At 42.9% G+C, this 120,592-nt stretch overlaps 1 protein-coding gene and 1 long non-coding RNA gene across 3 annotated transcripts; one reads left to right on the top strand and one right to left on the bottom strand.

Moving 5' to 3' along the window:
* Nucleotides 1-6,261: 6,261 nt before the first annotated feature.
* On the bottom strand, nucleotides 6,262-72,450 carry LOC135175654 (uncharacterized). Of its 2 annotated transcripts, none has more exons than XR_010302423.1 (3): nucleotides 72,235-72,450; nucleotides 70,057-70,125; nucleotides 6,262-6,314 (listed from the first exon to the last, which is right to left on the bottom strand). It is a non-coding gene; the product is annotated as an uncharacterized LOC135175654 (long non-coding RNA). The 2 variants fall into 2 exon arrangements; XR_010302422.1 differs by lacking the exon at nucleotides 6,262-6,314 and adding an exon at nucleotides 28,854-29,518.
* A 24,117-nt stretch (nucleotides 72,451-96,567) lies between these two features.
* On the top strand, nucleotides 96,568-119,797 carry CCDC80 (coiled-coil domain containing 80). Its single transcript, XM_064143242.1, has 8 exons — nucleotides 96,568-97,181; nucleotides 97,552-99,455; nucleotides 104,561-104,717; nucleotides 108,579-108,715; nucleotides 109,618-109,766; nucleotides 113,714-113,817; nucleotides 116,162-116,242; nucleotides 118,741-119,797. The coding sequence occupies exons 2-8, from the start codon at nucleotides 97,560-97,562 to the stop codon at nucleotides 119,085-119,087; spliced, it is 2,871 nt and encodes a 956-aa protein (XP_063999312.1). The 5' UTR covers nucleotides 96,568-97,181; nucleotides 97,552-97,559; the 3' UTR covers nucleotides 119,088-119,797.
* Nucleotides 119,798-120,592: the final 795 nt, after the last annotated feature.

Raw genomic sequence — 120,592 nt, 5'->3', positions numbered from 1 at the left:
AAAGGGAGTTTATAACCCTGCCGCACAAAGTTGTAAATGTTTGTTCTTTATCAAAGCCTCTAGGGTTTTCCCTTGCACCTCAAAGCCTCTCAGAGACAAATTTTTATGTACATGAGCTTAGTGTTTTCTACTGATACATTCTAGGAATAACAAACATTCCAGCTATACCCAATTGAAAATGCTAACTGAGGAACACCTATTATGACCACTAGATGACAGTTTCACCTCACCCTATGAAAAACAGTGCCATAGGAGAAGCATTCCTTCACATACTCTCTCATTAGATTTGGGATTCTAGTAATTAATTTTCTTACATGAGAAGCTTAATTTATGACAGGATGTTCTCATAAATAAAAGCATTTCCCTATGCAGAGTACCACTGAGCACTAAAGCAACTCTGAAGAAAACCAACAACAAAAATGAGAACATACTATGCACCAAGAAGCTCACTCAGAAATCCTGGATACATCTCCATGGTATGTGCAATACTCCAGTGTACAAGAGCAAGTACTTTCTAAGGGTGTGGAGAAAAGAATAGGGAAAAGCCAGTGGGATATTTATGGCTGAGGTAGTAAAAGGCAAAATGGGAGGCAGATGAGGGAGTGATTAATGAGAATTTAAAGGACCACAGTTAGAGACAGAAGTTCCTGACCTTTTCTCAGCAATTCCTTTTATCAGTGGGAAGGCTCATTCTTCTCTTTGTTGTAGGAATCAAAATGGGCTCCACAGAATAGCTAATTCCCTCCTTGTTGGCGTATAACTGGTGGAGCACCTGGGTAAAATAACTCTTTGTTCACCAATATGGTTAGATGGTCATAATCCAGTTTATTTCCGTGATACAGTGACTTATATGCATTCTAGCAAGAGGCATGCTCCACCAAGATTGGTTACAATCAGAGGGTACAGGGTTACTTGTAAGGCATGGATAGGTCAGTATACCATAACAATCTGAGGGTCAGCCTCTGGGGCTGGCTAAACTCTGCCCACCTGCAGCTGCACTCCACTCCCTGCAGCTGCATGTGGGGGGAAGCCACCCTGTGCCTGCTATCTAACTCCCAAGATGGACTCGAGGTCGCTCCCAGCACAGGTTGCTCATGTTTATGATTTCTGTGTCCTCAGCTAGCAAGAATTTCTCCAACACCTCCTGGAACCTCCACTGTTCCTAAACCTCCTGGGCTGCTCTTTCAAGATGGTGAGTAGGTGTGTGTATGAGGTGCCAGCAGAGAATCAGTAAAGGACAGGCATGTCTGGGCTAGTGTGGCCGTTGGTAGGATCCAAACCATAGATCTGCAATAGAAACTCTAGGAGAGGTCGCATGGCCTCAGTAAAAGCCATGCCCTCACTTCTACAGATCTCTGTCCTCAGTACAGGTAATAGCAGAGTAGAGTAGCATCTGATCCAGTGGATGGTCTCTTCAGAAAACTGGTCCTTACATTCTGGACAGATTAAACACCTGAAGTCAGCTCTGTTCAAATTTTCTACTCTTACCCCTTGTATGACACTCACCTGAAATCCAGAAAATGAAACAACTTTTGATCTTTTTCTGGGATCTATTGTCATCCCATGAGAGTAAATATTAAGCTTAATCTCCATCTTTCAGTTTTAGAAGAGGAGCAGGAAACAAAGAAGGGATCCGTGTGTACCAGTGGCTAAGTGGTCAAATCCTAATGGAAAATGTAATGGAGAAAGCATGCAATGGCCACACTTTCTGCATTTATGGAGGGCTAAGCTGAGATGTAGCTTGTAGATTAAGCTGATGCTAACCCTATCTTTTAAATCTAAGATGTATGTGATACTACCCTGCTAGGCAAGGCCTTTCTTTCTTAAGAGGCACTATGAACTATGGCCAGGAATTTCTGGTCACAGGGAAACATAGACACACACTTGTCAGGAACATTTATTCCACCAATGCTTTGCCCCTTCTCCTGTACCTTTATCATACAATCTTAGAATTGTTTTGGTTGGAAAAGATCTCTAAAATCATCGAATCCAACCATCAACCTAAGACCACCATGGTCATAAAACCATGCCCCGAAGTGCCACGTCCACATGTTTCTTGAACAGATCTGGGGTCAGCTTTCTCACAGTGGGAACCAGGCAGCAAATGCTTTTTAAAGGTTTGCATCCCATCCAAATCACACTCCTTAATCCCCTTCACATTTCATAGAATTAGCCAGGTTCGAAGAGACCTCCAAGATCATCCAGTCTGATCTATCATCCATCCCAATCTATCACCCAGCCCTATCCAATCAACTAGACTATATCACTAAGTGCCTCATCCGGGCTTTCTTTTAGGTCCATCATCTTTCTGGGCAGCCCATTCCAATGCCAATCACTCTCTCTGGGAAGAACTTCCGCCTAACATCCAGCCTATACCTCCCCTGGCACAACTTGAGACTGTGTCCCCTTGTTCTGTTGCTGATTGCCTGGGAGAAGAGCCCAACCCCACCTGGCTACAGGTAGTTGTAGACAGCAATGAGGTCACCCCTGAGCCTCCTCTTCTCCAGACTAAACAACCCCAGGTCCTTCAGCCTCTCCTCATAGGGCTGTGTTCCAGGCCCCTCACCAGCTTCATCACCCTTCTCTGGATACACTCCAGTATCTCAACATCTTTCTTGAATTGAAAAGCCTAGAGCTAGGCACAGTACTCAAGGTGAGGTCTGACCAGTGTTGAGTCGTGAGTAACCATTTCTCATCCTCAGTTCAACTCATCCATTTCTGCTTCTTGTATCCCTCTCCTCTTCTCTGCAAGAACTCAAACCTCTCAATACTGAAATTCTGATAAAAGTGATGAACAGTGCTAAAATAAGGCTCCTGTATCAAGTCCTGTTACTGACATATTGCAAGGGTCTGAAGATACATGCACTAGACTGCATGATGGGAAAAGCTCTTTGTCCCCACACAAAAGAGATGCCTGCTCGTGGGCATAACAATACTTTAATAAACATAGATTTTCTTTACCTCTAGGAGCATCATTTTCCCCTTAGGTTAAAAAAAAGGTAAAGATGCTGACCTACTCTGTGAAGTGTGTGGGGTTTTACTTATGATAGATATTTTATAAAAAGTATTATTTTATCATTTAAATGCTGCCACATCTGAGCCTGAGGACAGACAGCTGTGAAAACTTTGAATTTAAGTGTTACACTAGTCACAACTGACAGGACAAGAGGAAATGGCATCAATGTACACCAGGGGAGGTTTAGGTTAGATGTTAGGAAATACTTGTATACCAAAAGCATTATCAAAGACTGGAACAGGCTGTCCAGGGAAGTTGTAGATCATCATCTCTGGACGTATGTAAAAGCTGTTTAGATGTGGTGCTGAGGGATATGATGTAGTAGTGGCCCTAGCAGAGTTAGATAATGGTTAGACTTGATCTTCCCAACCACAGTGATTCTGTGATTACAGAATAGGAAGTGAAACTTGTGAGATCAAACTGAGACTGCCAAATTGAGTTTAGATGGGCAACCTGTGCTTCACCTCTCCATCTTTGCACCATGTCAACAAAAGTATGTATTCTTACAGAGAACAATACTGAGTTTCTAATGCCATTTGGTATTGGAGACAAAATTTAGGGTATAGCAACAAAACCAGTCGCTCTCTTTTGTCTGTTTGTTAGGTAATGCTTTCCACGGGACACTGGGGTTTGTTTATTTGTTTGTTTTCTCGTGGTCTCCTCACTTCACACTGACCAGTGCCCAGCTGTGATTTAACTACACAAGCTGATGGGCTAATGCCCTCAAGTGGAAAGGTTGCACAAGACTCAGCTGTTAACACTCCTAAGGATGAAAATCTACAAACACTGCCATGTATATGAGGGGGTGGGAGCGTGGACTTAAAAAAAATAGTAGGACAAAACCTGCAAAACTAATGCATAGTATTGAGACTTCACTTGTCCAGTTTTTGCTTTCATTTACCATTCCAAACTCTTACATCAGCTGAAAGTAAACTTTTTTTCCCCCTTTTTTTATAATTCATATTTATAAGCACACAACAGGACACACAAAATCACTTAGATAATCACATAACGGAAAGGGGGCTCTAAGAAACTAAAATACAGTAGAATAACTTAGATTTCATAGCTATTATTCTAGCCAGATATAGGCCCTCTCTGCTTTACTCCTCACATATCTCTAAAAGAAAAAAGTTATGTTTGGGTGATAAAGAGGAGAGAGTTTGTATCACAGTATCACAGTATCACAGTATCATCAGGGTTGGAAGAGACCTCACAGATCATCAAGTCCAACCCTTTACCACAGAGCTCAAGGCTAGACCACGGCACCAAGTGCCACGTCCAATCCTGCCTTGAACAGCTCCAGGGATGGCAACTCCACCACCTCCCCGGGCAGCCCATTCCAGTGCCCAATGACTCTCTCAGTGAAGAACTTTCTCCTCACCTCGAGCCTAAATTTCCCCTGGCGCAGCCTGAGGCTGTGTCCTCTTGTTCTGGTGCTGGCCACCTAGAGAAGAGAGCAACCTCCTCCTGGCCACAACCACCCCTCAGGTAGTTGTAGACAGCAATGAGGTCACCCCTGAGCCTCCTCTTCTCCAGGCTAAACAATCCCAGCTCCCTCAGCCTCTCCTCGTAGGGCTGTGCTCGAGGCCTCTCACCAGTCTCGTCGCCCTTCTCTGGACACGCTCAAGCATCTCAATGTCCCTCCTAAACTGGGGGGCCCAGAACTGAACACAGCACTCAAGGTGTGGTCTAAACAGTGCAGAGTACAGGGGCAGAATGACCTCCCTGCTCCTGCTGACCACACCATTCCTGATGCGGGCCAGGATGCCACTGGCTCTCCTGGCTACCTGGGCACACTGCTGACTCATGTTCAGGCGGGTATCAATCAGTACCCCCAGATCCCTTTCTGTCTGGCTGCTCTTCGATAAAGGGGACAAATCTCAAGCCATAGGCAGTCCAACATATGATCACTTGGCTGCTTTTAATGCAGGAGGATTGTATTTCCTATCCCCTGGCTAAATATGAAAAGAAAAACTTTCAAGGCTGGAGGTGGACGCTGAAACTATTTTTGATGCCAAATCTCTTTTTTTCCCCTCTCTTTGGCAGCCTACACAGAGGGCTGTGAAATCATAAATACCCACTGTCCAATTCTTACCTCTGAAAGACAGTAGACCAAATCTAATCCTCCCAAATTGCAGATATTTTGATCAAAACTCTTTTGCCGGACTAGAAACATTTTTCCTTTTTTTTTTAATTTTTTGGGTTTTGTATTATTGTCAGGACGCAGGGGGACTCAGAAGAGCTCTTGAGATTGTTCTTTTACCTCCTGAAGAAAAAGGAAAGGGGTGGGGGGAATATTGCTGGAAGGGTAGAGGAGGGAAATGACTTGTGCTGTTCAAGAACTTGCACTCAAAAGACTGAATGAATGGCACAAAAGATAATGAGGCCTTGCCTTCATGTTGCTGGCTCAGATCTGAGGTGACTGAAGATTTCTAACTGCTTTGTTATTACCCTTGTTTATTATTGTAATGTCTAGGGACTAATGAAGTGGACAAAGATTCAGTAATTACTATACAAACAGGGAGTTGTAAACAGTCCTTGACCTACAGAACTTACGATTTAAACAGACACCAAACATGATGGAACGAGAAGTTATCAGTGGCAATGGAAAGCATGAGCAATTGTGGCAGCGTGTTCAGTGCTTCAATGCCCACTTACACCCTTCTGGATTGAAGTTAAGATTCAAAAAAACAGGTGTGAGATACATGAATGCATTGAGTGCTGTGTTCAGTTCTGGGCCCCCCAGTTTAGGAAGGACATTGAGATGCTTGAGTGTGTCCAGAGAAGGGCGATGAGACTGGTGAGAGGCCTCGAGCACAGCCCTACGAGGAGAGGCTGAGGGAGCTGGGATTGTTTAGCCTGGAGAAGAGGAGGCTCAGGGGTGACCTTATTGCTGTCCACAACTACCTGAGGGGTGGTTGTGGCCAGGAGGAGGTTGCTCTCTTCTCTAGGTGGCCAGCACCAGAACAAGAGGACACAGCCTCAGGCTGCGCCAGGGGAAATTTAGGCTCGAGGTGAGGAGAAAGTTCTTCCCTGAGAGAGTCACTGGACACTGGAATGGGCTGCCCGGGGAGGTGGTGGAGTCGCCGTCCCTGGAGCTGTTCAAGGCAGGATTGGACGTGGCACTTGGTGCCATGGTCTAGCCTTGAGCTCTGTGGTAAAGGGTTGGACTTGATGATCTGTGAGGTCTCTTCCAACCTTGGTGATACTGTGATACTGTGAAATAGCTCACCTTAAGTTGCATGCTCTGCTAGCTGGCACACTCTTCACTGGAAGTTTCCATCTCCGTTGCAGCATCCTGTAGAAACAAATGTTAAATCTTATGCTATTGAAGAGAGCATTTTCCATTTAAAAGCTCAAAGCAAAAGTACCAAACTAAGTGGTTATGAAGATTTTTCTGTGAGTTAACTCAAAGGTATGCAAATTGCATTTCTACTGTGGAATGGGAAGAGAAGGTAGTAGGTGGAATTTAAGGCATGAAAGATGGGGCAGGAATTAACTACAGATATGCAACAATTCAGTGTTAGACTAATAGGACAGATTTCAGGGTCTGTAGCATCACAGAATCATCGTGTGTTAGGGGTTGGTAGGGACCTTTAGAGATCTTTGAGTCCAACTCTTCTGCTAAAGAAGGATCACCTAAGGCAGGCCACACAGGAATTTATCCAGATGGGCTATGAAAGTCACCATAGGAAACTACATGACCTCTCTGGGCAGCCTGCTCCAGAGCTCTGTTGACCTCACGGTAAAGTAATTTCTCCTCATGTTCAGGTGGAACTTCCTGTGTATTCCTGTGTTATCAGCTTAAGCAAGACAGATCAATAGACTGCATATGGAACTTCCTATGTATTCCTGTGTTATCAGCTTCAGCAAGACGGATCAATAGACTGCCTATGGAACTTCCTATGTATTCCTGTGTTATCAGCTTCAGCAAGACAGATCGATAGACTGCATATGGAACTTCCTATGTATTGCTGTGTTATCAGCTTCAGCAAGACAGATCGATAGACTGCATATGGAACTTCCTATGTATTCCTGTGTTATCAGCTTCAGCAAGACAGATCGATAGACTGCATATGGAACTTCCTATGTATTCCTGTGTTATCAGCTTCAGCAAGACAGATCGATAGACTGCCTATGGAACTTCCTATGTATTCCTGTGTTATCAGCTTCAGCAAGACAGATCGATAGACTGCATATGGAACTTCCTATGTATTGCTGTGTTATCAGCTTCAGCAAGACAGATCAGTAGACTGCATATGGAACTTCCTATGTATTCCTGTGTTATCAGCTTCAGCAAGACAGATCGATAGACTGCATATGGAACTTCCTATGTATTGCTGTGTTATCAGCTTCAGCAAGACAGATCAGTAGACTGCATATGGAACTTCCTATGTATTCCTGTGTTATCAGCTTAAGCAAGACAGATCGATAGACTGCATATGGAACTTCCTATGTATTCCTGTGTTATCAGCTTAAGCAAGACAGATCGATAGACTGCATATGGAACTTCCTATGTATTGCTGTGTTATCAGCTTCAGCAAGACAGATCGATAGACTGCATATGGAACTTCCTATGTATTCCTGTGTTATCAGCTTCAGCAAGACAGATCAGTAGACTGCATATGGAACTTCCTATGTATTCCTGTGTTATCAGCTTCAGCAAGACAGATCGATAGACTGCATATGGAACTTCCTATGTATTGCTGTGTTATCAGCTTCAGCAAGACAGATCGATAGACTGCATATGGAACTTCCTATGTATTCCTGTGTTATCAGCTTCAGCAAGACAGATCGATAGACTGCATATGGAACTTCCTATGTATTGCTGTGTTATCAGCTTCAGCAAGACAGATCAGTAGACTGCATATGGAACTTCCTATGTATTCCTGTGTTATCAGCTTAAGCAAGACAGATCGATAGACTGCATATCTTGGTGGGATGAATCCTATGCCTGGAGTGTGGCTATCGGTGGCTGCAAGCTGTTCAGAAGAGATAGGAGAGGCAGAAGGGATGGAAGTGTTGCCCCTATGTAAAGAAACAGCTAGAATGTGAAGAGTTGTCGCTAAAGAATAGCCACAAGTAAGTTGAAAGCATATGGATAGGAATTAGGGATGGGGACAACAAAAGGATCCTTATGGTAGGAGTGCACTACAGGCCACCCAATCAGGTGGGTCGTATTGATGAATCCTTCTTAGTGCAGTTCAAGGAGATGATGTGATCACAGGCTCTCATCCTCCAGGGGACTTCAACCGCTCCAACATCTGTTGGAAAAGCAGCATGGCTGGCTGTAGGCAATCCAAGAGGCTCCTGGAATGCTTAGATAACAACTTCTTAGACAAGAAATTAACATCTCTGCATGAGCAGATGCATTATCTGACCTGTTGGTCACAAATGTAAGTGAAGTCATCAGGCATGTCAAAGTCAAAGGCAGCCTGGACTGCAGTGATCATGTGTTAGTGCAGTTCACTGTCCTAAGGGATATGAAGAGCATAAGAAGCATAGTTAGGAAAGCAAAATTCCAGCTCTTCAAGAAATTAGTAAATAGGATCCCTTGAGAAATGGCCCTCAGAGGCAAAATAGCTGAACAGACCTGGCATATCTTTAAGGATGCTTTCTATAGAGCACAAAATAACTCAATCTCCACATGTAAGAAATTGGGCAGGGAAGGCAAGAGACCACCATGGCTGAGCCATGACCTGCTGGTCAAACTAAAGGGCAAGCTGGGGCTACACAGGAAATGGAAGAAGACACAGGCATCTTGGGAAGAGTACAGGGATGTTACCCAGTTGTGTAGGGGCTGAGGTCAGAAAGGCCAAGGTGCAGCTGGAACTGAACTTGTCAAGAGACGTATAGAAAACAAGAAAGGCTTCTACAGGTACATTAACCAGAAAAGGAAGGTTCAAGAGATCAAAACCCCCCAACGAGCAACAGCATGGAACTACTATCAATGGACAAGGAGAAGGCTGAGATTCTCAACAACTTTTTTGTCTTGGTCTTCACTGACAACTCCTCTCCCACAGGATGGAAACCAGGGAGACAAAGTCTCTGCCACTGTACGTGAAGACAAGATGTGTAATCACCTGAGGAACCCAAAGATGTACAAGTCCATGGGACCTGACAAAATGCATTCCAGAGTCCTGAGGGAATTAGCTGATGCAGTTGCCAAGCTACTCTCCATGATATCTGAAAAGTCCTGGCAGTTAGGTGAAGTCCCTGGGGACTGGAAGAAAGGGAACATTACATCCATTTTTAAAAAGGGTAAAAAGGAAGACCCTGGGAACTACTGACCTGTCAGCCTTCCCTCTGTGTCTGGAAAGATCATGGAGCAGATCCTCTTAGATGATGTGGAGGACAGGGACATGACTCAAGACAGCCAGCATGGCTTTACTAGGGGCAAATCCTGCCTGAGTAACCTAGTGGCTTTCTATGATGAAGTGACTATAAAGTCACTTTCTATGATGAAGTGACTATAAAGTAAAATTTTAGTTACTGTAGTTTGCTAGGCATTAGCAGATGACAGTGTACTGCATGTGTGGATTGTATTCTCCCTTGATCTGCAATGCTAAACCTCCTATACTCAGCAATGTGAGAATGTGATCTCACAGGGCAATCAGAGGGCAGATTGGCTAAAACCTAAAACAAGTAAATAACATCCTCTAGGGAATCATATCTGGCAGTTTACTAAGGGAATTCAAAAGTATAAATATTTACAATAGGAGGTACACAGATTTCTCACAATATCATAGCTGATTCTGATTTGGAATACATGCTGGTTTGCTTAAGTTTATTCCATTTTGCTTTTGAAATCTGACCCATACTCCACATAAACTTCATTATTTGTTCATCTTTTCTGGGCCTACTCCTGCTCTGCTATTTTTTTTAAGAGTTTGTTTGAAATTTGGAAATTTCATGTGCTTTTACATTTTACCAAAGTATTGCCTTGATAAAAAACTCTTGAAACAATAATAAAAAAGCCAGCAGAGTTCTAAGCAGATATTTACAAGAGAGATCTGTGCTGTATCTGTACTGTAGGTATTTATAAGTGTACCTATGTAACATTACTATTATTTAATTGCATTACTGGGAAATGTAGAGATCATAGTGCAAACAAGGGATAAAAGCCTCTCCCTTGTTTACAATCTCAATAGTTAAAATAGGCAGTGTAGAAGAAAAAGATAACTTCAAGTCTTCATGACACATGCATACTTTCAATCCTTTTTGCCTCGTTCCTTTCAGGCATCTCAAAAGGAACTGGCAAATTAAATAACACAGCGAGTTTTATACCTCAACAGTGGAAAAAAAACCCACACCAAAAAACCAAACAAGAAAACCCCCAAACCACGTTATAATAAGCAGGGCCTAAAGAATGAAGCCATTGTCAGCACAGCATGACACATCTGCTTTAGGAGCTTGCAATAGCATTAGTGCATGAGGGCCCCTACACCCATGCAAGGAAGATCATAATTAAAACAAACTGTAAAGCCTTAACTAGGGCTGGGCAGACCTTAGATTATGCATAGACTCTCAACAGCTTCTAAGTGTGCAGATGCCATCTGGGCCTTCTCTGAATAAACCTCATTCAGAAGCATCTACTCAATGTCTTGAGCTCTCAGTCAGGCTGCCATCACAGTTTACTGCTTGCCATTTCCAGAGCAGAAATAGGCTTTAAATAAATTCTTTTAGACATATTTCTATCAGCTCAAAGTTTCAGAGTATTCCAAATTCCTTTCTTCTCTTCCTCCCCAACCCCCCCACCCAACCCGCCCCAGCTGTGTGGGTTTGAATGGGGAGAAGGAGGCACAAAAACTCCTTTCCTCCCCCTGCCCTGCAGGCTTGAAGAGGAAACAGCAAAAGGTGCCTTTTCCCACACGTGTGCTGACCCGTGTGGAAGCCCATGCTAGAATAGGGCTGGTGGTTGTCTGGGTTTTCACACCCAATGTAAAATGGTAATTGGACACTTTGTCTAGAAATAGCTTAAATAGAGCATGGGAGAAGGGAAGGAGTCCTTGCCTGGAGGTCCCTCCCTTGACAGAGTGACCAACAGGACAGGTTCATGCCGTGACAGAATTCCCATTTTGGACAGTCCTCGCTTTTGGATGGCTTCTACCTTTTTGCACAGCTCTCTGTTTTACACAGTCCCTGCTTTTGTGTGTTTCTTCCCACTTTTGCACCATTCTGTGCAAACTTGCAGGCTTGGCAAGCCCTGGAGTCCTTTGAGAGAGCTGCCAGCAGCACTCAGACTGGCTACTCTTGAACCACATCAGCAGCCAACTTCCTGGGTGCCTCCCAGACTGGGGAGACCCTAGCACTTTGTCTCTCCCCTGCCACTGCTGAGGCAGCATCGTTCCACAATCATCCCACTCATGGAAGAAGAGACGTTTATGAGTTTGGTGGCTCTGCCACTTGACTTGGGCTTCTGCTGTGTGGATCTATTCTATTGGATATTGCTTACAGCATCAGGAGGCAGCTGAGAGCAGAGAAATCCAGCAAGGGATCACCATCAAATACCTATCTCACTTCTGTGAGTAAAGCCTGCTGTTTCCTTACTTCTCTGCTCGACTTCATTGATAGTGGGGTAAAGCTCTGTTTGTGGCTCAGCTTTTTGCATTTCCTGACTTTCTAAACCTCTACATATGTCTATAACATCATTCTGGAGAAATTCCTGGTTGAACTGAATTTGTAAATAAACATAAACTAGTTTTGTATATAGTTTGGGAGTGGGGATTCAGGAAAATAATTCGGTTTTTGTAACTCCTGACTCAGCCACATTAATTCCCTGCATCCATGACTGAAGTCAACCTTAAGCTAAGGGGCACAGATGTATTAAGATGCAGAAGAAAATAAATTCTGATTTAATCCAAAGTATTTTGCTCCCCTTTACAAGGCAGCATCATGAGTTACCAGTTCACACAGTAATAACCTGATCCTTTCACTGGAAGATTTTCCTCAATCAAGAAGAGATATTAATGTCTGATCATAGGAGAGAAGTGAGACTGTCACAGAACATAGATCTACACTCACAAAATTGAGACTCTTGGAGCGTTCTGTAGTCTGAGTGACACGTGATGACATTCATCCTTGGTTCACTGCAAGTAGGATAACAATGCCAGAGGGGCAGGTCCCCAAGCTACCATTACTATTGGTAACAACTGGAGTAATAATGTAGTGTATTAATCTTACACTGGAGGCAGTAGATTAAACAGATAACCACAGGCAGGGCACTCACTGTAGGCAGCGTAGCCACCTTTAGAGCTTGCTCCTTTTCTAAAGAGACAGCACTGCAGGATATTCCATTCCTGCTCACTGCAATAAAAAGATGAATCCCAGTGACACTAAAGACGTGTTGAAAAAAACCCATTTTTACCAGCTTCCTAGAGAAAGAGCCAATGCCAGTTACAAGTGTAAGCACATTCGAGGATCGTTAGCTGGACAACTATGTCCTGAAAGCTGAGCCCTTAGACATTTGAATTAGACCTAAATTTAAAGCCCAATCAGATCATTAAAGTAGCAACAGCTAAACTAGGCCTTGAGAACTTGCGAACGTATACTTGTCCCAGCTTCATCTCATTTAGAAGTAATATAGTTGTGTTATTGGACAGATAATTAGATTATTGCCAAGGGATTCAAATAAGTTCTTGTTATCCAATGAAGCTTTAGAGTTTCAGGAATACAAGCAAAAGCTTGTGATACTCTTTAGATAGCAGTGTGCATTGCTTTCAGCAATCAGTCGTCCTTCAGGTCAGGCAGCTTCTGCACTTCAGTGACTAGTTAAAAAATGGCTTGCAGAGGAACACAAGCAGAGGCAATAAAATCCCAAGGATTTACTCTCTGAGAGCTGCATTATGATCAGCAGTCAAGTAGCAATAAGGTGTGAATTTTAGGCTTAGAGCACAGATCTGACAGCTTGTTTACAGCTTTGCTGGAATGGGGAATGTGCACTTACATATGAGCATATCAACTTCCTCTGTAGTAGTTTCTTCATCTCTGACTGCAGTTAGAAGGTACTGTAGCAATAGTAACAGCAGCTAGCCTTACTCATTGAGTTGCATTCTTAGCCACCGTCTCTAGCGAGCCATATTCACCTAGCTCTGATTTGAAAGCATTCACAGGACTTCAGAGCATGTGTGAGCACAGGACATAGCACGTTGCTTTTATCCTGTTTCCAACATTTTGCCATGTTCTTGTGCAAATAATTCATGGGCTGTTTCTGCCTCACAGCAGCAAGGTTAGGAATGACTTCTCAAGTGGCAAGAGAAAGCTACCATATAGTCACACCAGTGACCTGCAGATTAAAGGAGCCTGCACCTGACAGGAAAAATGAGAACAAATGGATGTCTCTGTTCTAGTTTAAATTTCCCAGAGACTTAATTGAACCAATAACAATTTATAGGATGCCTTTCCCTCTCCCCCCTCCCCCTTTTTTTTTCAAAGAAAAGGAATTAGACATGGGGAGGAAAAGGTAAAGCACACCCAAATAAATAGTCTTACTTAGATTTGGAAGTTGAAAGATAAAATGTTAACAATAGATAAAATGTTAACAATAAATAAAATGTGTTTGAGGTTGGGAGTTACAAAGAACATATAGGGAAGGGAAAACAAGACACAAAATACATATGTGCAATCAGACTGATGGCAATGGGCTTTCCACACCTCATGCACTGATGGCCACGTGGCAAAACAAAGAGCAGCAGGAACAGAAGGGTGGTGCTGCCAGTCAGGGAGGCAGGGTGAGAGAGAGCAAAAGAGGAAGTTCCTCTGTATTTATAGGAGGCTAGACAGGAACTGGGAGTGGGCTGACCACTACACCTGGAATAAGGCTCGGACCCACCCCCGGGGAGGAGTCAAGAGGACCTGGGGTCAGGGTCAAGATCACTATCGCTCCCCCAGGAGGGTTAACCTTTTACAATGGAGTATCAGAAGAATCCAACACATGAACAACGGTTTTGAGAGGAAGAGAGACATATTTAGATCTTTATACTCCTTTTGAGAACCAAATCAGCACATGGCTCCGAATTGCCTAGCTGGCATGAGTGCCTAGGCTGAGCCAAAGCCAACACAGACCTTTGTGTTCTAGCTCATGCCTTTTGTTTGTGCAATAGAGAGAATGCAAAAGGGTGAACAAACTGGTTGTCTCTGTCCACTGGGAATCCACAGCTACTGGTGAGGTTTTCTTCAAATAGTTTTATCCCAAGCCAATTGGTGGCCCAAGACTAGAGGAAGCCAAGAACAGGGGAGTTGTATGGGTGGTTTAAAACTAACTACAGCGGTGTGTACAAGACCCTCTGGACTTCTGCCAGGAACAGCTCAGGCAATTTGGAGACTGTGAGCAAGGCTGTACAATGCAGGCCTGTAGCGGTTTCAGACCCGAGGCGAATGAGTACTGTGAGTTTCAAAGGGGTACAGGAAGAAAAAAGCACACAAAGCACAAAGCAGTATCTTTCTGTAGCTTCGAGTTCTAGACCCAAGAGTTACTGCCTTGTCTCAGGGAATAACCTGAAGGCATAATCAGCTCTGATCTGTTTGTTTTCATCTCCTCCTGGGAGCCATTATATGATATTAACAAAATAAATCAGTTTAAAATAACTCAGTGTGTAAGCTTACAACAGAGTAGTTGTTTCTGGCATACTTTGGGGACATTTCACAGTCCTCCACCATTATGAATGAATGAATGTGCCTTAGCTATACTGCAAGAGAGTAATTTGTTTTAATAATGTCTGAGGTAATATTTCTGCAATCCCTAATAGTGTTCTTGGGGCAGAAAGTCACATATTAGGAGAACGGTGTTTATTTACATTTAAAGAACGGTTACAGAGAGAAGAGGCTCTAAAAATGACACCAGCGGGATCATATTCACTCTCTTCCTTTGGTTTCAGTTCAGACTTGCCTGGTGCACAAGTCAAAGGTGTTTGCTTTTAAACGACAGCTACAGAAACTTCACATGGGATTTGAAAGACGTCTGCTTTTTATCCCCCTATTCAAAGCAAAGAGCCTGCAACTGTATTTAGCTGAAGAGCTGGCAACAAGAAGAGACTCCAGATGCCCAGATTCTCCCTATTCCTTTTTAAAGGAATTCAATGCTTCTCTTAGAAACAGACCATTTTGGTTGGTGATAAGTTAAATCCATATACATGCTAGAAGCACCACAGAAAAAGCACTGTTTCCAAGGTTGGAGTATTGTTTTGTTTTGTTTTGTTTTTGTCTGGTTTCCAGGGTTAATCCCTTCTCCTCTTAAAAATGGAAGCATGCTTGAGACAGGAAAGTTATACTATGGCCTTCAGGAAAGCCTTCCTGGGGAGGATTGGATAGAGACATGTTGGTGACTTTAAGTAAGATTAAGAAATGGATATTGAATAGCTGTCATTTTGGATCCTCCACAGCAATCCTAGAATCTGTATATCCTCTCAGTTCAGTACCAAACTGCTCTGAAGGCATTTCCTATGCTGTCTTGTTTCTGCAGAGATTCTACCTGTTTCTTTTTAGCTTACAACGGTTCCTTGAAACATTTAGTTCTGACTCCAAGAGCAACTGTTTTTAAAAGAACAGATGAAAGTACATTAACAACATAACACAGAAAAATAAATTGCTGCAGGTGGATTCGAGGGCCCAAATTCTCTATTAATAGCCAACTATTCATAGTCATTTGACTAAGGCTAACCTGTGCTTAATTCTGGCAGAACATCTTGTTTGGCCTCACAGTGTTTCAGATCAAAAGAAGATTAGTTCCTGAGTATAATACTCAGTACATGTATGGTTTTGGAAGGAACACTGATGACTGCTTTCTTTTCTCCAGGCTACCTGCTTATGAGACTACAGATTTCTTGATGTAGAGGTTCAGCACATTTTTTGTTGGGGCAGTTTGTTGCTTCCTAAAGGTAGATGTACTACTCTTGGATTGCTGCTTCAGCAGTGGCAGAGCTAGTGAGAGCACTGCAAAAGCATGATGGTGGAGATAAGGTTGAGATGGAATTTCCAGGCTCAGCATTGCAATCAGTTATAGCTGTCTCTTTCTCTCCAAACAACAGTATCCCTTCTGGGCAGCAGTTACTGATGTTTGGCTTCGACTCAGAAGCAAATCTTTGCAAGCTTTGGAAAGTTTGAATGCAATCATTTGGCTGCCTTGCAGTTATCTCAAGTGCACAAAAATGTTTTTCATCTGTTAGGAACTTTGTTCAGCTCAAGGCAGCTGAAACATCATTCCAACACTTCACAAGCCCTTATGCTTCTCCCTTTAACATTCTGTTTTGTTCGATTCAGGATGTAGACTCTCTATAGAAACTGTTTAGCAAAGTGAATAAAACCTGAGTCACAGGATCAGGATTGTTTGGGTTGGAAATGACCTTTAAAATCACCGAGTCTGACAATTACCTAACTCTTTCAAGTCTGGTTCTAAACCATATCCCTTAGCACCACATCTCTACATCTTTATACACTTCCAGTGTGTTTAAAAATATCTTGATACTGCTTAAAATGCCTGATGCAGCCATAGAAGTCAATGTCATTGGAGGTGACAGCTCCGTATTTCATTTGTACCTGACACATTCCACTAAAGCTACCAATTGGTGCCATGGTCTAGCCTTGAGCTCTGTGGTAAAGGGTTGGACTTGATGATCTGTGAGGTCTCTTCCAACCCTGATGATACTGTGATACTGTAATATATCCTTTGCTTTGCTGACTATCACTTAGATGCAGAGCTAAATCATTCAATTTGTACCTGTAACAGAAGTTCCCTGGCAATCTGCATGACACTCCCCGTGGTAGAGCAGTGTTTTGCTAATCCACAGTAAGATGAAGATAAAGGTCAAAAGAGTGATTTAAAAAAATGCTCACTACATACAAAATATAAACCATATTCACTCCTTACAAAAAGTATTTTGGCAATCACTGTAAAGTTATTATAACACCCTAAAATGTACAGTAACCATGCTTACTTCATAAAAGGAATAAAGTCATAATAGGAAAGCTTATCACAGGATTCTGAGCCTGATTTACACAAAGATCCTTATGTTTACATCCCAACTTAGGGCTATTTTAACATGCTTAAATTTGTCACAAACATTAAGACCATTTCTGATGTGGAGTTAGTCTCTCTTAATAAGTATTTCCTCATGTTTTAGAAGAGAACATTGTAGGATTTGTGTTGTGAAAAGGAATTATTTCTGAATATTTTTCAATTGCTTTTCATTTCCCTACATCTGCTTGTGGACAAACCCACAGTATTTTCACTATGGAGGTTAGCATATAAAGTTCTGGTTTTAAGTTAAGATGGAAAGTAGCTGATTCCTACATCACTGCTGAAACCTGTCACTAAGTTTCCTTCTGTAAAGGCAGTGAAACCATTTTCATGACAGACAACATAATCGAAATTGCTAGAGGGAACTCCTGAAAACAAACTCTATTTTCTACCAAAGAGCCATCTCAGTGCCCACAACAGCAATGTGTAATTGTCAATCACTCGTTATGTCTAAGGCTAAATATTCTTTAACATTGCTCTCTGCTCTGAGTTACACTTAATAAAGATCCTCTAAAGAATTATGGATGGCTCTATCTTGAGAAAGTACCTGAAAACTTATTTAGGAGGATATCTTATGAGGAGCAATTGAAGGAGTTGGGGCTGTTTAGTTTGAAAAAGAGGAGGCTGAGGGGAACACCTCATGGCTGTCTACAGCTACCTGAAAGGATGCTGTGGAGAGGCTGCTGGTCACTTCTGGCAGGTAAATAGTGATAGAACAAGAGGGAATGCCCTCAAGCTGAGACTGGGTAGATTTGACCGGATTTTAGGAAACATTTTTTCCCAGCAAGAGTGGTCAGATATTGTAATGAGCTGCCCAGTGAGGAGATTGAGTCACCGAACCTGGATGTGTTTGAAAGTAATTTGGTTGTGGTGCTGATGATATGGTTTAAGGTGAACCTTGTAGAGTAGGGTTATCGGCTGGACTTGGCGACCCTGAAGGTCTTTTCCAACCTGAATTCTTCTGTGATTCTGTCCATAGGTCAGACATACTCTCATTAAGAAGAGCGCAGAAGCAGTGAGAATTACCAATCCAAAGGGAAAAGTGCTAGTGTATGGATTGTCTTGGTACACTTTGGTCCAAATGATATGCATAATATTGTTTAAGAACCATTGTGCTAGTTTGAAGCAGGGTAGAATGTTTTGGTGAGAAGAACTAGATTACAAGCTGTGAAAGGAAAACAAGGGTGATGACTACTGCCCTCAGAGTCTTGCTGAAGAAGAAACTAAAACGTTAGATAACACTCTCACCATTTTGTCTCACTCTCTGCTGGGCACTGACTGAGCTGCATCTCTCTAACCTCACCTTCCACTCACCTTTGCTTCTTAACCTCTTGGCTGAACCTCTATTCTTCCTTAGGACTGGGGTAAGGTTGAGAGGGGTAGGGGGAAGGTGCAGGGGTGGTTGAGAGTCCCTCCTGGGGACTCAGGTTTCTGGGAGGGGAGTTGTGTTTCTGTATTCCCTTTTACCTTGTATATTTCTGTCTATAACTGTATATACTGTAAATATCTGCTTGTATATTGTGCTGCTGTAAATAAATAGCTTCATTCATATTCCCAGAGCCGGCTGAGACTAGTCTGGGTGACTTCTAAAGTGTGTGGGGGCAGGGAACACCCAAACTATCACAATCACACAGGTTCTTAAGACCTCCAGACGTACCAGAGAGTACCAGGGCTGGACACCGGAAAATGTAATCCTTTGTGATTTGATTCCCATCAGCCTGCGCCCCTGCTCTGCCCTTTATCTCTCTCCCTCTCTCTGTTTCCTGCTATCTCTTGGGGGGGAGGTTTCAGCCTTCTGCCAGGCCTGGGCAGAGCTAATATTTCCTGCGTAACTGAGGCCTGGTATGGGGGTGAAAGCAAGGGGCATGGTGGGGGGCAGGGCATGTGTGCGGACGTCGAGGCCTGGGTGTTAGGCCTGCTTGCAGGGGAAGGCTTTGGAAGGTTTTGGCCTGATGAGACTGTGGTAGGCCCAGGTCAAAGGACTGGGCCAAGGCTGAATCTGTGCATCTTGTGTTTCTGTATATATAATTGTAAATAGCATATCCACTTAAACCCCCAGCCTGGCCTGGAGCGCTCTTATTGTAGTCCTCTGGCAATGGGTAAAATCACTTCCTGCCTGCTCAGAACCAAGACCGAGATCCTCTTAAAATAGCAGGTCTGAATTTGAGAGCACTGTGATCGCTAACAAATCCCTTCCTATATGCAGCTGCTTTAACACCACATTATTGCTGTAAGGTTTTCTTTGACAGCAGTCGAGGCAAGACTTAAGGGTGGAGAAACTTCTCCTATGCTTTGAGGCATAGGAAGTGTCATAGAATCATAGAATCAAGCAGGTTGGAAGAGACCTCCAAGATCATCCAGTCCAACCTAGCACCCAGCCCTATCCAGTCAACTAGACCATGGCACTAAGTGCCTCAGCCAGGCTTTTCTTGAAGACCCCCAGGGACGGTGCCTCCACCACCTCCCTGGGCAGCCCATTCCAATGGGAAATCACATTTGTTGTTGTCTTTCACAGTTTGCTCTGATCTGGAGAAATTCAACATGGAGATTCTCCAGCTTAGTTTTCAGACCATGCATCCTTGTAAACAATTTCCAGGACAAAATATTTAAGTCCAGTGCCATTTAATAAATGACATTTCCCTTATGTTGAAGCATCTTTCACTTGTCAGGAAGAAGGAAATGAATCATTGTCAACATCAGGTATTAATCAGGTCCTAGTAATATCCGTCAATTAGAATGCTGCAGTCCGATAGGTCTGATAACTGTAAAAGTTGATTGCACCTGAATCCAAAATTTCTCCAGTGTTTAAGTTCAGAGGAACTGGAGAATTCCTTTAAGCACAACTTCATTCACACGAAGTGAATCCAAATTATATTTCATTGTTTGTATGTTAGGCACAGAAATATAAGGACTTTCTGGCTGCAAAGACCAGCAGCTGTGGGCACAAAAGCCGGTGCAAATTCTCAGAGACAAATGTTGTACTTGGCATAATGCAGAGAGTATTTTTGTTCCCTTCTGTTTGGTTTCCCTAATCAAATCAATACTGACAAGATATATCTGCAGAAATGCAATGAAACTTAAGTAGATGAAGATGATACTGTACAAAAGCAGACCTCCATTACCACAAGCCCCTAAAAAGCAAATAAATAGTGAAAAATTCTGGTTAATAATAAATAATAATAAAAGAATAAAAAGGAATAAGACATCTGTTAAAAAAGTTTCTGATTTGCTAGCAAGTTAGAATCCACAGTAAGAAAACTAGGGATGTTTGAGAGAGAGTGCATTTGTGTGTAAAGCCCTGTTCCTACAGGGGTCTGATTCCAAGTAAGGGGTCTGTATTGCTGAGAGAAATAACAACAACAACAACAACAACAACAACAACAATAATAATAATAATAATTATTATTATTATTATTATTATTCAAAGCCCATGCTATTAACTAAACTGGAGGCATCTATGTATAATGCTGCAGTACAGTCAGGAAACCACAGAACCAAAATATTAATGCTGGAATGCTGGGGATGAAAGGACAAAGAACACAGGATGAGCACAGTGTCTGTGTTAGGAAACACTACTCTGAATATACAAATTGTGGGAGAGGAAATACAATCTCCTTCTAAATCTGATTATTTGTAGAAAAGCACCAAAGTAAACTGACATGGTTTTGTCCCTCTGAAAAATCTGAGGTGACACATCAGCTCTCTCCTACTTGTTTTGCAAAAGCAGTTTTCACTCCGTGTGCGACTGGACTGACGACTGCTTTGTTTCCTGGTAAGCAGGTTTACACATCTATCACCCTGCCATTATCAGGTGGATATAGTCTATAGCAGCTGCTGCTAAAATAACTAGTCTCAACAGAATACTTTTAGTGGTAACATATGGAAAGGGATAGAAAACGTCCAGCTGGCTTTGCAGAGAGGTCAGCATTTGCCTAGTGAATTTGTGTATCTGGATTTGAAAAAGAAAGACGTTAGTGGAGCTGTTAAAATCTGTCTTATACAAAGTCACTAAACACAAAGTTATTAAAGAAGAAATTATTAAAGTCTGATAACTGTAAAAATAGCAGCTGATCATAATCTTAAATAGCAGCTACCTTAACCACCCAACTTTGAATGTATCAGCCAAGCAGCTTCCTTAGGTATTCATTTATATATCACAAGGGTATGCACACTTTAATATGGATTAGAGCAGAATATGGGAATATGCAAGTGAAGGTAAGACAAAAGAACAAAACAAACTTCAATATATCAGTAGAAGAACCCATAACTGAAAAAAGAAAAATGAGAAAGGTAACTTTGAGCATACTGTCACTGACATGTTAAGAACTGGAAAAATAGACACCTGGGTTCCTACTGTGTTTGTCCCTGTGTTTCCATGCTTTGTAAGTACACAAAGTTGGCATCAAAGATACCTGTTTTGTGTCATTAAAAAAGATGGTGCTCTCTTCAGAGAGATGTTTTATGACAGTCAGATGTTCAGAATGCAAGTTTCATGCAGAAAGGCAGGTGCTGTGATATCCCCCTTGTAGAGTTCCACTGAAGATTTTGCTTTTTCACTTTTCAAAAACCTGGCACATTAAAACTCTGGTCCTTGGCAGAGTTTGGGTACTTAGAATCATAGAATCAAGCAAGTTGGAAGAGACCTCCAAGATCATCCAGTCCAACCTATCCCCCAGCCCTATGCAGTCAACTAGACCATAGCACTGAGTGCCTCAGCCAGTCTTTTTTCAAACACCTCCAGGGATGGTGACTCCACCACCTCCCTGGGCAGCCCATTCCAATGGCAAATCACTCTCTTTGTGAAGAACTTCCTCCTAATATTAAGCCTATACCTTCCCCAGCACAACTTAACACAAGCTGCAGCTCTGCAGGTCTCCAAAGTATGAGACACGGCCTGCAAAGCCAATGGACTTACAAAAGGTTGGACAGGACCTCTGGAGGTTATTGAGTCCAACATTCTTGCCAAAGCACCCAGGGCAGGCCACAGAGGAACACATCCAGGTGGGTTTTGAAAGTCTCCAAAGAAAGAGACTCCGCAACTTCTCTTGGCAACCTGTTCCAGTGCTCCATCACCCTCAAATATATTTTTCCTGATATTGAGGTGGATCCTCCTCTAGGCAGCCCATTTGAGTGCTCCATCAACCTCAAAGTAACAAAGTTTTTCCTGATGTTGAGGTAGATCTTTCTGTGTTCCAGTTTATGTGGCCCCAGGTTTGGGAAACTTGAAAAACACAGGTCCAGCAGGCTCTGAAGTCTGCACTCAAGATTATTCAATGATTTTGGAATTATTTGGCTTGCATAATATTAACCTAAAGCCATGTACTCAGCTCTTAGGCAAACTCCGACTAATCATCACTTCCACTGTTCTTCATTTCCATGGATCTTTGACAAGGCAAACAGGTCTCAAGCAGAGCCCCACCAGACATGGTGTCTTGGCTTTTTGTGTGACAGTTAGAATTTTTTTGGTCACTATCTTGTCACAGAGTACAGCCTAACATTGTAAAAATCTTCACTGCTGGTCTCTCAGATTTGAGTGGCATGTCAGCTGTTGAAGATGGTGATGGAGCATTCAGGGGCATAAATCTCCTTAAATATGTAGAAGAAGCACTGATATCTGCACCTAGATTCTCACAGATCTTGCCATCCACCCCTGACATGCTATCATACTGGTACTTTAAAGAGCAAAACTTCAAAGAGAAAAATCTTTTTCATATTCACTCTTTGTTTTATTATCATAGATACACAGAAAAACAAGATACACAACTTGCTCCTTTCTCAGATAAACATTTCTGTTCAAGTTTAAGATTAATTCACAGCTAATCACTTCTACAAATGTTAAGATATACACAAGCAGGAGAGTATTAATAAAGTTTGCTGGGATTCTGAAGTGTATATATAGACATTGCCTTGCAAGGCAAAGGTATTCGTACTTTTCAGTGCTGTTTTACTGCTACTGCAGTCCTACTTGCATAGCAACTTTGCAGCAAAAATGATTCCATCATCTGTTAGGCAAAAGATTTAAGGAAAATGAGATGATACACCAAGACATGGTTCTTCTGTCTGTGGTTGAAAACGTTGGAGGACCTTTTTGAGCCCTGGTTAAATAAACATGTCAGGAAGTAAGATAAGGGACCACAGAGTCTTTAAGAAACAACAAAAATAATCTTGTGTTTAGAGGGGAAACCAGAGGCCCACACCATACAACTAGCCCACTACAGACTTTTGGAAGGAATGAGCTTTGCAGTAAAGGAATGAACCAGTTTCCAGACAGACTTGTCTTGCTCAGTGGCTGGGGATTGACAATAGATCTATATTAACAGTGCTGGAAACAGCAAGTGTGATGTGAAATGTGATATTTATGATGTTATTGCAAGCACTACATACTTATAAATTGCAAATTCCTATAAGTTTCACTGGCAAGCTTGTTCTCCAAACAGTACAGGCTTACAAAGTCTAAGTGCACCAAGAGCTACAGTTTCCAGAAAAGAAAGTTTCTGGCCTGGAGATGGATATGAGCATTTGTAAGATAATGGCAATATTCTTTTCTTTTGAAGTTAGTGCTTGCTTGAGAGTTCTCAAAATTCATTTCCTATTAAGAAAAATACACCCTCTCTCATTTTGTCCTTGTAGTAGTGGGACACTGGAACGTATTGCCCAGGGGAGTTATGCGTGCCCCCTCCCTGGAAGTGTTTAAGGCCAGGTTGGGCAGGACCTGAAGCAACACAGTCTAGTGGAAGCTGTGCCTGCCCGTGGTAGTGAGGTTGGAATCAGATGATATTCAATGTCCCTTCCAACCCAACCCAGTCTATGATTCATTAGCCCCTGTCTGATGAAGAGAAACTTTAGTAAGGGATATGGTATTAAGAGGCAGCAATTGTCTGATTTCACAAACCTCTGCTAGCAAACAGTAATTGGGGATGTGCTGTGGTGATTTATTTAATGCAGCAGCAACTGAGATGGTTATCTGCCATACAATAGATCCATAGTCCAGGTTGGTAAGACTAAACAAAGCTGAATGAGGTTTAAGGTCATGTAACATGACTCCCTCTCCCAATGTTATCAAGACACACAGAACAGAAATAACTTCAGTAACATGAAAACAAAGCACTGAAGAGAAAGGTCAAGTTATCTGGTTATGCCATCAGTGAAAATGTAGCACATCTCAAAAATGATAGGTCAGAGTAGATGAAATTTTCCATAGTGTGCCGCAGTGATCTCTATCCTACACTGTCAAGCTCACCTCCTACAGGTTTTGTATTCACTTATACCCACAAAGGCTTTTATTCCTATTACAGTTGGGTCAGATTGCCACTGCATGTCAACCTTTTCCTGTAGACTCTGGGATGTGAAGACGTGGGTCACATGTTTGTAATCAGTAACAACAAAGGCAAGCCAGAAGAGATTTCTACAGTGCAGCTATCAAAGGCAGTGAGGACAGCTGCCCTAGCCTTGTTCCCTCCATCTGGTTGAATAGGGGTCCTAACCACTGGTGGTTCTTCTGGAGATGGCACTTGGGTGCATCATTTCAGCAGGTTCAACAGGTGACAAAGAAAGTGCCACAGAATAGCTCTTGAAATTCTTCTCCCAGTTCTGTACCTATTTCAGAGCCCTACAAATATTGGAATTACTAGACTCATAGAATCAAGCAAGTTGGAAGAGACCTCCAAGATCATCCAGTCCAACCTATCACCCAGCCCTATCCAATCAACTAGACTATAGCACTAAGTGACTTGTCCAGTCTTTTTTTGAACACCTTCAGGGATGGTGACTCCACCACCTCCCTGGGCAGCCCATTCCAATGGCAAATCACTCTCTTTGTGAAGAACTTCCTCCTAATATTAAGCCTATACCTCCCCTGGCACAACTTGAGACTGTGTCCCTTGTTCTGTTGCTGGTTGCCTGGGAGAAGAGACCAACCTCCACCTGACTACTCCAGAAATCTGAGCATCCACACAAATTTGTGCTTACCGCAAGGTCTAAGGCTGTAAAAATCATTATAAAATTGAATCTCCAGCAGTGATTAAATTTATTTCCTACTCTAACAATGGATTAATTGTAGTAATTTACTTCAGTTACCATGCAGCAGGTGGAAATAGGTCATGGTTCAGAGGAAGAGTTATCAGAAAGAACTAAATATTTTTTTAAGTGAAAAAAACCCAGAGCAAGTTGTTTTTCTCTCCCTCTTCCCCCAGTCCTATTTGTCATGATTTGGGCTCACAGGTTGTCTTCCCAAAAAGGCTCAAAAAAACCCTTCATCATGATCTCTTCTCAAATCACAGTGAATTCCCTCAGGACATTTCCTGTTGTTTGTTGGTTTGGTTTTTTTTTCTTCATCTCTTGCTAAAGGATTTCTAAACTGGAGCACAGCTTGATTTATTTCTACATAACTAAGAAGTTGAGATTTATTTGATGTGATCTTCAAGTGAAGTGCAGAGGGAAAACAGGATACTGTATCTGGCAGCAAATACGTGGCAATCACACAAAGTAAACTCCTGATATGTCTGTAATCTCTTTGTTGGCTTATCCCTGATTCAATTTAAGGCTCTGGAAAAAGCCATCAAACCTCTCCATGTGAACTGTTAGATGGAACTTATTAGTCATGGCAATTTGCTACTCATGGGATGCTGGCAGTTGGAGAGCATGATGAAAGAAACAAACCTAGAGGTTTAAGTACTGGGTTTCTTAGTCCTCTGTTGAGTTACCAGGGAGAAGACAGTTCTAGGTAGTTTAACACACAAAAGTTAGGCATCTGAAGGAAAGCCTGAGGGAAAGTTCAACTTACAAACTTTAGGGTTTTGGCTTTTGAGAAACCTTTTGGCTTTTGACAAACTTTTCTGGGTATTGTTTTCTTCAGCCCTTGCTACACAATCAAGCACATTGCATTAAACTCATTAAATCAAATGGGAAGAGTAGGTACAGATTGTTAAGGGGATGCAGTTCTAAAAGGGTACAGCTAGAACACCAAAGGTACTTCCAATCTCTCTTTTAGATGTCTTTCTTGCACTGTGTTCTTACTCTTTTTTAGTTCTCAGGTGACAAGACACTGTTCACTGAGAAAAATGGACTCATCTATTGCTATTTCTAGTTTCACAAATCACATGTTGCCCACTCTGTTCCCCCTACCTTATTCTAGATGGGTGAAAAAAAAAATGTCAGAGAAACAGGACATATACATGGGCAACAAATGTTCCAGATATTTACACATCCCTTGAGGCTTTGGTGGAGGTGACCTGAGGGTAGGATATTTCTCAGACACCTAAGAACACTACCAAGATACACAAGGCCTGAAAGAAGGAGGAGGATGAACCTTCTCAGTCAAATATCCAGAGCCTCACCTAAAACCCACATGAAGTGCTCATACAGCCTGACAGTAGAGCAGTTTGGCTGCCATGTATTAGTTCGGACATGCCTTGACTCTGTAAGACAGGAAAAGTAAATGGGACACTGTCTATGTGGTGACCCTTGGGTTCCACTCTGCTGGTTTGCCAGGGGGCAGAGGAGGGGTCAGTAGAGGAATTTGTGAGTAAAAGCAAGAAGGAGTGGTGGGGTGGAGGCAAAGTGGAGGAAGGAGTGCACAGTGGGGAAATACCCAAATGAGTGCAAGGGATCTGTGCAGCAGCAGCTGAACCGAAAGACTAGAAAAAGAGCACAAGCTCTCTCCCACCTTCAGGAGAGCTTGAAGGAGACATGGCCACCTGGTCTGACCTCATCAGGGGCTGTGCAGAGTTCAGTTCCCATTAAAGCAATCATGTTAAGCTCTTGCCTGTGCCTCCCCTCACACAGCTGCTCTCTGTGCCCTGCCCAAGGGTCATCCCTCCCTTCCCATCTGTGGTGCTGTAGTGCTCAGTGTCCAAGTGCCGGCAGCCAACCAACTGCCAACCACCACAGCAACCTTACTTCCTCACCACAGCACCTCTCCACTGGGGCATTTCCAGCCTTTCCCCACCTCTTCCCTGGTGCAGACCAAGCAGCAGTCTCCCAGCAGCAAGCCTGAAATGCCCAGGGACCTTCTGCCACCCTCTGGAAAGAAATCCATGCGTCCTAAGCTGCACACTGAAGCCTCATATAGCATTGTCATTGCCCTGGAATAGGGCAAAACAGCCTCTTCTGTGGGCTAGGAGAGTCAAGGCAGGGTTTTGTGTGGTTTTCACAAGAGAAGGTAGAGAGCATTTGAAAAGAGTTATATTTTCTTCACTGCCAGGTCTGGTGTCTGGTATACTGCTAGCAATACCACCCTGTGCAGGCTGACAAAAATAACCAAGGACAGAGTCATGTTTCTCTGTTTAACTGCTTTTGCTCTGAAATAAAATCAGGGTGAAACAGCTGGTATTTCAAGCCATCCTTTGTAGGGCAAAGTAAGGTAAAATTGCCATCCATGAGGGTGAGTTATGCTGGCTTAGCAAGAGGCTTGTTCACAATCACCAGTGGGCCCTTGAACATGAACTGATTTCTTAGGGTGGCCCATAGTGTTGTGCTCTTGCTCAACATCACCTCCTCTGTGGCTGTCAAGGTCTGGAGAACAGTGATTAACAATATCTGTCCAGTGGAGTAAGATCTATTCTTATAGATTTCTGTGTTGTGAAATTAAGGTGCAAGAGAGACCACATATCAGCACAAAACTGATAAAGTTGAACAAAACAGAGGGAGAGAGAGAAGGGGGGAGAGACGGAGAGGGAACAACAGAGGAAAAGAGAAGAGCAGGGATGAAAAGAGCAGGGATTATATTACCATCAACCAAAGATGGGGCAGGGCAGAGAGAGAGAAGTGTGCGTGTTCCAGGAATGTTCTTCCATGGAGTTCATCAGGAGTTCTTCTTCTGGAGTTGTTCTGTGGGAGTTGTTCCTTGAATTCTTCTGGTGGAGGTGTTCTGGTGGAGGTGTTCTTCTTGGCCTTTTTATACAGTTTTTTAGATTGATGTTCAGGTGCAGCTCCCCGGGGAATCTTCCTGTATATTCTCCTGCATTTGCAGGGGTCCAGCAGCAGCACCAGGGAGGGTCTCCACCCCCTCCTTGCACATTGAACCTGCCCATACCCTGAATACATGTATTCCATAAGCCTTTTCATACACATCCTGGGCATTCAAGCTGGGCTGAGTTCAGGAAGGCTGCAAAAGCCCTGTATTTGCTATTTGCATCCTTGAGCTTTTGGCCAGGAACCTGGGCTGAGTCTGTAAAGGCCACAAAGGCACTGTATCTCTGTTGATTTGCATTCCTGAGCCTTCGGCCAGGCACCGCATCCAAATGCGGGAAGGGAAAAAAGGCAGTATTTATCTTTGTTGATTTGAACAAGAGAGAGATGATTTAGACTCTCACGCTGGCATACAACTCCCTGCCTCAGGAGGCATCTACCGTACTGCATGTAAACATACATCAGGATGCAAAAAAAAGGCCAAACCAAACTTTTCAAAGCTTATTTAATGAAAGAGCTACAAACTGCAATATTTCATCTGGGGGTTTTGACCACTTTTTTATCTTCTCCCCTTTTTTTCCTCCTTTCGTCTTTGATGGACAGGCAAGTATTTTTTAAATCAGCTCACTTAGTTGGAAAATACAAAAGAGGCTGTGAGAAATTTTGAGCTAAATGGAAAAAAAAAACCCACTTTTTTTTTGGCAGATTGTAAGGAAAACACTTCCAAATGTTGACCGCTCTTTAAAGTTAATTCCTTTAGCTAATTTCCTTAATTCCTACCCTGAACTATGAGACAAGTTGCAGAAACAGATGGGCTGGCAATTATACTTGACTGTATCTAGCATCTCTGTAAACTCTTAGCTCTCTCTTTCTGTGTCCTTTTTTTCCTCAGTTAAAATGATACAGAAGTGGATGTCAGGCTAAGTTTTAGAAAGCGACCTGAGGAAAACCAGGTATGGTGCACAACCAAGCAACTCCTTTATGTAGTTCTCAGCGTACATAAGAGAGGTAGGGTAATGAAGCAGTTTGTGGCTAGGACAGAAATACCATAGAGATGCTAGTCCTTCCGAACTCCAAAGTAGTCCATGAGCAGATATATCAACCTTGCTGCAATCTGGACCAGCTCCTTGACTATCTCTATATGGAGGTCACATAAACTTTGAGATATTTAAGTTGAATATACAGGAACTATAGTAGCACAAATTCAGGTTTTATTTCCCTCTATGAGGCTGTTCTTTCATTGCAGTTTTCCAGAAGCACAACAGAGAGCCACCAATATCCCTGTCTTCCAAAGTGACTGCACAGATATTCCACTACTTCAGTAAGCTCGATCCTCCTTAGCATCCCAAGAAACAGCAAATAAACACTAGGATGATGCTCATTCCAGACATCTTTGTTTAAGAAGGAAATAGGCTGGATCCTCTTGTATGACTTTCACTGTCCTCTGGTTGTCTCACCACATTTTCGTTCTTGCTGACAGAAAAAAATCAGTGACCCGTCTGTCAATGCTGTCTCTGCTTCAGTGAGCTGCTTTGCACATTTGTTCACAGAGGGCTGAATAATGGACCAGTGCCAAAGTCCTAATCAAGAGAAAAAACCTACTAGTAGTTACAGTTCCTCAGCATTATACATGTTTCTGAGTGGAACTGATTAAGACTGTTGTTTGGAACAGGGGAACTGTGTCAGAGGTGCCACATCCCATAAATGAGTTTAAGCTGAGGTAACGTATGTGCCAACATACAGCAATATATCTGCTAGCTCAACAAATCTGGTAAGCAAATGTTTGGCAGAAACACAGACCATCAACATTTTCAGGCATTTAATCCTACCAAGACCGAGTTGTACAACTGAGGGCACTTCTTCAGAAGTGCAAGTTTATACACGGCTTGGTAAAATACTAAACATTTTGGATATTATTCATTTGAAAGAGGGAAAAATAAAATTTTGAGAAGAACAGTTGGTGTCCAGTCTCAGTTTAGCTAGACAGGAAGAATGGTCTAGTTCTCAAAGTATGGCATTTGCCACTAGGGACTGCAGAGTTTCAATCCACCCCCTTCTGTAGCACTCTACAGGAAAGTCATTTAATGCTAGTCCAGACGGTGAACTTTGTGTGCTGCTGAGCAGATTAGTCATACAAACGTGTTCCTTTCTGTGGGACTACTCATGTGAGTAAGGTATCAATGGAAACAGAGAGAGAAAATCTGGCCCTCTGTATGGAGTCACACAGAGGGAGAAAAAGCTACCAGAAATTTTAATTGGTCTGGCCTCCTTGGAAGAAATATTGTCTACAGTGCTGCTAGAAGAAACAGAAAGAGAATTGAGAGACTCTCAAAAAATCTGTTAATCGGAACAGTAGTCTCTTTAAGTAACAGAAGATTTATTGACTGTTTCAAACACAATTAAACTGGACTAAGGAGTCACAAATGCAGGGAATCAAACCCATCTCACCAGGAACACTGAGTAAATGAGTACAGTTCTTCTGTGTGTTGTGCCCACCGTGTGTCAGAGCAGACAACTAAAACACCTGAGATAGGAGCATGCTTCTTGGCAGTGCAACCAGAGAAATGAGCACAACCAAAAGCCACTTAAAAATGTCATTTCTCTTTTGAACCAGAACTGGAATGTTGTTTTGTAGCCTTTGGAACTTCAACTGGAACTAGGCCCTCTTAAAATTTATTTTAGTTAATTAGCAAGGGGAGGTAATATTTGCTGTGCCTGGAGCTCTGTTCCGCTGGATCTTTTCCAGCAACTGACTGTTGTGAGCCAGTTCCAAGTTACCAACAAACCATTGTGGTTAACAAATCATTAGTGGCCTGAACTGAAACTGAGCAGGAACGATTTCAGTTCCAAATAATCCTGAACTGGAACAGAGCTAAAAACCCAACTTACTTGACCCCCTGTTGTGACAAATCCTTGCTGATGCTGCAATTACCTAATCACGTGGTTTTACCTAAGGGGAAAAAGTCTGATGCGAAGCAATCTTGCTTTAGAAAACCATGTTTTATTCACATTACTTCTCTGTTACTGTCAGGAGATTTATATGTGTCTTCACGACTTGCCTTTCTCCTACAGAACCCCAAAATACTGACTAAACTTCCAGAGTCCAGAGAGATAGTAGTTTCTTCTTCCTTAAGAAAAGTAACATGCCATACAGAGTATCCAAACCAGGACTGGAAACAGAATCTGGGAATCATGGTGCCAATCCAGTGACCTGACCAGCTCTGCCTGTGCAGTAAGGCACTGATGCTCCAGGTACTTGGGAAAGACCTGCTTTACTCTATACAGAACACAGCTGACAGGTTCAGAGTAATTCGACCCTCAAGAGTGATGCCTTCAAGAGCCCATCTTCCACAAGCAGGCATCAGCTGCGTTTAGTCCCAGTGACCATGTTCAAGTAAGATTTGGTCCCCATCCCCGTCCTCCCGGGGAAATTATGAATATTAGGTAGATTTTCTGGACTACTGTAGGTCCAGACTTTGCACCTGGGCTGCAAAAAAGTGTTTAGACAGGGAAGTGTATGACTGAAACACTACATAGTTCAACATCCCTGTGGGAGTTACAGTTTGCATGAGACTGATATTAAATGTTACTAGGCCTGGATTATGCATTTGGGTGACTCATAACTAGAGTATTTTCTAAAAGAATTCTGATCCTCATAGAGAGGCTGGGGAGAAGAACATATGAAGGTGAACTAAACAAAGCTACAGTGTAGCAGATGTGTGATAATTTATTCTTTCTTTCCATATCAGAGTGGCTTCCTTTTCAATTGAATTTAGTGTGTTTTCCCTTTGGAAATACTCCCCTTTCTGAAGCCTGTGCTGTGAGAGGGTGTTTGTTCTCATTTCAGGGGAAAGAAAAGAAAACCTCCATTAATTCCAAGGACTTAGTGTCACTGATCATGTTCTATTATACAGACTTACAGAGCTTAAGCACCATTTACACTAAAGCCCTTAGCACTGCTTAGGCAGAAATTTATACTCTCTCCTTCTAGTGGTCATGAAGCTATTGGGTAGAAGGCTGGACTTGATCTTAGAGATCTTTCCCAACCTTACTGATTTTATGATTCTCTCACATACTTGCACTCTTACACTGTCAAGAGATTAGAAGTGCCTTACAGTCAATAAAGGTGAGGCTTGCAGTTTTCACAAGTGTGTGCGTGAAGCATGGCAGAGAAGTCCACAGCCCAGATTCAGGACTTGTCTGTAGAGAATTATGTTTGCACTGTCCAGATACCAAACTAGTTCAAAAACAGTTGACATGGAAATTCACTTGGTCTAACTGAAATTATTGAGAAGATGAGACTCCTTCAGGACAGAGGTTGCATACAGCTGGTTCACATCTCTTTCCAGCATGCTATCCTTAAGGCATGCTTGTACACTATACGGCAGAAGTTATATTACATTATCCAGTCCAAACTCAGACAAGGCACGAGGGAGCTAATGCACTGAAATGCTAAGTCACAGAAAGTTCACACAGTCTTCCAGCGTTTTCAGATGTGGAGCATGTAATTAACAAGTTACAGGAGACTGAGAGGTGTAACTGGAAAGGCAGTTTCTGGACAGCCTGAAGAACAGGTCCGTGTTGACACTTAGAAGTGTCAGGCCTGCCTGGAATTCATCGAGGAAAATGAATTAAAGAGGAGGGCAACAATTGTATGTTTTGTGCAGCACTTGGCTGCACTGCCAGTGAAAGGAAAACCAGACTGCAGTTCATAAGCACTTCACTGATCCTTTGCTTTGTTTTCCCTTACCTCACCCTAACACCTTTCAAATTACCTTCTTAACATGAACTACTCATTGCATTACACAGAGGGTTAGTATTTCCAGCAGATTTAGAGAGGAGTGATAGTCGCACAATGGCATCTGCTGCTGATTTACATTTATTTATTCAACAGTGTTTTCAAGTCTCTTGCCCAAAATCCAAACAGCCGCCCTCTCAGTGTCAAAAGAATGCACACATGCAAGGCTGTCTGAAATTTTAATTGCAGAAAGGTCAGGAAGTTCAGACTGAAGGTTCCCAGAGCAGCTCTAACCCCTTTCCTCTGTGTGTATCCCGTTGTTACAATGGGGTCTTTCATTACATAATCAGGCAGAATGGGCAATTCAGCCTGCTGTTCAACCTATAAACCCATCTCATACACCGCAAAGGATCTCCACTCCTTGTCTGTCACCTCAAAAGAACTACTCTACTTCTCCTTTGGATCCTTAGGATTGCCAATGATGTCCTGAAAAACCCTACAGAACTAGTTAGAAGGGAGCCTGCATGTCTAAGTAATAACATAAATACAAGAAGGTGCTAAGTACATTCATAACTTGAAAAATTCTGCTGGACTCACTGATTGAGGAACTCACTTCAGTTTAGGGACATCTTTAAACAGTGCTCAGGTGAGTTATTGTACCCAGAATATGGAGGAAGGAACTGAATCCAAGTTCTCCTAATTATTTCCATGATATACAGAAGTTGATAAAGTAGGTTGTACTGAACCACCTTTCATGATGACAAAAAAACCCCAAACCTAAACCCAACCCAAACAAAAAAACCCAACCAACCAACAAAACACAACAACCTCCCCCTGAAAAAAAACACCCCCCAAAACAAAACAAAAACCCTCAAACAAAAACCCAGCACCACCACCAAAACACTACACAGCCATTTTAAGATGGATTTGTTAAGTTCATGAACACTGCTAGCAAAATTAGGAGATAATGACAGCAAAAAACTACATCTAGAGAGTTTACAAATATTATTCAACTCTGTGGTCCACTTTTCCTCTAATTTGGTTTACAGATCAATGACTCAGTTCCTTATCAGTAGCTCAGGTGTTACTGCCATTTCCCAGCAATTCTTGATCTTCTACCAGAGCTGATGCTCCATAGGAGATTTCAAAAGCTCTCTGAAAAGATGTGAATCATTTTATGTGGGCAAACCAACCAAAGCAAGCCTCTGCAGACAGCTTCAGTGGATCTGACTCCTTTATTTGGCATGGATGGAATGCACAAGATGTTTATATGAAGCCTTGGGTGATCAAAAGATGCTTCCTTTTTCTATATGGTCATTCTTCTGATGTATATGCTCATTTGGGAAAGAAGATAAATAAGAAGTTGTTCCTCTAGACAAGCTTAAGATATTCCTAAAAGGTCAGAACATTAAAAGCAAACAAACAAAACCACAACATAGCAGAATTCTCTCCATACCAGTTGGTCTTTTAAATGGTGATAATGTAGAAAAATAAGGTGTGAAATGTCTTCTTTTCTTACTATAGTTTACAACTGCATTACACCAGAGCCTGCGAGCTACAACTAAGCTGCTTTACCATGCTAAATTCTCTACACAAAGAAAGGAAAGGAAAGCCCTCACTAGTGGTTCTAACATTATACTGATAAGACTAATGTTAGCAGCTTTATAGATGTGAAAACAAGGCATGATGAGGATTAAGTTATACAGAAGCCTATGGCTGAGCTGGAACTGACACACAGCTTTCCCAAAAATGTGCCCTCACTGTCAAGTAACTTCCTTCCCAGCCAGTCTGGGAATACTTATCCATCTGTGCTGCATATAAGTCCTATTACCCTTCATTTTCTTTCAGGTATGAGCCAAATGTCTCAACTAGAGGAAACCCAGGTATTATTTATCAAGACAGTTCACTGCTGCAGACAGCTGGTTTAGACATAAACTGTAGACAGAAGCCACGCCAAACCCAAGTCAATCTTTACAGCACGATCTCAGCATGCTTTGCACACTCAAGCATTCCAACAAACCCTCATGCTGCAGGCCCTGTGTGTAATTTATACCACCAAATTCATCTGATGAAAACATCAGTCTTTTCTTCAAGAAAGGTCTGGATGAGGTGCTTGGTGCCATGGTCTAGTTGACTGGATAGGGCTGGGGGATAAGTTGGACTGGATGATCTTGGAGGTCTCTTCCAACCTGGTTGATTCTATGATTCTATGAGCCCTGTGAGCTGGAATGCAACACTTGTCAATGAAGGCATTTTGAATGGAAAGAAAAAAAATATTTTGATCTAAGGATATCTAAGGATAAATATGTGAGGTCTGTGGGAGGTGAAAAAGAATTCAGTGTGTACATTGCCATCCTTTTCTAAAGCAGGTTAGACTTGAGGTGTATGTCTGTAAGCCACAGTACACCTTGGTCTAGAAAAGGTGCATTTGGCAATGTAGGTGTATCAACATGATCAGGTGGAAGACCGAAAAAGCAGGAAAAAGGAATAATTTACTTTCACTAAATTGACTGCTATTTTAAAACTAATTGTGAGCCATTGTAGGGATGTGCGCTGAGAGATAATGTACCTCATCCCAACCTGAGTTAGCCATAAGCTTTGATGAAAGCAAATCTTTACTGATGTGGAACTGAAACAGTTTGGGTCCAGATTCAGATTTTCAAAGAATCATAGAATTGTTTATGTTGGAAGGGACCTTAAAGATCGTCTAGTTCTAACCCCCCAGTATAGGCAGGGACACCTCTCACTAGAACAGGTTGCTCAACCTTTCCATCTGTATGCAAAATAATAGTGATTTGATCAAACAAGAAGTGTAAATGCAATACAACAGATGTGAAAGTCAGATAGGATCTAATTACAAACACCTCCACTACCTCTCCCAGCTGTGTGGAGATACTCAGATACTATCTTTAATTCCACCTGTTCTCCATCTCTGACTGTCAAAATACCTTGTCCTCACAAATATTCCTGCAGAGATGGAAATAACACATGCTAAGTCAGAAGCAGAATTACTCTTCTAGGGAATGATGTGCTAATTCTATGACACACTATAGCTCAAGCATTAAAACAGGATTAACTTACAATATCCAGTGATTAAAAAAGGGAGAAGGACCAGACCTTACACTGAACAAAACAAATGACTGGATACCAGCCAGCAAGTATCTATCTCCTCTGTTATCAAGTCATGTCTCCAACTTTCCAGAAAACCTTCTCTAATGGCACTGCTGTGGCAAAAAAATATGCTTCTTGGCCTAGCTGCTGACACCAAGAACCCAAGAACTGTGGAATACATCCCTTATGTCCTGAACTCCTTGAATATTTTCAGCAGCTAAACACTGCATCATAGAGAAATATAGGCAGATCTCAGGCAGATTCAAGATTTTTGGCTTGCATTGAACAATGTACTTCTGCCCAAAACAGCATGTGTATGATGCAAGCCCAGCAGCTTCACGAGATCTCATTATATGAGTAGTGATTGGATGTATAATAGGCTCTCCTTTGCTTGTAGACTTTGAGCCAGGAAGTTTTTCTTGAAGGTAAGTGCTAGATGAGAAAATTCATGACTTGAAGAAGAGATTATTGTGAAATCTTAGGCCACAGAGTGTGGAAGACAACTAATGATCACCGCTGTTTATCTGTATAAATTCTATTTACATATATAGCAACCTGCTGCTTGTACAGAATCCTAAGACACTGTCTACAAACCTTTACAGAAATCCAGATATTCCCACAAAAATATTGTCTGCAATGGTGAGACAGTTATCCATAGAATCATAGAATCATATTGGTTGGAAAAGGCTTTAAAGATCATTGAGTCCAACCATAATCTAACACTGCTAAGTCTGGCGCTTAACTTGCCCCTCAGCATCGTATCTTTGTGTCTTTCAAAAGCCTCTGGACATGGTGATTCAATCACCTCCCTGCAGAACCTATTTCAGTGCTTGAGAACCCTTTTAGCATTTGTGGGGTGAAAATCCTTCTAACTATAGTGCTTTGATTAATTTTTATCTATTTAACAATATTTTATTCCCTGACTCAGTTCAAGAAGCCATTTTGGCACTCCAGGAAAACCACGAGATGTGATTAGCACCTGCTACAATAGAAATCAGCTTGCTCCCCAGGAGAAGAGGGAGAAAAAGGAGAAATTCAGTGAGCACTAGTAGAACTACCTGTTGGTTGAATTACTAATACATAATGTCATGCACATTGGCTATCTCTTACATCTTGAGAGCAGTTCTGACTGCCCTTCCTGTCTGCAAACAGTCAGAGCAGGCACCGTACAGACATGCTTGAGCTCATACCAAGGGTGAGGTTGTGACTGAGGTCAGGGCAATGTTATGGGCTCCACTGAAGTGTCTCGTTGTTAATCACAGTTGTGCTGATCAGAGCTGTGGAATAGCAGCCAGGTCCAGATTATAACTCAGATAAAGTGCAATTCTATCTACTTCTTCTTGAGTTTTGCCTCCCAGGCAATTTAAGAATATTAGATAAATACTAGAAGTCAAAACTTTAGCTGAACAATTCGACAGCCACTTCGTTAAGCAGGAGCTCATATCACCTCAGACAGGGGCCTTTTATAACATATCCCATGTTTATTCACATGAATCTTCTGGGGGCCTGTGGCTAAATCCAGAAGAATTCAGGGGGAGTTTTTCTGGTGTTTACATGAGGACAAGAATTCACACATGAATAGCTAAGTGATCAGCAAGTACATTCCTTTAAAGTTGGGGTTAGTTTTGGTTTGGTTTGGTTTTTTTAGCACTAGTTTGACACCTTTCCATATGCTTCTTCCCCATTATGAAAGATAAACAGGAGCAGTGGAAATCTTTCTCAGCACTACTTTTAAAACTAGTTTTAGGGCTCAGTTGTCCATAGGCTTGCCTTGCTGCACAATTTGCTGCACAATTTGCTGCAGCTGGAGCTGTCAGTGCTGCTTGTTATAGAACTGCCTGCTAGAACAGGAGGAAACATAAAACAACTAAAGAGACTAAGGACTAACCAAGTTTTGATTACCACCAATCCAAAATAGTGATTACAGGTAAAAGGTTACAAATATTGGTACTAATCCCACTCATCCCTCCTGCTTTTTGACAAAATGCTCCACTAACCTATTTTAAAAAAGTGTTTCTGAAATCAGCTGGGTGAACACACAGATGTCAAATGCAGCATAGATTAGGGGGTTTGGTGCATAAAATCTTCAACACCTTGGCTTTGGTGAAGTTAAGTGATATGAGAAGTCTACTCTGGAGAGTCTTCAGTCTATTAGAAACCAGAAGATCTGAATACACAGTTGAAAAATAATCAAGCTGCTGAGGCTGGGTAACAGACACACTAGAAGTCCTGGTGGGACCAAAGAACAGAATGGATGAACTGCAAATGACAAAATGGACTTCTCTTATGCATGGCAGCTTTTGTGCTGGATGACTAGAAGATGGTAACTGTTGCATTTCTTGCTCATTAAGAGTGTTTTTTATGTCAGAACGAGAAATATTGCATTGAGCATTACAGAAGAGTCAATGGCACTTGCTTATCTGTAATACTCCTTATTTACCTCCAAAAGAGCTACAGAGAACGCTGTAGAGTTAAATAATAAAAGTGACTAGAGACAGAAGGTTTCTGTATAGAGGCAGAAGCTATTGAGGTCAGAATGAAGATGCCTAAAGAAAATCAGGAAATGATCCAAAAACTTTTCATTATTACTGATCACTGCCACAGAGTGGGGCTCCTTATCCCCATCTCCTGGATCAGAGGGGTGGAAAGTCAAAGTGGAGAGAAAGTGGGTGCAGATTAATATCAATCATAAAAGGTAAGTAGTATTCTGAAGTGGTAAAGTCCAGCCCCCATCTCAGAGAGGAGACAAGAACTCAATCAGCCACTGAGGCAGTCTGTGAGGCCAGTAATTCAGTGGCAGAGGAAAGAAGTGGAAATGTTATAGAGGTTAAAAAGCCCACACAGGGCAGAGGATGTGATTGACAAAAAATGCTATGAAGTATATTGTTCTGGGCATAACTGATTTGTCACCAGTGAAGGGAGAGGTGGAAGGACACAATTACAATCAACAGCCATTCATCTAGGATTTACTATTGGGACTGCAGTAGCTGTCCTGAAGCAATTAATAGTGGTTATATGCGGATACAAAATGCCAGGATAGGTTTAACTAATCCTGTGTGGCAATTATTTACTTATTAAATAATCATTATTATTTAATATATAATAACCAAATACAAATATTTTAAATTTATTAAATAAAAAATAGCTTGCAGAAGATCACATAACTATAAGAAATGATGAAAGAAACACACTTGTCAAGTGAACTGCCTATGATTTTCCAGGTTATTTTGCAAGAATTAAAATAAGCTAAAGTTTTAGACTTTATGATAATTGCTGCAATCAGGTAAGTCAAATTCTGTGCTCAGTTATTATTTTATTTTCTTTCTGCTTTCTCCTGTGGTTCAGGTGTGACTGAATGGAAGGGAGACCCATCCAGTGAAATTTGTTACACTTCTCATTAAATGTTTTACAAACTTTAGAAGCAAATTGGAAACAAAGAGTCACATCCAGATGCATTTTGTGAAGGAAAATAGTCTCTTTTGGAACAGTTGGCTGAAAGCAGTAGAATCAGTTCAGCTGTAGTTCAAATGTGAATTCTTATTACAAAATAAAACAGTGTTCTGCTGTCCAAACACAGCTGAAAGGAACTGTAATATAGTACACTGTTACCAGACAGCCTGTGTGACCTTGTCTATAGAATATTGTGTTCCAAATTGTCCCGTTTGTTACACGTGTGCAATGATATTTAGGGCTTTAAGTTGGGGAGATTTGGCCCCAAAATAAGAAAGAACTGCTGACTTGATAATTTTGCCTCCTTCTGCAGCAAAATTAATTTGCTCACTGCAAAGCAGCTGCCTTTCAAATGCCTACACAGCTTAGGAGACCATACAGTAGTCTAATTCTTCGCCAATGAAGTCAGGCTGTAACCATGGCAGCTGTGAGTGCTGGTCTCCACTCTATGAAAAGGTCCAGGCTGATAAAGCAGATTGTTGGACAAGTGCATGCCTGTGTCTGTGTACACATAAAGCAAGAAGGTGTATGGCCTAGGATGGGAGTGAGGAAGAGTGGAATAGCCTACCAGACCTTTACCAGAGTAAGCTGCCAGCTGGATCCCAGCACTACAGGAGCCCTGAAGGACATCACTGGTGATAGGCTGGTTGGGGGTCACAGGATAAGGAGGTAGACAGGATGGGAAGGGATAATCCAGTAAAGGGACATCACCCAGTGCCAGCCAGTTCTGGCGTAACATAGCAATGTTGTCCCTCAGGGGGAAAAACACTAATTCCAGCCTGACCTTGGTCTGAAAGTTGCAGTTGTTGCACAGAGAGCAGGAGACAGCTCTCTTGCTCCAGTGGCTGGAGCGACTGGGGCCCAGGAGTTGGCAGAACATGTATCTGTAGAGATGGGGGAAAGGACAGTCTCCCTTTAATCATTCTAAGTCTGGCATTAGGTCAAGCTTTTCTTCATCCTTTTCCAGCTCCAATTTTGCAGCCTTTGTCCCTGCCTTTCATTAAAAGAAATGAATGTATGATTAATGATCCTGGAGCATGATACATCCCACGTGTTCAAAGATTAGCTATAAGCAGAGGCTACTGCCAATGCAGCACATGTTGATGTGTCACAACCCTCATCTCCAGGCTTCTTTTTAAGGATGAGAAGCCCATTTCCATAGCCTAGGCAGCCACTGTCCTCTTTACTGCTCTGAAGGCACAAGCACAGGTTTGATGTTGTAAAGGGGAGGTCTTTATCTACTAGAAATCAAGCTGTGGCCCACCTGCTCGTCCCTCTGAAGCTGCTGAGTGGTGAGGGAGCAGTGACATGGTAATTTACACAATGGCAGTGCAACCAAACAGGCAAAATGTGTAGTTCTTCCAGAAGGCAAGTGCATTCGGGAGAGGGTGCTGAACTGAATCTGAACAGAAAACCAATTTGAACTGGTATTTTTTCATCTCAGATCAAACAGGAACCATTATTATGATGATTTTGCTGAAGCTGAGCCAGAATGAACAAACATTGGTTTTTCTGGTTCAGAATAACAGATCAGAACTTGGCACCTTCAGGGACCCTTCGTCATAGGAACAGCTTGTTTCTAGCAGGATCTGAACTCCACAGCTCATGCTCCTTGCCAGAGAAACTTGCAGACTTTTTGTTTGTTTGTTTCTGTGTCAAATATTCTGTGAGACTGCTGAGATCTCTCTGCGTCTGCTTCTTCCAACTCAAGCACCTGCGTACACACTTGGGGAACACAGTGGTGTTCCCCAGGGGTCAGTACTGAGTCCAGTTTTGTTCAATATCTTTATCAACGATCTGGATGAGGGCATTGAGTGTACCCTCAGCAAGTTCACTGATGACATAAAACTGAAGGGGGGGGAGGGGCCAACAGCCCCTCAGGTTGTGCTGCCGTCCAATGAGACAATGAGATCTGGACAAAGGCAAACCTCATGAAGTTCAATAAGGACAAGTGCAGGGTCCTGCACCTGGGGAGAAATAACAACAGGCACCAGTACAGGTTGGGGGCTGCCCTGCTGGAAAGCAGCTTCATGGAGAAAGACCTTGGAGTCCTGGTGGACCGAAGTCCTACATGGGCCAGCAATGTGCCCTTGTGGCCAAGAGGGCAAATGGTATCTTGGGTTGCATCGGGAAAATTGCCCCCAGCAGGTCTAGCGAGGTTCTTCTCTCCCTGTACTCTGCCCTGGTGAGAACCGCACTTGGAATCTTGTGTCTAGTTTTGGGCTCCCCAGTTCAAGAAAGACAGGGATCTGCTGGAGAGAGTCCAACAGAGAATCATGAGGATGATTCGGGGACTTGAGCATCTGCCCTACAAAGAGAGATTGAGAGACCTGGGGCTGTTTAGTCTTCAAAAGAAGACTGAGAGAGGATCTGATCAATGTCTATAAATATCTGAGGGGTGGGTGTCAAGTGGAGGGCGCACAGTGATAAGGAACAATTTATACAAACTTGAACATGGAAGGTTTCAGTTCAACATGAAGAGAAACTTCTTTACAGTGAGGGCGATGGAGCATTGGAACAGGCTGCCCAGAGAGGTTGTGGAGTCTCCGTCTCTGGAGACTTTCAAAACCTGCCTGGATGCGTTAGGGAACACAGTCTCAAGTTGTGCCAGGGTAGGTATAGGCTGGATATTAGGAAGAAGTTCTTCACAGAGAGAGTGACTTCCCATTGGAATGGGCTGCCCAGGGAGGTGGTGGAGGCACCATCCCTGGGGGTCTTCAAGAAAAGACTGGATGAGGCACTTAGTGCCATGGTCTAGTTGATTGGTTAGGGCTGGGTGATAGGTTGGACTAGATGATCTTGGAGGTCTCTTCCAACCTGGTTGATTCTATGATTCTATGATTGTTCCTGTGTGGACTGCTCTAGGGGATCCTGCTCTGGCAGGCAGTTGGATTTGATCTCTGGAGGTCCCTTCCAAACTCTAACATACGATGATTCTGTGATTTCAGCTTAGGTCCCAGGTGCACATGCATACTGGCTTGATACAGCCCTGGAATGGGCTGCTCAGGGAGGTGGTGGAGTCATCATCCCTGGAGCTGTTCAAGAAAAGACTGGAAAAGGCACTTAGTGCCATGGTCTAGTTGATTGGCTAGAACTGGGTGATAGGTTTGACTGGATGATCTTGGAGGTCTCCTCCAACCTGGTTGATTCTATGATTCTAAGAAACTTCTGGAAATGAAAATATAAAATCTGAATATCTTAGTCTCAGATATTTCTCTCCATTAACTAGTTCTCAGACATTTCTTTCCTGTTCCCCTACACATACAGGCTTCCTTTTAAAAAATCCTCTCTTCTTTGGGTCAACTTTATTTTATGATGAGAATGAAACAGGAGCACAAAGCTGAAGACTATGTGTAACTGGAAAGATCAAACTATGAGATTTATTTTTAAAGTTATTTGAGATCTAATGAATTGCAAATTCAGTAGAGTATCAGCTGGAAACAACTAAAACCTATACTAGTAAGAGATGGGAAAGAATAATGATGAAATAAGCCAACATTGTAGATCTCCTGAAGAGAAGGCTTCTGGCACAGCAGGGTAACATAAGCGAGCATGCTATATATAGCATTGGTCCTTGGGTGAATACACAGATATTAAAGATGACCTCAAACAGAACCTCATTTCAGATACACAGAGAAATACATAGGATGGCTCTGTGGTTTGAAGCCTGGGCTGGGAGCCAGGAGTTTGCAGCTTCCTTTTTTCCCAGTTCAGCTTTGTCTGTTTACACCGACGGCCCCCAGCCTTTGTTGACACACAGGCAATGATACTGAGGAACTTGTGATCTGCCGACAAATGGTGCACAGCTCTTTTTGTCAGCCAGCCATGCCAGAGACCCAGGGGATCTTCATCTCAGACTGTGCGCTCCTCACAGCAGAAGCTGTGTCCTTCTCTGGGCACATGCCCTCACCAGTGCAGTTGGCCTTCCAAAGTGTGCAGGCTCTCCACATTACTGGAGTGCCCTGTGCAGTGTGCTCTCCTGTCCTGTCCTGTACTGTACATTCACATGCTCACTGACAAGGATGAATGTCAGAATTTAAAGTATTAACCTTTCAGAGTAAAAAGGAGATGAGCAGTTTTTAATACATTAATCTTTAGATAGTGTGCTCAGGTGGCCAAGGAGGACAGCAGCATCCTGGCTTGCATCAGGATGGTGTGGCCACCAGGAGCAGGGAGGTGATTGTACCCCTGTCCTTGGCATGAGTACGGACACACCTCGAATACTGGGTTCAGATTTGGGACACTCACTACAGGGAGGACGTTGAAGTGCTTGAGCTTTTCAGAGAAGGACAATGAGGCTGGTGAAAGATCTAGAGAACAGGTCTGTGAGGAGTGGCTGAGGGAACTGAGATTGTTTAGTCTGGAGAAGAGAAAGCTCAGGGTAGACTCCATTGCTCTCTACAGCTACTTGAAAGGAGGTTGTAGTGAGGTGGGGGTTGCTCTCTTCTCCCTACTATCAGGTGATAGAATGAGAGGAAATGGCCTGAAGTTGTGCCATGGGAAGTTTATATTTGATATCAGGAAAAAATCCTTTACTGACAGAGTGATCAGGCATTGGAACAGGATGCCCAGGGAGGTGGGGAGGTCACTATCCATGGAGGTGTTAAGAAAAATGTGTGAACATGGCACTTTAGGACATGGTTTAATGGCCATGGTGTTCTTAGATCAACAGTTGGACCTGATGATGTTAAAGGTCTGCTTCAACAGAAACAGTTCCGTGATTCTATGACTATGATTTTTTTCATGGTCTAAAACTTCCCCCAACATTCTGAGGTACCATTTTGCTGTAAAAACATGAGATGCTTGTATCTTCATTAGATCATGGAGGATGGGGAAAGAATACATAGGAGCAATTTATTCATGCAATGGGTGTTGTCAAAACGTTTATCTTTTTTTGAAGAGGACTAAATTCTGTGTTTTAGAACCAATGAAGTTGCTAAAGGAGAGGGATTTAAAATATGATCTTTGGCAATCTAACTGGTCTGTAGAATAGGAATTCCTTTGAATCCAGTTCTGCATGTCATAATTTTTTAATTCTGGACAACCATACTTTAAAAATATGTTATGTTGACAAATTATGGATACTGGGCCAAATGCTTAGGTTCTTAAGCATTTTTTCTGACAGTCTTCCTCTAAGATTCATTAAAGAAAAGTTAAAATGGCTCTCAGAATCTGTTCTTTCTTAATAAACAACACGTAGAAGCAGCAAAGTTAAAAATGACAGATTTTTCTATTACGTAATACACTTTAGCTTCAGGAATAACTCAATTTGAGAGAAGACATGCTTGCACTCTTATGTATTTTTGTTATCCAGATCCTGCATGTTGAATTATTTGCCGTGTCTCCTTGAGAGCTAAAAGAAACTTGATCCAATTTACACCTTTAATATTGCTTATTCTTTGTTCTTTACATTAATCTGGAAAAAACGAGCTCAACTTTGAACAAAATTGAGCCATTAGTTCTGAGACAGAAGCACATAACTCTAGACAAGGACCAGATGAATGCTATAGCCTACCTCTTCTCTGGGGACAGAGGAAGGTGATACTATTTTCCCCAAATAATTTACTTCATTTTGTCCAAAAAATGTAACAAAATAATGTTGGTGTAAGCAGGACTCTTTTCCTCTGCTTCCTCCACTTTGATAAAGTCAGTTTCTGCTCTGTGAAATATCTTGTGTGCACTTTTGGTGTAAGAGACAGCATTGATGATGAAACAAATGGCAACTTCTTGTCATCCATCTCTCCTTCATAAAATTATCTGGTTGGAAATGACCTTAAGATTATTGACTCCAACCAATAACTTAACATCTCCCTGTACACAACTGTGTATTGGCTTTGGGCTGAGCTGGAGTTATTTCTTCTCAAAGCTTTTTTCTAGTGTTGTGCTTTGTGGTGTTGCAGCTGAGTGTTGATAACACAGCAGTGCTTTGGCTGTAGCTGAGTTGAGCACTCCCCACCCCAAGGTTCTGAGGGGACACAGCCAAGCCAGCTGACCCAGGCTGACCAAAGAATATTCCATGCCTATGACATCAGCTCAAATACAAGAACAAAGTGAAAGAAGGACGTGTGGGGAGGTTCACCCATGGCATCTGTTCACTATGGAAAGCATTACACATAGAGAGCTCTGCTTCCTGAGACCCAGCCATCATCCTGCTGGTGGGAAGTAGAGATAAACATCCCTCTCTGGTTTTGCTTCTGTGCGGTCTATCACTTATGCTTCTTACTATTATTAAATTGCTTCTATCTTATAACTGGATTTTGTTATATCTTCCGCTTTCCCCTGTCCATCTAGGAGGGGGAGTGATAGAGCTTTGGTGGGCATTTGGCCTCTAGCCAGGGTCAAACCACCACAAACTGTTAGACCATGCCCCTAAACACCTCATCCAAATGCCTTTTAAACACCTCCAGGGATGATGACTCCACTACCTCCCTAAGCAGCCAGTTCCACTATCTGATGACCCTTCTGGTAAAGAAACGTTTCCCAATATCCAACCTAAACCTCCCTCGGTGCAGCTTGAGGACATTTCTTCTTGTCTTATCATTTTTCACCTAGGAGAAGAAGCCAGCTCCCACTTCATTACAACCTCTTTTCAGGCAGTTGTAGAGAGCAATGAGGTCTCCCTTCAGCTTCTTCCTCTCCAGGCCAAACAAACTCAGCTCACTCAGCTGCTCATCATAGGATTTGTGTTTAAGACCCCTCACTATAAAGGCATTGCTTGAGATCCTTTTTCTCTTCTCAGCTTGTAGGAAAATAAATACCTTTGAGATTTACATCAGGTTCAAAAGTTTACTAGGTGAAACTGAAAAACAGGCTTAGGAAAGATAGTCTACTAACTCAGTGGAATAAACAAATAATAGCCCAACCAATCTCCTTTCATTTCATATTAGGAAAAGACTATCATATAATCATAGGATGCATTGGGTTGGAAGAGACCTTTGAAGATCATCTTGTCTAACCACCCTTCAGTCAGCAGGGACATTTCCAACAAGATCAAGTTGCTCAGAGCCACATCAAATTTGACACTGAATATCTCCAGGAATGAGGCCTCCACCACATCTCTGGCTGACCTATTCCAATATCTCACTACCTTCATTGTAAAGAACTTCCTTCTAATGTCCAACTTAAATCTACCTTGCTCTAGTTTAAAATCCTTGACCCTTATCCTAACTATAGCAGAGAGAATTTGTCTGAGGAAATGAAAGTGAGCAAAGGTCAGTTAGAAGGTTAGTCACAGCACACAAGTAACAGCCATTTTTCTAAGAACATGGTACAAGACCATGAGATCCTCCAAGTCCACACTCCTTGCTCTATTTCTATAACATCTGACATGGACAGATGTTCTGCTAATGTTAAGCCCCAAATCAGTATACTTGAGAAAAGAATGCTCCAGTGAGACCTCATAGTGGCCCTTCAGTACCTGAAGGGGATCTGCACAAAAGCTGAGGAAAAACCTTTTACAAAGGACTGTACTGAAAGGACAAAGGGACATGGATTGAAGTTGGAAGAGGGGAGATTTAGATTAGATACTAGGAAGAAATTCTTTACAGTGAGGGTGGTAAGAAACCAGAACAGGTTGCCCAGGGAGGTTGTGGATGACCCCTCCCCTGCAGATGTTCAAAGTCAGGTCAGATGAAGCCTTGAACAACCTGGTCTAGTGGATAGTGAGTGTCCCTGCCCATAGCCAGGGGGTTGGAACTGGATGATCTTTAAGATTCTTTCCAACTGCAACAGTTGGAAAGAACTGCTCCCCCAGTGCAAAAGTGAGGGGAAAAGTAACACACAAAATTCGGGGTTAAGATAAAGAGATAAGAGTTTAAAATAACATGAGATAGCATAAACAGAATGCATAATTACTTTAGCTAATAATCTAATTAGTCTAATAATACAATGCCTGATTACCTGACCTTAGCCTATTTGCAAAAGTGCAGTGAAATACGAGGTCAAAAAACACTGTAAAACAGAAAACCAAAACCAGCGAGCTACCCAGCTCCCACCCATTCCACTAACATGCCTACAGGAAAGAGCCAACACCCAAGAACTCAGAACCCAGAAGCAGCAACCTGACCAGGAAGCCTCCCAGGATGCAATCCAAACTTCAAGCCCCAAAATGCTTTGGTTCAGTTAGCATTTTTATATTTTGAAGCCGGCATGACTGCAGCATGGTATGAGTAACAACAGCAAGTTCAACTCAGCCCGTGACACCAACCCAAACCATTCTATGATTCTATGTTTTTCTTTCACGCACTGGTCTCATTCATTCAGCTAAAGATTTTCTAAAGAGGTTAGCAATATAGCTCTACATATTTCACCCAAGGCTAAAATTAATAGTGAGGTTCTCGTCTTTGGTGCTCTAATTTCTTCACAAGTCCAGAACAAAATTGTTTCTATTTATTTCTATGCAAGTAAAGGCCATGTAACCTAAGGAGGTGGCAATGCCTTCTTGCATGACTCAAAACTAACTTCATCTTTTTTATCCCAACTGAAATATTTCAAACCACTGGAATGTATTTTAGTCTGGGTCTTTCGTGCATTTGGGATTAAAAATAGCCAAGATATTTCCTTTTTTCCCCAAGAGCCTTCTATATTGTAGAGCTAATTTTTTCCTCCTAATGAAAAAGTTAATTAAAGACTGCTGGATACAGCTGGATTCATTTCATAGTGCAGAACAGCACGTGAAGTACAGCTCTAGCACAAAAAAAAATCAATTTTCTGTGGGTTTTTTTTCTTTTTTTTTTCTTTTCCTTTTGGCTTCGTTTGCTTTAACAAAGGAAATTTCATCATGTGAAATGTGCAATAGGATAAATTCTGCACTCAATCCTCCTCACTCTTCTTCATTCAGTCACATTCCTTTCAGTGTCCCCATTTCACAAGGATGCTCATTCCAGGCTAGCCAAACCTTCTGCTTTGGCACAATCACACTAGAAAACTGGGTGACAAAGCCTGGAGCTGCAGTCTGATCTCATACAAGATGTTGCTTCGAGATATTCAAGACAGCTGTTGTATGCTCCCAAGAAAATGACCTCTTCCACTAACCTGATTCACAGGCAGATTCCCTACATAGGGATTTGCATTTCAAAGTCTGTTCAGCTCATGGCTGCTGTCAGAAGGTATCAGAAATATGCTTATACCACTTACAACCTGCTTGCTCTCCCTAAAGGTAGATAGCAACAAGATTCATTGAGTGCAGTAACCAAGCTCTCTACTAGCATGTGCAAAAGAGCTTTTTTTCAGTATTAAATTCATTACCTAGCAGAGCAAAATTCATCAGCCAAAGTTTAGAGCGTAGTGTGCATGCAAGAGAAAGAAGATCTATGCCTTATTTCATATCTCACCGCATTGGTGTCTTACTTGAAGCACCACCGCACTCCAGTGACTGGTCTGTTGAGCACATGCAGTGTGACCTTCATTTTTTCACCCTCAGTTCTCAAAGCAACTTACAAAGAGTAAAGGAAGTCTTGTTAAGAGATCAAGACATTTTATAGAGGAGGAAGCTAGTACATGCTGAGGTAATGCAAAAAGGTGAGGAGTTTTGACAGCAATGTAGTGGAACAGCTGAGAGCAGCTGGGGCATCTCTGGAAGAGCAGTATTATGTTCTAACCACTTTGAAATTGGAAGGAAAATGAAGAAAGAAAGCAAAAGAAAGTTCTTTTTATTTTCCACTCAGTAAATCTGCCATAGATCAATCTGTGCTTTCAGTAATGGAAAACAGAAAAAAAGAGAATAAAAAAAAGAAAGTTCATCTGCTTCTTCATCAGCTGTGCAGTACATACTCTACCAGTTACTGTCATTTCCTAACTCTTCAAAGAGTTTAGTACTCTCTTATTCACCCTATCCAAAACAGAACAATAAGGCCTATGGAGACCAAAATTATTCAACTACATAGTACAGTTTCCTCAATAAAAACCAGCTGGTACTGCAGAAAACAACGGCAGAGCCATGGACTAGCATGATGTCTGCAGTCCTTTGCTCTCAGCAGTAAGGACCATACTGCTTTAGTTAAGTAGAACGCGATTCATTACAAGCCACGGGATGACAAAAATAGGTAATTAAGAAGCAGCCCCCTGCAGCCTTCTAGATCTCTGTTGCTGAATTTTAATTCCTGTATGAACAGTTTCACAGATTAAATTAGAAAATAACAGAGCATTATTGCTGGAGGCAGCTGACACAAAGCGGACAAAGGCCAGCCAAAAGTTCAGTCTTGCATAAACACCATAGATGCAAGTTTCATCATTTTTATAGAGTGAGACTGAGCATTTTTATTTAATTAAATCCTGTGATATAGATACCAATTTGCTTGGCCTAGCCTCAAAAATAAGTTAGTAACATCTGATCAGAGCCCAGTAATCTTATAGCATCTACTGGCAAGCCACCTGACCAAATATGAAAATAAGGGTTGCTCTGTCTCACCACCTTTTTTTTCCTAAGACTATCTCATAGCAGATTCTTTTCTGCAAGAACACATATGCTTTTAGTCATCTGTTTATTCACATCCTCAACTGTGGTAGATGGGTGTAATGGTTTAGCACAGGGGCTAAAGCTCCTTGCTCTCCCTACACAGAAGGGATGGGAACACACACAAGTCAGGGCTAAGATAAAGAGATGAGAGTTTAATATAACATGAGTTATCATAAGCACAGTGCTAATAATCTAGTAGCACCTTAGTTAATAGCCTAATTAATCTAATAATACAGTGCCTTAGCTTAGCCTATTTGCAGAAGAATTGCAATGAAATGCAGCGGGGAAAAAACAGCATAAACCAGAAAACCAAACCCAGCAGCTACCCACCTCTTATCCCACCTCCATCCCTGTAGAAAAGAGCCTACACCCGAGAACTCAGAACTCTAAAGCAGCAACCCGAACGGGAAGCCTCCCATGCTGCAACCTGAACTTCAAACCCCATAATGCTTTGGTCCAGTTAGCACTTTCATGTTTGAAGCTGGTATGACTGCAGCGTGGTATTAGTAACAGAAGCAAGTTCAGTTTAGTCCATGACAATGGGTCATTTGACTAGGAGACCTTAAATTAGGTGACAGCTTGGGTGACCCAACCAACCTTGTTTTTCTTAGATCTGCCACCTTCTTGCAGAAGCATTTTTGTGCTTCAGTTTTAAAACAACTGCAAATATATAGGGAGAAAAACAGTTTAATTTTCATTTTAATATGAGGGGTTAACAGAGAGAGTTGAAGCATAGTGGGCTGGAAAAGGTTATCTAAACCTTGAGCAGAACTGTAATTTTTAATGTAAATTTAATGGAAGCCAAGCAAACTTGCATGGAAGATGGAGATGAAAAACACAGGAGAAATCGAGTAAACAGCAGTGGCCAGGTGAGATTCATCAAGTGTCATTCTGAGGTCACAGGTAATCGTGACATGAATAAACCCAAACGAAACATCAAAGTCACTTATTCTTGTCTCTGCAGCAAGAGAAGAAAACATAACAAGAGTATTTTGTATGTGCAATCACTCAGCCACTAATTATGGATAGGCTATTGCTTCCAAAACCAGCTAGCTACAGTGCCCTGCTGTTACTGGCAAAGAAAGGAGCTTGTTCTGCAGATGTAATGGTTGCAGTTTGGTATCATGATGTCAACACTTAGGTTTCTTCTGAGTTGAAAGCCAGACATCTGGTCATGACAGACCCTCCTCTCTTCAGAAACTACAAGAAACTGCCTCTACTGTTTGGATTCTGAACCTAGGTGGTTGCATTCCACCTTCTGTGGATAGCCCAGCCCATATTCATGCAAACCACCACAATTTGGAACTCAGATAAAAGTTTCAGTTTATTCTTATCTCTGCTATGAGAGGTGGGTTTACTTTGGTGTCACAAACCCTCACCAGCTGTTTTTGTTGCAGTAGTTCAAACATGGAGATGGCTCATAACAGTGTTCCTTTGTAACTTAAACCGCAGTGGTTGGATGGGTAAGATGTTAACATTCCAATTTTAGATAATTCCTGTTTATAAAACAGATGAAACTGGCAATGGGATTTTACTGTAAGCTATGCTAATTTTTGCTACTGAAGTGGTAGAGCTTGTCAAAAAGAGCTTGAGCATCTCACATTTCTGATGCTCTGAAGTGTGAACTATATAATCTCAGCTATTACCCTTACCAGGCATTTTCAACAGTAAAGGGTATAATGATTGGTTCCTTTTCTTTTCTCATATGAAAAATGCCTTAGCCATGTAGAAAAGCCTGTTGCAGTCTTATCTCTGAATAAGATCACACAGAAGAAACTTACCAAGATTCAATTATCCATTAAAAAGCAGATTTTACAACAGCAAAGGCAAGAAACAAGGGTCATAAACCTCCCACAGCAGAGGTTCATGTAGTCAGCAGAATTTTGCCACAAAGCTGTCTCCTCTTTGGAAAAGTTAGTTTATTCAGTAAGATGTCTCTCACCACATCCAGTGGAAAAGTTGTTTTTGATGTTTTTTAACTAATGGAGAAGATTTTTTTTTCCTGTGGCAGGCCTTCAGGTCTTTGGTCAGCCACAGTTTTGCAACAAAAAACTATCCAGTGGTTTCATGATATAAATACCAAGGTTTAAAAAAAGAAAAGCAGAGACAAGCTCTATGACCAGGCTTGGATTTGCTATAAATATCCACCTAAGTGCAGTGCAATTATTTCTAATACACAGAAGACAGATTTCAACAACCATGTCTACCAACTAGCAAATCATTGGACCAAATGTTTCAAAGAATTGTTCCCTGGCAAAAATTTGATTTTGCCATTCCTTCTGGCTATTATAGAAATATTCTCCTTCTTATCAGAGAGAATTTCTCTACCTTTTCACAGGTTGTTTCACAACACTATTGACTCAGGGTACCCTAGAAAGTCCTATAAATCATAGAATCATAGAACACCTTGAGTTGGAAAGAACCATCTAGCTGCAAACCCCTTGCCATGGGCAGAGACATCTTTCACAAGATCAGGCTGCTTAAAGCCTCATCCAACCTGGTCCTCAACACTTCCAGGGATGAGGTGGCCACAAGTTCTCAGGGCAACCCATTCCGGTGTTGCACCGCTCTCATAGTAAACAACTTCTTCCTAGTGTCCAATCTAAATCTGACCTGCTCTAGTTTAAAATCAGTGTCTCTTGTCTTATCACCAGAGGTCCTGACAAATATTCCCTCCCCAGATTTCTGTAGACCCCTTCAGGTACTGGAAAACTATAAGTTGCCCAGGAATCTCCTCTTCTCCAGGCTGAACAGACCCATGTTGCTCAGTCTGTCCTCACAGGAGAGGTGCTTCAGCCCTTTCATTCTCTCCTACCAGTGACAGCAAGAATTACCTCTCTATCTTCCCAGACTTGGTATTCTTATCCCCCCTCTAGGAAGACATTGTCATATCTAAACAGTAAAAATAGAACTGCAAGAAATATTTTTTAACTTCTATAGAATGCAAAGCATTGGATTGCCTAATACTGCTTTGCTCACTGATGTTATTTATCACCAACCAGGGCCAGTATTTTTTTGTGGAATACTTGAAAAGGAATTGTCATTCATAAGTTACCATAAGCTAAGATGGAGTCTAGATAGGATGTGATGATGGTATGATACTGGTTTATCCTGTTCTATCATGACAGGTTGATAAACCAGATTTCAATGGATGGACTAGTTCTCAGTCTTCCTGCTCGCTTCCCAGTCAGCAATCTTCATTTCCAGATTTCCACAAGAGGAGCTTTCTTCAGATGAAGTAGAATGTCCCTAATGTTAAAGAGCCACTAGCTTGCTGGTGTTAGAAGCTAGAATAGAAGAATACCACACTGTGAACTAATGCTTGAGCTGCATGGGGTACTGTTCTAGCAACACAGAATGGAGGACTTAGATCAGCTCAGGCATGTGGTTGATGAGCTTACCAGAGCTAAAATATGTCATCCTACTGCACACACATGGGTAAGACTCCAGACAGATCAAATTAATGCTGAAGTGAAGGTGCCACAGCAATTGCTCTTTTTCTTCACATGAGTCATAGGATCATAGAAGCAAACAGATTTGGAAGAGGCCTCCAAGATCAGACAGTCCACCCTAGCACGAAGCCCTAGCCAGTCAACTAGACCATGGCACTAAGTGCCTCAGTCAGCCTTTTCTTGAACACCTCCAGGGACGGTGACTCCACCACCTCCCTGGGCAGCCCATTCCAATGCCAATCTCTCTCTCTGGGAAGAACTTCCTCCTAACATCCAGCCTAGACCTCCCCCAACACAACTTGAGGCTGTGTCCCCTTGTTCTCTTGCTGCTTGCCTGGCAGAAGAGACTGACCCCCACCTGGCTAAAGCCTCCCTTCAGATAGTTGCAGACAGCAATGAGGTCACCTCGAGTCTCCTCTTCTCCAGGCTAAACACCCCCCCCCCCAGCTCCCTCAGCCTCTCCTCACAGGGCTGTGTTCCAGGACTCTCACCAGCTTTGTCACCCTCCTCTGGACACGTTCCAGTATCTCAACATCTCTCCTGAATTGAGGAGCCCAGAACTGGACACAGTACTCAAGGTGTGGCCTCAGCAGTGCTGAGTCCAGGGGAAGAATAATCTCCCTTGTCCTACTGGCCACACTGTTCCTGATACAGGACAGGATGCCATTGGCTTTCCTGCCCACCTGGGCACACTGCTGGCTCATGTTCAGCTACTATCTACCAATACCCTTAGATCCCTTTCTTCCTGGCTGCTCTCCAGCCACTCTGTCTCCAGCCTGTTATGCTGCTTGGGGTTGTTGTAGCCAAAGTGCAGAATCCTGCACTAGGCCTTGTTAAATCTCACCTCATTGGCCTCTGCCCACCCATCCAGTCCATCCAGGTCCTTCTGCAGGGCTCTCCTACCCTCCAACAGATCCACACCTGCTTCTAGCTTGGTGTCATCTGCTAACTTACTAACTCAATCCTCTGGTCCAGATCACCAATAAAGCTATTGAACAGGAATAACACACAACTATTTTGCAGTAGGGTTAGCACATGTAAGGTCATTAATGTTAGTAAGTGCTGCAGAAATTGTGTCTTTTCTGTAGCTAAATAACAGCACACAGTTAAGTGTCCTGTGGATTGACTATCTATCCAGTGCCAGATGCTGGAGGGCATACAAGCTTGGGTTTAGACAAGGAGAAATTTTTTATCTTGTGTAGCAATTTCTTTAGATCAATCTTTTTTTTTTTTAGTCATGTCAGGCAAGTTTATCCCAGTGATATATCTGGAGTTGAAAGGCTGTGGCTTTTGTCTCCATTGTCTCAGTTTTGGCACATAGGGATAACGAATTTCACTAACCAACAGCACATGTATTCATTGGCATTGGCTGCTGTTGACCACGGGAGTCAACCCAATTTCTTTATGCTCCTTTTTTTGGAAACTTTCAAACAGAGATGAGGAAAGGAAGGTGACTCTCAGTAAACATTCCTCTCCACAGCCCTAAATAAACAGCAGAGAAAGTTTTCATTGCCTAAGTTCTCAAACAGCTTTGATTTTGCTTAGATGTTATGAAGGAACTTCATCATTACAGAAAGGGAATAAATTTACATTCTTTCCTTTTTTGTTCTAAGACATTAACAATATTAATACTGACTCTGCCTGAATAGCATTTAATGTTAGCATCTCATCATTTGAGCCAAGTGTAATGCTGACTTTAAAAGCATTCTAAAAAGTGTCTCTCAGTAAAAGCAATACTTCATGTTCACTCTTGTTTATCTCTCACAGGAAAGACAAAAGGTAAAGGCAGTTTATTCTTGAATTTTTAGCTGTCAGTGTTCTGGTATTAAAAACGTTGGGAATTCTACTAGATATAAACTATAAATCAGTTGCCAGCTTGGTGAAGAAAGCAGACATGTGCTAAGTCATCTTCCTGTAGCAGGAGTGGCTGTGTGGCTACGTGTCATCAAAAGGAAAAAAATCAAAACATCTCTCTAGTTTTTCTCCTCATTGTCTCAAAATCTGCAAACACACTGTCAGCAACCCCTCCTTCACTTGACTGACATTTAAAAGGATCAGCTTCAGACAAGGGAGATTATTCTTCCCCTGTACTCAACGCTGGTCAGGCCACACCTTGAGTACTGTGTCCAGTTCGAGGCTCCTCAATTCAGCTGGGGGCTGTTTAGCCTGGAGAAGAGGAGACTCGGGGTGACCTCATTGCTGTCTGCAACTACCTGAAGGGAGGCTTTAGCCAGGTGGGGGTCAGTCTCTTCTGCCAGGCAAGCAGCAAGAGAACAAGGGGACACAGCCTCAAGTTGTGCTGGGGGAGGTCTAGGCTGGATGTTAGGAGGAAGTTCTTGCCAGAGAGAGTGATTGGCATTGGAATGGGCTGCCCAGGGAGGTGGTGGAGTCGCCGTCCCTGGAGATGTTCAAGCAAAGCCTGGCTGAGGCACTTAGTGCCATGGTCTAGTTGACTGGTTAGAGCTGGGTGCTAGGGTGGACTCTTCCAACCTGGTTGATTCTATGATTCTAATTGCTGCCTTTCACTTTCACTCATCTGCCTTTTTTTTTTTTTCCCCAGGACAAGCAGCATTTATTCTGTTTATTAATGTATATAAAGTACCTTCTTACCCACATATTATGGTTTAAGAAAAGGAGAACACACTTCAAATGAAAGGATTGCCCCATCACCACTGAACAAACTAAGGAGCAATGAAAAGATACAAGGCCTTGCTTCTTTTTATCACTTACACATAACTCTCCCCAGGAGAAAGCACACCAGGCACAACCAACCTCAGCACAAGAGGGCTCAGATAGAGGCTTTTACTTCATTAATTGTGAAGATGAAGACTCCCTGCAAATATTTGAAGATAGGATGATCATCCTGAAAGATGATGGCCATTGCTTCTTTCTGCTGGGTGAAGTAGCAGTGAAAAAGGAAGTTAAACTGGAATGAAAATATTTAGTGGAGATGCTTCCTGAAACAACCCATTTACCTAAAAGAGCACTGTTAAATATTTTTAAGCTAGCATCAGCTGGTTTGACAATTGAAGGTTGCAGAACTTGCCCTGAGCACAGGGTCAGGTGCTGAAAGACTCTTTTGTAAATGAGGTAAACTGCTGTGGCTAGACAGAAAGCAAAAACATGCATGATCACAAGCCTTTAAAAACCAGTCCTACGTAAAGGACTTAGAAAAGCAAAAAAAAAAACAGGGAGCCATTCAGTTTTCAGATCAGCCAGGAACAGATTCTCTTGCTTCTCAACACTTACTTTTCTGCCAACAGCAACAAGATGAAAACAAAAGGGCTCTTTAAAACAGTTATTTCAGATTTGCATAGTGCAGACACACCATCCTAGGTGAGATCAAAAGCATGACTCCACATGACACCTCTTCCTCAAGATGGCTGGGAAATAGAATGAGAAAACTCAGGACCAAGTTAGACGATTTTGTAGAATTACAGAATGGTTTAGGTTGAAAGAGATCTTTAAAGGTCATTTACTCCACCCTGCCCCCTACGGTGATCAGGGACATTTTTAACTAGATCAAGTTGCACCGACCCCTATCCATTCTGACTATGAATGGTTCCAGACAGGGCTTTTACCACCTCTCTGAGCAACCTATTTGAGAATTTTGCCACCCTCAGCATAAAAAAATAATCAAAATATTCTTCCTTGTGCCTAGTCTAAACCTTGAACTGTTGCAACAGGCCTTGCTAAAAAGTGTTATCTCCATCTTTCTTATAGTCTCCTTTAAGTACAGAAAGGCTGCAATAAGATCATCCTGTAGCCTTTTCTTCTTTGACTGAACAACACTAACTCTCTCAGCCTATTTTCATAGGAGAGGTACTCCAGCCCTCAAATCAGTTTTGCAGCCATCCTTTGGACCCAGTCCAATAGGTTAATGTCCTTCTTGTGCTAAAGGCTCTGGAGCTGGACACTACTCCAGGCTCTCACAAGAGTAGAGTAGAGAAGCAGAATCACCTTTCTCATTCTGTGGATCACACATCTTTAGATGTAGCCCAGGATAAGATTTGCCTTCTGTGTTCAGGTGCACATTATTGGTTTATGCATAGCTTTTCATTTACCAGTGCCCCTAAATCCATCTCAACAGGACTCCTGTCAGTCACATCATCCCCTGGCCTGTATTGACACTAAAGATTGCCCAGACCAAAGTGTAGGCCAAGTGAACATTCTTATTGAACCTTATGAAGATCTCTCTGATTTAGAGAGAAGGATGTTGTGGAGGAATACATCAAGGGCTTTAAAGAAGCCCAGATATGTGACATCTGTAGCTCTTTCTTTGTTCATTGATGCATTCACTTCATCACAGAAAGCCACTAGGTTGATCAGGCAGTATTTGCCCCTTGTAAAGCCATGCTGGGTTTCTTACATTATCTCCCTCCATCTGGCCCATGTGCCAGAAGATCTGTTTGATGATCTTCTCAGGCACAGAGGTGCAGCTAGCAAGTTGGTCATTTCTAGTCTTTTTTTTTTTTAATGGGTGCAGAGTTTCCCTTCTCCCAGACACCAGAAACTTCGCCTGACTGCCAGGACTTTTCAAATACCATGGAGAGTGGCTTGACAACTACGTTAGTCAATTCCCTCAGGACTCTGGGCCATATCTCATCAGATCCCATAGACATATATATGTTCAGGTTCCTCAAGTGATCATGAACCTGATCTTTTCTTACAGTAGGAAAGGCTTTGCCTCATCTGGTCCTTGTCTTCTGGTCCATCAGCTCAAAAGGTGCAAGGAGTGAGATTGCCAGTGAAGACTAAAGCAAAACAGTCGTTGAGAATTTCAGCCTTCTCTTCATCTCTTGTTAGTTGCTTACCTGTCTTTCTCATCAGGGTGGGTATGCTTTCTCTAACCTTTTCTGTTTGAGATACCTGTAGAACATCTTCCTGTTATTCTTTGCATGCATTGCCAAGTTCAGCTCCAGCTGCATCTTGGCCTTCCTGACCTCATCTCTACACAATCAGGAGTGTGTCAATATATTTCTCAGGATACCTATCCCTGCTTCCACTGCTTGTGCATTTCCTTCTTGCCCTTGATTTTGACCAGCAAGTCTTAACTCACCCATGCTGTTTTGTTTATTTTTCCCCCCTTCTCTTGCCTGGTTTCTTGCCTCTGTTATCATTCGCTTCTTTCATTTAGGCTGTTTGCCTTCAGCCTAGAAGGGAGATGCTATAGAATCCCCTTGACCTTGGGCAACTTCTGATAGGTATTTCCATTTCTGTTTCACATAATCACAGAAGATCTTTGGTTGGAATAGGAATAGACCTTCAAGATCATCTAGTCCAACCTTCAACCCAGCACTGCAAGTTCACCACTAAACCATGTCCCTAAACACCAGGTTTCAGGGAAGGCAGAGCTTGGCTCCATCAGTTTATTTCTTGCTCAGCTTCCCCAATGCTGCTTAATGTTTCAGCTTCGTCTTGCAGCTCTGCCACCACACTGAGCAGATGGTTCACAACTCACAAAGCAGTTCTCTCTACTGCAACTTGCTACCACTTAAAGGTTTTGACACTCCCTACAGAACTGAACAGCTGCATGTTTTTGTTTAAACTTGACAAATCTTTTACAATGCTGGTCAGAAACAACCCATTTTGTCACTCAGTGTGGATGCATGAGAAAAAAAAAAGAGAAGTCAACAATCTCTTTAGCACTTTGCTTAAACTAAGGACCTTGGAGGAAGAGGACAGGTAATGTTCAACAAATACAAGTGCTGGGCTGGGATAACTGAGCACTCTGCTGGAAAGCATGGAAAAGCAAAACAAAGCAGACGTAGAGAAAGGACTCACCTATACATATGAGTGACAACTCCAGAAGCCTTAGCACCCCGTGGCAGCAGGAATTATGACTGTATAAGAACAACAAACTGTTAAAGGACCAAATGCTATTCATGCATCATCCTCATCATCATTATTATGGCAAAATTTTCTATCTGAATCACCAAATTGTTTCATTTTGATACCCTTAAAGTACTTTAATGAGGTGATAAGAACCTACAGAAAGGCTGGAGAGGGACTTTTCATAAGGATATTTAGCATTAGGACAAAGGGGAATAATTTTAAGCTGAGGGCCAGTAGGTTTGTACTGAATTGTAGGAAGATATTCTTCAATACAAGGGTGGTGAGAATCTGGGCTAGGTTACCCAGGGAGGTTGCGAGTGTCCCCTCCCTGGAGGTGTTCAAGGCCATGTTGGATGAGGCCTTGAGCAAATAAGCCTGGCTGAAAGGCACCCCTGCCCATGGTAGGGAGATTGAAATAGATGATCTCCAAGGTCCTTTCCAATCTAAGCCATTCTATGATTCTGTAATCTTGAGAGTGCAAGGGGGAGGTCATTAAAAAAAAGGAGAAGAAGTGTCTTGCTTACCTTTTCAAAGACAAGTAACTTTGCATTTAAAAATCACATTTATGGCTTTCAAAATTACATTTTGATTCAAATTTCCCTGCAATACGAGTCAGTAAGACTCAAAAGTGACTCTTTCCAAGTTCTTACAAGAACCTAGAGGGTTTCCAGCAAAGCAACACATTCAAACCAAGCCTGCTTTAGAGAGGAGGCAGTTCCCTTCCATCACTGTCATCCATACCAGCCCTTTTAACAAGAATATCCTCAAAGAAGAGGATATTCTCCTTTCTGTTTATATAAGTTCCTACTAAAATAAAGGGTTCTGGTACAAGCTGTTTCTAAAGCAGTACAGCCCTGTCCTACCTCTGATTTGCTTATCAAAGCATGTCCTAGGATCATAACTAAGACCTAGAGGGTATGCACATGCTTCCCTTCTGTGCAAGTCACTGAGGAGAGGTCTTTCTGCAGAGTATTTTGTGCTGGAGCTTGAAATCTTGTCCACTCTGCTCAAATGTTAATAATCCCATGGTGTTTTTCAGAGTTATCAGCGTTGTCCTTAAACAAAATCTCACTTCATTTTTCCTTTTTAGGCAGAAAGCCCAGAGCTAATTGGATGCATTCCCTCTTTTCTTCAGTGACAAAATGTAATGCTGATGTGTGCATATAATGTGGGAATCACGTTAATCATAGGCACACAGATTTCAAAGCCAAGAGTGCTGGTTGTGATGACCTAGACTGATCCGCAGTGTAACACCAGGCATAGAATTTCTGCCAGTGATTCCTGCCTCAAGCCCATGATTTTGCACCTCAGTTCCCATCTGTATAAACTGAGTTGCAGCTTCCAGACACAGAGTTTGTTATGCCTCTCTATGCTGCATGAAAGAGTTCTTTGTTCCCGGAAACGTTCTATCACACTAAAGTCTTGTGGGCTCTGATCAAGCCACCACTTCACCTTCTCTTTGCTAAAATGAATAGATTAAACCTCCCCAAGGTGAGGTTTCCAGGCTTTGAATTATTCTATAAAAAGACCACACAGACCTTCAGTCTTGGTATCTCAGTTAATTGTTCAGAAGTTAGTCAGGGAAGCATAGAATTTCCCAGTTGGAAATGACCTTAAAAATCAGAGACTCCAACCATAACTTACCACCTCCTTGTATACAACTGTTAGACCATGTCCCTAAGCACCTCATCCAAATGTCTTGTAAACACTTTAAGGAATGGTGGCTCAGCCAGTTCCCTAGGCAGCCTGTTCCAGTGCTCAGTGACCCTTTTGGTGAAGAACTCTTCTTAATATCTTGTCCAAACCTCACCTGCTGCAACTTGAGTCAATTTTCTCTCATCCTATCACTTGTTACTAGGGAGACTAACATCATCTCACTACAACCTCCTTTCAAGCAGTTTTAGAGAGTGATGAGATCTCCCCTCAGCCATTTCTTCTCTAAGCTGAAACAACCCAGTCCCTGCAAGCACCTCTCATAAGACTTACGGTCAAGACCCCTTACCAGCCTTTTTGCCCTCTTCTGGACATGCTCCAGCTCCTCAGTGTTCTTATTGTGGTGAGGTGCCCAAAACTGAACACAGAACTTCAAGTGTGGCCTCTATTTGGATCCACAGCATTGTCCCTGAGCATGTGTTATGTTTTCAGTTCTGTCATCAGCTGATATTTCTTGGTTTATCCAAAAGGATATACTACCTTGTGCAGAAAACAAATTGTAAATGGGCCTTAGCTACATATAAGCAGGACTGTGGGTCCATATTCAAAGCAAGGGCTCAGATGCTTTGTATGCACTCATAACAAACACAGGGCTTAAGTTAAAAGCAGTAAGAAAGATTTAAGCAATTAGGTGGGGTGCCACAAGCAATTTTGGATCTTCTGGTTTAGACTTAGAATTTTGGTTTGGTCTGTAATTGCTGATTTGGCTGAAGGAGCTGCTCCCAGTGTTTCCTGTTACCCTGCTTGGCCTGCCATATTTATGTGCATGTCAAGTGCCATGGTCTAGTTGACTGGATAGGGCTGGGTGCTAGGTTGGACTGGATGATCTTGGAGGTCTCTTCCAACCTGGTTGATTCTATGATTCTATTCTAAGTGTTGGCTCCCTGTGGTGAGCTGAAATTAGCCCCAGAAAAAATCATCAGACTAGCTCAGAAAGTTTGGAAGGAAAATGAAGCTATACGTTAAAAGCAAGCTAAAATCTAAAAGCATAAAACCTAATGTATAGATACAAAATGTATTTACATATACTTACAATTATTTACAATTCAGGAAAAAAACCACAAAGATCCCCTCAAATTGTTCTCCCACCCCTCAGGACAAGGGAACAAGAGAATATCTCTTCCCCCAGAGAGAAATCAGAAAGCCCTGCTGCTGTCAACTTAGCCACAACAGAAGTCTCAGCCAAGGTCAGCAAAGCCATGCAAAAGGGACAAGCCAGTAGCCAGAGTGAAGAAGAGAAAATGAAGAAATCAGTTTGTGCAGCAGACTATATACCAAACCAGCAAGCCAATGGAATGATATAGACTCATTTATTGTTTACTTTTGTATCCAATGCCCTCTTTTATTTACCTTTCACTATTTTTTCTATTCAACATCTTTGGAATTTTCCTATTTCTTGTTTTTAATTTAGAACTGGGCTAGAGTCCTAGCTCTAAATCACCACACTCCCCAGATGTGCTGTTTCTGTAATTACTAGCAAAACCTCAAACAAGCTCTAATTTTCATGGCAAAATACCCATATTTTACAGTGATCTGATGTGGAAGAGACATCTCAAGTAGTTCACAAGTGTTGAAAAGTGCTAGTCTTGTCAAAGAGATTCATCAGCAGATCAATAAATAGTGCAGAACCCCCATTGCTATAGCATCTATGTTGGAAAGAGATATCACAGTAACACAGTATGGTAGAGGTTGGAAGGAATCACTGAAGATCGAGTCCAACCTTGCCTTGGCATATTCACCTAAAAAGGGTCACACAGGAACATGTTCAAGTGAGTTTTGAATGTCTCCAGAGACAATCTCTTTGGGCAGCCTGTTCCAGTGCTCCAGCAACCTCAAATTAAAGAAGTTCCTCCTCATGCCTAAATGGAACTTCTTATCTTCAAGTTTATGCACATTATCTCTTGTCCTGTTACTAAGCGCCACTTAAAAAACACTGGTCCCATCCTTACACTCACCCTTTAAGTATTTACAAGCGTTTATGTGATCCTAACACAGCCTTCTCTTTTCCAGACTAATGAGACTAAATTCTCTGTCAGGAAAGACATAAGTCTCTCATAAGGGAGATGTTCCAGTCCCCTCATCATCTTTGCAGCCCTGCATATAGACATATCATGCACATAAAACTCCAGATTACAAAATCGTTGCTCCTTTTTTTGTTGTTGTTTGTTTGTGTTTTTTTGGGGGGGGGGGGGAGTTGTTGTGTTTTGGGTTTTTTAAAAGTATATTAGTAAAGATTCGTTTTGGTTTGTTTGTTTGGGCAGGGAAGGGTTGTGGGTTTTTTTAATCACTGAAAATCCATCCAGTATGAATACAGCAAGTCGTACACATTAAAAATGTTATTTTGGGCTATCTGCAAGCTGCAAAATTGTTAAGGTTATTTTCATAGACAGTGAGACTAGACATGTCTCTTTCTCTTTTCCATAGATGCTGGGAGACTCCAGCCCCATTCAGTGGTAATAGATGGCCCAAATATTTGACATGCATTTGGCACTATTAGTATTTACTCAAAGTGTAATGTTACTTTTTTCCTTGCAAAACTCTGAGGCACACAATCAATACAGAGTGTGAGGTAATGGTTCTATCCACTGGTCAAGAAGAAACCTAGGAAGCAGAGAGCTGCTTTTTCAGCAGAGTTGAGTCAGTGTTTTCATTTTCAATGTGCTTTGCACTAAACATCATTAAAGCCCTTTTACTAATTCTGATCTTGTGATTTCTACCACCGACAAGTAGAAGCAGAACCCAGCAGAGCAAAGTGATGTAGCGTTAGGGTATTGTTTCAAAAGCAACATCTAAATGTGATGGCTGCTCCATTGTCTGGCTCTCTAAACCCAGCCTCGGATTTTCCTTATGGGACAGTGCTCCAGCAAAATAAATAAATGGGCAGTAGTCAAAACTGCAAAGCCCTCTATAAGATGTTATTGTGTTCCAAGCTCAGCAATAATAGGAGAGACATCACATTACAGCAGACGTGCACTTCTGCACTTTTGCAAAGATCAAAGCTTGCCTTGTCTGCAATAACTTTGGATAGGTGCAAGATGGCTTGAACCAGCAGGGTCTAAAACACAACAGGGGGAACTGTCATCAACACTCCACTAGCTAATTGAAGTCCAAATTTCTTCATATTGCCTGACTGATTGAAAGGCCTAAAAAACAGCACAATTGCTTTGCAGCAGGTAAATAAATCGATGGTGGGAGGAAGTGCAAGTGGAGGATGGAAGGACCATAGAAGGCCTTATATCTGTGGGGACTTCTGGAAAACAGAGAGCAAAGATGCCATACCTTCAAGTTGAAATGCTTTACAAAAGGCTTAATTACCAGAAGGCATATTCCACATATTCTCTACACATGAGCTTCATAGCCAAACACTCCACCAAATCTTGACCATTGTTCTTACAAAGGCTTCAGACAGAAGCAGTTCAAGCCAAGTGGAACAGTCATCACCAGGTGCCAGATACTTTCCCATGAAAATCTCTGTGTAAGGTAGTGGTCCTGACTCTCCATTACCTGTAAATAATGCCTACATACATTGAGGTAAGTGGCCTTGATATTTTCTTCATCTTCTTTCCATGTTCTGCCACCAGCTCTGACACAAGCTGAATGAGATGAAAGCTTATACTAACTTCATGCTACTCTGGGGATGATGTCCAAATTATGCCTGGAGGTCTTTCCTCCCTCCCCTTGCATCAGGGAGAGCTCTGTGGCCACCAGCAGAGTTAAGAGCAGAGTTGAACTGTTGCATTGGCCTACAGTCTCCCAGGGACAGCATGACATGGTTGTGACAGACTGGACACACCAGAGTGTGCTCTGAGTCTCAGTGGCCTTTCAAGTGTCACAATTCAAGCTCCAGAAACAACCTATAACTTCTGAATTGCCTCAGCTTGAGGATATTGGCTTACAGACATGGAGTTGTTTCAAGAGCTCAGCACACACACACTTTCCTGAAGAGCTGGTGCCAGTACCTGCTGGGCTACAGTGCTCCCACATCAGCTGCAGCCCCTGAGTGGTAAGGTCAGTACCTGGGACTATGCTGGGAGTATCAGCCCCAGGCTAAAGAGTATGGGGCTGCAAGTGTGGCCATGAGCTGGCTTTGTGGCTGCAGGCAGGAAGCAAGAAATTCCTGGAGGAGATTCCCAAGAGCTCCCAGCTTCCCCACAGGAAAGCTTGGCTGTATTTTCTGCTGTGTGGGTTGTGAAGTTGGATGTTCATGCACAGTGTGTGAAGTGAGACACAGCCTTTTCGTCCTCATTAGGGATATTAATACCTCTGGAAAACCAAGCACAGGATCATAGATTGGTAGGGGCTGGGAGACACCTCTGGAGATGATCAAGTTCAAAACTCCTATCAAAACAGGATCCCCTAAGGTAATCCACATAGGAATGCATCCAGCCAGGTTTTAAAGTCTCCAGAGAAGGAGATTTCACAACCTCTCTGAGCAGTCTGGTTCAGTGCTTTGGCACCCTTATAGTAAAGAATTCTCTCCTGGTGCTGAGGTGGAGTTTCCTGTGTTCCAGTTTCTGTCTGTTGCTCTTTGTCTTTTCACAAACCCCCACTGAAAACCTTGCTCAAAACACTGAGTAGTTAAGCAGGACACACAATATAGCCCTCATTTCTACTCCTTTAGCCTTCAATCTGTTTTCATTCAGGGTCAGTGGCTGATCCCATACAGTCTTACAGAGGTCCTACCTCACTGGGCAGCTAACAAGTTAACTGACACATCCGATCTGGTTGCATTGTCTACCTTCAGTCAATTCCTGTCAAAAATTACTAGTTACACTAGTTCAAAGATGCAAAAATTAGCATGTATTCTTCCAAAGTATTAGATACCACTGCTGACCTGCTGCTCTGGTGAATGCATTCAAAACCTCAAATGTGTTCCTCATAAACACAAGGTAATCAGCCAGGGTCCCTTCAACTGAAACATATTGTACCTTCCATATTGCAGTCATCCTGCCATAGATTAGAGGTAATATTTCCTCCTGCTCCACACACCAAACATCTCAGTCTTACTGCTAGTATAAAACTCCCCTCTTTTATCATAAAATCATAGAATCAACCAGGTTGGAAGAGACCTCCAAGATCATCCAGGCCAACCTATCCCCCAGCCCTGTCCAATCAACTACACCATGGCACTAAGTACCTCATCCAGGCTTTTTTCAAACACCTCCAGGGACAGCAACTCCACCACCTCCCTGGGCAGCCCATTCCAATGGAAAAATCACTCTCTGTGAAGAACTTCCTCCTAACATCCAGCCTATACCTCCCCTGGCACAATCTGAGACTGTGTCTCTTTGTTGTGTTGCTGGTACCATTTGGGTCTACAACCACATAGTGTTTTGATCTGGCAGTAGGGAATGGCTCAAGTAGATTACATAGGAAAACACCTAAATGCTGTCAGGGGAGGGAGGGAAGATTAAAAGACAGCTGATTTCAAGCACCTGAAACTAATCAAGTCCGAAGTGACTGTGTAAATGCAGCAAAATTTTGGAATCTCATTTCTCCAGGTGTCATCTATCCATCCTTGTTGCAAGCTTTCTAAGAGCAACAGTTCTACAAGCCTAGACAGCCATTGTTCAACTGTCCTCACAGACAGAGTTTGGGGTTGTTTTTATTTCCTTCCTTAAAGAGCTAACATGTCTTCTTCATCTGTAACACCCTTACAAATGGCTCAAGACTATCACATTTCCCACCTCTGCTCCTATCATGTTCTTTCCTAGACTAAACAAACCTGATTCAGATTTTACTCAAAGTTTATGTTTTCTAAGCCTCTTATCAATCTTGCTTCTCCAATAGTGACTTTTTCACATTTATCTACATCTTACTGACCGTGCAGTCCTTCCAAAAGGGAGATCTGGTAGAGTGTAAAATAGACTTACAAAGAAAGGAGAGCACTCATACTGTAAGAAAAATAACAAATTAAATATCATCACGAGAGTGATAGGAGAGATTGATTAGGTGAGACCAAATATATTGTTTCTATCTTTTGTTTCTTCTGGAATGAAAGTAGCTGTACTGACCATTTCATCAACCTATGCTTTCATGAAGAAGTCATTAAGAAGACAGCTCTTCTCACATCTCTGGGAAGCAGTCAGTGCCCTACTAGTGAAAAAGCTGGATTAAAGGATCCTTTGGCTCATAAGATTTTAGTGCAACTAAAATGATTTTGCCTGATGCTAGTGAAGAAGCAGCATGATGATATCTGATCACAGGCACACATATAACCCTCCTGTGCAAAGGAACATGGTAGAGAAGCCCTTCAAGCTGGTGTCTGCTGTGTGGAGTCAGTAACAGGAGACAGCACTGTTACACCACAGAAATTTGTATCATAAAAAACACTCCAATGCTCTCCTGTCACGTCATCTTTAAGGTCCACAGAGAATGCTCCTCACGTACCTTTTCAGCCTCATCTAGTCTAAGCCTGGGTTTTGGTTTATGTTTAGTTGCAGGTGGTAGGTTTGGAGGGTAGGTGATTCAGAAAGGCTTCTTGAGAACAGAGCCCTTGTGCCACATTTATTAGCTGATTCAAAGCCCATCAAAATTCTTTTTTTTCTGCACTCTCAGATGAGTTTTTTGTTTAGTGCTGGCTCACATGGTGGACTCAGCTGCAGAAGCAGCCTGCTCCAGTCCCTCTTTTTCACTTCCAAAAAGGAAAAAAAAAAAAAAATCACAGGGATGCACCCAGCTCTGCCCCATTCTTCTGTGGGTCCCTTGCTGGGGTCATCTCTCAGCATCAGCTCTCAGAAGTAAAGCCCTAGAATCTTTCACAGAACAAACCAGAGAAGTGCAAGAGCAACTTGTGGATAGGGGGAAGTGGAAGAGAGACTGTTTTCCTTCTAAGTCCTAAAGGAAAGTTTGAGCCCACAGTTTGTTTATCATTTGATTTTATCCAGTTTACTATGATAAATAAGGAAAGGGGAAGCTAGGATTGTCTGGAATAGGCTCAGATCCAAAGTATGCTGCTGGAAAAGGAAAAAATATCCAGAACAGCCACATGCACAAACACACAGCTAATTCCACTGATTCTTTACATGCCTGCACCACTCCCCGCTCTGTACACCTCAACTATTAGCTCACCCACCTCAGACTAGGGATTACACTGTGCTGCTTATCCACTACTCCCATGGGCTGACAGCCCAGCGCTCTGCCCTCATGTTTCTTTAATTCCTGGTATTACACCAATACCAGGACAAAACAGATCAGGTCAATATTCAAACTTTCAGCCAATGGAAATCAGATAATCATCATCCACAGCGTGCAAGGGGCACTTCCTTACTTCACACTGCTTTGTGGGACAAAATTCAGGGAAGAGAGCCCTCCACTTTTTCTCTAAATGCACATCAGTTTGTCTTGACATGTACTAGAACTTTCCTAAATGTCCCTCCACCTTATCTCTCAATATCCTTTCTCTGACTGACTCCTCTCTGCAGCTCTTGCCATCTCCAGCAGCATTTGTAAAAGGCTGTCCACCCCCTCAAATCTTTGCCCCACAGAAGACTACTTCTCTATTCTATGTGTCTGGTAGAGGGAGGAGGGTGTCCTTGAGGTTCTTTTCCTGCTTTGATCTCACTCAGTGGGAGAGTAGAATGGTAAGACTGTGTGGTAAGGCTCCTGTTGTGGCCCAGCCTGCATTGCTAACCTAGATGCTTTGTGAGAGCTTTAAAAAAAATAAAAAAGGAGATGGGAGGATTAATTTAAATCAAAACTTAAGTAACAATACTATCAGAAAATAGATGTCTATTCTTCTGGAATCTTTGGGCTTAAGCATTTGCAGCTGGGAAATATGGACATCTTTCTGCATATTATTTTTCCCAGTGCAGTTGCTTGGCAGCTCAAAAACCTTATAGCAGGAAAATGGCTGTAGCATTTGAGAGATGAGTTCAAAGCCCTGTGCTCTAGCAGGTCATCTGGTGTTTGACCTACACATACTGAAAGCCTTGGGAAGAACACCACCCTGGAATTTTGGAATAATTTAAAATCAAGATCTTTGTGAGCACGGTGCATGTGCACATTACATCTAAAACACACACTCAAGTTCAGATCCCAACAGGAGTTAGGATCACAGTTGATACCATCCATACACAACATCAGCAACAAGCCAAAAGTTCCTACATGCATCCTAGTCACCAGCCAAATGCAAGTCTGTTACAGCTTAGGTTAATCACTTGAGGTGTCTCAGGTTTTCCACTGAGACTGAAGCAAGTTTTTATTTAGCAGTAATGAACAGGTTCTGCAGTCTGAAGCATACACGGTCCTGACAGCTCAGTTGGCCCATGATATTCAGGTAAAGGGGGATAACATCATTACCTGTCTGAGCCAGGAGGTTCCTCAGTCTAACTCTGTAGGAATGGATTCTAAGACTAAGAACTGAAATTGATCTCCCTATTCCACCTAGTCCCCGTGCTTCTTGCCTAGCTGGGGAGAAAGTGTTTCAAGAACATCCACATCTGCATTCATAACCTTTGAGCTAGCTTCCAGCACACACAACCCATGCATGCACCACCTACCCTGCTCTCCAGGGTTCTGGGATCACACATGGAATTCAGTCAGCCAAAACACATTGTGTTTATCTGCCTACATGAGCTCTGCTCCTGCCAACAACCATCCTGTTTCATTCTATATCTGCCTGCCTTTCCTGGCAGTTTGTGTTGTGGCATCTAAAATCCGGCAAGGTACAAGCAGTTGGATGGATCAAATAATTTTGTTGAGGTACTCAAATACACAGTGGGTGGGTAATGGATTTTTGGTCAAAAGCCATGCTAAGAATGTTGAAAAGGAAGGCTTGATGACAGACCTCAGGACTTGCAGTGGCAACCTTAATTATGATGAATTTAAACAAACTCAAAATATCTTTAAAAAAACATTTTTCTTGGGTATCAGAGAAGTTCACATCATGCTGGGAGTTTAGGATTCCCATTGTGACTCATCCTAGGTAACACACCATGTTTTTCTTCACTTACTTGCTCAGAAACAATCACTTGATATTTTAGTATAAACATCTGTCAGGAAACAGATCATATCCTATAGAACAAGAGGAAACTAAGCTTTGTTCGTGAAATGATAAGAATGTATTTTTAATGACAGAGGCCTAAGGCAGTTTCCCATAATTAGTTTACAGGAGTATGTCAGAAAGTCTCTGGCAGGCTGCACAGTGCTCATAAATCTGCATGACTGTGAAGTGTTCCAGGGTCCCTTCAAAGGGACTGGATCAGAGGCAAAAATAGCAGGACACTCTTCATGTGGTAATCCCAACCTCTGCATACCAGGAGGTATCAGAAATCTTAATGAGGAATCCAGTCCCCAGAGGCTTTTACCTCTAATCTACACCAAAGAGAAGAGAGGGGAGAATAAATAAATAGAAACACTCACATTTTTTGACAGATCCAAAACGGACTTCCAAAGTCTTTAATGTTCCCTCATTGCTGATCAGCTGTGATCCTGTAAAACAAAAGAAGTCAATATATTCTTCACTGGAAATAAGGCCAAATTCCCAGGCAAAATTAAATGCATCTCCACTGATGTGAACTCCAGTTTCTCCAAGAAAATGCCTCCAGTGCTTTATCATGTAACATGGAAGGCAGAATGTATTTTCTGCCAGGATGTGGAAGATAGTCAGAAGTCAGATAGTTCAAGATTCAGGTTAGACCTGCTTCAATGAGGTAGAGTCACCCCTAGTCAGGCTCACAGCCCTGGGAAGCTGTTTGAGTAGGAGAGCAGCAGCTGCCTCTATGCCCAGGACCAGGAGGTGGGCTATTCCAGCGAGGTAGCTACAGTAAAGACAGCAGTTGTCCAGTGGTGGGAATGATTTCTTCCCATAGAGATGTAAGCACCCACAAAGCAAATTTAAACCAAGTTAATTTCTTAATTAATTTTCCAGCAATTTCTCTTAACTTCCAAACCCTGAAGAGTTTATACAGACACTCTGATGAATACCACTGCTCCACTGGCAGGTACAACAGCAGTGACTGAGAAACTTCTTGTTCGTTTGTTTTGTTTTTTTTCACCCCTAGGGAAGAAGGCAGTGCCAGTCATTGTCATCCTCACAGCCCCTCAACACACTTCCTTTTCTTCCCTCCCACAAAGCCATGCAAACATTTCCTTATTCTCTGCTTGTGGTTTCCACAGACTGAAGATAAAAATCTGAGTAAATAATGAGCAAGAAAAAAGGAAGAAACAATTCTACTAAGAGAGATAGGAGTATTTAATAGCTCACTCAAACCTTGTATCTGTGCATCACAAGACACTTCACACAGCCCCAGTGTGGTATGGTGGGCCTTTCCAAAGCAAAGGCCACTAAGACAGAAAGTGACTCCTAGATCTTTGTCTTAAACCAGAAATTCATTATTGTGAGAAACGTTTTGCCATACCCCAGACTGCATGTTAAGGCTGTTCAGCCTGGAAAAGTTCCTGGAAAGACCGCATGGAGGCCACTTAGTATCTGAAAGTGGTCTACAAGAAAGCTGGGGAGGGACTTCTTACAGGGGATTGGGGTGATAGGATAAGGGGGAATGGCTTTAACCTGGAAGAGGTCAGATTTAGACAGGAGGAAATGGTTTACATTTAGGATGGTGACACAACCGCAAAAGGTTGCTCAGGGAGATTGTCGATGCCTCCTCTGTGGACTTGTTCAAGGCCAGGCTGGACAGGACCTTAAGCAACCTAGTCTAGTAGTGTAAGATGTCCTTGCCCATGGGGTGTGTGTGTGTGTTTAACTAGATGATCTTTAAGATCCCTTCCAACCCAAACCATTCTATGAGTCTTTGATAATGAAGCATTCCAAACAAGGGACACTTCTTTGGCAAATCTGATTTCCAAACTATTTTGAGATTATTCTCCTTAAATTAGCTCTCACATATTTCTGTTAAAAGCATAGTTACATTATTTTTTAAATTTCCAGGTAGGATTATGTGCTTTATTCTTAAATATGAGCTAAAATGCACATTTTATTCATCAGCTGTTATCATTCATCCATTTCTGCCCTAAGACCAGATGGTTTTGCTTTCTGGTTCTTGTGTGCTAGCAAAGTACCTGTGCCTTTTGGAAATGTGGTGTGATGAAAGGCAATAAAACCAATTTAAATGTATTCAATTGAATTAAAGAATGCAAAACTATTATTCAAACCTTCTCTTGAAATAAATAGAGCAAAGCCTGCCCTTTGTCAAGGCCTTTTAGAACATAGAGAAGAATATAAGAATTCGACTCCATTCTTAAGCCTTTAGTTGGAAGTAACACAGCTTGGGCACCACAGCACTAAGGAGAGCCAAACCTCTTTGATTTTTCTTTTTTATGGAAGTTGTCTTAGTCCCATCCATGAGTGACCTTGGGACTGTCCTGTTGACAGCAGCAGAGGGGACTATCCAGTTGACAGAGGCAGCAGAGATGCCTCATACAAGGATCTACACCAGATTAGACACCATGATCTGCCTCTTTCTCCCTTTGTTTCGGTCCTCCATGAAATGGAAATACTTCCAACTTGTAAATATCTTTTACAGTTAGAGAAGAAAAAAACAGACTGAAATGAAGCAAACCATTATCCATATCACTTACCAGTACACAGACTCCAGCATGCAAAAACCTGATGCCCAAAACACTATCTGCTGAAGGCATTTGTCTTTCAAACAGAAGTTTTATCCTTCAACTTTCATTAAGGAAATTAATTGTCCAATATTCTGCATTTATACCAGCTATAGACAACTAAAACCAATAGAGAGACCTGAGCAGCCCCAGTAAATCAGTGGCTTTAATTCTCATCATATTCAGAATGGTGGGGCCCAGCTGGGAAAGGCCATCAGGAACTTCTCACCAGCTGGCAACAATCAAGAACTAAGTGCATGGAATGAGTGAGTGCTTCACTTCAGACACTTGAATGAAGTCATGTTTTACAGTGCTAATGTAAATACAGTTCAATGGAGAAGATGCTGGCAGAAAGCCACAGCAAGGACATAAATTCATGGTGAAGCAGGTCACAAAAGGGTCCAGCATCTCAAATAAATAAACTTTTTACCCAGGTAGTAAACGAAGAGAAAGGCCAGATTTTATATTTCCTCCACAATTCATCCTTGAAAAACAAGACCAAGTAAAATGAAAGGCTCTCAAATACGTTTAAACTATTCCAGCTATCTAGTTCAGTTGACCAGTGCATTAAACAAATGAGAAACTGCTCACTTCTTGCTTATTCTCTTTTGCATCACTGAAAATGTTGATACTGTTCCAAACTAGGAGATCTGGGCTGTGGATATATATCTTCAGTGGCCCCTCCAACAAGAAGCTCTCAAAATGTTCCTCCAAAGAAAAGCCACAAAATCCTGGATTGTTTTATTATAATCTGGCATTATATTATATAAATAATTATTATAACCTGGCATTCTGTAGCCTTTCTATTTGCCTCTTGCAACACTGGATCTGAGTGAATGCTAAGGAATCCCTCTAGCACCTGGCTTGCCTGACACTGCTTTTACCCTTAATATGATCCTGTGTCCCAGTATGACAGTAGCAGGACTGAGAAGAATACTAGGAACCACAAACAAATTTAGATACCTCATTAGAGCAGTCACAAGCCTTAGCTTTCCAAAATGTACTACATTCCCAGTTTTACCAGTCAAACATCTTTGATAACATGTATACTGTGCAGTAAATGAATTAATCAAACATACCCAAAGCATCTTTGCAGTTTGCAGACCTGGTCCAAACAAATATAAGCTCCTTCTGAAATCAGTTTTTTAGGTCAGCTCTCCAACATACTGCTTCTCCTCTTCCCCATCAGAACTTCTAATTTGCCAACTGAGAGTCAAACTCTAGATTGAGAGGGTCAAAATTTTCACATCTGGGATTTCATTGTCATTTCAGACGTGTCATGCTGACAGTGGGTGCTGCAGGAAGTGATTTATAAGGGCCTGTGGTGAAAGGACAATGGACAATGATTTAAACTACAACTTCCTGAGGGGTGGTTCTGGCCAGGAGGAGGTTGCTCTCTTCTCTCAGGTGGCCAGCACCAGAACAAGAGGACACAGCCTCAGGCTGCGCCAGGGGAGATTTAGGCTGGAGGTGAGGACAAAGTTCTTCACTGAGAGAGTCATTGGACACTGGAATGGGCTGCCTGGGGAGGTGGTGGAGTTGCCGTCCCTGGAGCTGTTCAAGGCAGGATTGGACGTGGCACTTGATGCCATGGTCTAGCCTTGAGCTCTGTGGTAAAGGGTTGGACTTGATGATCTATGAGGTCTCTTCCAACCTTGGTGATACTGTGATACTGTGATACTGTGAACTAGAGCAGGTAGATTTAGATAAGACATTAGGAAGAAGGTCAACTTGGGTCATATCCTTAGGAAGTTTTGCAAGGTAATACACAAGAATGCAGGATAGTCCAAACATATATTCACATTCTTTCCCTCATTCTGCACAGCCCATTGTTTCATCGATGGGAAGAGCTGATAAGAAATAAACTCAGTTTCAAAACTATCAGGTCTGAGTCCATGCCCTATGCAGACAGAAAGAGAAGGAGAACTAAACTCAGTTTCAAAACTATCGGTTCTGAGTCCATGCCCTGTGCAGACAGAAAGAGAAAGTGAACTAGATAAACTCAGTTTCAAAACTATCAGGTCTGAGTCCATGCCCTGTGCAGACAGAGAGAGAAAGAGAACTAAACTCAGTTTCAAAACTATCAGGTCTGAGTCCATGCCCTGTGCAGACAGAGAGAGAAAGAGAACTAAACTCAGTTTCAAAACTATCAGGTCTGAGTCCATGCCCTGTGCAGACAGAGAGAAAGGGAACTACATAAACTCAGTTTCAAAACTATCAGGTCTGAGTCCATGCCCTGTGCAGACAGAAAGAGAAAGGGAACTAATAGTTCTGAGGTTTATTCTGAATAAAACAGCGATAGAATGGTTTGGTTTAGAAGAGATCTTAAAGTTCGTCTAGTTACAACTCTCCCCGCCATGGGCAGGGACACCTCCCACTAGACCAGGTTGCTCAAGGCCTCATCCAACCTGACCTTGAACACCTCATAGGAGGGGGCATCTACAGCCTCCCTGGGCAACCTGTGCCAGTGTCTCACTGTCCTCACTGTAAAAAAATCCTTTCTGATATTCAGTCCACACTTACCCTTTTCCAGCTGAAATCCATTTCCTCTCGTCCTATTATCTCATGTAAGAGGCCCCTCCCCAGCTTTCTCGCAGGCCTCTCTCAGGTACTGGAAGGCCACCGTGAGATCTCCCCAGGGCCTTCTCCAGGCTGAACAGACCCAGCTCTCTCAGCCTGTTAGCACAGGTGAGGTGCTCCAGCCCTCTGACCATCTTTGTGGCCCTTCTCTGGACCCAATCCAGCAGTGCAATATCCTTGCGCTGGGTTCACCAGAACTGGCTGCGGTACTCTAGGCCAAGCCTCACAAGAGCAGAACAGAGAGAAAGTGTCGCCCCTGTTGTCCTGCTGGTCACATTCTGTTGATGCAGCCTAGGACACAGCTACCTGGGCTGCAAGTGCTGTGCTCGTTACCAACTCATACTGAGTTTTTCATCAACAGACTCCCCCAGGTCCCTCTCTTCAAGAAGAGGAATGACAGATCAAGCCACTGACATTTTCTACCTCCCTGTTTCCCTGTTCGCAAACCACAGCTAGCACAAAAGCTGCCATGAGCCACTGGGTGTATTTGAAAAGTAACCTGCAGAGACTTCGTATAAGGTTAACACTCCAGGGGTAGTATAGAATCATAGAATCACAGAATCAACCAGGTTGGAAGAGACCTCCAAGATCAGCCAGGCCAACCTAGCACCCAGCCCTACCCAGTCAACTAGACCATGGCACTAAGTGCCTCATCCAGGCTTTTCTTGAACACCTCCAGGGACGGTGCCTCCACCACCTCCCTGGGCAGCCCATTCCAATGCCAATCACTCTCTCTGTGAAGAACTTCCTCCTAACATCCAGCCTATACTTCCCCCAGCACAACTTGAGACTGTGTCCCCTTGTTCTGTTGCTGGTTGCCTGGGAGAAGAGGCCACCTCCCACCTGGCTACATTGACCCTTCAGGTAGTTGTAGACAGCAATGAGGTCACCCCTGAGCCTCCTCTTCAGGCTAAACACCCCCAGCTCCCTCAGCCTCTCCTCATAGGGTTTATGTTCCAGGCCCCTCACCAGCTTTGTTGCCCTTCTCTGGACACGTTCCAGCACCTCAACATCTCTCTTGAATTGAGGGGCCCAGAATTAGACACAGTACTGAGTAACCCTGAACCTGACCCTAGGGGTCTTGACCCCTCCCCAGGGGTGGTCACACTCCAGGTGATGGTTATCCCACTCCCCCCACTTCCTGTCCTATAAAGGAGAGGGCATTCCTGCTCCTCTCCCTCTCTCTCACCACACACTTCACTCTACACATCTCTGCCCACATACAAGCATACCACATGGCAGCCACGAGGCAGACAAAGCCACCATCACAGAACTCGGGTTGTATTTATACCTTTTGTATTTTGCTATTTTTTCCCTTCCCTATCCTTTGTAAACTCCCCTGCCTCCAATGCCTTTCTAAGTTATTGTTAAACTTTTCCTTTTAACTTCCAAATCGAGTGAGATTGATTTATTTGGGTGAGCTTACCTCTTTCTCTATATATATATATCTAATCCCTATCTTTGGGAAAGGAGGGAGAAGAGGGGAGGGCACTCTATAAATTGTTATTGGGTCTATCAAATTTATTAGAGTCTCTAGGAACTTGAATTAGAACCCAAGACAATTTATTTGGCATCTCAACGTGGGGCTAGGTAGAAAGAATTATTTCAGGAAAGAGACTTGCATATTGCTAAACGTCAGCTTTCAGTTCTAGGATCTTAAATAGGAGATAATAACTGTAGACAACATCATCCTCTATGCTGGGCCACAATGTGTGAAGTAGGAAAATAAACAGCATTGCCGTAACAGGCCCTTTGTGAACGGCGCGACAGGGGCTGAGACTTGTGTTTATATGAGTCTGTACAGATTCTCATAAAAACATTGTCCTGAGATGGGTCAGTGAGTGTGCTAAATGAAGGCACCAAGGCATTGTTCTGCATTCTCCCACTCCATTCTAGTAAAAACACCTATCAGTGCTGTGATGGTTTGGGTGTTCCCCACACACACACACTTTAGAAATCACCCAGACTAGACTCAGCCAGCTCTGGGAATATAAATGAAGCTTATATTTACAGCCAGCACGATATACAAGCAGATATTTACAGTATATACAGTTATAGACAGAAATATACAAGGTAAATGGTGATACAGAAGCACAACTCCCCTCCCAGAAAACCGAGTCCCCAGGAGGGGCTCTCAACCACCCCTGCACCTTCCTCCTGCCCCTCTCAACCTTACCCCAGTCCTAAAGAAGAATAGAGGTTCAGCCAAGAGGTTAAGAAGCAAAGGTGAGTGGAAGGTGAGGTTAGGGAGATGCAGCTCAGTAAAGCCCAAAGCAGAGTGAGTGAAAATGGCGAGAGTGTTATCTAATGTTTTCATTTCTTCTTCCCAAACTCCTTAGCAAGACTCTGAGGGGAGTAGACATCACCACTGTTTTCCTTTCACAGCCTATAATCTAGTTCTTCTCACCAAAACATTCTAGCTAGCTTCAAACTAGCACGAATGCCTAGCCACTTGTATTTCTGACCTGCTAGGTAACATGTTATTACACTTGCTTCCTGGAATAGCAGAAAGACAACTTACCTTCTACAGAAATGCATCTGTGGTCAGAGATTTTATTACTAAAATAGACTTATCACACAATCAGGGCTTCTAGTTATTGCTAACTCACACCCTCATAGCTTTCTGTTCAGACTACAGGCTGCCTTCTAGAGGGCGCCCAGTATTTTGCATGGATGATGGAGAATTCTACTGGTCTGAATGTGCTCTTTTTTTCCCCCTTGCATAGTGGAAAGTTTTGAAGTACCATTTTTCATCCAAACTCATCAACTATGAATGAGTTTGGCCTATGTTGGGTGCTGCTGAGAGAACAGTGTATCTCTTCATCACAGCCTTTTGGCTGTAGAGTTAGCTAGAGAAAGGGGCTGAGGATGTGTGTTTTGGATTAAAGGTTTGCTCCAAAACTTTCTGTTCAATGCAAAACCCAGACCAAATGCTTGTGTCATGAAACAGCCATAACCCTTCAAAAGGGACAGGATGGGAGGAATACAGGAGATGCAAAGTAACTTCCTGTTATGACCTGACCAAGAATGGCAAATGGATTACCAGAGTAAGAATGGTCATTAGAAAGGGCGAGAATTGATTTACAAGCTTGCTACAGGATAATAAGGGCTTCACCATTCCTCAGAATTATTACATTTTTCATACATAAAGTTTTCTACAATCTTGTTGGGGGAGGGAGGGGGAGGGAATTTGTTGGTTTCATTTTGACTAGAGAAAAATAAAAGCATCAGTTCCAAAGTTTAAAAAAAAAAATATCAAGCAATAATTCAACATTTTACAAAACATTAAAGTTTGAAAAAGTATGTGGAAAAAATATTTATGGCTTTCTAGACAGCTAAAGATTGTAGAAGGAGTTTATTGGGTTTTCTATGACTCTTTTTCCCTCTCATTCCTCACAGACCTGTAAACCTTGGAAGCTTTCTATGTAGCAGACTCATTAAGTGGAGGAATCATCAGTACATTCTCAGCAAGTTTTCCATTTTAATAGGCTTCTGATTAAGGGGAGGATACTTTATTCACTCTAAAAGAAGAGTAGCAGTTTAATTTGCATGTTGTATTTATTTGGGGGTTATTTTCCCATGGAACATGACTGGGAATGTTTTTATTTATATTAAAAGGAGAAGGGAATTTGTATATCACAAGACCTCGCACCAAGACATGAAGCTAGGGCAGACCTGTGACTGACAACCCAATCTCGACACTGCCTGGGAATAGTTGTTGCTTCAGTGGACAATTACAGTTTTCATTTAGAACACACTAACAGCTCGTGTCCTGTGGTTCAAAAGTTGATAGCATATCACTTAGTCTAATTGTCACTGTAAAATGTAAACATTTCTCCTTGCAAAACCATTGGCTGTTGAGTTTGGTGCAATAAAATGAGACAAGAGCAAAGGATTTCAGTGTGTTTGAGGCATCCATAGGCGTCACTAGATGGCGTTGCGAAACAGTTATGGTATGGTTTGGTGGCAAACAAGGCTGTGAAGGTTGTGCAATAAGACTTAGAGCATTGTTTCAGCTGGAAAAGACCTCTAATATCAAGTCCAACCATCAGCCTATGACCCCCATGGCCATTCAACCATGTCCCAGAGTGCCACATCCACACGTTTCTTGAACACTTCCAAGGATGGTGACTCACCACCTCTCTGGGCATCCTGTTCCAATGCCTGATCACTCTTGCAGGAAATAAAATTTTCCTAATATCCAATCTAAACCTTCCCTGGCACAGTTCCAGACCATTTCCTCTTGTTCTATCACTCGATACTAGGGAGAAGAGATCATACTCATCTCACTACAACCTCCTTTCCAGGAGTTGGAGAGAGCAATGAGGTCTCACCTCAGCTTCCTCTTCTCCAGACTAAGCAATCCTAGTTCATTCAGTCACTCCTCATAATGCTTGTTCTCTAAATAGACTGCTGAGTTACCATGCAATAATCCCAGACAACCTGTCTGTGTCTGCATGGTCACTAAAACAGGCTTGCATACCAGGTTCCATCTCTTCTAAGCTTGTTTAAATCAGATGTGAATAGACTGAAAGAATCAAGTCATAGAAATCTTCCGTTTTCTTTCTCTACAAGAACTCCTACATGCTGCCCCTGCAAGGGTAGTGACACAATCTTTCATACAGAGTAAATCCACTGAAACCAGGGACAATGGGAAAATCAAGGCTGTTTCCATACTGAGTATGGCCATGACTTGGAAAATCTGTCAGGTACATTCAAGCAAATAACTCCTTCACTGCCTTCCCTTAAAGATTGTGAAGTAGCTGATTTTCTGAAAATGCTAAGAGGAAGTGCTATGAGCCTTAATATTTGATATCAACTCATCATATTTGAATGGTTAAAAAAAAGGCATCTAGGAACTGGCTTGTCATGGTGTTGAGAGCTCCTAGGAATCAAGTTGTTATTCCACCTCCCATGACACCTGGACCAGGTCCACCAGCTGAGTTAAGCTCCAAATTACAATTGCACTGTTACTTGCCTTCCAGGTCTGCTTTCAGATGCAGCTGTGTTAGAACTGGCAGGTAGGAAAAGGGAAAAATATTTGGCTGTGCCTTTACAGCTTAACTAATGAGTTAGCTGATGATGTGTGAGCCTAGCAGGGCTTGGCTCACTCCGTGACATCTGTGCCTGTTCTGCAGGACCAGCAGACTTGCGTTTACAATGGGTCAAGTCCCACCTGAAGCTTGGGTAGACACTTCCTATTTTCTTTTATTCTATATAGGATGTGTATGTACTCAGTACTCACCAGGACTGGAATGCCAGAAAGATATGGAGCAATGCAAAAGACCAATCCAATCATCTAGGACTTATTCCCCACCAACAAGATATTTTCTAATGCTCTGTGCAGATCAGATTTAAGTGACTCAGGCACATGAGATCTTGCTATTTCCCTTGGGAAGTTGCTTGCAAAATGTTAATACATCTCCTTAGCCTCAAAAGCCTCACTCTAGACTTTGTCTGGTGTTCCTATTGCCCTAACCTTCCCAGCAAAAAAATCTCCTCTTCTCTGATTGTTCATATCACAGCCTGGCAGCTTGTCGTTTGCCCAGACTTAACATACCTACTTTTTTCCCCACTATCTCCTCATAAATCAGTCTCTCAGTCTTTCAATCACTTGTGTTGTTCTTCTCAAAGAGAATTAGACCTCTCCCTCTATAAATAGTTCTGTTTGGTGTTCCAGTCTGCTGCTGATCTTTCCATTAGCAAAACTTCTTGACATTTTATAGCCCACCGTCTGCTGTGCATGATGGCATGCAGATGTTAGTCACAGAGATGTCAGACTTTTTTGGCTACTGGTAGAGAAATGAGGAAAAATTTCTCTAACACAAAAACTTGAGATCTTGCCTTAGATGAACTAAGTAATGAGAGGTTAGTTCTGTACTGCATTCTCTTTGTTTCCTGCTCTTGATAAATAAAACCACATTTTGTCACTTAACATTTGGGGGGAAAAACATACTCGTTCTTCTTTATATTGTTGCTTAAAAATCCCAACAATGTCCTCTTTGCTAAAGTGCTTCCACACCACTGCCACTGAGCTAATTGATATAACTTTGGTCACCGGTGGCCTAAGACAATGGCCTGGCACTCCTGCCTCCATTCTCTCATGTTCTCTTGAGCTCTTGCATCCATCAACCCACCTAGAATCTTCAACAGAGATTATAATCTCCCTAGAGAAAATGTCTTCTTGATGTCTGAAATGTTTGCTTGCAAGTACACCAGCATGCTGGCCACCACCAGGCTACTCAGAGCCACCATGGCTGAAATCATAAAATCTTTCTCCTTAAATGCATTCTTAACAGTTAATGAGAGTAAGGTTTTATCAGATGTAATAATACATTTCCAAGAGTGAGGTTATGGGCACACAGTCTTGGAGTGCTGCAATGTTTTCACCTCCAGCAACTGCTAGCAATAGTTATTTACAGACAGTTTTCAAGAGGTGGAGCAGCAGTGGAGGTGTGAAACCAGTACATTTCAGCAGTCAGGTTTTGATAAGTTGCAATGCTGTTATTCCATTGTGGTGGTCTGGGTCATGGTCCCTTAAGAAGACCACAGAGATAAAGTATCACAGTATCACAGTATCACAGTATCACCAAGGTTGGAAGAGACCTCACAGATCATCAAGTCCAACCCTTTACCACAGAGCTCAAGGCTAGACCATGGCACCAAGTGCCACGTCCAATCCTGCCTTGAACAGCCCCAGGGACGGCGACTCCACCACCTCCCCGGGCAGCCCATTCCAGTGTCCAATGACTCTCTCAGGGAAGAACTTTCTCCTCACCTCAAGCCTAAATTTCCCCTGGTGCAGCCTGAGGCTGTGTCCTCTCGTTCTGGTGCTGGCCACCCAAGAGAAGAGAGCAACCTCCTCCTGGCCACAACCACCCCTCAGGTAGTTGTAGACAGCAATGAGGTCTCCCCTGAGCCTCCTCTTCTCCAGGCTAACCAATCCCAGCTCCCTCAGCCTCTCCTCGTAGGGCTGTGCTCAAGGCCTCTCACCAGCCTCGTCACCCTTCTCTGGACACGCTCAAGCATTTTCCAAGTCCTCCAAAAGGAGATAGAGTTGTGCCAGGGTATTGTAACATTGTGATTCTGTTCCACTTTCTGGTGTCATAGCTTATAAAGCAGTGCCTGGCTGATATCACACTCTCCACCCCCCTGATTCTACTCCTCTCTTAGAGAGGAGTGCATGTCCCTACTTACCTCATGGTTTGTGTGGGGAGAGAGCTTCCAGCTGGCAGGGCGTTTTCAGACGCATCACGAGGCCTGCTGAGGCCTTGTGGGCCTGAGGCTGGGAGGGCAGTTTTGGCCTGTTTTCAGGCCTGCTGAGGCTGGATGAGGAGGAGTATTCCAGGGGATTTTAGTTCAGGAGACTTGTCCTAGTTTGTAAATCACAGAATCATAGAATCAAGCAGGTTGGAAGAGACCTCCAAGATCATCCAGTCCAACCTAGCACCCAGCCCTAGCCAGTCAACTAGACCATGGCACTAAGTGCCTCAGCCAGGCTTTTCTTGAACACCTTCAGGGACGGTGCCTCCACCACCTCCCTGGGCAGCCCATTCCAATGGGAAATCACTCTCTCTGGGAAGATCTTCCTCCTAACATCCAGCCTGTACTTCCCCTGGCACAACTTGAGACTGTGTCCCCTTGTTCTGTTGCTGGTTGCCTGGCAGAAGAGGCCACCTCCCACCTGGCTACAACCTCCCTTCAGGTAGTTGTAGACAGCAATGAGGTCACCCCTGAGCCTCCTCTTCTCCAGGCTGCACACCCCCAGCTCCCTCAGCCTCTCCTCACAGGGCTGTGTTCCAGGCCCCTCACCAGTTTTGTTGCCCTTCTCTGGACACGTTCCAGCACCTCAACATCTCTCTTGAATTGAGGAGCCCAGAACTGGACACAGCACTCAAGGTGTGGCCTGACCAGTGCTGAGTACAGGGGAAGAATAACCTCCCTTGTCCTACTGGCCACACTCTTCCTGATGCAGGCCAGGATGCCATTGGCTCTCTTGGCCACCTGAGCACACTGCTGGCTCATCTTCAGCTACTATCTATCAGTACCCCCAGGTCCCTTTCTTCCTGGCTGCTTCCCAGCCACTCCGTCCCCAGCTTGTAGCGCTGCTTGGGGTTGTATTCATTCTACCTGTTTGCCTTTTGTACGTATGTACTTGTAAATATAATCTTCCTTCAAACTTCCAATCAGTGTGCAGCATTTTTGTTTTTACTCCCCAAAATGAGTAAATATAATTTCTATCCTTCGGTCCTGGGTATCTTGTGGCCCTAAACTGGGACATCCATAATAGATTGGGTTACTTTCTCTGTCTTGAATGGGGTTTTTTTGCCCTCTGGGAGGGGTAGCAACTGTAGTACCAGCAACACAAATTTAACACAGAGCAGAGTCTGTGGAAAAGGAGTGAAATGGCCCAAGGTATCTGGGCATCTCTTTTGTATCCTGCAGTGAGCTGATATATCCCAAATGGTTTCTGAGGGTGTGGATATGTGGCCTCATGCTGCCAGAGATTAGAAAATTACATGCTATGGGAGATGAAATGAGTTGGTGACTTCATAAGAATATGCACCGTATGAGCATCTAATATTAGATACTGCTCTAGAAAGGATGATGAAGGGAACCAGAGGGCCAAATACAGTGGCATTTCCACCTGTGGTAGACAGGCCGTGCTAAGTACCTTCACACCTGAATCATAGAATCAGTCAGAGTTGGAAGGGACCACAAAGATCAGCCAGTTTCAACTCCCCTGCCATGGGCGGGGACACTCTACCCTAGAGCAGGCTGCCCACAGCCTCAGCCAGCCTGGCCTTAAACACCTCCAGGGATGAGGCCTTGACCACCTCCCTGAGCAACCCATGCCAGGATCTTACCACTCTCATGCTGAACAACTTCCTCCTCATGTCCAGTCTGAACCTCCCCACCTCCAGCTTTGCTCCATTGCCTCTAGTCCTGTCACTCCCTGAGAGCCTAAAAAGTCCCTCCCCAGCTTTTTTCTAGGCCCCCTTCAGATACTGAAAGGCCACAAGAAGGTCACCTTGCAGCCTCCTCTTCTGCAGACTGAACAGCCCCAACTCTTTCAGTCTGTCCTCACAGGAGAGGTTCTCCAGCCCTCTGATCATCCTTGTGACCCTTCTCTGGACATGCTCCAACATCTCCGCATCCCTCTTGTAATAGGTGCTCCAGAACTGGATGCAGTACTCCAGGTGGAGTCTCACCAGAGCAGAGTAGAGTGGGAGAATCACCTCCCTTGCCCTGCTGGCTACACTTCTCCTGATGTAGCCCAGGATCTGGTTGGTGCTGCAGGTTGCAAGTGCACACTGCTGGCTCATGTTGAGCTTCTCATCCACCAGCATCCCCAAGTCCCTCTTCTCAGGGCTGCTCTCCAGCCACTCACTGCCCAGCCTGTATTTATGCTTAGTGAAGGTGGTATTAGTATAAATTAGACTTCCTTACTCCATCAATGTGAGTTTCTAAGATATCTGCATGTTTTACCCATGCTTACATCACTGTACATTACTTGTTACTTAAAATAATCTCTTCTTCGTAAGCAGCAGTTTTCAGTTTCTTGATTTCCATTTTGAGTCCATGGACACACATACACGCTCACAAAGTTTTGTGTCTGACTGAACTATGTCTGATATGTCTTGATTTTCCTAGTGCTGACACACGAGTAAAGCAGCTTTAACAGTTCTGGCCATTTGTATGTTAAATTTCCATTGCTACTGGAAAAAACCCAGGTCACCTCCCCTAAGTGAAAGCAGGAGCTTGCTATGGTAATTGTGGAAAGAATAACAACATCCAGACATGAAAACTTGGACCAATTATTTCACCTGGGATCTCTTTCACAATATATTTCCTTTCTTGTTTTTTTCTCTCTCTTTAATTTTTGGGTCGCTGTGATCTTCTTAAGTTTTCAGCTCAATTGTATCCTCTAAATACAAGCAAAATCCAGGAGTCTTCACTGGAGACAGCAACTTTGCCACTGATCTCAAGGCAGCTGGGTTCACGTATCAGGGATGCTTGTGGGTTTATGTATAAAACTGCCTTTGACGTGAAGATGAGAAAGCAAAACCAGCAATGGAGTATTACTCACTGCATGTTTCTCTGAAGCAATCTGTCATATGGATCTTTATTATGCAGATTTTTCTCTCTTTATTGTTCTTTTTGGAGATCATGAATTGTGAGGGAGATTCTTGTAATCAATAAATCTAAGGTGATGTGACAGGGAAATAAACACAATTGTTTTGGTCTTCCATGTTTGTTCAGCACAGGCCTCCTGCCACAGTTTCTCCTGTGACCTAGCCCATTCATTGGACAGGAATGCTGACAACGTGGGAGTGTTTTATCCCATGTATTTAGACAGATGCTGCCTGCACTGGTGTGGTGGTTTAGGCTGCAACCCTCCCCCCCCCCCCCACTTTTGGAAATGCCCCAGCTAACTCAGACGGGCCCTGGGAATACAAATGAAGCTATTTATTTACAGCAGCACAATATACAAGCAGCTATTTACAATATATACAGTTATATACAAAAATATATAAAGGATAAGTAATACAGAAGCACAACTCCCCTCCCAGAAACCTGAGTCCCCATGAGGGGTTCTCAACCACCCCAACACCTCCCCCTGCCCCTCTCAACCTTACCCCAAATCCTGAGAAAGAATAGAGGTGCAGCCAAGAGGTTAAGAAGGAAGGTTAGTGGCAGTGAGGTTAAGGAGATGTGGCTCGGTCTGAAGGCAAAAGCAAAGTGAGAACCAAAATGGAGAATGTTATCTAATGTTTACTTTTTGTTCCCACAGTTCTCAGTGAGACTGATGAGGGAAGGAGACATCACAATTGTTTTCATTTCACAGCCTATTATCTAGTTCTTTTCACAAAACATTCTAGCTTGCTTCAAACTAGCACAACTGGGAAGTTATAGAGTATGTAGACAGCTACCATACTTGATGGTAAGAACTTCCTACACTGTAGTAATATTAGTGCTTCCAATACATAGGCACTTATGTGCTGCAGAAACAGTCCACAGCAATCATCCAGTTGGAGAAAGGTAGTAACAGTTTGTCTCCAAATGCTTAAAAATAGGAACGTGGATGGCCTCTGTATATTGCAAGAGAATCATATCAAAAACAAATAAACCTTGAAATGCTATCTAATGTATACCCTATCAGCTGTGCCATTTCAGACATAAGCCTCTACAGAGGTATAATCCAAGAACAGCAGCAATATATTAATGAAACATGCTTCAGCCACCTTTTTTTTTTCTGGCAGATAGCATTTTTGCACTGTAGTCCAAAATATATAATGAAATCCAGATCTCACTAGTTGCTGGAATGTCCTTTGTCAATAACTGTGAAAAATGTCTCTTATCCTGCAGTGCAAAACTGAGGCTGTGGAATTTATGTGCGTAAGTTCTTCCACCCTTAAAAAGTATTTTTTTTATCCTGAATGAAAATACTGACGCTGGTTGTGCATGGCAGAGACCATTCCCTGCCTCTTCTGTATGTCCCAATTCCTTCTGCACCCGTTTTGTTTATGTAAATTTATTGCCCCAGATTTTCTGTCATTGTTTGATTAAAACTTAGCACCATAGGACCACAGAATTGTTCAAGTTGGAAGAGACCTTTGAGATTCAAGTCCAAGCACTTGCCTAGAGCTCACAATCCCACACGGCCTTGACACAGGCCTTCTTGAAGCAAATGGAACCCCTTAGAAAAGGCTGTGGGATCTTCATCCCACTCTATATGACTATTAAGGCAAGCTTTCAGCTTGATTTCAACAGAATTGTAGAACCATTAACATTGAAAAAGACCTTTAAGATCATTGAGCCTGATCTTAACCCAGTCATCATGACTACTAAACTGTATCCTGAAGAACCACATCTACACCACACCACATCTGGCCAGCACCAGAATGAGGGGATACAGCCTCAAGCTATGCCAGGGGAAATTTAGGCTCGAGGTGAGGAGAAAGTTCTTCCCTGAGAGAGTCATTGGACACTGGAATGGGCTGCCCGGGGAGGTGGTGGAGTCGCCGTCCCTGGAGCTGTTCAAGGCAGGATTGGACGTGGCACTTGGTGCCATGGTCTAGCCTTGAGCTCTGTGGTAAAGGATTGGACTTGATGATCTGTGAGGTCTCTTCCAACCTTGGTGATACTGTGATACTGTGAGATACTGTGATACACATATACATCTTGAACACCTCCAGGGATAACACTTCCACCACCTCCCTCAGCAGCCTGTTCCATTGCCTGACCACTCTTTCAGTAAATACATTTTTCCTAATAGCCAATCTAAACCTCTAAAAACCATTTTATAAATGCTTGAGTTTAAGCTTTTTTCTTCCCTGTCTCCTAGAGTCCTTCTCCAAGGTTGAGGGAGTAGACACTAATGCGGAAAATTAATTAAAGAAAAGAACTTAAGAGACTTGGGCTTCCAACTACTTGTATTCCTTTTCTCCATTTTTATGACTCCACCTTTCCTCCTTTCACCCCCCCCCCCCCCCCCCCTTTTTTTTTTTGGAGGTCCCTGGCCTGTGGAGCGCCTGACAGTCAGAGAAACTACCGCAATAAGTGCTGCTCCTTCCTCCACCACCCAGCAACAAAAGACTCCAAAAGCACCTGGTAGAAAAGATCTAGTTCAGCCTAAATGAGATGAGGGAGAGCCCTGGGCTGGCCCTGAGTGAGACACAGGACTGCTCATTCACATAAAGGAAAGAAGAGTGACTCCACTGAAGATTAAACACTGCAATGCACCCAATAGCATATAAAGATAAGAGCAATAAATTCCTATAAGGGAGCATAAACAGCCTGACATGAAGAGTGGTACATGATATTATTTCTAGCTATCACTTTCAATCTGATGTTGAGGTGCTGGAACATGTCCAGAGAAGGGCAACAAAGCTGGTGAAAGGCCTGGAACACAAACCCTATGAGGAGAGGCTGAGGGAGCTGGGGTTGTTTACCCTAGAGGAGGCTCAGGGGTGACCTCATTGCTGTCTACAAGTACCTGAAGGGACATTGTAGCCAGGTGGGGGGAGGCCTCTTCTCCCAGGCAACCAGCAATAGAACAAGGGGACACAGTCTCAAGTTGTGCCAGGGTAGGTATAGGCTGGATGTTAGGAGGAAGATCTTCCCAGAGAGAGTGATTGGCATTGGAATGGGCTGCCCAGGGAGGTGGTGGAGGCACTGTCCCTGGAGGTCTTCACGAAAAGCCTGGCTGAGGCACTTGGTGCCATGGTCTAGTTGACTGGCTAGGGCTGGGTGCTAGGTTGGCCTGGATGATCTTGGAGGTCTCTTCCAACCTGGTTGATTCTACGATTCTATGACATAAAGATTAAATTCTTGTTCTACTTCAGAATATTTTGCTTTGCTTTGCCTTGCCTTGCCTACATAGAGCCATGTGAGCACCAAAGCGAGGTGAACTTCAGTATATGCTTAAGCGCTTTTCTGACTTAGAACCAGCAGAGGATTTGAATCTCTTCCATTGACTAGCAATGAATGTTAGGACAAGAATGCGTGCAGCCATGTAACCAGTAATTTTTTATATTCATCCCCAAAGCATTCTGACACATAATTACTGAGAGTAATCACTGAGCACAGCCCTAGTTTGGAAGGCTCTTTTATTGCTGAACTGTAGCACAGTCTGGTTTTCAAGTATGATCCTCCTTCACTCTTACCCTTCTAATTTTATCATCAAAATATATCTTTAGGAAAAAAAACAAAACAAAAAGATTTTTTAATTTAAATTACAGGGTACAAGAAAAAGATCTGTAAACCAGAACATTTTTTGATAGATAATGAGGCCCACAAATAATGTTCAGAATAATGCTCTCTGAATCAACAGGCTCTGTTTGCAGATGAATCTCATTCAAGTTCCTCTACCAGTAAGTGCACAAGCTGATTGTGTTGTAGGAGAGTTTCTACCTCATCTTCTTCCACGTGTGAAAATCTGTAAGTGATTGCATTTGGACAAAACAAATGAAATCAGGGAGCAGGCTTGAGACCTCTGCATTGAGAATTCCAGCAAGGGGAGGAGCTGTATAAGCATCTGTGTCTATCTTGCATACATCTGCTGTGTTCCACAAAATTGGGCTGTGAGAGCCAGGAGTGGCATTCCCCTCTGCTCAGAAGGGCTCAATATCAACTGTCAGTTCCTCAGACAAACAGAAGTTGAAAAGGGAGAAATAAGCAAAAGCTGTGGCTGAGAAAGGAGGTGGCATGGATTGGTGTTCAGACATATGCCAGCATAAAGCACTCTGGTGCAGAAGTGAATCTGCATCCAGGCCCTTGCAGCTCATGAGTTCATGGCCAAATTCATTTAGCCCTGTAGGCAAGTGGTCTGGGAGAGGTAACAAATGGGACAATCCTGAACCTACTCATGCTGAGATGTCAGTAATGCAGCTTCCCTGTGGGGTTATACTGATCTGAGAGAGGGACATTGGTCCTTTTCATTGACAATTTGAGCTAATGAGGTCTTCTTTTCCAAATCATAGAATGCATTGGGTTGGAAAGAACCTCTAGAGATGAGCTAGTCCCCTTGCAGTAAGCAGGGACCTCCCCAGCTAGATCAGGTTGCTCAGAGCTCCATCAAAACTGATCTTGAATATCTACAGGGATGGGCCCTCCACCACCTCCCTGGGCAAACTGTCCCAGTGTTGCATCACCCTCTTAGTGAAGAACTTCTTCCCAATGTCCAAACAAAATCTATACTTATCTAGTTTAAAACGGTTGTCCCTTAGTCCTAGAGCTACATGACCTTGTAGACAGTCCCTACAAGCTTTCTTGTAGGCCCCCTTCATCTCAAGAACTATTTCTATGACTGTCTGTGACTATCCCAAGACTTTTTCTATTGTTTTCTAAATGCTGCATGGTCAAGCTGCATCATCAAGAAATCCTTTGCAGGACATTGCCATGGCTTTATCAATCCCACCAGTCTGTGACCAGCTAACACGGTTTGCAAGGCCAGCAGGTGGCAATCTTTATATTCATTTGCTCTCACGTAAAATGCTTTCACCTTCATGTACATAACACCAGTTGCATCAGTCATTTTGGGGTAGAACTGGTGTCAGTCTTGGCCAGATGATGTTTTACTCTCTCTGCCTGATGTTTCCATTCCAGATGTCAACCAGATGTAGAACAAGAAATGTGTCCATGTGTGAGCCTTTCTCTCACCAGGAAGATCTGTAAACCAGATAAAGAGAGGTGCTAAACTCAAGGTCAGCTTCAGCACAAACCAAAAAATAACACCCAGACAATAGGAGTTCGTTATGTCTCAAATACAGTCTGAACCTTTGGGGCTGACTGATCCTTGTCAGAACCTAGGAGCCTTAGCCTACCATTTAAAACACTTAATTTTAAAGTCTCTAATACTCATTTTTAAAGCCTGAAGTGTCATATTACATCACCAGTTTCTAAGCAACATCCTCAGGGACTCAACAGAAAAGATGTATATTTAAAAGATGACCCAAACGAGGCCAACCTATTTATCAAAAGTTCCTTTCTATTTTAGGAGCCTGATCTGACTAACCAGGCACTGCTCTTTTTATTATGGGTCACTGCTTTTGCAAGCCTCCCTGCACTGACTCCTTTTCCTGCTTACATATAGGGGGCTAGGGCTCAGTTTTGCCATCTACACTAGTAGTTGTTATTTCCCCAGCTGCTGACTGGGTTGTGACCCCAGTCAGATCACTAATAATAGCATTCTTCCCTCTTAGGAAAGCCAGGAGCCAGTGGGGTTCAAGAAACCTGTCTTTTCTCAAAGCACTAGCAATGTCTGGCTTCACAGAACTCAGACTCTGGTGCTCTTCATTCCAACAACCCCTCAGCAGCATTGGCAGGAAAACCTACACCTGCTTATCTGGCTACCAGCTCCCCAACGCTGTACAAAGCAGCTTTCCCAAGCCTCTTGCTTATTCTCACCTTTCTTGTAAGCAGTCTCTCCCACACTCTCTAGGGGATTGCCTGGAAGTCTGTTGAAAAAGAAAGCTCTCCCCACTCCCTCCCCTGGATGTCCTCTTGTTGCTACTTTATCTCTCCAGGTTTTTTAGTAATGAGAAAGAATCTTAGTTCAGGAGGCAGTTGATTTTCCAGTTAATTCCTTAGCAGCCAAAACAGTGTAGCTGTGTGCAAGCCCCTTGTCACATTTGCTATATGTGTTTTTAATTCTGACACATAAAGCAGAACACAGGAAGACTCACAGTATTTAAGCAGATACATATTCTCCTTTTGTGGACATGGCATTAACTTTCAGTTCCTTATTAAAACCACTCTGAGGGCTACAGGGTTTGAATGTGGCATTCCACCTTTCTCATATTGCTCATGTCAGTTTAGTGGGCTAAAGAATTCATTTCCACAAGCCTCCAGAGAGCTGCATTCTTCAGGGGTGGGTGCCATTTTGATCTCAAGTTTCCTATATAAATGTGTCCATAGGGATCTCATTCCATCCTTTTACCATTGCTTCCAGTCCAGCCAAGAGCCTTGATTTGAAGACTAAGTAGCAGAAAATGACCACGTTCTTGGGGAAATTACCCCAGAGGTTAACCGAGATCATTATTAATAATTGCAACCAATTGCAATTACTTCATCTCTGCCTTCGTCAAGATTTAATTCCTAATCTTTGATCGTGCTGATTGATACCCGCCTGAACATGAGCCAGCAGTGTGCCCAGGTGGCCAAGAGAGCCAGTGGCATCCTGCCCTGCATCAGGAATGGTGTGGTCAGCAGGAGCAGGGAGGTCATTCTGCCCCTGTACTCTGCACTGATTAGATCACACCTTGAGTGCTGTGTTCAGTTCTGGGCCCCCCAGTTTAGAAGGGACATTGAGATGCTTGAGCATGTCCAGAGAAGGGCAACGAGGCTGGTGAGAGGCCTTGAGCACAGCCCTACGAGGAGAGGCTGAGGGAGCTGGGAGTGTTTAGCCTGGAGAAGAGGAGGCTCAGGGGTGACCTCATTGCTGTCTACAACTACCTGAGGGGTGGTTGTGGCCAGGAGGAGGTTCCTCTCTTTTCTCAGGTGGCCAGCACCAGAACGAGAGGACACAGCCTCAGGCTGCGCCAGGGGAGACTTAGGCTGGAGGTGAGGAGAAAGTTCTTCACTGAGAGAGTCATTGGACACTGGAATGGGCTGCCTGGGGAGGTGGTGGAGTCGCCGTCCCTGGGGCTGTTCAAGACAAGGTTGGACGTGGCACTTGGTGCCATGGTCTAGCCTTGAGCTCTGTGGTAAAGGGTTGGACTTGATGATCTGTGAGGTCTCTTCCAATCCTAATAATACTGTGATACTGTGTGATACTGTTTTTCTGCCTTCCCATGCTGGATTAAAAAGCACTTTATTTTCAGAAGCCTCTGTCCTTTGTGTGCATGAGATCATGACCAAGTTGTGGCTGTGACTTCCACGTAGCTATTTCCCTTCCTCTGTTTCAATAGGATGATATCTAGGTAGCAGGTCACTTTTTGAACCATTTGCAATCCTTTTGAAAAGCTTGCTGTGTAACCATCTCAATACCTCAGCTGTGAACTTTAAGTCCCTTACAGAATAGTTATCTTCCAAGACATTGTTCTTTATTGGACTATAGATTTGTTTAGGCTAGAAAATATCTTTCAGCTCAATTCCAACTGTTAACCTAGCACTGCCAAGTTGACAGTAAACTATGTCATTAAGCACCACATCTAAGCTGATCTTATTCATGCTTCATGTATTTTTTTCACTGCTTGCTGTGTGACCTTTTAAAAACATAAGTTTGTTTTACCAGGAGTTCCATCTTGGCCTGTATAAATTATGTACTTCTAAGAAATTCTGATACCAAATAATTCAAAGTTATTCCTCAGATCATAGAATCATAGAATCAGTCAAGGTTGGAAGGGATCACAAGGATTATCTAGTTCCAACCCCCCTGCCAGGGGCAGGGGCACCCTACCCTAGAGCAGGCTGCCCACAGCCTCAGCCAGCCTGGCCTTAAACACCTCCAGGGACAGGGCCTTGACCACCTCCCTGAGCAACCCATGCCAGGCTCTCCCCGCTCTCATGCTCAACAACTTCCTCCTCATGTCCAGTCTGAACCTCCTCACCTCCAGCTTTGCTCCATTCCCCCTAGTCCTGTCACCCCCTGAGAGCCTAAAATGTCCTTCTCCAGCTTTTTTCTAGGCCCCCTTCAGATACTGAAAGGCCACAAGAAGGTCACCTCGCAGCCTCCTCTTCTGCAGACTGAACAGCCCTAACTCTTTCAGTCTGTCCTCACAGGAGAGGTTCTCCAGCCCTCTGATCATCCTCGTGACCCTTCTCTGGACACACTCCAGCATTTCCACATCCCTCTTGTAACAGGGGCTCCAGAACTGGATGCAGTACTCCAGGTGGAGTCTCACTAGAGCAGAGCAGAGTGGGAGAATCACCTCCCTTGCCCTGCTGGCTACACTTCTCCTGATGTAGCCCAGGATCTGGTTGGTGCTGCAGGCTGCAAGTTATAAAGATACTCACAACCATCAGCCTTGAGGATAATTCCCATGGCTCCACATCTTCTCATGCACTAGTCTCTCCCTGCAGCTGCCTTACAATCTATCATCCTCACTCATCTGCCACACTCAAATACATTTAAGACAGATTCTGTAGCATGCTACTCTTTAAATCAGGTTGGGAGAGGAAAGCTGTGTCTCCTCACAGAAATTATTTACATTCTATATATCTGTGTATTGTATATAGAATCAAGCAGGTTGGAAGAGACCTCCAAGATCATCCAGGCCAACCTAGCACCCAGCCCTATCCACTCAACTAGACCATGGCACCGAGTGCCTCAGCCAGGCTTTTCTTGAACACCTCCAGGGACGGTGCCTCCACCACCTCCCTGGGCAGCCCATTCCAATGCCAATCACTCTCTCTGGCAAGAACTTCCTCCTAACATCCAGCCTAGACCTACCCTGGCACAACTTGAGACTGTGTCCCCTTGTTCTATTGCTGGTTGCCTGGCAGAAGAGGCCACCCCCCACCTGGCTACAATGTCCCTTCAGGTAGTTGTAGACAGCAATGAGGTCTGCCCTGAGCCTCCTCTTCTGCAGGCTGCACACCCCCAGCTCCCTCAGACTCTCCTCATAGGATTTGTGCTCCAGGCCCCTCACCAGCTTTGTTGCCCTTCTCTGGACACGTTCCAGCACCTCAACATCTCTCTTGAATTGAGGGACCCAGAACTGGACACAGCACTCAAGGTGTGGCCTGACCAGTGCTGAGTACAGGGGCAGAATAACCTCCCTTGTCCTACTGGCCACACTGTTCCTGTATATACATATATACATCTATATACATCTATATGTATGTGTACACATATATATGCATATGTCATATGCATATGTGTGACATAATTCCATATATCTATAATAGAATAGGGTAGGATAGACAGCAAACTAATACAGAAATTTGTTTCTCTGTTGTTGTGTACTGAGTGTATTTTCCTTGGTTTCATTGGACATATGCAGATAAGTGATGTTTTGCCTCTGTGTGCTTTCAAATGATCACTTTCAAATTAAATCACTAAGGTGATGTAATTCTGGGAGTTTCAGGGGGTTTGTTTGTTTATTTGAGGTTTTTTTGTTCAGTTGGTTGGATTTGATTGCTTGTTTTATTGATCTACCCCAAATGAAATGCTTGGTTTCAGCTTTTTAAAGTCACTTTTTTTTTTTTTTTCTTTTAATCTTTGTAATGAGACTGGAAGAGATTCCTGTCAAGATTAATAAGCCAGCAGTCCTGACACTAATTTCAATGGAAAACTTTCCCCATGCCTGTTCTGCAGACCTCCAGTTTTGTGATCCTTGTGAGAGGTACCTCCCAGAGGTTGTGGCATATGTTATATCACAGAATCACAGAATGCTAGGGGTTGGAAGGGACCTCAAAAGATCATCCAGTCCAAGTCCCCTGCCAGAGCAGGGTTATCTGGAGTAGATCACACAGGAGTGCATCCAGATGGGTTTTGAATATCTCTAGAGAAAGATGTGATAGGATACGCTACAATACAATATGACATGATGTGGCATGACATGATGCTGTCAGTCTGCACTGCTTGAGGTGAGACCTCACCTGGAATACAGCTCTGGAGTCCTCAGCACAGGAAGGATGTGGATCTTCTGGAATAGGTCAAGAGAAGGGCCATGAAGATGATCAGAGGGCTGGAGATCCTCTCCTACAAAGACAGGCTGAGAGAGTTGGGATCGTTCAAGCCTGGAGAAGGCTCCAGAGAGGCCTTATAGAGGCACTTCAGTATTTGAAGGGGACCTACAAGAAAGCTGAGGAGGAGCTGTTTACAAAGGGCTTGTAGTGCTAGGACAAGGGACAATGGTTTTAAACTAGAACAGGGTAGATTTAGGTTGGACATTAGAAGGAAGTTCTTCACAATGAAGGTAGTGAAATACTGGAACAGGTTGCCCAGAAAGATGGTGCAGGCCCCATCCCCACAGACATTCAAGGTCAAACTTAATGGAGCCTTGAGCAACCTGAGCTAAAGATGACCCTGCTCACTGCAGGGGGGTTGGACAAGATCACCTTCAAGGATCCCTTCCAACTGAGTGCATTCTGTGATTCTAGGATATTCTTGAAGGAGGTTGAGCACTTTCTTAGGTTAATGTCTGCCCAGGCATTCAGCATCCTACCCTTCCTCCAGGGCAAACCTCTGGGTCACAAAATGCAAAGAGCTGTGGACACAGCCACTACTGATTTTTATCAGTGCATTGGCCAATTTCAGGAGTAATGAAGCAGATAAGAAAAGAGGAAAAGAAAATAAAAAGGGTTTTTTTATCCTCAGAACATTAATTTCAAGGGAAGTAGAAGGCAGACCTTCCTATCCTCTAAGAAAAGTGAGGTCAAATGCAGTATCTTACCATGCAAATGTAACAGCATCTCTGTAAATAAATCAACTATTGGAAAACAGCACAAGTAGTATTAAGGTCCCAAATGTTTCTATATGTTGTCCATCAACTACAATTTAGTGGTGTTTCACACTGAAGGTGCACAACACACTAAAGCCAGCCTGAATCAGCTAAAGACCAGGTGCTGGCAGTGTAGCTGTGCCAGTTTACGTCAGCTCAACAGAATGGTGTCATTTACACTGTGAAGAGAGAGCAGAGGACGTGACCCTTTCTTTATCCATGTCTCTGTAGACATTTCTGCACCTTTTATCCTTTTTTTTTTTTCCCTGCCAGTGCACACTGATGGAAAAAACATACAGCTCCATTTTTAGCATGATAATAAGCATCCTGATCCCTTTAAAAACTACAAGTTAACAAACAGCCATGCACATCTGATGTTTGCAAGAAAAGGCTATACTGACACACATGAGCACCTGAGAAAGAGCCTGGATCTCACACTGGAGAAGTCCAGGAAAGCAAACAAACAAGGAAAAGAGGGATAGGAAGCAGAAATAGTGGGGTTTTGAAAAAGTAACTTTTAAACACCAGAGCTGTTCTTGTCACTGGTGAGAAAACACACTTCTCACAGGGCTATTTTTCACTGGGACAATGTCTATTTAATGGGAGGAAAGAGAATGAGGTTGAGAAGTGCCAGGAAGCTGGGACGTGTAAAGGAAAGAGTTAAGGCTGGAGTCACCATCTCTGAAGTGCTCTGTGATGCTGTGCAGTATTTCAGCCCCCAAAGCATTCCTCCTCCTCCCTCCCCGTGCTGGAGAGGGGAGGAGGCGGGTTCTGCTGAGCTGTTAAATCCTGAGTGAAGTTTCCCCCATTTCCAGTGGCCACCGTTGTCTGAGGCTGGTTCGGAGCAGGGCTGGGGTTACCCTGACATTTCTGGGACCGCGGCCAGCCAAGCAGGGAAAGGAAAGAAAAGACGAGTCTTTTACAATTTGCTTTTGTCCAAGTGTGGAGAAAGGGGAAAGGGAAGCGTCCTCTGGTGTGCGTTGGTTTTTTTTTAGCATCACATTCCTGGGTTTTTCTTCAGCCTGGAAAATATATTAGTGCTGGTGCTTTCCTCTCTGGAAACAAAGGAGCTAAACGGGACTGAGGAAGTAAGGAGTGGGAAGGAGGCTCGGGAATTTTAAAAGAGAGCCTCGGAGCGGTTGGGAGTTCCCTTTCCTTAAATGAAACCCCTGCCTGTGTGGGTAACCGGTACAGCAAAAAGCCAGACCTGCAGGTAAATGGAGAAGCAGAGCTCCCCAAGGAAATTTCCGCTAACCTCATCCCACTTGTCACGGAGCTGAAGAAGAAGAAAGAAACTGAAAAGACGTACGAGGAGGCAGGCTCTGGGATCTCTTGGGCTGCGTCAAGTTAAATCGCCGGGCAGCAGCACATCTGTATGGCACTGGTCTCCTTTTGAAGGAAAAAGACGTGAAACCTCAGCTCTGGAAGGGGAGCTTCCCTGAGAGCGTAAGTCTTGAGCCAAACTCTTGGCTTTCTGCTCTGTGTCCTGCAGCCTTTCCCTGAGCGTGTTCGCATGTGTGTGTGTGAGGGCGTGAGAGAGACACCCAGAGGGATGCAGATCGCAGCGTCCTTTTGAACAGACAGAGTCACGTTACAGATGGATAATCTAATTTTTTGCATGAAATGGTCCACTTTGTGCTTTCTGAAAAAATAACTGTGAACTGTACAAAGGCAGCAGGGCAGGACTGAGGTGTGAGCAGCGCTTTCAACTCACGACTAGCCAGCTTGGGCTTTGGGGGTTTTAATCACTTGCGCAAGATATCGGCAGACCGTTAACATCTCACTTTCTTCTCCTTCTCCTCCTCCCCTGGAGCAGATTGCACAATGAACTGGAGGCCAGCTCTCAGCTTAGCCCTGCTGTGGGCAGCGTGGCTAGCGTGTGGCTCTGAAAAAACAGAGAGGCTAGCAGAGAGAGTGAGCCATGGAGTTAGGAAAGTGCCCCTGGCTTACAGGGCTCCAAGCAACCTCCTAAGAAGGTCTGGAGAATCCCTGAAGAGTTCGAGCCCAAATCTACAACACCCTGTCACCAAGAGGGATTCTTCAGCACCTCCAGAGGCGCCTGCCAACATCCTGCAAAGGGAGGCACGCTCCCAGGCCAGGGGCACAGGGACCAGAATGAGACGAGTACAGAGACTCACAGCTGCAGCCAAATACTCCAAGTCCGAAATGATTAAAGATGAAGGGGTGTCTTCTGCCTCACAGTCACGAGTGGTACGCTTCCCTTCAGGATCAAGTTCACCCAATGTCCTGGCCAGCTTTGCTGGGAAAAATCGGGTATGGGTCATTTCTGCCCCCCATGCCTCTGAGGGTTATTACCGGCTGATGATGAGCCTGCTGAAAAACGATGTTTACTGTGAACTCGCCGAGAGGCACATCCAGCAGATTGTGTTGTTCCACGAAGAAGGGGAAGAAGGAGGGAAAGTCAGAAGGATAACCAACGAAGGAAAAATCCTGGAGCAGCCACTAGATCCTGCCCTCATCCCTAAGCTCATGAGCTTTCTGAAACTGGAGAAGGGGAAATTTGGCATGGTGCTGCTGAAGAAAACTCTGCAGGTGGAGGAAAGGTATCCTTACCCTGTCAGGCTAGAGGCCATGTATGAAGTCATTGATCAAAGCCCCATTAGAAAAATTGAGAAGATGAGGCAGAAAGGCTTCATCCAGACTTGCAAAGCAGCTGGGGTGGAGGGACAAGTGGTTGAAGAAGGCAATAACGGGGGCAGCACCCAGCCTACCCCTGGTGGTGCGCATGTCCAGATATCAACAAGGAAGGAGGAGCCCAGGAAGAGTAATAATCAGCCAACAAGGACCAAAGCAGTGAGGAAACCAATGACAACCACAGTAACCACTCCTCTACCTACAGTAAGGACTACTACCTTCCCTCCCACCTCCACAGCTACCCATGCCAACACCCGTGCAGCGACAACAGCGATCCGGTCCACCACAACAACCACACTCCTCCCTACCACACAGAGAACCTGGACCACAAAGTCACATTCTACCACAGAATACCACAGGCTGCCAGTAGCCCCTGATGCCACCACTCCGCGAGTCACAGCTTCCGAGGATTTCTATTCTCCTGCGTGGAAGGCAAACCGCAGGGACAGGCAGCGCAGCCACCTGGAGAAACACGCAGTGGCCACACGGAGACCAAGCCTGGCTGCACACTATGACAGCTTCACAGCGGTCCCAACAGCTCCCTCGGTGCGCTATACAAAGGCAAATGGGGGTAGGTTTAAAGATAACAGAACTGACAGAAAGGACTATAGCCACAGAGACCTGAATGTCACACCAGGGCAACACAAACCAACTAAGGCTAAACCACCAAAAAAGAAGGCCCAGGAAAAGGTACTGAGCAATGAATATGAAGATAAATATGACCCCAGCAAGCCTGCCAGTTCCCATTTAGAGGAAGAGTTTGCAGCAAGAAATATTCCTCCAAAGAAAGGAAAAGAATCAAAGAAGCATGAGAGAGTAGATAAACCTGAGAAGAAGAAGAAGAAGGACAGACCTGACAAGTTGCAGAAGAGTGAGAAGCACTCCAAGAAGGACAAAGCTGAGAAAAAGAGCAAGCAGGACAAAGATCGTAGCAAGAAGAACAAGAAGGGGAGCAGAACTGAGAATGAGGATTTCCCTAAGCCAAATAAGAAGCCTTTCCTACAGCCTCCCAGGAAGTTGGTGACTGACCTCCTGGAGTACTTTGAAGGCAAAAGGAGACTCATTGTAAGTAACTCATTCATTCGATTACCAAAGTCATCTCTCCCTCCTCGTGGAGTTATGTGGAACAGAAAGTTTATAGTGGTTCTGTATTACTCCTTTTTAGTGCTCTTGGTTAAGGGGTAAAATTTCTAGACCCTAATGATCATTTCCAATAGGGAAGGTTTTGCAGCCTCAGTTGGAAATCTTACATGCAGTATGAACATCAGTCAACTAGGAATTAAGCTAAAACCTCTTCCCAGACACTGCCAGGAACTACCATATAGCTGTCAGATTATTTTGTTTCTAGTGGCTATGTAGGTGTCAGGATCTGTATAGTTATGATCGATACAATGAGGCTCCAGTGTGGATTACATCCATTCATCACTTTGGGGTACTTGCCAATGTTACCACATTTCAATGCTCAGTGTGCCCTGCCAGCTGGCACACTTGCTTTACATTGGTGCTGGTGTCCTAAAACTGGAAGCAAGCCAGGTAGCTTGGCAGTGCTGGTGCATGTCTGACTGAGGAGATGCACGAAGGCATACCATCAGATGCCCTGAGGTAGGGTTGCTACATTTGCCATTCTTTCTGTTGAGAATTTGGCATTCAGATATCCTAGACATCTTCAGAGATATTGTGCAAAACTTGGTTTTGTTTGTGTTTTTTTCCTCCTGCTGTTGTTATTACATTGTAACAGTATGGTAGCTTTTCCAGTCTGAGAAACTCAGCATCCTCTGGAGTCATTTGTCCCAGGGTTTAATGCTGTTGTGTGTTTTTCCAAATACTTATCTGAAAAAACACTTCACCTGGGACAGGAAACAGCTTAGCTGTAGTACAAATGTTTTTCCTGGCAGATGGCACACACCATGAAAAGCACACTTTGAAAAACAGTTCTTCAAAACTATTATTATTGTGGGAGCTGTTTTCTTGCAATTATTCCACTGTGAGCTGGCCTGTTTCGTAGTTATTGTCCAACAAACAGTGTCACAAAAACAGCTTTGCCTCTCATGCCTCATGTTCCAACACAAATAGATAAGATGCCAAACAAAGATTCTGGGAACCGTAGAAGTCACAGCATGCTTTGGGTTGGAAGGGACTTTTAAAGGTTGTCTAGTCCACAGACACCCACCACCACTACAGTAAGCAGGGATATCTTTGTCTTGAACAGGTTGCTCAGAGCTCCCCCATGCAACCTGACCTTGAATAGGGATAGGGCATGTGTACCTCTCTGGGCAACCCATTCCAGTGTTTCACCACTCTTTGTGAAAAAGTTTCTTCCTTATATCTTGTCTGAATCTCTCCTCTTTCAGTTTAGAACCATCACCCCTTGTTCTGTCACAACCTCCTTTCTGTAAGTATTCAAGGCCAAGTTGAATAAGACTGAACAACTTGGTTGAGTGGAAGGTGTCCTTGCCCACAGCAGGAAGGTCCCTTCCGACCCAAATCGTTCTGTGATTCTGTGACCTGTTACATGATCTTCCCAGGGACAGAGGTACAGTGTTTTCCTTTCTAGCCTTCTTAAAAAAGAGTGCAATATATCCTTTCTTCCAGTCACTAGGGACTTCACCTGACTGCCAGGACTTTTCAAGTATCATCAAGTGGCTTGGCAACTACACCAGCCAAAAGTCAATTTCCCTGAACAGGAATTTAATTGGACCATTATTTAATTGGACCGCTGGAATTTAATTAATCATTCTGCTGATGATTCACAGGCCTGAACAGAAGGCCATTTGCTTTTCCCCTTCCCCATTCTTCCAGCTGTAGGGGCTGTGCAGAGCTAGCAGACTTGTATTTTCCAACATGTTGGAAGTAGAGAAAAGACATACATTTGGAAAAGTTGGACTTGATTGAATTTTCCAAATAGTGCCTGTCAGTTACTTTACAGCTAACACTTAGCCAAATCAAAAGCTCAGAGAAACTGCACAGAAGTTATAGATCTTGGAAATTTGGTCATATATCTCAACTTGGTGGCTTCCAAGAATGAGTAGTATCAGGACAAATAAAACCAGATTTGTAAAAAAATCACAGATGTCAGGCTGCTACTTCCTTACTCCAACACAGTCCTGCCAACTTAAAGATTGGTCTCATATTTGAGCCTTCTAATACCAGGTCACCTTTCAGCTGGATCTCCAAGGAAAGTGCTGCACAATCTCAGGCTGTCAGGCCAAACTTCACTGAAGACAAATGACTATGCCACAATGCACTTCATTTTACCAGTATTTAATACCATCCTCTGCCTGATTTTTTGAAGTCTCTTGGAGAGCAGGTTTGATTTTGTCATCAGTAAAGCAGTGTCTCTTTGCCATGCACATCACTGTAGAAATCAAGGAACTTCTCAAGCTTCTTTAAAACCACACCACCTATCAAATTGTCCAGTTCCCTCAAAGTCAGTCTTTCCAGCTAGGTGAACTCAGTCACTCATGAGTCTCCAAACTCCTTCTCTAGAGAATTGGTCCATGCTGCTGCAGAAGTGACTCTACCTGAGTCATTCCCCATCACTGTACGTTCACCTTGAATAAACTTACTCCCAAGATTGTTTCAGGCTTCTCTCAAAAGTCTCTTGAGAAGGATGTGGTATTTTAAGCCTTAAACATTGCTGAGGACTTCAGATTGAAAGTCTCACTGTGAAGTGGAAAGATCCAGAATTTTGAAGACTATTCTAAGTTCAATAAATCACAGAATCACAGAATGATAGGGTTTAGAAGGAACCTCTGGAGATCATCTAGTCCACTGTCCCTGCCACAGCAGGTTCACCTAGAATAGGTTGCACAGGATGGCATCTAAGGAGCTTCTGCATGAGTCCAAAGACAGAGGCTCCACAAACTTTCTAGGCAGCCTGTTCCAGTGCTTCATCACCCCAAATGCAAAAAAGTTCCTCTGGATGTTTAGATGGAACTTCCTATGTCCAAGTTTGTATCCATTACTTCCTGTCACTGTCACTGAAAAAAGACTGGCCCCATCCTCCTGACACCTATCCTTCAAGTATTTATAAGCATTGACAAGATTCCCCCTCAGTTTCTCTTCTCCAGACTAAAAAGCCTCAAGTCCTTCAGCCTTTCTTCACAAGATGTTCTAGTCCCCTAATCATCTTTGTAGCCCTTTGCTGTACCCTATTGAACAGTTCCCTGTCCTTCTTGAACCATGGAGCCCAGAACTGAACACAGTACTTCAGACATGGCCTCTTCAGGGCAGAGTAGAGGAAAAGGAGAACCTCCCTCAACTTGCTGGATGCACTCTTCTTGGTGCATCACAGGATACCATTGGCCTTCATGGCCACAAAGGCACAGATACAGGACCCAGATGCACAAACTGAGAAAAAAATGTGTGGGTTGTGAGTCCTACAGCTCCATTTCTCTATAGTGAGGCTTTTGTTTCAGCCTTACTAATGCTGAGAAATCTTGGCTTAGTGAGTTTGGGGTTTTTGTTAATTTCTCTGGTGATGCAATTCTGACAGTTTGTGTACAACATTCCATCTGTACGTACACATACAAAAAGGTCCTTGCAAACATAGATTGGGCATGAGCTCCACTCAGTACAATTACTTGCCTTCATTCAGTGTCATCTTGGCCAACCCTTGTAATACCATTTTTGATGTAGTTAAGCAGACATTCAGACATGAGTGCACCTTCATCAAGCTTTACAAAATCTTTTTAGGTGAGAAGGCTCCAAGTCTTCCTCCATCTTCCTGAATGGCAACTCCCATTTCTGCTTGGGTTGAAATAATTCTGGCACAAAGCTTCAATTTGAAGTTTGTTTTGCCTCTTGAATGTTCCTTGCTTTGCTCTACAGGGTTTGACAAAGCAGGCTAAATGCAGACCTGACTCTGCGTTCCTACTTGCGGCCTCCAAATCTAGGAGGGTGATATAAACCGATGGTCTGGTTTTGATCTCAGTCCTCAAATCCTTTCATGATCCTTTTTTTCATTTGAAACATTTCTATGCAATTTAGAAACAATGTGTTCCATGTTATGGCCCAGAAAACAAATCCTCTTTGTGTCTGACTCTCGTTCACCTTCATGTCCCAGCGCTGTAGTTGTGCCAGGAGGACTTTGCATTAGTGACACTCAGATCTCCTAAGCTCAGCACACTGATGAACTGGATTTATAAGGAGTATATCATAAAAATTAGCCCCCAGGCCCTACAAACTTATGAAGGCAGCCAGAAGATGACTGCACCTGTTGAATAAGTTTGCAGTTGAAGGATTCAGGTGGTTATTTATGACCTTAAACCATAAAATTTTGATTCAGATTCAAACTCCTTTTGTGTTTGGGGAGTCAGTGGCAGATGCTTGATTCAGTTCACTGCTGCCAGTTAGAATGATTACATTGCTGGACCTGCAGCATTCCCCTCCACTTTCTGCTGGAAATTGCTGTACAAGATCACTGTATGTTGTCACACACACATAATCCCCCATTCCCTGGAGTATCTATCTGAGCCTCAGTCACACAACTTATATGAAGGATCTAATTTGTGTGTTTCAAACTTTTTAAAAGTTCCATCTTTGCAATTGTTAGGAAGTTTTGAACTAAACTGTAGATATTTTCATACTTCTGCTGTAACTGTTCCTTCTATTCTCCCCTCATAGTCATGGCTTCTCAGCAAATTTAAATCCCAAAAGACATGACAATGGCTTAGAACAAACAAAAGCTAGATCAGCAGTTTTCAGATGTGGTCTCAGTGGCCTTAGCAAGTCTTCAAGGTCTTCATATGGCCATCAGTTACATATATATTCATGTAGCCCTAATTGGACTCCTTGACTGCCAGAACAGTCATTGGGAGCCCTGCCTGGACCACAAAATGAGGCCAGAGCAGCTGCCATGACACTGCTGAAGGCTGTGAGGGAGACCTGGTGGGATTATATGGGCAAAGGATAATAGATTGTATGGGTTTGTGTAAAATCCACTATCACTTCTTCTACCAGTGCTATGGAAAGGCAGTGCAGGAGCTAGTGCCACCAACTGGCTGTGCTTCCAGAGGTTTTTCTGTGGCTGGTTGAATAACTTTGCATCAGGCCAGAGGCTAAAGGTATACTGCTTTGTTTGCAGACAGTGACTAATTTTCCTTCAGTAGAATACTCTTCTGCTTCATTTCTTATACTAAACAAGCTTTTTTGTTTCTGCTACCAACCAGCTGATCACAACCCCCAAGGCGGACAACAACATGTATGTACAGCAGCGAGATGAGTATCTGGAGAGTTTCTGCAAGATGGCCACCAGGAAGATATCAGTCATTACAATTTTTGGCACCATGAACAACAGCAGCATGAAAATCGACCACTTCCAGCTAGGTTCTTTATCTTTTAATGATTTATTTCCATGTCGTGGGGAAAATACAGGCAACAAAGGGAGAAATCTCACCGGCTTTAGGTCAAGATCTAAGCAAGATCATTTGCTGTGGTCCAGCTGCACTTTCAAACTCATTCTTTCTCCTTCCATGCTAACTCCCCTGATTTTGCGTTTACTTCAGTGTGTCTGGTGTTTTCCATGTTTAGGTTTTCAGTCCTGTAGCTTCAACATCTTCAGCTTCCTTTGTGGGAACTCTTAAAATCAGTGAAACAGCGAAAAGGCAGAAAAATGTGATGAGGGCATGGGACAGAAAAAGAAGATTAGGTTTATCTTCACTGATATCATGGAATAGCAGCCTCAGTGTCTAACTGAATGGCTGCCCTAACACAATGCTTTCCACTCTTGGCTTTTGCAAGACATTAGCCATGGGTGGCTAGGTACTGGCTAGCCTGATTTATACACTGCTAAAAGAAACGGGCTGTTGTCATGAAGGATTGGAGACTGGGGACAGGAAATGTTGAAGGGAACTGCTTGAGATTACAGTAAAAATTTGGCCCAAGTTAATTCTGTTTTAATCCTACCATGGAACATATTCTCATGCCTTTATGCTCATGGAAAAAGCTTCATTTTTCATTGGCATACAAGGTCTAAACCCAGGGCAGAGTGAGGTGTAACAGTTTGACTTCTTGCTGTTCCTTCCCCTCCTAGGATCAGCTTTTCTAGGTTTAAGAGCTGATTTTGATATATTCACAAAATGAATTCACCTGGACCTCCACGGTAAGGGGAGATCCAGGTGTGTTTTCCCCTCTCTACTGGTAAGCAGATGATCTAGAAGTCTTCAACCATAGTGTTTAGGCATGGAAAACCTTAAACATTTGCACCAGTGCACCTGATATCAGAAGGTTAACATCTGAAGTCCTATCACTTCTCTTTACCCGTAAAGCAAGACAGAGTAGTGAAATACTGGGATAGGTTGCCCAGAGATGTGGTGGAGGCCCCATTCCTGGAGACATTCAAGGTCAAACTTGATGGGGCCCTGAGCAATCTAATGTAGTTGGAGATGTCCCTACTCACTGCAGGGCACTTGGGCAAGATAACCTTTGAGGATCTCCTCCAACTCAATGCATTCTGTGATTCTATGCCCAAAGTGACTGCTTATTGCTGGTCATTTTAAAGATGTTTATCACAATGAACACAGAGTTTTTGGAGGCATCATAAATCAGACTATGCATGAATTGCACAGTAGCACATTCAGCTACATTTAGTAGCACCTTCTTTACATCCTATCAAAAACAGGGTGATACTGAAACAACTGGTTCAGGTCTTGGAGAAGTACCCACCAAAACCAGTGAGAACAGTAAGTTTTGGACAAAAACTTCAGGTCAAACTCCAGAAAACACTTAAGCTTAGGTGTCTCCTAAATCATGCAAACACTCTCATTGCTGTCTACATCTAAAGGTTAACAGTACCATGAATGCTCTGCTGGACAAAGGCAAAGAAATAGCATAAAAACTACTGGGTTTGCTTAGAAGTCCACCACATCTGTCTTCTGGAAATTCATCTGTTTTTACCAGACTTTGGGAAGAGATATATGGTGGAACAGAAGGCTCAGGACCACAACAGCCCCAGGATATTTCAGGTCTGACATACAACAGGCCAGAAGATTACAGATTTATGTCTGGCTTCCAGCCATACTTCTGCCACTTTCAGAGGGAGAGGGCCTAGTGGAGGATCACTGCATCCCTGAAAAACAGCGAGTCTCAAATTCTGCCAGACTGCCCATTTGTGCACTTCCTTGACAAATCTGGAGCAGCACAGGGTTTTCCACATCAGGCCAAAGTTACTTAAGGTCATTTTTTTTTTTTGCCTCTAGACCCATATGCCTGCCAGTGAACTGTTTAAGATTATATTTAGCTCCAGTCAGGCTAATAAACACACATTCACTCTGACACAGACCATGCTCTTTAAGTCTGTTCCAAACTTAACCTACACCCAAATTTTTCCCAAACCACATAAGTGTATGTAACAGTTCAATTCTCACAGGAGAAATTAGAAGAAAAGAAGGAGAGTTAGAAGGGTATAAGTTAAACTTTACATGAAGTTCACATTATGTTTTTGTCCAAAACACCAAATCCTGAGCCTTTTCAAAGTTTAAATAATATAAATGCTTTTCTATTCCACATTCATTTCTCCCCTGCTCTACATGCTTGCATGGCCTCTTCATGGCTGCTCTGTCAGCCTCAGAAGTAGCAAAACTTCTTAGGAAACAGTTTATTCACAGCATTTATATTGTAGTAAGCAGCATTAGCACTCAACACAGTTTTTGGAGGCATTATAAAATCAGACTATGCAGGACTTGCACAGTAGCTCATTCAGCTACACTTAGTAATACCTTCTTTACATCCTATCAAAACCATCCCATATAGATGGAACAAATCATTCTCAGGTATTTTCCCTTCAGGCTGCTAGAATGGGAAATCAGCATCAGCAAGCAGATGGAGGAATGATACAGCAGGGTATAGAGAGAGAGTTGAAGAGCTTGGAGTGCAGTATTCAAGACACAGTAAACACTTTCTGTTTTCTTAGAAGTTCTGATTTCTCAAAGTCACTAAAGCTTCTATGTAACTTTTTAAGACTGGCAAGGCTAATCTAATGTCCTGGCCAACTTCAAGTTGTTATAGCTATATTTTACTCCTTCAGATTGCCAGTCCTGTTTCATTTGGATATGGTGTTATCCACAGTTGAACAGTTTCTATTTTATCTTCTACAAGCAGCTACATTCCAGGAGCTGGTGCAAGGATTAGCACATGCATGTACATACATAAGCACATTGAAAAAAAACCTAAAAGATCTTTCTGGGAACAAGCAGGCAGCCAACAGTTTCCAAAAGCAAGTAGAGGTGTTAAATATTGAAGTCCATGTGTCCTAGGATTTTAACACTATATTGAGACTGAAAATGGAACAGTTAAAGGCCACAGCATCATGCTGGTGCTTTTGAATATCTTGCTGTAGTGGAAATTCATAACCTGTATGAATTATGACTCTTAATTTCTGTATGAATCTTATTTTATTGTTATTACTATTCAAAACTGGGGGAAATTCCCTGAGGTTCTTTGGACTTTCAGTCAGCAGGAAGCAACTGCACAGAATTAAAGAGTTTAAACTGTCAGAACTTGGAAAGCACCAACACAAAACCAGGAATAGTTCTAACTATGCTTATGGAGTCTCGGCATTCTCTCCAGCATAGGTACTCATGACTCTTTTGGTCCTTGAATAAGTCTCCTGTGTGAAAGATGCTTTCAAACTCGAGATGATCCCAGGATAAACCACAAATATTTCAGGCAAAAGGAAGATGCTGCTAAGCCACTAATGCGAGCTGCAACAGGCGGCTGCCTTCAACGAGCTGCAAATGAGGTGAAATATCAAGGCTCCCTGCTGAATGCAGAAAGGCAGGGTACAGAAAGGTGTGGTTTCTAAATCATCTCCCTTTATATACTTGATTTGATAATCAAACTGGCCAATAGGCACTAGCACCATTGTTCTGGCCAATGGATTCAAAGCTTTGTGCCTCCTTTGGCTATGCAGGCATGGTGAGGGTGGCACAAGACACCTGACATGTGCTGCTAAGCCCTCTAGACCTCAAGGCTTTGCTCATCTACTAGCTCCCAGACCCCAGCATGACAGGAGAAGGAGAGGCAGGGTTAAGTCTGCCTGGCAGGGTTTATGGCCTACCAGGACACTTGCCTAGGCAGTGGAAAGAGGGCTTCTGGGAAATTAATTTCCCTCTTTCTTTTGAGATGAAATTAAAGACAGAGTGCTGTGTGATTTAATTTCTATTTTATTTCTCTTTCTCTCACATTAAGATAATGAAAAGCCCATGAAAGTGATAGAGGACGAAGACCTTGTGGATCAGCAGCTCATCAGTGAGTTGAGGAAAGAGTATGGGATGACCTACAATGACTTCTTCATGGTGCTTACAGACACGGACATGAAGGTCAAGGTGAGGGTTCTGACTCCTTGAAATAAAAGGCATAGAAAAATATGAAAAAAAAAAGAAAAACCCAGGAAATTACATCGTAGGCTTGTGTGCAAGACACAGAAGAGACTGATGCAGGTCTTGGTCATTTCTATAGGACAAAGCAAGGGACAGTAAGGTAAATTTTTAGGGATTAGGTAGGTTTCTTCATTCTCTGCAGCTGGGAGATTTCAGAAATGTTTGGCTTCTGCTGGAATGGTGAGCTGATGCCATAGGAATAGGACAGGCACCCCTCCCCCACCATTGGCAGGGATTTCAATGTAGTACCTGGTATTACAGAGCTTGGCTGCTCAATGGGATGGCAGCTGAAAATATGAACACTGAAAATATGCCACTTCCAAAGAGCAGTCTGACTGCAAAACCAGTAACATTTCCCATGTTTTCTAATCTGTTTTAAGCCATGTTAACTGGGTGCAAACAGGAATACTCAGGGGCTCATTGCTGTCTACCACTACCTGAAGGGAGGCTGTAGCCAGGTGGGGGGTGGTCTCTTCTGCCAGGCAACCAGCAACAGAACAAGGGGACACAGTCTCAAGTTGTGCTGGGGGAAGCATAGGTTGGATGTTAAGAGGAAGTTCTTCATAGAGAGAGTGATTGGCATTGGAATGGGCTGCCCAGGGAGGTGGTGGAGGCACTGTTCCTGGAGGTGTCCAAGAAAAGCCTGGATGAGGCACTTGGTGCCATGGTCTAGTTGATTGGCTGGGGCTGGGTGCTAGGTTGGAGTGGATGATCTTGGAAGTCTCTTCCAACCAGATTGATTCTGTGATTCCATGATTCTCTGTATATCCTGCAGTGCTGTGATGCATGCAGAAAGACTGCTAGTATGTGCATTCTCTTATTCATCTATTCCTTTTTTTGCTGAACAGCAATACTATGAAGTGCCCATAGCTATGAAGTCTGTGTTTGATTTGATCGACACCTTCCAGTCACGCATTAAAGACATGGAAAGACAGAAAAAAGAAGGCATTGTCTGCAAAGAAGATAAGAAGCAATCCCTTGAGAGCTTCTTATCAAGGTATTACCTTATATCCGTATCTGTTGTTAGTTCTAATAATTATTGTCTTATTGGACAAACACCCACCCAAATGTTTCTCCCTTTTATTAAATATAGTTTCTCAGTTTTTACAGTGTGAAGCAAATGCAGAGGTAGCCATAGCTGGATGCAGTCTTATACTGGGCACTGCAAGTAAAAATGCATGTTTTGAGGAAATGGCCTGAAGTCATGCCAGGGGACGTCTGGGTTGGATATGGTGAATTTTTTTTTACTGAAGGAATGGTCAGGCCTTGGAATGAGCTGCCCAGGGACTTTGGTAGTGGCATCACCATTCCTGGAGGTGCTCAAGAAACATGTGGATGTGGCACTTTGGGACATGGTTTAATGACCATGGTGGTGTTAGGTCAGTGATTGGACTTGGTGATCTTACAAGTCACTTCCAACCAAAACAAAACAATTCTATGGTTCTATGTTTCCATTCCATTCTATGGTTCCTTCACTGACTGATTGAACATTCTTCGGACACTAACTTTGTGACCTCCACCATTCCATGGAGATAGTAACACTAACTTGCATTCAAAGATGTTAGCTCAGTTCTGAAAATATGAAGCACAGTGTTTTATGTGTTTCTATCATCAGTCATCTCAATCTTGTTAAGCCTAGTCTAATCCCCTCCATGTAGCTCAAATCAGCAATTAGTTCTCTGTAACTTCCTTCTTATCCTGCTTGAGGGAACAGTTGGTCTTTGCCAGTATTAGTCACACATATTATTAAAGGTCTTGCAGATGTCTCTTGCAAAATGTTTGAGAGACCTTCTGCAGAAAAGACAGTTTTAGTTCTGTTTAGTTCAGTTTAGTGCAGTCTTAAGGCATGTTACAGCTCTATCTGCAAGACCTACATTTCAGGCAAGAAAGCCACCTGGACTGTGGGAATTCAGATCCACAAAAGAGCTGTGCAGCTACAGCACTCTTTGTTACTGAATACTTTACATGAAATTAGGGCTAGCCCATAACTCTAGGGTTTACCTGCTACTACCGCATCCTCCTCAGCTGCTATCAGAATCCATGGGAACACACTGCTCATGCTAGAAGGCTATAAATATAACTGAGGCAGCATGCTGGAACTTCAGGAGGAAAGGAGCAGCAGGTAAATGAAAAAGTTTGTTGCTTCACAAACATTTTAAAAGTCAATAGCTGCTTCAACAGAAAGAGAACCTTTAACAAGATTCACCCCATCCAATTCACCACCTCCTGTTTAGAGCTCAGTGCTTTCATCTTCAAGACCACCAAGAAGAACCACAGTTTGGAAACAGCTGACCAACACAAGACTGAGCTTGTGTGCTGGGAAGTGACAGGCCTCAAATTCTCCTTTGCTTGGAAACAGCCCTGGTAATAAACACACATCAGAAAAACAGGCAGGAGAAATGCAGAATGTTTCATCTATAAACAGAACTGTTGCTGCAGAGAATGCATTTGTTGTCTGTGAAACAAGCACCAGGCTTTAAACATTGGGTGGACTTCAGCAGCCACATTAACTGGTCAGATTTCCAGCAAGACTTGTTCCAGCTTTGTCCAAGATTGTCTTCCCAGCTGAACAAGAGCCCTGGCATCGTCTCCCTGATATTGCTCACTGGGGAGGTCAGTTATAATAATGCAAATATTGTTCTTAACTAGACTGCCTGGCGTGAAAGGAGGGCCAGAGATGGCTTGAATAATGCTTGAAATCCACATGCATGGGGAAGAAATGCTTCAGTTTGTAGGGAGGAATCCCCCTCTAACACCAAGGCACTGGCTGTGCTGCTCTCTGGGCTCACAAGCAAGATTGGGGTGCAAAATAGGTAGAAGAGAAAGAGAAGCTGCATATAGCAAGAGTGTGGTAGGTTTGTCAGGACAGGAATATTGGCCTATGGCTTCTGGTGTGAACTGACAGCTGTGAAGGACTGAGTTCATTTCTCACTGAGATGTAGCCCTAGACAAGCACACCAATTATAAGGACTGCCTGAGTGAGAGGGATTTGTAACCTCATAGAATGATTTGGGTTGAAAGGGACCTTAAAGATCATCTAGTTCCAACTCCCCTCCTCCATGGGCAGGAATGCCTCCCACTAGACCAGATTGCTCAAGGCTCTATCCAACTCGGTCTTGAACACCTCCAGGGAGGGGGCATCCACAACCTCCCTGGATGTGCTGGTTTGAAGCTAATTGGAATATTTTAATGAGAGAAATTAGATTATGGGCAGTGAAAAGAAAACTATTGTGATGTCTTTCACTCACTGGTTTTGTATAAAGGCAAGGGCACAAACACAGATAGCGACACTGGACAACCTGTTGCAGTGTCTCACCACCCTCACTGCAAAGAAGTTCTTTCTAATATTGAGTCTAAATCCATCCTCCTCAAGCTTCAATCCATCCCCTGCCTTATCCTATCACTACAAACCCTTGTAAATAGTCCCTTCCTGGCTTTCTTGTAGGCCCATTTCAGAGATTGGAAAGCATCTGTAAGATCTCCCTGGAGCTTGGGTGGCTTTCAACCCTTTTCAGCTCTTGTCATATCTAAAGGAGATATTAAAAAAAATCAGCAAGAAATTAAGAGTATCTTAAAGTAGCTCAGAGATAAATTTCCATCCTGATTTATGCCCTAGACAAAGTATGATCCAGTGTTTATAATCTTGGTCACTGTTTAGAGGTAGCCAGGTGATTTTGCTGTACTAATTATCCCAGATTATTTTTTTTCCTGCATTTCGTCCCTTTCCTCACACCTGTGATTCTTGATGCTTCTCATTCCCATTCACCCAGTTGTATTCCACACATTCATGTCTTTCCACTGCTCCTCCTGGGCAAGACTGAAATTGCAGAAATTTGCTTTTTAAGGATTTACTTTTTTAGTTATAAAAACATGCAGTATCTGTCAGTCACCAAGACAAAGACATCAGCATTCCCTCCTCTTTCAACAACTTCTTTTGTGACTTTGAGCAAGTTCCATCATATTTTTATGCCTCTTTCAAGGGGAACAGAATTGAGCCTTTGCATTAGCTGTTATTTTGAGGTCTTCACATGGCAGCCTATTATTATAACAGAGAAACATCTGCATCCATTTAAAACATCATTTCCTGCTATAAAAATATCCCTGCAGCTTTGCAAATTCCTATAAATGTGATTTATTTAGGTTTAATGGAGAAGTACCTCTACTCAGAAGGAAAAAAAAAATGGGAGGGGGGAGGAAGTGTGGGTTTTGGAGAGTATTAAAACCCCTATAGTTAGAATTTAAGGCTTCAAGTGTCATTATGGTATTGCCTTTCCTTAAGAGGATAGCAGAAGGTACTCCTTGTGCAAGGCTTTGGTTAGATGGGACATGCCATATTAGTAAAAAAAGAAAATCCAAGCTTTATCTTCTTGCCCTCTGCATACCTTTTATAGCCAAAGGCTCACACAGCCACGTACTTACAAACAAGCTCAGATTTAGAGCCACGTTCAAAAGGTATTTTGAGCAAGTGTGGTATAGGTCAGGTCAGTGAATGTTTACACAGAAGTATGAGTTATGCCTGAAACGAAGATACACCCTGATTCTCAGCTCTTGGACTGCAAAATAACTCTGCAGTTCCAGCAGTGGTGAATGACGTAAAAGCTAAGTGGCTAGTGAGAAATTCTACAGGGTTTTTTTTCTTTCTCTTGAATATACACATCTCAGAACCACTGAAGGGAGCTTTAAGCAATGATTGTAAGCTTTGCAGTGTTTGTTCAGCAAAGCAGCAAAACTGCAGATGTTTCTTTGGGAGTTTTGGAGTTGTAAACTTTGAAACAGGCTTTATTCTTTCCCAGTGATGGATAGAACTGGGAAGAGCTCCCACCCAGCTGTTACTTAGAAGCTGTGAGAAGTATGACATATCTCAGCCTACAGAGAACATAAATGTCGAGAGGATTTGAATCACATGTCATGACCATGCCCTGCCACACTCTTATCTCTTTCCAGGTTCCGTTGGAGAAGGCGGTTGGTGGTGATCTCTGCTCCCAGTGATGAGGACTGGGCTTATTCTCAGCAGCTTGCTGCTCTCAGTGGACAAGCCTGCAATTTTGGTGAGTCAAAAGAAATTATACTCCTACTTCTTTAAACCACATCCTTCCTGGTGATGTGGATTCCTTTGCTCAAGCCTGAATCTAGACAGTCTGATAAGTCTAACAACTAAGCAGTTTGCCATATCTTCTGCACATCCAAATGGAAAAGACATTGCTATGCAGGTAGTGTGCCTAAGACCACTAAACAAGGTGCTCCCTGGAATCATCTCTTTGAGGCAGAACAGTTTAGCAGTCCAAAGCTTCTCTCCAGGCTTGTACTTCAGAAGATCAACTATATTTTCTATTTCTTACTGCACAAATTAACGCAAGTACAATGATTTGGGAAGGACAGATCCACTAATACCCAGCTCAGAACCAGCCTAAGTATCAAGGAGATGAATGGACATCAGGCTGTTTTTTTCCTTTTTTGTTCCTGCTTCATTGCCAATATCTGTAAAGCTATGAATGGAAGCCACTATAATCCAGTAAGGATCTTCCCAGCCCTCTAGGTAAGTTCCAAATACATAGCAGAGAGAGATGGGCTCCTCCAGGAGGCAACTGAGAGCAAGAGCCAGAAACACTGTTCTAGATTTCCATTGTGAAGCCCAAAGAGACTTACTTCTCACCTCATGTTTCTAGCAATGCAAATACAGTACAGGGCCTAGATTTGTCTCACACAACAGAATGAAACAGGTCCCATACAAAAGCTACTATTTCAATATATTTCAGTTGTGCTTCAAGAGAGATCTGCACAGTATTACTGCTGGTTTATTGTCACCTGCCTTTTATTCAGACCCTCAGCATCATCACCTTTGGTAACTACCAGAGTAAACCGTGATATGGATCAGTGTAAAATGCTTTCTAAAGAATGAAATGTAACCAAGACAGTTAATTCTTCCCATTATCTGATAGGTAACACTGTAAAATTCTTTAGAGACTGGAATGCAACAAAAACAGTTAATTCTTCCCATTATTTGATATAGATCAATGTAAAATTCTTTAGAGAACGGAAGGCAACCAAACCAGTTAACTCCTCCTATTATTTGCTAGAGATAGCTGGAAGGAGATCCAATGAGTTCCTAAAGCATTTGTCCTCAATGGATATTTTTACTAAGTGATAGGTTTCCAAGCATCTTACCTCTAAGTTGCAAAAAACCCCCATTCCATCAAAGATTTTGTAAGTCATAAAGGAACAGCTTCTACAGCCCCCAGGGTCTGTCTTCAGAGCAGAGGCAATAGTCCAAGCCTCTGACCAGAACAAATGAAAGAAGTGAATGCCCATCATAAGTCATTCCCTGCAGTCATTTGGAATGTGACTATCTCTAATTACTTTGCTGTGAGTACCTCAAGTAGCAGCTTTACTTATCACAATCCCCTCCCTGTTCCCCGTTTCGGGGGGCTGATGTGGCTGCAGTAATCAACACAAAACAGAGAACCTTTAGATGAGACAAATGAGGCATGAACCCCAATACTGCTCTAGCAATGGAATACCAGAAGTGCAGACAGCAGAGAATCTCAGAGGCCTTCTCAGTAGTCATTTATTACAGTGTTTATGAATCCCCTGCTTTACAGAGTCTCAGAGTCCACTTACAGATGAAGCAACAAATAGAGTCATAGAGTCCCTTGCAGACAAAGTCCAAAAGCCCTTAACAGATGAAGTAGCTAAGGCAGCAGGATAAGTCCTGAGCAGCATCCCTAAACTAAAGCTCTACCCAAAATACCTAACCAAAGAAGCATCTATTGCCTGAAGTTCCTGATTTTTATACACTATACCTTATGCCCAATCAGTAAAATCCAACTACATATATCACCTAAGTGTGCTCCCAATGAAAGGTGCCAGCATGGCAGGAGAGCTGGCTCTGCAGCAGCATATTCTAATCAAAGGGTGCCAGCATGTAAGGATGTTGTTCTTGGCACACATAGTGTGCAATTGGTCAGCTAAGGAGTCTTGCACTCTGCACATGTCCAACAGCTGTTTGCAGAACAGTGGCTGCAACGTTACCAGTGAAAAAACAGTGCAGGAACATTCTGAATTTGGGGAATGGCCTCTGCACTTTAGTGGTGTTCTGATCTTTGCATCCCTTTGCAAGAGGCACACCAAATGCTCTTGTCTCTGGGACACTAGGAACAGCTTTTGTGCAACTGATAAGGCAGTTACTCAACACAATAACTTATTCCCATGGTTGAGACAGGTGAAGTGACTGGCAGAGACTCCATAAAGATCAGTTAACTCTTTCTCCTAGGCTGCAGGCTTATACTGGATCCTAATTTAACATGCACAGACCTGGTTGATGAAACTGAAATCTGTCCAAGAATGAGCAGAATTAGCTGGTCTGACCCAGAGCCTTCTTCATTTCCTCCACAGGTCTGCGCCATATAACTATCCTCAAATTGCTAGGACTTGGAGAAGATATTGGAGGTGTCTTAGAGTTGTATCCAATTAATGGTAAGTGACAGTTTCCAGTTTCTTCAGTACTACCCATGGAAGGCACCGCAGAGGGCTGAGTGTTTCTTTGCTATAATTTCTTTAGAGGGATGGGCATGACTGTGGTTTTCTCTTTCTTTTTGCTTCTCTTAAGAAACTAGATGAGACAAAAGCAAAAAGCTGTCTTGGTGCTCCTGTGCTAAGCATTATATAGCTTCTTCAGAGCCCAAATATCATCTGGAGGTCATCTCACATCTCTAAACAGACAGTCCCAAATACAATCTTCTGCCTGCCTTATTGTCAAAGACAAAGGAATGTTTGTTCCTTTTACATGCTCAATGTTAATCAGGGGTAATAGAAACACAGACTTGGAGAATTCTCCTATAGAGGTCTTCATTCACCTTCATTGAATGGTTCAGCCCAGGAAGGACTTTTTAAAGATCATCTAGTCCAACTCCTCTGCAATAGCCAGGGACACCTTCCACTTAATCAGGTTGCTCCAAGACCTGCCTAATCTGATCTTGAACACCTTCTTTAATGGGGGATCTACAACCTTCTTTGTGCAACCTGTTCCTGCGTTGCACCATCCTCGGCCTAAAAAAAACCTCTTTTCCTTTAATCTAAATCTACCCTCTTTCTGCTTAAAGCCATTACCCCTTGCCCTGTCTCTATGGGCCCTTGGTGAAAAGTCTTTCTCCACCTTTATTAGAAGTCACCTTTAAGTGTTCCACTTGCATCCCAGCAGGCTTCTTCAGGTAGCTATTATTAGGAGAGCTCACTGCCAGGGTATATTTCAAATGCCATAGGTTCCTCTACCACCTAATTAAAACAACTGCCTCCATCAGTGGAAGAACAAAGAAAGGAAGAAGCTTATTTATCCCATCACCATTCCTACTGCTTTGTGCATGAAAGCATATTGGTCCTTCTACTGCATACAATCAAGTGCATGCCTAAGAAAGAATAAGAAGAGACGACACAGATGTCACACTTCTTCCATCCACACTCTTGCAGCCTCTGCTTACTTTTCACTGAAGGACTTCATGACTTTGGTTATCATTCTTATTTATTAAGATCAGCAGATCTCTTTTCAATGTATTTGCCCTGAACATGAGTCCCATGATGTTGTTTGATATGCTTTATCTCTTGTGTGGAGAAAAAGGTAAACATTTCACCCCTATCTATCCCTGCAGCAATATTCACAATCTTGTAGACCTCTCACCAAAGCATTTATTTCACAGACTTCTGTCTTTACTTGGTCACCTCTCATATAGAGTTTACTCCAACCTGTGATCAACTTTGTTGCATTTCTGTTTTTTTTTCCACCTGTTCTACCATATTTTTTTGAGGTGAGAGAACCAGAATTCCATACAATGTTCAAGATGCACACAAACAACAGGTTTCCATGGAGACATAATCATTCTCTGCTTTGTTTGTTATTATTTTCCTCATGTTTGATAACACCTGCTTTGGCTTTTGACCATTGGCCTTTCATAAAACTGTCATAGCCCCAAGATCTCACTGCCAAGTGGCAATCATCAGACTTCACCCTTTCTTACACAGAGTTAGCAAATCTTTCACCACATGCATCATTTCACTTCAACCTGAATAAAATTCCTTCCATAATTTTACTGACCAGTCACACAATCTTACAAGGCTCTTCTGCAATGCTTCACAATCATCTCTAGTCCTTACTCCTCTGAGTATCTCCACATTCTCTCTACACTTCCTGACCCTCACACTCACACCTTACAAATATATTGAACACCACCAGTCCCAGCAGAAAAAAATGTGAAACTTCAGTGGTGGCCTACCTCTGCTCTAGGAACTGATCTTTCACTCCCACCTGGTTTCTGCTTCCTTTTGAAGCCTTCAGGAAATCCACAAAGCCTGTATCATCCAGACCACCCTTAGCCACCTACTTGCTGACCTCCTTTAGAGAGTCTCAGCAAGACTGTAAAGCAGGATGCCACTTGTAAGATTGCTGTTGCCAAGCCGAGTATGTATGTGTCTGTGCATGTGTATAGGTGCCCACTTGTCCTAGTTGTCTTGCACTTTCTACTCATTTACCTAACACTGACTTCATACTTACAAACTTGGAGTTCACCAGGTTTTGCTAGAATATGTACTTTAAAGTGTCCATGATGTCTACCACATGCCGTATCTCAAGAGGGAAGCTCTATATTGCCACTAATGACCATTAAATTCTCCACATTGTCACACTTCAATTCTTGTGATTTCTTTGACTGTGCTTCTCACATATGCCCTCAGTGACCCAAGCTGCACAGAAGCCAAAGAAGTGTATATGTGTTTGGTGACAAAAAGGTGTGTCACAGTCTAGTAGCTTCAGCCCGACTAATCTAACAAAACCATTTACAAGCACATCTTTAGTTCACAGTGGAGCAGCTTCATTTTGGAACCAGGAAATCCTGAGCTTGTAAATGACAGGTATCTGACATGGTTGTGTCCTACTTCATGTTGCTAACTCACCTACTAAAATATCAATGCTGGTTTTATCTTAGGAAGCTCTACTGTAGACCGAGAAGATATCCCAGCTCATTTGGTGAAAGATATCAGAAACTATTTCCAAATCAGCCCAGAATATTTCTCCATGCTTCTGGTTGGGAAAGATGGAAATGTCAAATCCTGGTATCCCTCTCCAATGTGGTCTATGGCGATTGTGTATGATCTGATCGACTCCATGCAGCTTCGGCGACAGGAAATGACAATTCAGCAATCTCTTGGCATGCAGTGCCCAGATGATGAGTACGGTGGGTATGGGTACCATAGCTATCACCAAGGATACCAGGAAGGTTACCAAGATGACTACCGTCACCATGGAAGTTACCACCATGGATATCCATATTGAAATGAGCAACTTAGCCTCCAACTGCCCTGTGTCTGTCTTCTCATAGCTATCCAAGCAATAGGTGGCCAGTTGCAGAAAGTCTCCCTGGGCCACCATCCATGCCTCGTTCTTCCACTGTTCAATCAAGGAACTTTGGTCACTTGCCTTCTTAAAAACACAGAAGCCTTTACAGTGAAGCAGTTCAAACCTGTAGTATTGAAGCTTTAAACAATAAAGACTCCTTCATATTTTTAAACTTTTATAAACAAAGGGCACCAGCAAGTGCTGTTTGCATTAAAACCAATCAACCAACCAACCAAAAAATCCCCAAACCCACAGTCCCAGTCCATGGACACTGCTGTGGGGCAGGACACAAACTGTCCCACAAATATTGCAATGCTCTTCTTAGTATTTTTTTTTCTAAGGAGAAAAAAGAAAAAGAAATATATTTATTGGAAAGTGAGATTGCATTGTGCTCATGAAGAGATGCAAATAATCACACTTCAAGACTAACCCAGGAAAGGAAAATTTAAGAAAGAAGCATGGTGCAGGCTCTTTAATAGTAACAGCAATAATAACAAAATCCTTTTGAAGTACCTTGTCTAAAAAGACAGCTTCCATTCTCAGTGCATTAACGTTGTAATTAGCAAACTCTGTCAATGAAAATAAGAATTTATGGCTATGGCAAGATTTGTTCCAATAAAATACAGTGTAAAGTTCTTAACTACAAAGCTTGCTTGCTGCACAGCCATTTATTCTTTTAGTTAGAGTTCAGTCCCTCTTCTCTTTAGGTCCTGCCCTCATGGGAGTAAAATCTGAGTTCAGGAAAGCCAAGGGGAAACACCAACCATAGGTAACATTGCCTGAGATACAGAAACCTAAAAAGCACTGTTTTTACCAGGAAAAAAAAAAATTCTCATTCACATATATTTTAAATCAGTTGTAACTATATAGAGAGCTCTATAATAATGTTTTTAATTAAACTATTGCTCTAAATTTCAATTTTCCTTCTATCTCTTCTTCTCCTAATGGGATGTGATAGTTTGGGAGTTACCTGCCCCCCACACACTGAAGAAAATCACCCAGACTAGACTCAGGCAAGTTGGAAATCAAAATGAAGCTTTATATTTACAGCTTAGCACAACATACAAGCAGGTATTTATAATATATACAGATATATACAGGTCAAAAGGTAATACAGAAACACAACAGCCCTCCCAAAAACCAGAGTCCCCAGGAGGGTCTCCCAACCAACCCTTCCACCTCCTTTCCACCCCTCTACCTTACCCCATGCTTTGCCTTACATTCAAGGTGAGTTTGGAGAATTGGCCAGGGAAGTCAGGAAGCAGAAGGATTAGTTACACAGACAGCAGGTTAGGGAGAGAGGGGAGGCAGCCAGAGCCAGAGAGCAACTCTGTTATCTATATTTATGTTCTTGTTTTTATCCATCTCAGCGAGCCTATGAGTGAAGCAGACATCACCATTGTTTCCTTTTCATAGCCTATCATCTAATTCTTCTTACCAAA

The sequence above is a fragment of the Pogoniulus pusillus genome, chromosome 5, assembly GCF_015220805.1.
Source record: "Pogoniulus pusillus isolate bPogPus1 chromosome 5, bPogPus1.pri, whole genome shotgun sequence".
NCBI lineage: Eukaryota > Metazoa > Chordata > Aves > Piciformes > Lybiidae > Pogoniulus > Pogoniulus pusillus.
Note: the sequence above shows the minus strand (reverse complement) of the source record. Positions and strands in the feature narration are given on the sequence as shown.

What these genes read in the sequence shown, in the direction of transcription:
- CCDC80 (XM_064143242.1), top strand. Translation starts at nt 97,560, where the DNA reads ATGAACTGGAGGCCAGCTCTCAGCTTAGCCCTGCTGTGGGCAGCGTGG. An exon ending in AAGGCAAAAGGAGACTCATT is followed by an intron (nt 99,456 to 104,560) that starts GTAAGTAACTCA and finishes GCTACCAACCAG; the next exon opens with CTGATCACAACCCCCAAGGC. An exon ending in ACACGGACATGAAGGTCAAG is followed by an intron (nt 108,716 to 109,617) that starts GTGAGGGTTCTG and finishes TTTGCTGAACAG; the next exon opens with CAATACTATGAAGTGCCCAT.